The following is a 144,179-nucleotide window of genomic DNA, read 5'->3' as shown; positions in this document are numbered from 1 at the left end:
TATTGTTACAGACCGCCAGAAGTCCATGGATTTACCTCAAACAATCTGGGTGTGGTCATAAGAGACCATATTACATTACAGAAAGCCACCTGCAGATTGGCAGTGTCAGTACATTTTTCATTTTACAAATCGTTTTTGTGAGTGTTTAGCAAAGCAATTTGTATATTCGCGAAAACATCCATCATTGACCTTATTGAGTGAATTCCTCAATGAAAGGCAGATAATGGCAAAATTATTTATTTATTTAAAGTTTTTTTATAGACCGGCATTCATTGTGGAATATCACATCGGTTTCCATGTAACAAAAATTAGCATCAAGCTTAACATTAAAATAGAGGTCACGGGAACAATAATAGCTTTACATTAAAATTGAGATAAAAAGAACAAAAATTAGCAACAGGCTTTACATTAAAAATTGCGATCAAGATTAAGTAGCAAAACAGATGTGAGAGGGAAAGGGGGAATAAGAGAGGGTGGATTCCAGGATATTTGCAATAGAAGAGGTTAGGGTATTAACATTAGGTTACGTTATGAACTGAGTAACAGCAAAAATTATTTGGAGAGTGTTCAATGTAGTATAGATGGCACGGGTTCGGTAATATTTTGTTGGTTTAAAATAAAAGAAATGAGGAGGGGAGAGTTGAAAATATAATGGCTTCAATCCAAGTTTTGCCATGAAATTCTATGACGAGAAAATTGATGTCAGCCTGCGAATAAGGATGTGGAAAAAAAATTGCATTTTTAATTTTGGAAATAGTTTTTGTGAACTTGTCATTTCTACCTGTATGCTTTATGGCCATGGGAGGACATCTTTTATCCTGTTGAGGAGAATAAAGGTCCTTCTGAAACTAGAGATTGTCTGTCTGAGGGTCTGACAAAGTGAAGCATGCTACACAGGCTCTCTCTAGTTCCGCATCACTTGGTGAGATACTTCTCGTACATAGAAAGTAATTTAGTTTGGAAAAGCTCCGAAATCCCCCTCTAGTGTATAATTCATTCATTTTGAACCACTGAGTGAAAAAACACTGACATGCAATTGGAAAAAAAAATTGTCTGAGCTGCCACAGATGGAGGCTAGGGATAGATAGTCAGTCCTGTTGCGGTAATGAATAGGCATCAGACAGCAGCATTCATGGCAGGCAGGAGGAGGGAAGGCAAAGAGGGCAAAGAGAGTTTGTCCTCCCGAGCCTCTTCCTTTTATTGTACATTCATACAAAGGCAGATGATGTGTCATTACATGATTGGCTACTTTCCCATAGCAACAGAAGAGTCATTACACCATTGGCTTTGGCTCAGGGGGTGTGCACGGATCATATCATTGGCTGCTGAAATCTATACCTCCTGACTTTGTCCTGCCTCTGACTAGGGAAAACCCAGCCCTTCTTTCAGGCTAACAGGATTAATTATAGGCCAGAGAAATACATGAAGTCAGGTATCCTCTCCTAGGCAGAGGGGCTTAAGCACAAGTGATGCTTTTATTCAGGCAAATGTCAGGGAGAAGGGAAGTTAGTGTTTAACCCTGATGAAATGGCTTGCTGGCAAGCGCATATTTCCCACATCTCACCCTTTCTGTTTTTGTTTAGGGCAGCTCAGTAAAGCTTTAGACCCTTACTGAAATCTGTTATGTCTTGGTATGGGCTGGAAATAGGGGATGAGGGATTATGGAGAGAAGAAAGCTGATTCGGCGTGGTGTGCCAGCTGCCGATGAGCTTCTGAATCTCCATATCACCCAGAGCTGGTGCAGGTGGTGTGCCAACTCTGCAGGGCTCGTGATTCCCTATTAGGCATCTTACAAGACATCTTTGTATCCGGGCTGAGAGCAAGGTTTTGTTTAGGATATGAGGGTTGGGTATGCACTGAATACAGCATCACAGGCAGATAATTAAGATAATTACAGTAATTATAATAGAAATCACCCTTTTGAGACCAGAAATATCAGGGAGCCAGGACCATAGCCAGTCCCATGGAGAAGTTGGTATTCTGTCTGAAAGTGGTGCATCAGCAACCATGGTTTCTATCTGCTCTATGGTATGTGTGAGGTTTGCTTTATAAACTGATATGTACACACAGCAATGAGATCCAATTAATGCACAAACACCACCCTTTAAGGCTAAGATGGTTTCTAATGTTAAAGCTAAAATAGTGTCTAAGGTATAGCTGTTCTGTAATGCTACTTCTCTAATCTGAGAGACTTCTGTTGTGAGTAGTTTTAATGCATGGACTGTCTGATTAAATATGGCAGTCGTCCAGTTAGCTAGGATGTGTAAGTCTCTGTAATTCATATCTGTCCCCATTAGGGGAAACTGGCTTCTAGCTATCTGAGTTTCTGTATACTTTTCTATGGGATTTTTTATCGCCTCCCTTTTGTTACAGAGCCTTGCTTTGGGTAAATTTTTGACTGCATAGTATGAGGGGAGGATGTAGCCTAAAGTGCATCTGTCTCTCCATCTTGGGGAAATGTACATATATGCTCTACGCCCACATACCATCCATATGTTTCCTAACAGATTAGTGGACATGTCATTGGTTATCATTTGGGCTATATAACTACAAAAGGTAAATCCTTCATCCCCTCTATACTTTCTGTACCTGCTTGGGTCTCCCACTGCACATCCTGAAATCTGCCAATTGCATACATATATGTGGTATAATTATGCAAGTGTTCAGTGATTAATACAAAAGTTCAGTTACAATATGGATATTTCCCACCTGAATTCCCTTTCCATCCCCTGTATCATAGTCCCAACAAAGAGCGGCAGTCTCTTGAATACAGCTACCAATGTGTAGTATGGTATTATTAACTGGAGAGTTAATGAAAACCTCTCTGTAAAGGATAATTAGTCCATACTGTAAGGTTAAATGGTACAGCATGTATCAGTAGTTCTCCGCAGGCTTGGGTTGGCATGTGTGTGCAGATCTAACAGTCTGTTCGATTCAACAGGTGTGAAAAGTTCTGTGCAGAGGATGTACATGTTGTACTGTCAGAGTCCTTGTTCTGAATTCGCCATAGCTGGAGAAATAAGGCAAAAGATGAGGATGCAGAACACAATTGTTAATGAGTTGGCATTCAGGCAAGAAAAAGCGGCTAATAAGTTCTCTGGAGTTTTCTCAAGGCCTTGCTGTTCCAAGAGTTGTGCAGATTGGTTGGATAGGGCCTTGATCTGTCCCCAGGTCATGTGGTGCTGCTTTTTGCAAGGAGTCCGGTCTCTGTCCTTCTGAGGGCTGTGGAGGCTCAGGGAGAAGTTTGGGATCGGGTCCTGTAGACCTGGACACCTTTCCATCTTTCCACGGCTTGATACCTGTGGAAGCAAGCAGAGAAACATATCCTCGTTCCCCATTTTAAGGGAACGGGACCGTACCAGACATTAAATATTCTATACAAAACTGATGGCTGTGGGTGACTAACCCTAGTCCCATAATGATTACTCATGGCTGTGGTCTTAAATTTATTTTAAGTGATTTAAAACAATACTTTGTTCAGCCAATCCTGTTTAGGGGAAAATCCAGGGGCAATCCCCCTTTTTTCTTTTTGTTTGGTCCAGAGCTCTTAAGCGTATGATTTGCTCTCTCCACAATGGCTTGCCCTGTGGTGTTGTAGGGGATGCCAAATAAGTATTTAATATTCAATTAACAAAATTCATGCAAAGGAATGGCTGCAGTAAGCAGAGCCATTTTTAGTTTTCAGAACATAGGGTAGGCCCATTATCAAGAATTTTTTATGCAGTGATCAATTTTCATTCAGTAAAATAGCAATAAATGTAAATTAATCATTTAAAGGAAAAGTCATTTGCAGTAAGCAGAATCAAATGACAAGTATATTAGACATTACATTAAACATATGTTACACAAGACTGACATATTCATTCATCTTGCAAATATTAATTTACACAAAACTGACACATATTCATCCATCCTGCAAATATTTCTTGCATCAAGACAGACAACAGATAACACATAATATGAGCTAAAAATCTTATCAAAAAGTTATCAAAAACAAAATTAGATCAAGGATCAAAAATCAAAAGTCAAAAGGCGTTAGAAAAATGTTTGAAAATGTTAAAATAAACTGCAAAGTGTCCATCTTCACATCTCTTCATGGCAGGAAGGCTGTAAATCTGGAAAATATTAAAAACTGGCATACAGCAAAAAATTACTAAGGTAAGGATAAAAGTGAAATTCTTACTTTTTTAACCTTGAAGAAATCAATTCTATGATTCAATTTAATAAAATCAATTTGGATTTGCAAGAAAAGGCTTGGGAGGGATTGCTTTAGATGTAGCAACCTCTGTCAGTAAAAATTATAAGGTTCAGAATTCTGTATAAATTTTGTGAAAAAGAAAATAAAACTGAAGTGTCCTTAATACAGAAGGTCTGTAGGCCTGAAAAATAAAAACTATTATACAACAGAATTATTAAAACAATAATATAATATAACTTGTAGAATAACATAGCGCCTCCTAGTGGAGACCCCATCATTACTTTATAGATTGCAACTATTGTTCCAGGTTGCAATCAATAATACTCTGAGCTTACTTTCAATGTGGAATATCAGAATAGAATTTCTTCATATAATTATTAGAATAGGAAATTAAACATGCTGTTTGCTCAGCTCTGTCTGCTGCATGCTAAAGTTTGAAAGTATTAAAAGATTAATAACAGATGAAGGGCTAGTGTAGGGAAAAGATTTGGATCAGCAGGATATCTGAACTGTCTCGTGCCCCCCTTTGAAAGCTGCAAGCACAGTTAAAGAAAAGTATTAGTTATAACAAATATAGAAACTAGAGAGAGAAACTGCAGTACTAAGTCCAGTTTTTTTCTTTCTTTTCAAAAGTTCTCCCTCCCTCCCCCATGAGTGGCTAGCAAGAGTTACAGAAAAAGGGGGGGAGGAGCAGTGTTTCTCAAAAGAAAAGAACTGCACCCAAGGAATTAATCCTTCAGTCAATAGGAACTTAAAGATTTACTTTGTTTAACAACAGATACCATCAACCACAGACAATGGCTTGGCAAGGACTGATTCCTTGCAGACAGACACCATTCCAATCCACTTTTGTCCTGAAAGGTAGAATCACAGTAGCAATTCAAACTATAAACTTAAATCTCAGAGAAATGGAGTCATTTTAAATGTGAGCCAAATAAACTTTGCAAAAGGGAAATTTTCACATGTAATTTACACAGAATATTATTCAAATTTCAGTACAGTTTTTAACATAAGCTCTGCATACACTTTGTGGGGGAAAATATTCTCAAAGTATGCAGATGTTTTGTAACTGAATTTCAAATAGAAATCATTTTTTTTTTCCAAATCTGTACTGTTTGTAAAGGGAAACCATTTTTTCCAAATTTGTACTGTTTGTAAAGGGAAACCATTTTTTTTTTTTCTTTTCATAGTGATATTTTCTTTGCTTGTAACGCAGGAGTCTAATTAAATCTTTTTTTTCATAATGATATGCTGATTTCTTTGAAGACCTGTGGGCATAGCCACTGCTCATGGCACTCAACTCTATTGCTGCCACACCTAGTTCTTTGTTTCTTTCTGTAATGGGAAAGGCTTGAATCCCTTTCAATAATTCCTCTCTTGTGAGATTTCCATGTTCTAGGTGAAATCTCATGCTGACCGCTGCACATAAATTGTTACCGGAAGCAGTGGTTTGAGATAGTAATTTACCTGCACAAATTGGTGATGCAGAATTAATGACTGGCTCAGGCAATGGCAAATTAATGTTCAGGGAGTGGTTAGTGGGGGAAGGGGGTTGCAGGCAAGATGGAGGAAGGCTAGTTTTTCTGACCTCAGTGTTTTCTATTTCCTGGGGCATTTTCTCTGAGGTGGATGCAGAGGAAGCCACAGGAGCCATGTGAGTGTGTGTCCCCAGATGTTCTATTTCATTTTCTGTCCCCCTTTGTTCATGGTTCTTTTCTGAGATGGGGAAGGCTTGAAGTCCTTCTAATAATTCTGTTTCTGTAAGGTTTTCTTTCTGCAGTTTCTGCTGAAATTCAATGCTAATCGCCCCACCCAGGCCAGGTGGTGGCTCTATTGTTCTCAAGGACTGCTTTTCTGAAGAAATGGGGAAGGTGTGAACTAGTTTGGGTGTGGTTATGGAGAGCTGATACAAAGAATTTGCTGGCTCTGAGGAAGACTGAGAAGATGGGGGAAGGGTATGTCTGCCTGCTTCTAAAAGCACATGGTTTGAAACTGCTGTTTTTAAACCTTTTTTTTCTTTGCATTCGATGGCTTCTGTACATTTTTGCCAGATTAATCTTAGTTTTATGGGAGCTCTGGGAGCCGTATGAAGATAATTGCCGATTGAAATCCAATTCTGGGTATTTAGAGTTCCAGACTCCATGGAATACCAAGGGCAACGGCAAGCTATTTCACTTATTAATTTTTCTAAGTCCCCCAGGCTGACTTGCGCTATTTTTCTTCTGGTGATGAAATAATGATTATTAATGATCTGCTGCAGCTGTCTGGCATGTAGCCGCTGCTGTACAGTCAAACCATTACCCATGCTTACGGGTGTGGGGAACAAACTTGCTGAGAAATACTTTTAAAAATTACTAAGAAGTACCTTTTTTAAATATATTACAATAGCAAATCTGTTGAACGGTACGTACCTTGGCTATGTCCAGCCGAAATAAGCATGGAGTTTATCATCACGTCGGGGTCACCACATGTTGCGGTAATGAATAGGCATCAGACAGCAGCATTCATGGCAGGCAGGAGGAGGGAAGGCAAAGAGGGCAAAGAGAGTTTGTCCTCCCGAGCCTCTTCCTTTTATTGTACATTCATACAAAGGCAGATGATGTGTCATTACATGATTGGCTACTTTCCCATAGCAACAGAAGAGTCATTACACCATTGGCTTTGGCTCAGGGGGTGTGCACGGATCATATCATTGGCTGCTGAAATCTATACCTCCTGACTTTGTCCTGCCTCTGACTAGGGAAAACCCAGCCCTTCTTTCAGGCTAACAGGATTAATTATAGGCCAGAGAAATACATGAAGTCAGGTATCCTCTCCTAGGCAGAGGGGCTTAAGCACAAGTGATGCTTTTATTCAGGCAAATGTCAGGGAGAAGGGAAGTTAGTGTTTAACCCTGATGAAATGGCTTGCTGGCAAGCGCATATTTCCCACAAGTCCCATCTCCATTGAATGAGCATGAAGAATCTAATCGGCCTGCTGCAGTGTTACTTACTCTAGGCCTTAAAGCCTTCTCCAGGATCAGTCAAATAAGCTGGTAGTGAAGTCATCGCCATACAATATTAGGCAGGAAGTTTCTTAAAGGAAAGCACCAACCTCTTGTCTACACTACAGCAATGTTCTTGAGAATGTTTTATGACACTTATACAAATGTGTCGGCTCAACGTGTTCCCTGTTAGCCAAAACAGTGTATCCACACTTAATTGTTGGGATGGAGGAAGCGATTTGATTTAAATCTTATCTTCATCCCTCTGAAGGTTGGGGGGGAGAGGGAGGGGGCAATATATGGGTATGGAGATGGTTTAGATAAGTCAAACAGAAAGGTTACAAATTGCCTTAGATAAACCCAACTTAATATGACCAAAAATTAGTTCAGAACAAATCTCCATTTTCTCCAGCTCAGGATTTTTTTTGTCCGTCTTTGAATGCAAATATTTATAGACTCATATATATATATATATATATATATATATATATATATATATATATATATATATATATATATATATATCTGAAGTGTAGAGATCCTTTCAGATCCCAATTAAGAACCATACAGGGTATACCATTTGTGTGGGGAAGAAACATAGTAAATCTGTAGGTAGATAGCTCCCTCACAGGGAAGACTTACATGGTGTGTTACTGTGAGATGAATATTCATACCACCATTTTAGGGTAAGGATCTTCTGTTTCCTTTCTAGGGGCAGCCTGCCATGGCTGTTCCCTCATTGTTTAAGTTGTAATGCCTCCATTGGAGCCTTTTATTTAGATGGGAGTTTCTTTTCACCCTCCTATCCCTTCTGTATTTTTTACGCTGATTTATTTGAGATTTGAGTACCCATTAATTAGGGACTCAGTTAAGTTATTTTCTTTGCTGCTTTAACATCAAAGGGAGAGGTCCCTTCACTATGAAGGAACCCGCAGATCGTCAATATTCAGAGGAAGGATGACTTATAGCCATCCAAAGAAGAAGAGGGAGAGAGGGGAGAAAGGGAGTTGGAGTGGACCCCTAAAGGGCCCATGAATATCTACTAGGGATGTGCCTAGGACTGAAGCCGAGGCCTCACTTAGAGTATAGGTTGTGGCCCTAAGCAGGGGCCGTAGCCTAGGCCCAAGCGCAAAGCTGGAACCTCAGCCAAACCCCCCCCCCAAACAAAATTACTTGATCAGTTGGGTATCTGTGGACGTGGCCAGGCAAGGTCTTGATGGCCTGCGCCTTGGCCGGGTCTTGATGCCAGGGCCTTGGCTGGAGCCCGGATCCAGGCCCGATGCTATGACATGGCATGGAGGCTGGAACTCTATGCTGAAATCTTGCCCCGAGCCCAGGTCTGACGCTGTAGCCTATTCCAGAGGCCAGGTCTAGATGCCAAGGCCTCGGCCTGGACCCAGGATCGATGCCAAGTACCAACACCTGGGCCTCAGCCTAAGGTCACGTCCAGGCCTGGAACCTAGGCCTCAGAGTAGGTCCGACACATCCAAAATCCTCTTTTTTTCATCTTCAACTGATACCGTCCACTGGGGTCCTGCCGGAATTAATTAACTCCAGCGCATGGCGCCATTTTGATGTACGACAATGTACGGCAATATGTTAAAACTGCTCCGAGGCCTGGGCTCTGGGCTTGAGCCTCACCCTAGGCTGAGGCTCAGGCATCAGAACCCAGCCTCCAGGACGGGTCGCAGTGTCAGGCTTGGGCCCAGGCCGAGCCCAGGAATTGGGACCCTGCCTCTGGGCCAGCCCTGCTGTTGGCCCTGGATCTGGGTGTACACATCAACTCCTCTTATACCTTTCATTGATTCAAACAGCAGAAATTCTTCAATGATGTTAACTTTGCTGTTCGTACCTCCTATTATGTATGTAAAACTGCCCCCCAAAATCTACCCACCCCCTAAACCTCCACTCTGAGTTAAAAGTGCCCCCCTCTTACAGTGGTATAAATAGTAGAATGATATATTGTTCTCTACAGAGTCTCTTTCTCTCTCTCGTTGCTCTATTGCATTACTATTAATTCTGCCCAAACTTGCATGCTATGCAGATTAAACCCATTTTTGGAACCCTCTGACTTTAGAACGGTGCTACAGCAATTCACATTTTCCAGTTTTAACTACTGCAATTCCTTGATGCTAGGTTTACCAGACTGTACTATAAAACTTCTCTAATTGTTACAAAACTCATCAGCTCGCGTCTTATCCGGCTGCTCAAAATACGATCATATCGCCCCAGTTTTGTCTACATTACATTAGCTCCCAATCTGATTCAGAATTCAATACAAAATATTAACAATTATTCCAAAACTATTTCATGCAATAACATCACATGGCTAGGAGAAGCTCTATACAGATACACCCCTCAAAGAACACTGAGCTCTGCGAATAAGGGTTTACTTGGTGTTTCAAGTATACAACAAGCTCATCTAGGTGAGGTATACGAGCACACAATTTCAGTGGCTGGACCACTAATATGGAATACTATGCCAGAACATCTTTGATTAACATTTGATAACAAAATCTTCAAGAAAAACTTAAAAACATGGCTATGTGAGTAAGATTTTTCCATTTAATGCTGCACTATTAGACCTTAGGTACACAAATTTTTACTGAGTAATATGAAGCATCCATTCATGCTGATCACATCTGTCTAATGTGTTTATGTTTTTTGTACTACATATTTATTTTATGTATGTTTAAATTTAAACTCGCCATGATCTTTGGAGTGGTGGAAGAAAAATGTTTTTAAATATAAAATAAATAAATAAAAAACACAAGCAGCGACACAGAGCAGGCCACAATAACAGGGCCAACACTAAGAGCAGTTTCAGGAACAAGGAACAAAGCAAGGCAGTGCTAAGAAAACTGGTATACAAATTTTTAGAGGTCTGCTTCAGCGAAAAAATGTGACATTTATTTTTGATACTGATGTGCTGAATTCAAATATGACAACCAGCTGATTGGATACTGTTTCCATAATATTTAAGTTTTTACATACTGGGGTAAGAAATGCACGCAACCCCCGAAAACCTCCCCCTGCCTCCTCCTGCGTGCGCCGAGCCTATCTTGCATAGGCTCGGTGGCGCACGCAAGCCCCGGGATGCGCATAAATCCCGGGGCTTGAAAAAAATGGGCATTCTGGGGGCGGGGCCGTGGGTGGGGTGCCGGCCCGGGGGCGTTCCGGGGGCAGGACCGAGGCCTCCGGAACAGCCACCGGGCTGGGGGATGGAGAGCCGGCGTGAGCTAGTTACGCCAGCCTGGAGGCAGGCGTAACTTCTTCAACAAAGGTCAGGGGGGTTTTAGGGGCAGGTTAGATAGGGGAAGGGAGGGGAAGGTGTGGGGGGGGGCGGAAGGAAAGTTTCCTCCGAGGCCGTGGGAAGGTCCGGGGGGGGGGGGGGGGGGGAGGGCGGAAGGAAAGTTTCCTCTGAGGCCGTTCCGAAATCGGAGCGGCCTCGGAGGGAACAGAGGCAGGCTGCTCAGCACTACTCCAACTGAGTCACCCTATTGCCGAGGCATTGAAGGGATGTCCAAAAAGGCCTTATATACTCAGGAGGCTATGAGGTCATCAGAAGGAACCTCTGGTGGATTCCTGCCATTGGCACTTTAAATTGCTGGCAATCGGCAGTCAGGGCCAGGGAAAGCGGCATTCTGTCACATGTGCTGTGCAGCAATGCTGTCAGGTGTTGAAGGAGGAAGGCTGTTGCCGGGGTATCTCTTGTGGAGGTAATTGCGGTGGCTCACAGGAGGGGCCTGTGAGCCGCTGAATGCAACAGCAATGCACAATAAAATGCATCATCTTGAAGAAGTTCAAAATCTGAGGGCCAACAAAGATACCTTCCATTATCTTAGCTTCACTTAACCTTGGAAATTTACCACCAAGGTAGTTGAAGACTACTTTAGTTTTGTCCTTGGCTTTGACAAAGTTCTTCATCAAATCCAGCTTGATGCATAAGAGTGGTAACAAAATCTTCCTTGATTCAAAAAGTGCTGGAGGCTGAACATGTTTCCTCCCAGGCTCCAATTACGGTTGAAGTGGCCAGTGATGCAATACGAGCTTCAGAATGCATCATTCATTGTTGTGCCCCAAAAACAAGTACTGTCTAAACCCAGTCATAGATTTATTAATAGATTCAGTCAAAGATGTATATTATTCATTTCTGATTTAATATGAGATCTTTTCTCTTCTTAACTCACTTATCCTCTGCAATTCCCAAGTCAAAGATCATATATACTAACCAGGTTAGATGTCTTGAAAGCTAAAGCCAATCAACAATTTAAAGCATCATTTTCATTCTCAGTGACTCAGATGTAGTAAAATTTGACTACATTCATTTCGGAAGCTTTTTGGCTGTAGACCAGTGGAACCAGAGGCTAGGAACCCAGTGGCCACAATTAGGGTTAGAGGGAGCCAAGCTGAGGCAGGGAATGGCAGGTGAGGAAGGCTTAAGTAACATTGAAGTGTTGAGTAATGAGCCCAAGAGGCAGAACTGCACAGCACAGAGCATGGTCCATTGATGGCCTCTGCTGGCAGGAGGGCTGCACACCTGCCAGGTTCCTCACATTACCCCCTAAAAAGGGCAGATTCCAGACATCCCTATGACCTCCTCATCTCTTCCCCATGGATTCCAAATTTAAGTGGGGTTTAGGGTGTCTGGACCAAGACCTGGGACAAGATCAGGAGCAGAGCCATCAGAGTCCTGTTGGAGCAGAGTGCCCAAATTGGAGTCTCACTGAAGCGCAGCTCCTGGAGTGGAGTTAGAAGAACTGCAAGGCCTGGAGTAGAATCTGGAAGCGGAGTCTGCAGAGCTGCACGTACTGGTACTGGTACTGGTACTGGATATGGATTGATTGTAGTTGGCCGGGAGACAGCCATTGCTAGCTTTACCAGATTCTCCAGAGACGTATGAGAGACAGCTATTCTGCTGACTGGACTGGATCATCTAGAGCTGGCTGTGAGTCAGCTACTGATGTTGGCTGGACTGGATCCTCTGGAATTGGCTGTGAAACAGCTGCTGTTAGTGCAGGTATGGAATCTGGATCCTCTAAGGCTGGGCCTGGAATAGGCATATGGCCAGGAACATACTCTGTCTCCCTTTTGGGCGACAAAAGAAGGACCTCCATTGGAGCAGATTCTTCTATTGCAGAGGCTGGAGCAGGGCCCAGCCTGGAATCTGGAACTGTATTCTCTGGAACGGCTGGCTGAACTGAAGGCCACAGAACCAGACTAGAACGGCTGGCTGGAATGCAAGAGCAGGCCTGAAACTGGCAGGCTGGAATATGGTTACAGGAGCAAACTCCAGCAGGTTGGCAAGTGCTGGCTTCTCAAAGACTAAGGCAGATTTGAGTGAAACTGGAACTGAGGCAGTCTTCGGAGAAACTAAGTTTGAGACAGATTTAACCAGGGAAGTGTCAGACAAAAGGCTGTGGAACTAGCATGGGCTGCCTTTCCTGGTGCTACAGCAGGTTTCATTAATGCAAGACTTGACTCAGTTGGCTGCACTGGAGTCTGGCTGCACTGTAAGCAGAAATCAGATGGTTGAATTAGAGTCATCAGAGCTAACTGGGTAGGAGCCACAAGAACTGAAGGTAAGCCACCCACCTTGTTTAAAAGATTCTGCTCATGTTTCTTAGATTTCAATATTTGTTCTATGGTTCTTGTTAAATCAGAAGTATCTTGCCTTGGAATAGCTTCAGTACAGGCTTGATTATTTTGTGCTGGAAAATGTACTGCTGAGACTGACTTCAACGTAGCACAAGCAAAACTTAAGGCAGGACTTGGCACAGCTGACTGGGTTGGTTTTTAAAGAATCAAATGCTAGGTTGTTTGGAGCTCAGGTCTGAGTTTTGAGAACTGAGTTTGCACCATAGCACATAATACAGATTAGTGCAGTTTGTCTGTTCCTGTATATACAGCACTTGAATGCCCAGAAAGGGGCTTTAGGTGCTGGCGTCTGAATTTCAAGAGCTGGCTTTGAAGCATGGCAAATAATACAGATTGCTGCAAATGGTTTGTTTCTGTATAGGCAGTGGCACTACTTACACTCCCATACAAGAGCTGTAGGAACTACTGGTGCTGAGACTATGGCACTCACATTAGTAACCAGAGAACAGCAAAGAGTCCATTCTCCAGGAACGCAAGTGTAGCGGGTCTCTGTTTTTATTTATCTATTTATTTATTTATTTATTTATTTATTTATTTTAAAGCTTTTATACACTGGTATTCGTAGGAACATCATATCGGTTTACATGGAACTTAAACGCAGTACATGGAACAGGTTACAAGTAACTTGGAGATGGTTGAACGGAGAAATTTGATAGGAAAAGTGGATATACATACTTGATATGGGTAGAGGAAATATATATGCAATAGGGAAATAAGACTACATATACAACTTGATAATATTAGAAGAAATATATACAATATTACCATAATACAAATAGTCCATAAACATCAAATAGGAGCGAGTCAATGTCTAAATCACCACGGAGAAGCAGAGAAATTAATTCAGTCTCAAAGCATCCAAATTTTTGAATATACAAATGTTTTTATTCATTGAGTCGGCAACTCCATTGCTCAAAAGTACAGAATTTACTCAACACCGGGTCCCCCGACACGGACCCGTGTTTCGCCAAACGCGGCTGCGTCGGGGGGGAACAGTGAATTCTTTATGGTATTCAAACTAAAATTAAAAAGAAAAAACTATTAGAGTATTTAAATTAGAGACTGAAAACAACAAGGATCCTATATTATTAATATAACACTGGTAGTAACTTTTGTAATTTATACCCGCGGGAAAGAAACAAACAGTGCTTATATAAAATAGTAGGAAAATTCAGACGGAGTTTAGCTTAAATTAAGAGGCACCCACATGGACACACAGATCAAACCTTAAATTCTGCAAGGAGCTATCCTTGAAATGACAGCAAGTTATATTATATATACATCTAATAAACTTGTGGACAATCAACAGACTTCAAACAATACAGTGAAGGAAATCAATCTACTTAAAAAGTGAACCTTTTAGATTTCAACAGTCTGAGTATATAAAAAATTCTAGATGTGTATCAAGAACACGAGCAGGTTACCTTTAAAACTTCAGAAATTTAGACGGCGTTTTCGGCAAGGAGCGCCCAGAACGCCGGCATTACTCGATATTTAAAGTGTCAGAATTGGCGCCAAAAATCTAACCAATCCGACGTGCTTAACTTTGATTGGTTGGCTGTTACCTAGGTAACTCGTTTCGGATTGGTTAGATTTTTGGCGCCAATTCTGTTGATGAATTTTTTTAGGTTAAGTTGATTGTCGATGGTGACGCCCAGGTCTCATACATTTTGCTGGAATGAAGTCAAGGGGGGAAGGAGGTTACTGTCGGGGGAAGGGATAGGGATAGGATTATTGCATGCTGAGATGATGATGAGTTCAGTTTTTGATGTGTTGAGAACAAGGTGGAGGTTAGTGAGGAGGCGGTTTAAAGCATTAAGGCAGGTTTCCCAGGTCTTGAGAGACTTTGATAGGGATTCTTGGATTGTTAAGAGGATTTGGACGTCGTCCACATAGATGTAGTGAGTGAGGCCAAGAGGAGTTGGCAAAGGGGCAGAAGATATATGTTGAAAAGGGTGGATGAGAGCGAGGATCCTTGGGGGATGCCTTGGGTAAGTTGGATGGGTGTGGATTCTGTGTTTCCAATTTTGACTGTGTAGTGTCTGTTCTCAAGATAGGATATGAACCAGTGCAGGGCTGTTCCTGAGATGCCAATTTCTGTGAGACGGTTAATTAGGATGTTGTGGTTTATGGTATCGAAGGCTGAGGAGATGTCTAGTAGGGCGAGAATGTAAGAGTGGCCATGGTCTAGTCCTTTAAGGAGAGTGTCTTTGAGGGAGATTAAGAGGGTTTCCGTACTGAAAAACTTACGGAAGTCGAATTGGGAGAGGAATAAAATGTTATGGTTTTCTAAGTGGTCTGTGAGCTGGGTGTTGACAACTTTTTCCATGATTTTTGCAAGAAAGGGAAGGTTGGATATGGGCCAATAGTTAGTAGGGTCAGCAGGGTCCAGGATGGGTTTGACTATGGCTTGCTTTAGGGAATCGAGGACTTTTCCCATGGAGAGAGAGCAGTTGATTATCTGAGCTAGAGGTTTGGCAATTGTGTTTGGGATTGAAAGGAGGGATTTGGTGGGGATGGTGTCAGATGGGTGAGAGAAGGGGTTTAATTTCTTTAGAATGGATTCAATTTCTGGTGCAGATGTGGTGTCTAATGAGTGCTTTATCTGTAACTAGGGGTGTTATGGGCCCAGGTTCATGTCCGGATGGGGAGGAAGATTTCTCTTCTGGGGCCCCAAGTGCTGTCGATCGCTATCTTAGTGATCACTTCACACTCTAGGTCAAATATGTCCAGGAAGTGCCAGATAGTGAAAAATAAGTGCAGAGAAGCAAAAATCCAAAACTGTAGGCAAAAACCATGAGTCACAACAGGGTCCATCCATCTCCTTGTAAAGTCCAAACCAGAGTGAAAACTCAAAAAAAGACTCTGGAGTCAGTAATTGGTTGTTCAAATAAAAGATAGTCTTTAGTGTAACTTAAAGAAAGAAGAGGATCCAAGCCAAGGTCACAAAAATAAGAAACAGCATATATCCAATAATCACCAAAAAGCAGATGGTTTCTCTATCCATTTTTCTTCTAATCACTTTCCTTCCTGCTCTTACACCTTCATCCTGAGAAAAGATATCCTTACTAGTGAGGGTGGGATAGCTAGAGTGTAACTCTAAAATCCACCAAAATATAGTGGAAGAATTGGTCCCCACGTTCTGGAAAAACTAGTAATAACAGGGTTCCAAAATCTCCAAACATCTTAGTAATACAAATCTTCAACATTTGATTATCTTCTTTCTATTTCCTTCAAAGTTCTCCGAAAAGTCTCTTCACCCTTGCTTTTTGTAAGTGCTTAGGCAAACAGATCTTTGATCCCCAATCCTCAGAGAGATAGTAGGGTAACCTTTCCCTTCAGACAAGGTCCAATATCAAATCTCCAAAAAGTCAAAACACTTCTCCTCCGGGAGACACTCTGGATGAATCTCCAAACAGCTCTCCTCAGTTGAAACTCAGGTTGAATCTCTGCTCTGCTCTCCTTCTTTCTCTATTTGTTCTAAAACACTTTTGCTTGAGATCCAGGGGAGATCTCTAGCTGTTCTTCTGATCATCTAATACACTGGGCAGTGTATTAGATGCTTTATTGCTCCTATTTATTTATTTATTTATTTATTTATTGCTCCTATTGCTTTAACCCCACAATAATAAAGAGTCCATTGGCCACTTCTGGAGGGTTTGCTGGCTTCAGCTTGATGTCAGGATTCGGTGTGCCAGTAAAGGGGTAACCCCCCAGGACAGGAGCGGCTGGCAGTCTGGATTCAGGGATAGGACAGCAGCAGGACCTGAACAGGAAGGAGTCTTCACCTGCACTGGCCACCTCCCCCTCAGGTTGATCCTTTCGGTTTTGGTGACTGGCAGGTCTTGGATGATCCAAGGGCCGGGTCTTAAGAGCACCAACAAGAGCAGGGCTAACTGTAGAACAAAGGAGACAGAATAAAGTCTCCATAAAAGATAGACAAACATGAACCAAATAAAAGAAATACAAGTAAGGACACAGAGAGAACAGGTCTCAATAATGTGGCCATCACTAAGAACAATTATAGGAACAAGAAGCAAGGCAATACTAGGAACCCAGTGGCTACAACTAGGGCTAAAGGGACCCAAGCTGAGGCAGGGAGTGTCAGATGAGGCAGGCTTAGGTAGCATGGATGTGCTGAGTCATGAGCCCATGAGGCGGGACTTGAACAGCACAGGGCATGGCTCACTGAGGGCCTCTGCTGGCAGGAGGACTGCACAGTCATGAGAATCCTCACACTTTTCAAGAACTCTATGAACTGGGACTTAAGTGAAGGGCCTTGAAACTAATCTTCTCCTCCTCCCCCCCCTGCTCAGAGAACCCTGAAGTTTGAGACATTATAACACTATGGGAAGATTATCACCTAAACCTGTATTTGAGTTATGGCCTCTGGAACCACTATCTGGGTTCAACCATCTCTGGAGTTACAGAAGATTGACATATTCAAACAATTTGACTGCAAATCTTTATACAAAACAGAAACAAAAATCTAGGTTAATTGGTGGAATCTTTTTTTTTTTAAAGGAACTAGTATAATGGCATCAAATTTTAATGCAAGAAAAATAAATAAGAGGAAGAGGAAACCAATATGGTTCTCCACAGCGGTGGCTAAAAAGAAGAGCAACATTCAAAAAGTACAAAGGATCTCGAAAAGAACTCAAGGAAGAATATGTGGTGAATCTGAAAGAGACAAGGGAAGAAATCACAGCATCAGAAGCGAGAGTGTGTTAGGAGTTAGCAATCTGTTCTGTTAGGAGTTAGCAGTCTGCTAGGGAGTTAGCAATCTGTTGTTATTTAGGAGAGTTGTGGGTGGATCTTTGGACCAGTGGCAGATGACCAAACTGGTTTGGGTAGAGAACGAATGGATAGAGGAGGTGCTATGGACAAGGATTACTGCTTATGTTGTGATTTTTATTTTGCTGTTCATGACTTTTATGATCCTAGCTTGGATCCTTATTCTTACGTGAGAGTATATTTCAGTTGAAAACCATCCTGTGACTCCACGCTTTATTGAAGATGACTCTTCTATTGTGAGTATTTACCACCAGCGAAAGAGAGAGGGACAGTTGGAATGTGAGTGCATGACTAAGACTGCATTACCTACTACTGTACCAGGAGCCCAGGAACTTGAACTTCCCCTGTCATGCCGCCCCCCCCCCCCACCGCTTCCGAATTGAACCTGAATTCCCAGGGGCTGGCATGGACAGTGTATGAGAAGAGGTCCTGGATATTGAGGAGCTGCTATTGTGGGTGCAAGAGTATTAGGTACCCTAGGCGAGTCTTCTGCCTTGCGCCCGCCCCCCCCCCTCCCAGTTTCGGCCCTGACTTCTACCGCATTCTCGCTGCTGAGTGTGTGCTTCTATGGGCCACAAGCAGGATGGGCACTGCTCTCGGCCTGCTGAATTTCTACTCCTCTGCTGCGAGCAGGATAGGCTCTGCTTATGGCCCCACATGGCTGCTTTTCAGCGCCCCCTAAGGGTTGGCACCCGAGTGACCGCCTCGTTCGCCTAATAGGATGCGCCGGCCCTGGGAGCTGCCCTGGGAACTGTGTGATCCTTTCAATCAAGTGCACCCCATGATGGGTGGGGGGTTTGCACCAATGTGGTGGCCTGAATTAGAAGAAAAACTGTTCCTTTTTATGGATGACAAATTTCTGCAACAGAGTGGACACTCCAAAAGGAGTAGAGAGATGATCTAAGAAAGCTTGAGGAGTGATCACATTTTTTGCAGTTAAGATCTGATAGAAAAAAAATGTAAAATCATGCATTTGGGATGTAGAAACCCAAAGGAACTGTGTGTAATGGGAGATGAGATGCTGATGTGCAGTGACCAAAAGAGGCACTTCATGGTAGTGAAACAGTGTGATAAATCAGTGGCCAGAGCCAGAGGGATGTAGAAAAAAGGAGGTGATAATCCCTCTGTAGAGGTAATTGATTTGGTTAGGCATCAGCTAGAGTACTGGAAGCTGAATCACAGAAAGGACAGAGAAAGGTTAGAGGCGTTCCAGAGAAAAGCAACAAAATTGTGTGGGTATCAAAGTTGTATGAAATGAGACAGAAGGACCTAAATGCTGTAGAGCAAAATTTTAAGCCATTTAGCCAGATAACTCACAAGTTGACTAAATGGCAAGTATTTGAATATTGGGGGCCTTATCCAGCATCGCAAAATCAGCATAGAACATGTGCTAGCTGGATATGTTTTGGACAGTGTATGCCAGCACCAAGGAGGAGTAGGAGAATGGGCTCCTTTTTATTTGATCAGGTGCTGGTGGGATGGAATCCACCCGTGGCCTCATGGGACTCATCCTCTTCTCAGCCGCCAGTGGGATAGAGTCCATCGGTGGCCTCCTCTACCTCCGGGCCACCGGTGGGATGTAGCCTACTGGCAGCTTCATGGTTTCTTCCTCTTCTCAGCTGCTGGTGGGACAGGTTCTGCTGGTGGCCTTGCAGGCTGCTTCTTCTTCCATCGCCCCCCTCCCAGATGTGCCACCTTGTGCAATTGCACGGTGTGTACACCCGGTAGCATTGGACTTGGAACTCATGACTTGAAGCTGCAAAGAGGTAGATTCAGGAACAACATTCACTAATTCTATCTAAACTAATTTATCTTATCTAATAGATATAGGCATTGAGTGAACCTCCTGGATTTGCACATTTTTGCTAAAATGTAACATAGCAAATAATGGCAGATAAAGACAAAAATGGCCCATCCAGTCTACCCAGCATGATAATCACTCCCTGCAGGTTACCCTCAGATCGATGCAATTAGAGATGCATTAAAATGGGCACTCATATTGGGCACTTAACATAAGAACATGCCATACTGGGTCAGACCAAGGGTCAATCAAGCCCAGCATCCTGTTTCCAACAGTGGCCAATCCAGGCCATAAGAACCTGGCAAGTACCCAAAAACTAAGTCTATTCCATGTTACCATTGCTAATGGCAGTGGCTATTCTCTAAGTGAACTTAATAGCAGGTAATGGACTTCTCCTCCAAAAACGTATCCAATCCTTTTTTAAACACAGCTATACTAACTGCACATCATCTGGCAACAAATTCCAGAGTTTAATTGTGCGTTGAGTAAAAAAGAACTTTCTCCGATTAGTTTTAAATGTGCCCCATGCTAACTTCATTGGGTGCCCCCTAGTCTTTCTATTATCTGAAAGAGTAAATAACCGATTCACATCTACCTGTTCTAGACTTCTCATGATTTTAAACACCTCTATCATATCCCCCCTCAGCTGTCTCTTCTCCAAGCTGAAAAGTCCAAACCTCTTTATCTTTCCTCGTAGGGGAGCTGTTCCATTCCCCTTATCATTTTGGTAGCCCTTTTCTGTACCTTCTCCATCGCAATTATATCTTTTTTGAGATGCGGCGATCACAATTGTACACAGTATTCAAGGTGCGGTCTCACCATGGAGCGATACAGAGGCATTATGACATTTTCAGTTTTATTCACCATTCCCTTTCTAATAATTCCCAAAATTCTGTTTGCTTTTTTGACTGCCACAGCCACTTCTCCTGGGTGCTTGTTGCAATATTTTAATGAGCTGCTGCATTAAAAAGCATATACTAGGGAAGAATTATGCATCCCTAGTGCTCAAATGCATTGGGCGCCCAGGAGATGTGGCTGTGCATCCACAATTGTAGTGGACGCTCAATACAAGTGCCTGTTTTATCCCGCCTCAGATTGATTTCACCCACTAGACATGCACAATATAATATACACACACATTAGCAAGGGGCGAAATTGGCCTTGAGTATATATATTGTGCATCCAGAATTTTTTTTTATATCAAACCTTTATTCTTAAACATAAACACAGCAAGCAGTAGATTTAAGTATTGCAGTGATAACAAGTAGGAGGAACCAAAGAGGACAGTGTTTTTTAATTTGTAATGAGCCCTTAACTCACAGATTGACTTAACGCCAGCTCTGGGGTTAGAGTTAATTTTGCCATGATAAAAAATATACGTTGGGCACCCAGCGATTTTCTGCATTGGGGGTAATAGCTAATAACCTCATCTACATGGAATTTGCATCCATGAAAAGCTATTTCCTGATTGTTGGTGTAGTATTTCCCCTTTCTCCCTTTATATCCCTTCCTGCTTCATTCTTCCTTTCATTTACTTCCACCTTCTTTATTTCCTTCCTTTTCTCTCTTTTGTGTTTTCCTTTATCTTCCTCTTCTTTTTTCTGTATTGCTTTCAGTCTGTCCCCCTTTCCCCCACCTCTTTAGTTCTCTCTTTTTATGGAAATCAAAGGCCCGTCATTTGCTTTCTGTCAGGCTCTAGAAAAATGGGATTCCAGTCTCCTCTGCCCCATCTCTTCTGGAGGCCAGGTGGATTCCAGATTCAGTGTGTGCAAGTGAATCCTTGAACCACTGTTCTTATCTCCTTGAGGCTGGAGGGAAGACGAGCTCTAGCCCCACTGCTGCTGACACACTGCTAAAGTCGATTAAGATACTGTGTCCTTAGTTCAAAACAGGGCTCGCGACTAGTTGCCCAGAACCATTTTAGCCGCTCTATGATGTAGACACAAAAGAGTTTACTTGGTCTTAAATCAGTTTAAGTTTTTCACACCAGTTTAAGAAATTTACTGTGGACATGGCTTAAGGATGTCTTTCAGAATTTTGGGCTTATTTTTTTTTTTGCTAAGCTATTTTCTTCCATTTGTGTTGGATGCGAGTTATTTAGGAGCACAGTTTCATTTTAGTAGCTGCATTCTGACTGTGCTTTCCCCAGGTAATCTCAGTATAGAGGATCATAAGCTCCTTTGCTGCATTAAATGACTTTTTTTTTTGCTTTCATTAGGCTAAAGCCTCCCTTAATAATTACTCCATAATAATGTTAATTCTCTCTTCAGCCATTATTAACATCTGAATTATGGAATGGGTAACTGTGGATGAGAAAAAGGGGTTTACCTGTGATAATATAAGTGGGAGTGCCGCAAGGATCGGTGTTGGGACCCGTCCTGTTCAATATCTTTGTGAGCGACATTGCGGATGGGATAGAAGGTAAGGTTTGTCTTTTTGTCAAGAACTGCAGAGTCATGCATATGGGGTGGGGAAATCCGAAAGAACTGTATTTGATGGGGTGAGAAGGGCTGATGTGCACGGAGCAGGAGAGAGACCTTGGGGTGATAGTGTCTAACGATCTGAAGTCGGTGAAACAATGTGACAAGACGAAGAATGCTAGGCTGCATAGAGAGAGGAATATCTAGTACAAGAAAGGAAGTGATGATCCCCTCGTACAGAGCCTTGGTGAGGCCTCACCTGGAATACTATGCTCAGTTCTGGAGACCGTATCTCCAAAGGGACAGAGACAGGATGGAGGCAGTCCAGAGAAGGTTGACCAAAAAGGTGGATGGTCTTCATAAAATGACTTATGAGGAGAGATTGAAGAACCTAAATATGTATACCTTGGGGGAGAGGAGGAGCAGGGGTGATATGATACAGACTTTCAGATACTTATTTATTATTTTTATATACCAACATTTGATATCAATTGAGATATCACACTGGTTTACATTCAGGTACTGTAGGTATTTTTCTATCCCCAGAGGGCTTACAATCTAAGTTTTTTTTGTACCTGAGGCAATGGAGGGTAAAGTGACTTGCCCAAGGTCACAAAGAGGGATAGCTGGACTTGAACCCTGGTCTCCTGGTTCATAGGCCACTGCTCTAACCACTAGGCTATTCCTCCTCCCTAATCATTAAAACCTTACTTGAAAGGTTTTAATGATCCATGGTCAACAACAAACCTTTTCCATTGGAAAAAAATCAGTAGAACTAGGGGTCACAATTTCAAACTCCAGGGAAGAAGACTCAGAACCAATGTCAGGAAGTAATTCTTCATGGAGATGGTGGTGGATGCCTGGAATGCCCTTCCAGAGGAAGTGGTGAAGACTAAAACTGTGAAGGATTTCAAAGGGGCATGGGATTCATAAAGGCTAGAAGATGGAAATGAAGAGAAGAACCATGAGGGTGGCTTGCTGGAATGGAGGCTACTACCTGGTGATTACTACCCTTACTCAATAAGCCTTCACATGGTTAATGCAACTCCAACATTGCTCTCTGCTTCAACGGCAAGGGGAAATGTGGAAAAGAGGATTGCATTCAGACAACAACCATCAAGGACTGAACTACACAGTCTGGGTAAATAAATAAGCATGGGAGTAGCTTGCTTATTGTGGCAGTTACTACCCTAAACCAATTAAGCCTCATACTTCACTTTGAATGCATATACAATGTTGCTCTCTGCTTGAATGGCAGGGAGAAATGTGGAAAAGAGGATTTATATTCAGACAACATCCAACAAGGCATTGATCTGTGCAGTCTGGGCAAACAAGCATTGGGGTAACTTGCTTGATGCGGCTTAACCATTAAGCCTTATGCTTGATGCAACTCCAACATTACTCTCTGCATCAATGGCAGGGGGTGGCAGGAAATTTGAATCAAACAGTTACCAATAAGGGCCCTGAACTTGATGGTCGGTGAAACAGCTAAGTATGGGAAAATAAGTGTGGGAGCTTGCTGGGCAGACTGGATGGGGTGATTGGTCTTTTTCTGCAGTCATTTCTATGTTTCTATGCAATATATGGATGCGCAAAAAGGGGAGAGCAAGAAGAAAAACAGAGAAAAGGGAATGGATAATAAGTAAGTTGATCAAAGAACAGTTCCTTCAATATTAAAGTCCCTTATGAATAAACCTTCAAAGTGGTTCTGCACAGAATATTAGCATATGGACATGTAGATAGCATGTATTCGCGTTCATGTATGCATGTATTTTCACTTTTGCGTGCACATTTACGGGTGCAAAAAAGTGGAAGTCTAGGGGCACTCTGGGACGGGGTTTAGATGTAGGCATTGAACTTCCTATTTTATAAGACATCGTCACATATAAATTATCTAACTTATTCGTACAATGTTACACCTGCTAATTAACTAGCCCGATTGATATTGGACTTGTCTGTTGTCTGCAATTTTTGGATGGGAAGTCTGGGTGAGGTGGTGGGGGTTAAGTGTTGGAGGGTCTAGGTGAAATGGCAGAGGAATTGGCAAACTGGTGATTTCAAATACTTGTGCAAGAAGGTATTTATACGCAAGAATGTTATAAAATACACACCTAAAATATATGTGCATATGTTTCTAATGTAGATAGGAAGAGTGAACGTGTTCATTGAAGTGGAAATACACGTGCATTCTGAAAAATATGCGTGTACTTTCAGAGCATAAGTACTTCGTATTTTATAAACTGTGCATTTCCAACTAAGCAGCTTATAAAATACTAGGATACATTTCCATGTGCCCACTAACATGCACACATGCAGTAATGCAAACTGGCATGAAAGTGCAGGAGTTCTCAGACTTGACCCAGAATATGTTAATTTATCTCATGCATTTTGGATATTACAGGTTAGGGAAGCCCTGTGTTAGTGGAAGGGAGTTGTATGTATTGGGAAAACTCAGTATTTTTACCTTCTCTTCAGGCAGGCTTATTAATATTAATATTTTGCTTTTTTTTACACTTCTTTCAGTGCTTCAAAGTAGATCACATTCAGGCACTGTAGGTATTTCCTTATCCCCAGAGGGTTTACAATCTAAGTTTGTACCTAAGGCAATGGAGAGTAAAGTGACTTGCCCAAGGTCACAAGGAGCAGCAGTGGGATTTGAACGCTGGTCTCCTGCTTCATAGCCCACTGCTCTAACCGCTTGGCTGCTCCTCCACTCCTATGTTTGCAAATATTTATGGCCTGAGAGGGTATAGATATGTTTATAATCCCAGTGTTTAGAACTTTTCATTCCAGAAATGAACCTAACACCAGATGACTGTCCCATCACAGTTCTTTCAAATATGCAGTACAAGCAAACCATCTCTGGAAAGAAGGGACAGTGACCCATATTACAGATTTTGAAGGCAAAAGAGAAGAGAATCTGTATTGCACACAGTTAAGAAGAGCTGAAGTTTAACATTATTATACTTCAAAACACTAAAAAATAGAGACAGTGAACTTTTGAACAGGATCCTTTACAAGATGAAAATGGTGATTGTTGTGCTCACAAGCTTGCAGTAAGGTTATTTTTTTGTCCTGTGGTGAAAGTGCCCTCTTTCTATCAGCATGAGAGAGTAATGGAAGAATATTTTTTTTATACAGTGGGCAAGGGTGGGGACTATACATGGGTCTTGTTTGCCCCATTTGCCTGTCTTTGGATGACTTGGTCTGTACAAATAGGAGGCAGAGAGCAGCTAAACATGAATCTATTTTATTAATTCTTTTTACCCAGTATGTCCTCACAAATATGGTGCAATTTCATGGCTATTGGCCTAATGGCATGGTCTGTACCTCGCAGTGCAGCACTCAGTCAGCCTTGGGAAGGTTAACATGAAAGTGGAAATTACTGCAAGTTTATAAACAGAACATTTTGCAAAAAAAAAAAAAAAAATTAAATCCCGTTTATATATCAATGAGAAGAAATCATGCTAATGGCTGAGAAGAATGTGAAGATTAAATGAGGTATGAATAGCGGTAAGATGAGAGCATTGTCACCTCAGAAACAATATATTTGTAAAGTTAATTCCTGCAGAACATGAATAATCTCCTTACACTTGACCCCCTCTCTATTGCCTCTTCCATGCTTGAACTCTCCTTGAACTTTAAAGATCCATCTTGAGAGCACGATGCGGCCAGCTCCTTTGCATCTGGTTATTTTAGTTCCAATTTGCAGCCCTAAAACGGCAATTATGGTGAAATATAGCTCGGGTCAGCCGACACGGATTAGTATCGGGATCAGCACATTTATGCACAGGAGTAGTGAATGGAGGTTACAGCTATGATTTTAAATGATGTGATTAACTCTGAAACAACATTTCGGAGCCCCATTAGGCCCAGCAGATGTTGGGGAGATGGTGGTGGTAGTGGTGGTGGTGGTGGGTGGGGTGGAGGAGGGAGTGGGGCTTAGGGTGGGGAGGGTCAGCCAGCATATTTGGCCTACATAAAATGTTTCCTCAGATAGCACTCTTAAAGAGCAAGTGTGCAGCTTGTACATTGGGTGTCAGTCTTTTAGAGACAGAAAGGGCACTTCTACTGTTTTCTCACTTCTGTTTCATTATGAGGAGGACCTCTAGACCAGGTATTTTTTTTCCCCATTTTGCGGGAGGAGAAGGACACTGAGCAGGTTGGATCAGAATCACAAAGCGTAGGATTATAAAAATCCATGGCCTGCTCAGTTATCCCTCATGAGGCGGTGGAATACTGAGCGCACGATTCTGTCTTTTGGATAAAACTCACTCGGATATAAAGAGCCTTCTCGTTCGGTTCAGCAGACAAGCTGGTAGCAACACCAAAGCCTGAGCAGTTGGTTGACTTGTACTCTTATCTCAAAGCTCTTTTAAGAACGCAATTTCTATGTTCCAGCAGGCACATACACTGATAAGATTGTGTACACTGAGTTCAATTGTTAAAAACCCACTCAGCAGGTGAGATAAAGTTTGTTAGGTTAGATTTAGGACAGCCATTTATGCGACTGGAGTTGTGTGGCCAAATTTAGCACAGTTAGTGCTAGAAATCCACGCTGAGCCCCGTAACCTGCCTCAGGAAAACCTCTGAACCCCTCCCCTTTTATGACAGGCTAAATTTATGTGCCTTACAATTTAAGTCACAAAATGTAGCTGTTTGAAGGGAGTTAATTTTTAACCACTTTTATTTCTGAAGTTACCCTAATAAATCTTTTGAAAATCAAATCCTTAGTAAAAAAAAACAAATCAAAACAAAGAAACAAGCAATAGCTGAGATTAGTTCACTTCGGCATTTGCTTTGTTCATTTTAAAGGCAAGAGCCGACTGTGCTGAGGATAAACATTGGTTACGATCTTGCATCCCAAATCTTACAGTGGGAGAGCATTGATATAATGTTAGCCCTGGACCGGTGTGCCCTTGCAGGACTCCAAGGATCACCCTCAAACACTGCCTGAGACGTTACTTTTCCCATCTGGTTGGTAAATTTATTCTGAGTGTCCACAAGGGAGATTACCCTTCTAGGTCCTGTGTGTTGCTTAAGTCTCAAGTATAAGTTCAAGACGATGGTAAACGGCACTACTAATCACTTGGGAAGCAATTGATGGGTTTTCAACTTAAGCTTTTACTGATTAAGGATGGAATTTGATAAATGTGATCCCAGGCTTCCAGTAAATTGATTTGGATGATAAAGCTAATTTCAATTAATGCAGTTGTTCCTTGTCCCTTCCAAACACTGAGCTAGTTTTTAAGCTTCCTCACAGTCAATGGTAGATAGGTAAATTTGGCTGAAATCCTATGTTAGTTTTAAATCCCATTTTGCATACCCGTAATTACTTCCATATTCTCCTCCTTTCCTCCTGTTCCATGGTACCTTTATGATCCTTTCCTCTCTGTATGATCTCTTTGAGATGGTTGTGGATGCATCTTGGTGGTGCCACTGGTCTTCTCCTTCCTTCAGTCACTCCAGCTCCCTAGGACTGAATGGGAGTTCATTCTTCTATGAGGACTCTGTGGGTCACGGCCATAGATGGAAAGGAACTGAGTCCCTGGGCCCAAGGGCACTCAGTCAGATGACAGAAATAACAAAAATACTCTTAATGAAATGGGGAAACCATAACTAGAGGGTGAAAGGGGTGGGAAAACTTTCTCCTCCTAACCAAAAGGTTTCCAATACCACTATCAAAAAAGAGGTGAAGGTACCTGGTCTCCTTTCATTACCCAGGTCTCAATTCCAGAAACCCTAAGGCCCTTACCCTAGGAAAATAAACTATAAAGAAACAGCATGGTGTCAAGAATGTATATAAGCTGAGAATGCACCACCTCAGACTCCTACATGGGGGAGCTACAACCCATACTACTGCTAACTCTGTTCCCTCCCCCCCAATTAGTTGGACTATTCCTTTTAGTAGAAATCCTTTAGCCTTTATAAACTAATTTATCCACCTATACACTTCCCATAGCCATGACCAAGGCAGTGCACAACCATAAAAATACAATAATACTATTGCATACAATGAAAATGTGACAAATTATACTAAAAAGTTCAAAAAACATACAAATAAATAACTGCAAATAAAAAAACAAATCCACTCCCCAAACTATGAATGATTGTACTTCAGGGTGAACATCGTTATGTATACCGTTTATCTATAAGTGGGGAGGTGAACAGAGTTCTTCTCATCATTCTTGCTCACAGAGCACCTGGGGGTATGCGACAGGGAGGAAGGGGGGGGGGGGGGGAGGTTAATTGCCTGCCCAGCAGGGAAAGCAAAAAATAAATACTTTAGAAGCAGAGTAGGGACTCCAGAAGGAAAAGGAAGAGGAAGAAAATGTCCAACACAGGCAGGAGAAGGGGGAGTGGAAATGGGAGCAGTATTGATTTAGAGGGTCACAGGAGACTGGAGCTCTCAGAGGACAGGTAATGTAGACTTGCTGACTGGGTAAAAGCTGTAACCTGCAAAAGTAAAAATATCACGTTAGGTTATAAGTCCATTATCTGTCTGGGAAAAGGAGACTAGCTTTCTCCATTTAGTCAGTTTGTTCAGGTAAATTGGAAACTAATGTAGTTTAATTTTTGTATAAAATATGTTTATTTAAAGGGTCGCTACCCACTTAAAAGAAAGATTAATATTGAATAAATGAGTTTGCTTTGGTGGAACATCGTGGTTCGCTTCATATGTTTGGAAGCAGATAGCCCCAGAGAACCAACCTGACAGATTGACGAGGGGGTGATTTATCACTGTATATTCTTTTAAAACTCGGTTTCCTCCCTATTTTTATTTCTTTCCCCTCCCTCTGTAGCTCACATTTCAATGGCAGTCCTTTCTATAGGTTTCCTCGTAGCCCTTCGTATGCATGCATTCTGTACCTTACCTATAGATTTCACCTCTGTATGATGGCTGGGATTCCGCAGTATTCCCCAATGCTGAGAGACTGCATCGGGCCAGTGCACCTTTTTTAGCACTGGAAACTTAACTCTGGGTCAGAGCTGGAGTTAAATTTCCCGTGTTAATGCGCTGGCACTTACAATCCCTAAAAATGGGGAAAAAAATGTTTAAAAAAAAATTTTTTTTTAAATGTACACGGATAAGTCTGTGCTTATGTGGCTAAGTAGCTGCTGATGCCAGTTACCCAGATTAAGTACTGACTTATCCGGCTATATGGTAGAGAGTAACAGCTGGTAACAACCAGCGCACAGGTTCTTACCGCCCAGATTACTGCATTGGCCTGAACGATAGGTTCAAGCCCCCTGCTTAGAGCTGCTGTTGCACATTTGTGAGGTGTAACAAGCTGTGAGGATGGGCCTAGGACTCGTTGGAAAGTTGAGAGGGGTGAGTGACATGATCCAAGGCTCTGCAAAATGTTCAGAAGTCACTTTCTCAAATTATTCAGAAGACCTGTGATAAGTGGGCGAACATTGGTGAAGGAAAAGGTTGCCAGTTCTTTTTAAAATTTGTGAAGGGCAACACCAAATAATGATTTAAAAAAAAAAAAAAAAAAAAGAGAAGTTGTATTTTTGTTACACATATTTGAATTGCAGATTGTATCTTTAATGTGATAAATAGTCATCAGATAGGTGGTACAATTTGCTTTGCAGCCCTATCTGCTTTTCCACTCTAAAACCAAATTGAAATATATTGTATATGTTTTTACTCAGGGTTTTTTTTTTTTTAAGCTCAAAAGCCTTTTTCTTGCCATGTCTATCCAGGTGACCTGATGATGTCAACTGATCTCGCCACCTCTCCACTCAGTTTGTGTGGGTGGGGGCACAGTTTATACAAAAGGTTACATCAAGGGCATGGCCTTAATAGTTTTGCAGAATGTAGACATTTGCAGAATTTGCTCCGATTTCAAGGACCCTTCCTTTAAGCCTATGCAAGTAAGAGTAGGCGGATAGGTGTTCTAAGTGACGTCTTGCATATTGCATTTATCAGGAAAACGTTTTCTACAGATGACCCAGAGAGGATAAAAAGGTGAAAAGTTATTTTTTTCAACAGGATACCTGAAACAGAGAGAAGAATCATTCTCAAAATCAAAAGACATGCTGCAGGGAACTCCCCGGAGACTCTTGATAAATTATTTTATGAGAAAAAAAAAAGTGTCTCACAAGTGGAGCGGATCGCGTGAAATCTTTTCTATAAGAAATTGATAATGGTGAGATCACCTTCATAAAAGAAGTTGGTGGTGCGTCAGCAATCACAGTGCCCGCTTCCAGGATCGGGAACTAGCCACTAGCCACTTTGGGTTGGTTTACTCTGTGCCTGCCCTGTGAATATCAGCCACGTAGGTCTTGTCCTAGATCCATACTAATGTGGGGCTCTGGTCTTAAGAGTCATGCATTTGTTTATTACTAGTGAGGTAAATGCTGGTGAAAGGTGACAAATCGACTGTACAGGACACCAGTGTCTACCATTTATCCAGAGAATTGGACCAGCTTCATCTCTCTGCCCTGCCAGAAGGCCTCATCCCTGTTCCGGAAAGATCATTTCTAAGGGCGAGGGGATAATTATTCCCATACAGGTTTTTTGCTTCTTTGTTGAGACTGCCAACAAGGAATTCAGTTAGTACCAAATTATGATCGTACAGTTTTTTGTTTTTTTTTTTCATTTTTACTGTGGTGTGGATATCTGCTGATTGAGAACTGGACTTACTGGGAAGTTATTGCATACAGACCATCTTTCAGAAAGCAACAGCTTTTATCTTTTATTGAGCTAAGATGAATTTGAACCATTGACCCAGAGGGGAATGACACAGGGCTACAGAAGCCCATCTATCAAACAAGTCAGTCTTCTAAAGTGAGCAGGATTTGCAGGTATGTATGCAGTTACATAAAAACACATTCCCATGGAAGAATTCATTGTGCAGCACATGACACAATGGGAAAAGTAGCAATATATTGATGCCCTTTCAAGTGATCTATTTTTCGTGCCCTATGGTAGCATCTAGCAGAATTTAACTGGCATAGTGCTCCTCAATCAGAGCATTAGGTGCTCTGTTTTCAAAACAAAAGCTTGTGTAAATGGGAGTGTCACATGTTATTGTGGCAGCCGATTGTGCACACCTTTCCACAAAGCGTTGACATGTAACATTTCAAACCAAACAAAATCAGTGAATGACCACCCCAAAAGTTCACCTGGGAAAAAAAAGAGCATGCTGGGAGTATTTCTCTGTAATGTTTTCAAAATAGGCAGATCTGGTTGAGCCCACTGCTTGCATGGATTGTAGTCTTGCTTTTCATAGGCAAACCAGAACAAGTCCCTGCAGGCAGTGGGGAAAAAACAGGACTGAATCAACCTGTACTAAAAAAACCAAACAAAAACAACCTCCAATCATGTCAGGTGTCTCTCCCATACAGAAAAGTGTACTAGAAAATAAAATACTTATATATTTAATAATCCTGTTGGAATTAAACAATTTCCTTAAAATTCCTCTTTCTATTCAGTTTTTTTTATTTAATAACTGCAAAGTAATCAGTGCTCGAAGAATTAGAACGTTCCTCTCATTTGGGTCCATTCCCCTGTTACACATCTCAGGTAATGGGACTGGATCCCCGTGCAGGCATCACGCCGATTCTGCTGACTCCTGAATATAGCACAAGCAGCGTAAGAATGGGAAGGGATTTTTTGAAATAAGGAATGGACCCACACTAATAGATGCTTGCCTTTTATTCCAAACAAGTGTGACAGCGTGAGAAATAAAATATAGTGACCATTCGGGAAGGCAGGGGAGGCCTAGAAATGAAGCTGGGAGGAACGGGCAAGCTGATATTCTGAGGAATCCTTCCCTCATCTCTCAGCTTATTCTTCTTCCCAATTCACACTCACATTTGTTATAAAATTAAGCAATGCTTTTGTGAATGAAACGTGGTTATAGATCCGTTTACACTAACCTAAAAATACAAAGGATATTGTGATAAATTAAGCAAGCGGATTGATTGGTGATTGGCAACTCTGGTTTATGTTGCTGGAGCTCCCATATTAAGCGCGGGATTTGTCCTTTGAACTTGATGCCACTCTTTGAAGTGTGGGATTGGTGCACTGAGCTGGAGGCCCGCCCCCATTTTGAGGGAGAGGGTGGCAGCTCAGAGGCACAATTCTATGGCACAGGTTAGAAAATTCAGCTGCAGTTTTTGAGATTCGGACACATTTGAATGAATCCGTATCTGTTTGATATGATTTGACACGAGCACTGAAAAAGTTCTTATTTACTGGAACTCTTCATTTTTAAACATTTTCAGTCAAAAAGTAAAATAGTTTTCCAACTTCTTTGGCACATGCCTCGCTAATTTAGGGTTTTTTTTTTTCTCACTTTCTTTCCCTTCTTCAATTTAGTTCTGTCTCCCTTTTACATTTTGTAAAAATGTTCAGTCCATTTTCTTGCCACCTCCTTCCATCTCCTCAGGCCATTTCCCTTCCCCATCTTTCCCCATGCTCTCGTCCCCCCCCCCCCCCCCCCCCACAGGCCCGCAGCCTGCAAAAGCCTTCTAGACCTGCAGGACTCCTTCCATTAATGGTGGCGTCCCGCTGCTCTGAGAGTGCTTCCAGCATCCAACGGGCTCGCGGAAGGAGTGGCAGAGGGTGGGGGCTGGCGGGGAAGGAAAGAGTGGCAGTTCTGGACAGTGGGAGCGGGAGCTCGTAGCTGTGATTCTGTTTCGAGAAGAAGCACGTTCACTGGCAGTCATTAAGGCCGCAGTAGGATGGCACACCAGGGGCCTGGCCCCCTGCTCTGCTGACTAGGAGCAGTAGAAATACGCCGTTGGCATAAATTACTAAGCACAAGTCCAGAGCTGTCGTGTTTGATGGGGTAACTTTAAGCCACATTTGACTTTTTATACTGTGGGCCTGATTCAGACAGAAAAATTGGACTGTTGTGTGCTTTAACCCTGTCAGTCTGAAGAGTTTGTGCTGTTTCTTTGGACCTCTTGAAGGCTGCTATTCAGTCCAAAAATCTTCCTTGTGGCATTTCTGAAGCGCTCTTGCCAGTGACTGCCCATTTTCTTCATCAGCTGTATGTCAGTTTTTAGTAGGCCTAAGTGACTCATCTGGGCGTTTAGTTTGTGCTATGCACCGGCCCAGGCCTTTTGACAGGAGTATGTATGGAAACGAAATTCATTTCATTTTGTTTCCCATTTTATTTCCTTTCATTTTCCCATCTATAGTCATTTGTCTTGCTTGTTCCATTTGTTTTGTTTTTCAGCGCATACTTAAGCAAAAAGCATGCAAGGAAACGCTGTAGCGCATGCTGAAGTGACCGAAAGGACAACCATATTTCGTTAGTTGCTTTCATTGGTTTGGACGGGAAACCACACAAAACAATGCAGCAAGCATTGTCATTTGAGAACAACGCAGCCCTAATTTTTTCAACCTTTAAACATTTGCAAAAAGGGATTGATGTGATCGCTAAAGCTCATATTAACTCTTGTTAGGCGATCACAGTCTACCAGTAATCCTGTTCTCTCCATACTCAATACTTTAGCACCGTGCTGAGCCTTTTCCCAGGAGATTTAAGAGGCTGTGCTGGGTCCGGTATTCTGTGACTGCTTGGCAGTACACAAAAACAGCTGTGTTGTAATAGTTAACACATGGTTGTGTGCACAGTGCCTTCCAATCTGCATTGTCTACAAAATTGGAACTGGACCTTGGACATGTTTTTCTTCACCACTGATATCCCAGAGCCGTTCTGAAAATGACCAGAATTACACAAACCCTCATGCCGAGTATAGAAATAGGATTGCCAAATCACTTTTTTTTTTTTTTTCATTTGACTTTGTTTAAATCATAAACCTAATTTCTCAGCACTGCCTCTCTCTCTCTCTCTCTCTGGGGAAGCGAAAGACTGTCAGCGAGACTTCTTGTGACATCGCCTCCACTTAATGAAGCTCGGAGTTATGGGCAAGTGACTCAAAGTGCCGTTATTATCTGCATGAGTGGCTAAGGGCCGAGGGTCTAGCTACGTGCAGAGAGTCCCACCGTAAATGTGCACATTGATCATGCATAATCAGACCGAAAGGGTCAGGGGGTGCCAAGGAGATGGAGAGCTAGGAAGAACCTGACAAATGAAGCAGTGGTAGCAGAAGTGTAATGCAATATTCAGGCGGGATGAGATCTTCATTTTCCTTTGGCTTGTCACTTTTTCCTATCCCGTGCCACTTCACCCAGGGAGAGGAGAGGGCAAAGAAAATGTAACCAGTGATAGGGAAAATGCAATTGTGGAACTTGAAAAAAAAAAAAAGAAACAGAAAAGAAATAGGCAGATGCTACTATGGGTGCGTTCAGTGAAAGCCATGGGGAAAGCAGCTGCACATGGTTCTGCTTGTCTTTGGCATCATTTACAGCCTGCACATGATACTTTTCTCCAAGAAGACCCCTTTGACATTGTATTATCAGTGAAGTATAAAACACTGTACTAGTAACCACTGCTCTAGAATACTAAAACTATCTTTAATCTAGACTTTAGTGGCACAGACAATGCAAAATGCTTAGCAGTAGTTGTATACTCTCTTTTTTAATGTAGGTTTTTTTCCCCCCCTTTGCTCCCTTTATAGTCCCCGTTTCTGATCCCTACTCTCTGGATGGCATGCCTGCATAGGTGCATCTTGGAAACCCTTCCTGGCCTGGGGGCTGGAGGGGCACCTCCACTGAAGTGGATCCTCAGCGTCGCTCTTTGGATGGCAGAGACCACCGTGGTAGCAGCAGCCATATTCCATCCCTTCCCTGGGCCTAAGTATGCTGTCTGCATGGCATGCCCAGGCCTGAAGAGCCCCCAGTTGACAGGGGACTAGAACTTGGATCCTCTGCACTGCAGTGTGAAGCCACAGGGCTGGCCCAGTAGTATATGTTCTATTCTATTCTAATGTTTTAAAATCAATTAAAAAAAATGTGAATTTAGAATATAATGACCTTATAGAGGGCAATTTTCAGTGGCCCATGTAGGGTTAAACTTTGCATGTACAAAGTACCGGCAGCCTTCAGCCCGAATGTTCAAATCTAATTTATATGCATAAATTTGCTTGGAAAATTAGTGGGTGTGTGCGGAACCCAGCTCGGCATATGCACACACTTTTATTCCTGCTTGTTAGCAGATGTTTGTTTATTTATTTATTTATTTATTTATCTATTTATTTATTTATTTAGGCATTTTTATATACCGAAACATATTGTATACACTTCATGTCGGTTTAATGTAAATGTGTACGAGTAGATTTGTGTGTATACTTTAAAAGAAATCAAAAGTATGCATGTTAATAGTTTTCCCACCCCAACTCTGCCCCCTGCAATGCCTCTTTCTAGTGTGCAAAAAAGTAAACGTAAAATTGTTTCTGTGTTTACATGTACAACCCCCCGGGCAATTTTCAAAAGCCCATTTATATGCATTCAGCTGTGTTTTATGCACGTAAATCCTTTTGAAAGTCAGGCCCATACTGAATATGTATTAATAACATACAAGCATATAGGACAAGTGGCAATTTAAAATAATGACACTTTCATACGTTTAGTAAGAAAGAACAGAAATGTAGCTTTGTAGTCTGGGAAAAATCAGAACAAAGATTGAAAAGCGTTATCACTCTGTTCCAAATCCTCGTTTGCTGTAACACAGTGATTTTACTTACATAGTAGAAAAAAAGCGTTGTAACCGTTTCATTACAGAGGATGAAGTTCTCACTAGTCAGCAATCATCTGCAGTTTGGATTTGAAAAGTCTATCTAATCAGACAGAAAGCTTAGTGAATCGGCCTGACAATAATACACGCAAAGACCTAACTATATATTTTGTACTTTAGTGAAGTTGAACTCAATTTAAACCATAAATGAAGTGAAAGCCTCAGGTTATTGGAGGCCTCATGCTATGGTCGAATGCACCCCTTCTCTGCCCTCTTGAAGAATGGATTTTGCTTTTCATCCTTTGATAGCAAAGGTCTGAAAAAGAATCCAGCAGTAGGGATGTGCAGGGCAAAAACATTACTTTGTTTTTGGTTTTTGTTTGTCATTTTTAAAAAATGTTTTATGCTATTGTATGTTTAAATTTTTACATTTTTTTCATTCAAATTCATTTTTGGCAAATAGTGCACTTACGACTATAAATATAGCGGAATGATGAGCTGCGAGGAAAAAAGGGGTGGGGGACAATAGTGAGCAGTTGGCCACATTGCGGCAGTGCATTTTTGCCTGCCACAGTTGCAGACACACTGCACACTATTGCCCCTATAGTGCCATTGAAATAGCTGTAGCTAATTCCGGTGCTACCTTGGGTGATAATGTGCAATATATTATCGCCCGCAGCGCTACAGGCCCCTAATTTTCCTAAACCCTGCCCAAACTCCTTTCCTTTCCTTAACTTAGGGGGTCATTTACCAAGCGGATCGCACGCGATAAGGGATTTTTTGTGTGCGAAATATCCCTTATTGCGTGTGATACCAAGATGGGGGCGGAGTCGGGGCGGCATCAGCCCCAGAAGAGGAGGAGTTGGGGCGGCACCAGGGCTGATGCCGTGAAGACTGCACTGACAGCAAAAGGTAAGCACCTTTATCGCTGTCAGTTTCATGTCGAATAACTACATCTTTTATGGTGTATTTATTTGGCGCAACGCCAGCAGCGATCACACCGCGGAGGTGCGATCGCTGCCGGCTATCGCAGGACCGCCCTCCCCCATTACCACGGGATTCAGGGAGCCCTGCGACGTTGGTAAATCTAGGCCTTAGATTTTCAAATTGCGATACGGTAGTTATCACATGCATTAGGGTGTCGCCGCATGCGATAACGTCCTAATGCACTCGATAATGGCCCATCGCAATTTGAAAAACAACCCTCATAGTTTGCTGAAAATGAATCTGAATGAACATTTAAAAGAAGAGGGGCTCATTTGTCATGTTTTCCATTTTCATTTCAAACAAATGAACATTCCTATCCAGCACCATTTCTTTCAGGAACCAATAAAGTCCGCTCTCACTTCACATAGCTAGTTCAGTATCTCCTCAGCATGCTAGTTTTACCGACTGGTCAAATGGGTTCCGTGCATAAAAATAGCATTTAAGTGTATATGCTATTTTCTAAACATCAAGGGCCAGATTTTCAAAGGGGTACGAAAACTTGCCAGAAGTTCCCCCTGCGTGCGCCGAGCCTATGTTGAGTAGGCTCGGTGGCGCGCGCAAACCCCGGGACGCATGTTGGGGGCGTGTCGTGGCATTTGGGGGCGGGACCGCGGCCTCCGAAACAGCTCCCGGGCCGGGGAATCGCGCAGGTGGCGCCTGCTTTGAGCAGGTGTAACTTCTGGAATAAAAGTAGGGGGGGAGTTTAGATAGGGCTGGGGGGGTGGGTTAGGTAGGGGAAGGTGGGGGGAGGCGGAAGGAACAGAGGGAACGGAGGCAGGCTGCACGGCTAGGCGCGCGCAGGCTGCCGATTTTGGGCAGCCTTGCGCGCAGGCTGCCGATTTTGGGCAGCCTTGCGCGCGCCGACCCCGGATTTTAATGGATACGCGCGGCTACGTGTGCATCTATTAAAATCCCACGCACTCTTGTTTGCGTCTGGTGCGCGAACAAAAATACGCGTGTGCGTAACTTTGTAAAATCTACCCCCAAGAGTGTACAGTATTTTCAGTTTCACGCTCATTTTTACCAGGGGAAAAATGGGCAGTCTATAGGCATTCCAGGGAGGGGTTCAGAAACATGCATGATAGGGGTCATTTTGAAAGTGATATCTACATTGTCTTACTGAACTTATTCATACAATTTTACACCTGCTAATCGACTCATGCAAGTGAAATCAGATTTGTTTGTTGTCTTTAGTTTTGAGTGAGAGGTCTGGATGAATTGGTGTGAGCTCAAGATGAAGTACTAGAGGGTCCAGATGAACTGGAGAAGGACTTGGTGAATTTGTAGAGGTATCAGCGAACTGATAATTCCAAGTACATGTGCAAGTAAGTATTTTCAAAATGGTATACACAAATACTTTATAAAATACCTGTCTCTGCGTTTAATTCTGGGTATTTATAAGATGGGTAAAGAAAATATGCACTTTATTGTGTTGGAAATATATGCGCATACTGAGACACGCGTGTACTTTCAGAGCAGAAATACATAGTATAAGATAAACTGTATAGCTCAGTTGCACAATTTATCAAATACTTATGCCATAAGTATTTATCAAATACTTATACCATGGATAGGTTTGAAAGCTGGGCTCTTAGTTTACATAGTTCTTGCCTTGTGGTGATGATGCCACTGTGCTTACTGCCATATTGCTTACTCTTTGCCTTGGGGTCTTTATAGAAATCAAGAACATGACAGCAGATAAAGCCAATATGGCACATCCAGTATGCCCATCCACATCTCCTCCTCTGCTTTATAGTCCCATCCTCTCCATCTGAGATCTCCTGTGTTTGCTCCATGCTCTTTTTAGTTCTGATACTGTCCTCATCTTCACAGGGAGACTGTTTCATGCATCTCCCACTCTTGCTGTAAAGAAGTATTTCCTTAGATTGCTTCTCAGTCTATCCTTTTCACCCTCATCCTATGAACCCTTCTTACATTATAACATGTTACACAGAGTAATGTGGTTTTCTAGTTTGTCCACTTTCATGTGTGGAAATAAAGAAAGTTGAAGTGATACCTTTAATATATTTGGGACTAGGCTTTGAAAGCTAGTCTGAAATGTAAAGCTGAATAGGCCTCACTATAGGTTATAATGTGGAAACTTCCACCAATGGGAGGTTCCATGTGTAATCTTGACCCAGGCTCTCCTTAAGGTATAAGGAAACACACTCAACACCAGTGTGAGGGGTAGCAGGTATGTGAGCTCTTGGTGCTGCAGTGTAGTTGACACAACCTTGAGGGCGAAACCCCGAGGCCTACGCCGGCAGCTGGCAAACACGCCCTGTAGTGAGACAGTCTGAAGCTTTACCTTTACCAGCCACCTCCCCCGCAGATTGAGCCCTTGGATTCTGGCGGCAGGCAGGACTTAGGTGGATCCTTAGGACGGGGAAAATACAGGAATCCCAAGAGCACACCGCAGTCAGGGCAGGCAGCAGACTAATGGATCAGAGACAGGCCAAGGTTGGGGCAGGCAGCTAGTAAGAGTAGTCAGATCCAGGCAGCAAGCAATTATGGTCAGGTCAAGATCCGAAGAGCCAGACCAAGGGTGGATGAAGACACACTAAAGACACTGGACAGGATGAACAGGAAAAGGCGAGGCCGGACCAAGACAAGGCTGAAGAAGACAAGGATGGATGAGGAAAGACTGGATGAGGCAAGGCTGGAAGGCAAGGCAAGGCTGGATGAGGCAGTACTGCCTCATCCAGCCTTGCCTTAAATACGCTGGTCGGCCTAATGTCATCAGAGAGTGCCACTCAGCATTTCCTGCCGCAGGGCCTTTATTATGCATGCATATGTGTGCACCTAAGGGAAGGCTGTGGTCTGGCAGCATCGGACCCCGCCTGAAAGCAAGAAATGCTAACGGGGAATTGGACTCAGACAGCAACCAACAAGGACCCTGACTTTTACGGTCTGGGAAATTGCCAAGTATGGGGGTGACCTGCACAGTGCGGCAGATACTACCATAAGCTTGCTGGGCAGACTGGATGGCCCGTTTGGTCCTTTTCTGCCATCATTTCTATGTTTCTACGACTGTTGGTAATCTCACATTCTTAGAATACCATATGTGGATTTCAGATCTTTATAAGAATGATTCTTACTAATCTGATTCTGGTTTTTTTTTAATACTTTAAACTGGAGATACATACAGTTGCATTTATTATTATTATTATTATTATTATTATTATTTCTGATGCCGATCACAAGCCATTATCGTGTGATGTTCTGGGTTAGGCTTTTTCATTGCTGTTACAAGTCCCAAGTTTTGTGGTTTCTTGTTGGGTCCATTCCCATTACTTGGGGTTATGGTTGTTTCCCTATGTTTTTCAGGGATCATTTTGTTGTAATAATGCAAGACACTTTATATGTTACAAATAGCAACTATATGCAATTGATTTATGATGGCTAAATAACCATTCTTTCAATGACATTTGGGGGTGAAGATTGTTCACAGCATAGTTTCTTTTTTTTTCTCATGGCTGAAGTATCTGATTTACTTTTAGTCTCATTAAATGTTAATGGTCTAACACACACTATCAAATGGAAGAAAATTACTACTTATTTGAAATAATTGAAATCGGATATTGTCCTGTTGCAGGAAACACACCTCTCCTCAATGGAATCAGCAAAGCTTAAACGAGGCTGGAAAGGAGAGCTAGTATATGCTCCAGCGTGTAAAAAGAAGAGATGTATCGCAATCCTTTTTCATAAATGCTTAGCTGCCCAGATTTTATTTCAGGAAGTGTACCCTGAAAGCAGATAGGTCTCAGTAACAGTTAATATTGGAGGATGCACATCCTTATTTTTAATTTGTATGCTCTTACATCGGTTGACCTGTTTTTTTCCCCACCAAATTTCATCCCATCTTTCACAGCATAATTTTCTTTAGTACCCTGAAAGCAGGCAAACTTTATTTCCCTAGGCTGTGGCAACAGCTCTGTGGACTGAGACAAGTACTCCAAAGTAGTCATTAAGTTTTGCCTTCCATAGCTGTTCTTGGAAGCAAATTTCTCTAGAACAGGTAAGGGATTAGAATTCTCTTGGATTCTCACAGGAATTGTGCCTTTTGGATTACTTGGGCAATCTGAGGTTTTGCTCACTGCTGTGAAAGCTACATTAGTCTTTACAGAAGCTGGCTTTAAATGAGTTCTGTGCTACAGTGATCTTTACTGAAACAGACTTTAAGACAGTGTAGCCATCTCTAATGGCAGCTTTATGAGGAGTAACTGGTCTGGTAGCAGTGCAGATTGGACATGCACTATCTGGGGGCAGAAGGCTTGGAATACATGGGCATTTCCACCAGCTTGAGTTAGGACATTTACACTTCAAGCAGTCATGGAATAAAAAAACATTTCTCTCCCCACATGGCCAAGATTCGTGGTCTGGGAACTGACATGCTAAGCATTCTCGATAGTGTAGATGGTTTAAATTCTGGCAAATGTTGCAAATACAATACCACTCAGTAGCAGAAATGTTCTTGGCAGAATTAGAATTGGTAGACTCACAGGGATGATTTAGGGCCCTGCCTTCACTCCTGGAAGTATTGGTTGGCTTGTCATCCTGTTGTGGGTTCGGAGATGGGGGAAGGGTGGTGGACATCACCTCCAAAGTGGAACAGCACAGCATGATAGGCTACAGCTAGATTTTGGGACTCCAGTGAGGCTGGAGCAAAATATGTTATGCAGGCAGGCCTGAAGATCAGGAACAGAGAGTGTAGGCTGGACTGGAGCTGAGGAATGGGGTGTAGGCTGGGCTGAAGCTGAGGAATGGAGTCTAGGCTGGGCTGGAGCTCAGGAACATACAGGAGCTGTATGGAGGTAAGAATGAATTGGAACACAGGAACCAACTGGAGCTGCATGGAGAAAAAAGTGAACTGGAACACAGGAACCAACTGGAGCTGTGTGGAGTTAAGAATGAACTGGAACACAGGAAACTACTGGATCTGCGTGGAGGTAAGAGTGAACTGGAATACAGGAGCAGACTGGAGGTGTGTAGAAGTAGGAGTGAACTCAGGAACTCAGGGTCAGACTGGAACACAGGACTCAGACAGGACAGGACAGGACAAGGACAATGCAATTCTTCTCTACGCTGCCCGAAGGCAGCGTAGAGAAGAAGACCCTGAGGGCCAAGTCAGAGAGGAGCCTAAAGTCAGGAAGAGGCTTAGGAAAGCTTCAGGGTTAGGCCTGAACAGAACTGAAGGCTGGGAGGCCACAGGACAGGGACAATGCAGAAGGCTGGAAGGACATAAAGCAGACTGGGATCAGAGGACCTAGAGGCCTCAAGGCAAAATAAAGCAAGGCTGTAGACAGAAGGCCCAAAAGCCACAAAGCAAAAGAAAGAAAGGCCTGGAAAAGCTGCAAGACAGGTATGGCTAAAGCAAGGTGCTGAAAAGAACTTGATGCCAAAGCATTGATGTAGAGGCTACACAGGGTTAAATAATGCTGGAGTCTGGGCATGTTGTATGGAGGCAAGAGGGGCTTGGTGAGCCAGGGGAGTGAGCTCATTGAGGCTCCCTGTTGGTGCGAAGACTATAAGGCTGGTAGAGACAAGACACCAGGGATGAGCTGGAGAGTACAATTGAGACCCCCCTCTCACTAGATTCTTCTGGTGGAAGCGAGGCTGCAAGGTGGCTGGAAGCATAATAGTGATCTGAAGATGAGGTAGATTGGTCTTATTTATGGTCCTTTATTATTCGTATTTCATTCCAGTCTTACTCATTCCAGTATTACTCATTCCCTGTTTTTTGTTGCAGATAGAGCAGTTTGGTCTCTGTTGAAGTTATTCAGAGTTGGCTTATTCAAGAACCATAAGTGCTGGTCATGTGCAGCTTTGAATGCAACTTTTTCACATACACTATTTCATTGTCCATTCATTTTTGTCTTTTGGAAATCAATATAGGCCATAATATCACATATACTAATTATTGATTTGCCCTATTTCTTATCGCATAATCATATTTTGAGCCACAGCCTTTCCCTCTTTTTTTCCTTTCTAATAAAAAATTGTTAGATATTTTGTTGGCAGTGGCTATAAAAATTAGGGATGTGCAATCGTTTTTTGATGATTAGGAAATTCGTACGATATTTCCTAAATCGACATGGATCGGGAAACTGATAAAACGATCACATTTTCCCTGAATTTTTGTTCAAAAATTGTTTTTTAGCTTAGCGCGCACTAACTCCCGTTAGTGCGCACTAACAAAAATAACAAAAAATAACAAAAAGTAAGAAAAATTAACGTTTTTTTGTTAGTGCGCGCTAAGCTGAAAAAGAATTTTTGATGAAAAAAAAATGTTGATCCTCGGGAAAACGAGATTTTCCCATGGCCACACGAACCTGAAAGCAAAAACGATAGGGCACCCGATGCACATCTCTAATAAAAATGATAAGAACATAAGAACATAAGAAAATGCCATATTGGGTCAGACCAAGGGTCCATCAAGCCCAGCATCCTGTTACCAACAGTGGCCAATCCAGGCCATAAGAACCTGGCAAGTACCCAAAAACTAAGTCTATTCCATGTAACCATTGCTAATGGCAGTGGCTATTCTCTAAGTCTCTCTAACTGGAAGAGTCTCTCTAACTGGAAGAGTAGTGACCTGCTTAATGAGCGTTTCTGGTAGAATTATATTTGTATGTACTATAAGTAAGAAAAGGCTGTTGCTATAAAATTTCACAGATTGGCTAAGTGGTCTGTGTTGTGGAGACCCTTAGAAGATGTGGGGGCAACACAAACGATAGACGCCAAGGAATGTCCGTTAAGATTCTTTATTTGGAGACTTGTAAATCCAATAAAAAGACGCACTGTTCTGGTCCTCCTTGCTCCATCAGACCTCCAGTCTAGAACCCGATTGTACTCTCCCTGTGTCTGTGGGCACACCGGACTTCTACTCTCCAAGAAGACCCTGCGAGGCCCACCTAAGTCCAAGCGGCCCGGGTCCCTATGAGCTCCTCTTGGGGGGACCTCGGGCTTCCAGTGGTGAAGCTCTCCCCAAACCTTTGTCTCCTCAAGTGCTCCACCCCCTGGGGGCAGTGGCCTTCTGTTCCTATCAGCAGGTGTCCCTCCACTGCCCCAGGACAAGGATCCATCCCCCGAGTGCAACAGGTTGCAAAGGCCATGGACTCAGCTGAGTCTCCTGCCTTACAGGCCATCCTGGGCCCAACAATGCAATACATCAGACATAATAAAAAATAAAAACAGTACATAGCAACATACCTGAATTAAATAAGAAAAGAAAACAAATGATCATAGAATGTGGAGTCATTGGGATAAGACATCTATGTAGTCTTCTAAGGGTCGATAAAACAAGGAGGTAGGCGATCTAAAAAAGCCGTGGGGACAACACAAACGATAGATGCCAAGGAATGTCCATTAAGATTCTTTATTTGGAGACTTGTTAATCCAATAAAAAGACGCCCGACTCAGGCTGAATTTCGCCCCCACATGGGGGCTGCCTCAGGGGCTGTATGAGACATCTCTTATGTACGCATGATGATGATTATGATGATAAAGACAGAAATCTTTAATGCGCTGCGATGCGCACCAAGACTACTATCACTCAAGACCAGCGCGCTGTTTAAATGTAACTCTGATCCATACACCCACAGCCTTGAGTAATAGTTGTCTTGGCGCGCATTGTAGCGCATTCAAGATTTCTGTCTTTATCAAACTTTCAATCACATCTTGAAGGAGACCGGTTACGCTGCTGATACATCACTCTAATTCACAGACCTTTTGGAAAATTCATTGGCACAAGATAATCATCATACGCATATAAGAGATTTCTCATACAGCCCCTGAGGCAGCCCCCGTGTGGGTAGCAGTCCCGGTGTCCATTCGGTGTCCATGTGGGGTCTGTTGGAAAGAACCATCCAATACCTTACCTGCTGAAAGCATTGCTGATCTTCCGAAAGATATCCAAAGGTACCACTGTAACCACTCTGTCCTGGCCCGAACCAAATACAAAGGGACATTTTTACTTGGCGATGCAACTTATATACATGTCCAAGGTAGGATTATGATGCGGCGATTATGTCACAAAGGGGGAACAACAGGATAAGTTTCCAGATCGATGAAAAGTTTGGAGTGTAACATTTCGTTACATTTTCAAAATGGCATTTCCCGTTCCATATAAATAACATGTATGGAAGCAGCGCACCCTGGATACTATATAGGCGCTCTATAACGTCCTATACAGTAAAATTGATTGCAAACACCTACCGCTTGATAGGCGTGTTTTTGGCGCTCCTTTGGCGCCGCTTGGATTTGCATCTAATTTGAATACTGAATCGAGCGGATTGCAACCCAAAATGTGCATGCGTCAAATGAGCAGGCACCGGACACTGCCGCACCTTTCTTTATGCTTCGGTACTGTATTGGCCTGTGTGTGTTTGAGGGAAGAAGACAGGTGGAGAGAAAAGAAATAGAAAAAAAGACAATATAAAAGGAATTGGCAAAAAATAAGAAAAGGAAGGTGGAAAAAAAAAGCCTGTGACCAAACGATTAGAAAACTAAGATACAGCAAATGTAAAAAAAAAAACCAAAAAAAACTTTTTTACTGATTGGCACATGTAATCTTTGGGAATGTGCAAGAGTAGCACTTTCTCTGTGGATCTCACAATGAATGAGATCAGCATGGAGGAAGTGGAAACCCATGGGGCCTGCAGAGAGGAGGCAGCAGAATGGGCTTCAGTGTCAATAGCAGCAATAAGCAACTCCCCAATAGCCACGCGGCAGCAGTGACAGTGGCAGCAGAGGAATGAGAGAGGCTCCGACGTTGCTGGCAAAAGAGAGGGGGGTTTGCCTTTAGTGTGTGCATGTGTATGAATGGGTGCCTGCCTGAGGGTGTGTTAGTGTATGAGAATGAATGGATGTCTCCCTGGGGTTTGTATGTGTGAGAAGAATAGGTGCCTGCCTGTGTGTGGTGTATGTGTGTGTGAGAATGATTGGGAGCTTGCCTGGGTGTGTGTATTTGTGTGTATGTGAGGGAGCCAGTGAGAGCGTGAGTGTGTATGAGAAAATCCAGGGGAGTAAGAGTGTGTGTGTGTGTAGAGGGGGAGAGAGTGTCTTAGAGCCTGAGAGTGTGTCAGTGTCTGTGAGAGCGAGAGGTTATGGTGGGTATAAGAGCATGAATGTGTATGTATATGACAGTGAATGTGTGAGAGAGAATGGACATGTGAGTATGTGTGAGAGAGAGAGGATAACCTCCTAATCCCCGACAATATCAGGGTGACTGGAAATCAAGAGCTCCCACATATGGACAGCAGGGGCTTTTTAAAATCCTTATTAGTTTTAATTATTGGGCGTTATTTGATATATGTGTTGTTTTGAAATATTTTATTGGTGTTTGGGAAATTGTAAAAAATGTATATGATTTTAATTAATAGAAATTCTATTTATCAGTAGTTTTAAAATATTCTTTTATTAGTATGTTTTTACTATTTGTTGCATCCGTGCCTGCTCTTCGCACTCGCTCCACCCTTTCTACCTCTGAGGCGACTCCCTCCGGGTCTGATAGACGGCTTGCTGCCGCGGAGTCTCCATGCTGCTTCTCCCCGGCATCTCTGGACCGGCTCGACGCTGCGGATCCGCCATGTTCCTGATGACGTAGGGCCCGCGCGCACGAGCGCGCTCTGAAGTATGTACCAGCAAGGGTGCGAACCTCAGGGGCGTCCCCCTGTATTGATGTCATCCACTTCCAACATAAAAGGTCTTCACTTACGCTTACGATTGGAGTTAGCAAGGTGGATTGATTGCGGGGATTCATCTGGACTCACTTCTCTCTACGCTGCTCTGCCTCCGTGGACTTACCAGGGGTACCCGCTCCTCGAGGGCCTCGCTCTCTTTTCTTGATTTCAGATTGCATATAGGAGCCGGTACTCGCCTCGAGGGCCCATGTTCCTGAATACACTGAAGATTTTCTACTGCCTGGAAGCCATTACAGAAACAGACAATTGTGAGTTACCATCGCTCTCTCAGAGCTTTCCCTGGAACCAGGTACTTGCTCCTCGAGGGCCTAACTTCTTCCAGCTACTGCCCCCTCCCAGTTGTATCGGAACAGGTTATTTGAGGAAGTGCTGTAATAACATTGCTAGTGAATTGCCTGGTAAGTGGCACACTAGAGAATTCCTGAGTCCTTTACACACACACACACACACACACACACACACATACACACACACATATATTTTGCCTTTTACGCTTTTGGTTGAAATGTAAAATCAACTGTAAGCATATCTTCACAGTGTTAGTAAAAGAGCAGAACAGCTGCTAATAGACCATACCAGAACGGAGTAGTAGAATCTTGCTTAGTCTTACCATGTTATCTGCCTTTTCGTGAAATGTTTGTTTAGAATTCCCAAAAATAAAAAAAATAAAAAGTCCTGATCAAATCTTGCATATTCCCACCTTTACCACTAGAGGGCCAGTGTCTCGTCTTAAACGTGCCTGTCCTTGTCCAATGCTTCATTTGGAGCAGTCTGATTTTGTGTTTGTATAGGCAGTTGCATATCAGCTAATCAGGTGTTTAGGTGTAATCGCTGGGCAGGAAAACCCTTATATCAAACCCAGAGGCCCACATCATGAAGGATGGACCCTACTGGCCCAGTTCTTACCAAGCAAATACCACAACCATCTGAGAATCCAGAATCTGCTGTAGGAGGAAGCTCCGCTTCAAGGCCCTTCTGTGTTATTTTTTACCTCTGTAAGTCTCTCTTTCCTCACACAGCACTGACAATCAGCAGCAATAATCACGCTGGAGACTGTGTAGGTTGCAACTCGATTATGCTGATAGAGTTGTAAAAGTGAATTGATGGTTCTTTACAGCTTAGATTGAAAATAGAATTCCAATTAATTATCACAAGATGACTTTCAATAAATTTTTGACCATTCCGGGGTCCATATTGAGTTGTTAAGTGGCTCAGCAAGTTAGCCAGATACACTTAACTGGCAAACTTAACTTTAAAACAGCTTTGTGGCCCAATCAGAGTTAGCCGGATAAGTTATTCGGCTAACTCGAGTCCTCCCCTATCTGCCCATTCCTCGTCTCTGAGTTATCAGGTTAAAAACGTAGCCAGATAAGTCACCTATCCAGGTAAGTGACGCTTGCTGACCATAGCTGGATATTCAGTGGCATCACTTACGGGTCGATACAGTAAAAGTTGCAGGAGAGCTGGCGAGCGCCCGCTCTCACGACGCGCGCACAGGCCAGTGTCTTGGGCACATGATTCAGTATCGGCCCATATGCAAATTAGGGCCTGCGGTAAAAGGAGGCGCTAGGGACACTAACGCGTCCCTAGCACCTCCTTTTTGACAGAAGCGGTGGCTGTCAGCGGGTTTGACAGCTGATGCTCAATTTTATTGGCGTCGGTTCTCAAACCCGCTGACAGCCACGGGTTCAGAAAACGGATGCCGGTAAAATTGAGCATCCATCTTCCAACCCATGGGCCGCGGGCAGATTTAAATTTTTTTTTAAATTTAAATTTTATTTTTATTTTTGGGGCCTCCGACTTAATATCACTATGATATTAAGTCAGAGGGTGTATAGAAAAGCATTTTTTTCTGCTTTTCTGTACACTTTCCTGGTGCCGGCCAAAATTTCTGAAAGTAAAATGTGTGGCTTCGCTGCACATTTTACTTTCTGTATCGCGCGGGAATAACAAATGAGCCCATCAACATGCATTTGCATGTTGCGGGCGCAATTAGTTTCGGGGAGGGGGGGGGGGGGGTTGGCCACACGTTTTCCAAGCGCTATTATGCCTTACTGTATAAGGGGTAAAAATAGCGCGTCGAAAACGCATGGTCAAATGGGGCTAACAGTGCGCTCAGCCTGAGCGCACTTTACTGCATTGGACCGTTAGCTGGATGTCTGACTTATCTGGCTAAGTTGTTTTTGAATATTGGGCTCTCAGTTTCTAGCAACCAGTTCCCCAGTTACTTCAGCCAGTTCCTTGAGTGATTTGCTCCTCACTTCTCCTCTTCTCCCATGTAAATGGGGGGAAATCTATCCCAGTATGTTACCAACACCAAAAGTCCCAATTCTCATGACTTCCCAGTATTCTTCACTATTCTCCACTCTCAGCTTTATGGCACCAAATGAGCACATTAGGATACTTCTCTAGTCCATGCAAAACTCTTAGAGCATACCACAGCTTCTTCTTACTGGAAACGGATGAGTCCATTCTTCTTTGATGACACTTCTTCTCCTCCAGACCTTTTTAAGGAAAAGGCACCGGTCCTCAGACCAGCAACAGCTGAGACCCTGGGTCCTAGGGTTCTGAGTAACACAGAAAGGCAAAATCTTAATCAACAGGGCAACTCAAAAAGAGGCAAGAAGGGTGGAAAGAACTTTCTCCTCTGTCAACTAAAATAGTTACCAAAACATGGACAAAACACTACTGGGATACGTCTGTCTCCTTTATTGTCTCAAGTCTCTATGTAGAGAGACCCCCAGAGGCCTAACTCAGAAAATAATCAAAGTGGTACAGCATAGAATATGCTGCCCCTTTAAAAGGTTAACAAGCTTTAAACTCAAAAGTCCAGCTGAAAACCCACATTCTGAGGTAGTGGCAGGAGTTTATAAAGGTTATGAACACACCAGCTACTTCTCCCTCATGGTGAAACCCAATCCCAATTTCTACCTCACTGATCTCTCTACACCTCCCCAGAAATTTGGGTCAATCCTTACAGTAAGAAACTCAAAGATTCCCTACATAAGCAATAAAGCAGCTTTGTCATTGTACTTCCTTGGAACAAATTTTGATCCCCACAGACCTGAAGGAGTGATTTCAACGCTGAAAATCAGGGTGCTTCACAAATTACATAGCAGGGGTGAACAGTGACAAAGCATTGATTTCATTTTGTTTTTATTTTTTCATTTTGTTTCATTTGGTGCTAGCATGTACTAATTGTTTTAGTGCATACTGAATGAAATGAAACAAATTAAAACATATCCTCACTATGTAGCTGAAACCCATAAACTGAAGAATTCTGATTGCCCATCTTGAGTGTTTTAGAGTACATGAGAGACCCTCGTGATGCAACTTTGCTGCTTTGATGAAGCCTAACAGGTTTCAGTTTAGACAATGAAAATGTTCTGCAGTTGTGTTGATTTTTATTACTAAGCAAAGTATTAGGCCAACATATGTGCAAAAACTTTGCTTAGAAAGAAAAATCAACATATTAACACATATATCCTCCTCAAAAACTGCATATAAAGGTGATATTTGAAGCACAGAAAATTTGTATCAAGGTTCTTCCATTTTGCAAGAATTTGCTTAAATGCTGATTTGTAGCAGTTATAAATTAATTGTTAGTTTTGCATGATTTTTTTGGAACAAGGCTACCACCGTGATATAATTAAACAATGCAGAAGTCACTGCTATCCAGTTGCACACCAAGTTGTACTTAAATCCAATTTAACTTGACACTGTGTCACAGAAGATTTTATAGCATAATATAATCAGTTGCCATTTTCTGCATGAAATCTCACTGGGCACCTGGAGGTCTATTTTCAGCTGCCAGCCAAGCCAGCAAAGTTTGTTGGATAAACTTAACCAGCTAATCTTACTGGGATATTCAGCGGTGCAGACTATGACAAAAGTTAGCTTGATAAGTTTATCCATCTAACTTTCGGACTGCATATTATAAAATCGGCGGTGCACGCAAGGGGGGATAAATTTTGTCTACATTCGCACAGCGACACATCAGGGCCTTCCCCGGTTCTCTCCCAGTCCGCTCCAATTTCCTACCCCCTACCCTAATGTCCCTTTCCCTTTCCCTTCCCCTCTCTTCTCCACCCTCTAAAACCCTTTTTTAAAATATTGTTACCTTTTATTTTGCAAGTTACCGTATTTTCCGGCGTATAAGACGACTGGGCGTATAAGACGACCCCCCCTTTTTTATACATATTTTTAAGAAAAAAAATAATTTTACACTCAAACAGGAGCAATCCTATCTATGAAAAGGCAACACTACAAATACCGTATATCAGGCCCTAAAAACCAATACACCTCTTATTAGGAAAACAGAACTAGCAAGCAGCTATAGATCCCCACACAGAAATAATTGTAAAACTATACTAATAAGCAGAATAAATGTTTCAAAACAGCTATGAACAGAATAACATCCAACAATTAAAAACTCATAAAAACTATTAAACATTCTCCAAACACCAATAAAATATTTCAAAAAAGCAGACACATCACATAATATTAAATAATTAAAATGGCAGTCAATCAAGAAAAATAAACTTTAAAAGCCACCTTTACTTACCCCCTCCAGCAGCTCTCCTACTCCTCTTCCATGCAGGCAGTAGCACACACCAGAAGCAGCAGTAATGGCTAAGGTCTATACTCATGGTCCTCTTCCTTAGGGCCCATGTCTCTCACACACACACACACACACACACACACACACACACACACACACACACACACACACACACCATACCAGTCATGCCCCCATGACCAGTTTCTGTCTCTCACACACCAATCATTTCCCAAACAGTCTTTGACACACACCAGATACCTTCCTGAACAGTTTCTCTCATGCCATACACACACACTGGCTTCCCACTCCCGTGTTCTGCTTACCGTACATATACGGGCTTCTCACTCTCATAATCACTTTCTCTGTCTCACACACACACCAGTCTCTCTCTCATTTCCATGCTTGCTCTCCACGTGCACAGGCTTTTCATTCCCTGAATCACATTCTTTCTCTCACATTCACCAGTTTCTTTCTCTCACACACACCGTCACCTTATCAACCAGTCTCTCATGCACGCACACACACATACAGCCCTCCCACTCCCATGCTCTCTCTCACATAATCAGGCTTCTTACTCCCATGCTTTCTCACATACCCAGATTTCTCACTTCCATGCTTTTTCTCTCTCTCACACTCACATACACATCAGTCATCTCTCTGAGCAGTCACTTTCATTGTCTCTCACATATACACACACATGAGCTCGCTGACCAGTTTCTCTCAATCACACACATGCTCTCAATCAAATGCATTCTCTCACTTACACACAGGCTGGCTGCTTCTCTCTCTCTCTCACTCACTTCCACTCCCCCCCCCCCCCCGAGCACAAATAGTAGCTGCAGCAGCCTCCTCCTCCAGCCGCCGCAGGCCAAGAAAGAAGAAACCCATCGGCCGCGGGAGGCTCATGCTGCTGTCTCCTTTCCCGATTACCAGCTCCTTCGACTGCTCGGGGCCGATGCTGCTGTCGCCGCTGCTATTTTTTCACGCGGCACGGCTCTTTCTTCCCGCACATCACTTCCTGTTCCGGTTCAAAGGGGGGGGGGGGGGGCGGGAAGAAGAAAAGGCCAGCCGCGGATGCCACAGCTTTTTTTTTTTTTTTTTTGCACCACTGCCGTTCCCGCTGGGCTTGAACGTGCTGATAGCCCAGCGGCAACGGCAGTGCGGTGCGCGGGAAGGAGAAATCCGTGCCGCATGAAAAAATAGCAGCGGCGACAGCAGCATCGGCCCCCGAGCAATCGAAGCAGCTGATAATAGGGAAAGGAGACAGCACCATGAGCCTCCCGCGGCCGATGGGATTCTTCTTTCTTGGCCTGCGGGGGCTGCAGCTACTATTTGTGCTTGGGGGCGGGGGAGAGGAAGTGAGTGAGAGAGAGAAAAGCAGCCAGCCAGCCAGCCTGTGTGTAAGTGAGAGAATACATTTGATTGAGAGCATGTGTGTGATTGGGAGAAACTGGTCAGAGAGCAGGTGTGCCCTATATGACGATACCCGGTGTATAAGACGACCCCCGACTTTTGAGAAGATTTTCTTGGGTTAAAAAGTCGTCTTATACGCCGGAAAATACGGTATTTCAGGGCCCGACCTGAAGTAACTTGTGCGCGCCGGGACAGCGAACAATGAGCCTCTTGGAGGATTTGTCCAGTGCGTAATGGCCGGGATTTATGCGCGCAGGGCTTTAAAAATCTGCCCTGTTGTGTGCCCAGTCTAACGCACAGCTTAACAAGCGGTTGGACATGTGTTTTGGAAGTGAGAAAAACGGATGCTCATAAATTGAGCATTTGTTTTCCTAACCTGTGGACAGCCACGTCTTCTGGGCGCCCGATGCCATGGATGTGCTAGGAACTCACAATTTATCTCTAGCGCACCAGTTTTAGTGCGGCAGCTCATTTACATATTGCATTGGGTGACCAGGAGAGGTAGATGTGCGCCCGTTAAAATACATGCACCCAGTTTGGATGCACGTTTTTTACTCAAACTTTATTGCATCAGCCTGATAGGTTTTCCGTGGGATAATTTTCTGTGGGAAAGTGTGCTTGCATCTTCCCTTTGAAAACTGGTGCAAAGAGTACCCGTGGACTTTCTATCAATGTACCCCCCAACATATGGATGTTTACGCACGAATACCTGCAATGCATCAAAACCATGTATTTCAATGTATTTCATGTATTTCCCCACCTATTTTACAAACTTATGTGTGTATATTTATGCGTGAAAAAATACAATCTGCTTGCATAAAACTCTGATTTTCACATGTATGTTGGTATATTTGAAAACTTGTGTACAGAATTGAAATCACCAGTTTTCCCATTCCTCTACCAGTTCACCCAATCCTTCTCCAGGTCATCGAGACCTTCCTCGTTCTTCAGTCGAGCTCCCCCCAAATCCCGCCCAACCAATTCTTGACAACAGACAAGTCTGATATCAATTGCGTGACATAATTAGCAGGTGTTAAATTGCACAAAAGTAGCCATATTGTACTCATGTAAGTCTCTTATAAAATAGCAACTTACGTGTGTACCCTTTACTCCCACCCTGGAATGACTCTAAGCCGCCCCTTTTTTACAAGTGTCAATGTGTGCGCAAAAGCAAAAATATGCATATATGTTTGATATTTATAAAACAGCATATACACAAGTACAGGCCGCTTATGCTCGTATATGCTAATTTTATGCGCTTAACTCCTTTGAAAATTCACCCCATGCCTTGAGGTGTTATTGCTGTTATTCTTGCTGTTATTCTTGCTGCCTTACCCCTCACTCTATACTATATACCCAGGTCTGAGGACCAATTTGGTGCCTTGGGGTGTTTCTGCCACTATTGGTGTTGCTTTTTTCCTCTCACAGTGCTATGGGGTGTTCATGGGGTATTTAAGATGTTAGTATTAGTATTTAAGACCTTGCATGGGTTGGCAACTAAATATTTCTTGCCTGTACTGACATTTTATCAGCCAAGATGTTTTGTGAGATCAGCTTCTCAGTCATTTCTAGATATTCCCTCATTGAAACATTATAAGGTAAATTAATTAAGACAATGTTTGTTTTATGTCTTGAGTCCCTCATGGTGGAATGCCCTTCCTTGTGAATTATATGCTGAATCTTCATTGTTAAGATTCAGGAAGTTGCTGAAAGCTAATTAATTTTGCCTGGCATATGAAGTTGTCCCAATTAGTCAGGCCAGATAAGTATAAGGTTTTATTTATTTTTATTTGCATGTGTTATTTATTCTGATTTTGTATGTATATTTTATTTTATGGGTGTTGTTTTGTATAACCACCTAGAAGTGACGATAATGTAGTGCATAAATTTTATTAATAAATAAATGACACTGTTTATGCTACTTTGACCTGCTCACGTTGTCTTAAGTGAATTTTTCTCTGCTATTGATATCTGCCTACAAGTTTCACTAAAGTTGGATAGAAAACTCCAATTTTAGAGCCCAAATCGGATGCATTGCTTCCTCCATTGACTTTAATGGAAAAGAAATGATTCAAAAATTCAAATAATCTTTTTTGGCCCCAAACCAAATGAAATAAATCACTGATCCAAACAACCTGAATGAATGAAGTGAATCAAAAAATATTTCTACAAGCATCCCTAACATACATTGGGCTGGATTTTAATACCTATGCGCGGGCGTACATTTGTGCGTGCAACCCAGTGCGCACAAATGTACGCCGATTTTATAACATGCATGCGCAGCTGAATGCATTTTATAAAATACGGGGTTGGCGCGTGCAAAGGGGTGCACAATAGTGTACCTTGCATGCGCCGAGCCCTACTGGCTTTCCCCGTTCCCTCCCAGGCTGCTCCAAACTTGTAATTTGAAAAAGCACTCCTTAGTCATATTATTGACAAATCTTTTGAGGTTCAGCTGGTTGTCCAGGAGCACGCCTAGATCTCTTACATCAGACATGTTTTTGAGGTTGTCCGGAATTGTTGAAGGGGAGTTAGGGAGAGAGTGGCTTTCATCCTGTGGCTGATCCTCTGGGTGAGTGGCTGTCTCCCTAGTCAAGAGATTTTCATCCTGGGAGATGATGAGGAATTCAGTCTTGTCTTTGTTGATGACTAGGTTAAGCTTAGAGAGGAGTGAACTGATTTCCTGGAAGCAACTGTCCCAGAAGTTAAGGGATTTTTGTAAAGACTCCTTAATGGGGATGAGAATTTGAACATTAGGGATGTGAATCGTTTTAGGACGATTAAAATTATCGTCCGATAATTTTAATATCGTCTTAAACCGTTATGGAACACAATACAATACAGATTCTAACGATTTATCGTTATAAATCGTTAGAATCGTGAGCCGGCACACTAAAACCCCCTAAAACCCACCCCCGACCCTTTAAATTAAATCCCCCACCCTCCCGAACCCCCCCCAAATAACTTAAATAACCTGCGGGTCCAGCGGCGGTCCGGAACGGCAGCGGTCCGGAACGGGCTCCTGCTCTGAATCTTGTCGTCTTCAGCCGGCGCCATTTTCCAAAATGGCGCCGAAAAATGGCGGCGGCCATAGACGAAAAAGATTGGACGGCAGGAGGTCCTTCCGGACCCCCGCTGGACTTTTGGCAAGTCTCGTGGGGGTCAGGAGGCCCCCCACAAGCTGGCCAAAAGTTCCTGGAGGTCCAGCGGGGGTCAGGGAGCGATTTCCCGCCGCGAATCGTTTTCGTACGGAAAATGGCGCCGGCCATACGCGTATGGCCGGCGCCATTTTCCGTACGGAAAATGGCACCGGCAGGAGATCGACTGCAGGAGGTCGTTCAGCGAGGGTTCCGGCGCCTCGCTGAACGACCTCCTGCAGTCGATCTCCTGCCGGCGCCATTTTCCGTACGAAAACGATTCGCGGCGGGAAATCGCTCCCTGACCCCCGCTGGACCTCCAGGAACTTTTGGCCAGCTTGTGGGGGGCCTCCTGACCCCCACGAGACTTGCCAAAAGTCCAGCGGGGGTCCGGAAGGACCTCCTGCCGTCCAATCTTTTTCGTCTATGGCCGCCGCCATTTTTCGGCGCCATTTTGGAAAATGGCGCCGGCTGAAGACGACAAGATTCAGAGCAGGAGCCCGTTCCGGACCGCTGCCGTTCCGGACCGCCGCTGGACCCGCAGGTTATTTAAGTTATTTGGGGGGGGTTCGGGAGGGTGGGGGATTTAATTTAAAGGGTCGGGGGTGGGTTTTAGGGGGTTTTTAATGTGCCGGTTTTTCGATTTTTCGATTTTTCACGATTTTTAACGATTTTTCACGATATTTTACCCCCCCAAACGGCAACAATACGATTCCCTCCCCCTCCCAGCCGAAATCGATCGTTAAGACGATCGAGGACACGATTCACATCCCTATTGAACATCATCCACGTATTTGTAATGCTTGATTTTCAGCTTGGTAAGGAGGAGGCAGAGAGGAAGAAGATATATGTTGAAGAGGGTTGGTGAGAGGGAAGAACCTTGCGGGACTCCCAGGTTAGATCTGATTGGATGTGATTGTTTGTTATTGATTTTTATCTTGAATGATCTATTGCTGAGAAATGAACGGAACCAGGCGAGAGCAGTACCAGAGATATCAATGTCAACGAGCCGGTCTAGAAGGATTGAATGGTTGACCATATCAAAGGCTGCAGAAAGATCAAGGAGAATGAGTAGGTGAGATTGTCTTTTGTCCATGTTCAAGATGATGGAGTCGGTGAGAGAGATCAGAAGGGATTCCGTGTTTAGAGATTTACGAAAGCCATATTGTGACGGTGCCAGGAATTTGTGTTCCTCCAGGAATTCTGTGAGTTGGTTAACTATTTTCTCCATGATCTTGGCAATGATGGGTAGGTTGGCTATGGGGCGGAAGTTAGCTGGGTCTGATGTTGACAAATTGGGTTTTCTAAAGAGAGGTTTCAAGATGGCCTGCTTTAGATAATCGGGAACTAGTCCTTGGGTTAATGAGCAATTGATGATTTCTGTGATGGGTTTTGCAATAGAATTTGGTATTGAGATGAGGAGGTTCGATGGGATGGAGTCTAGAGGATGGGATGAGGGTTTGAGTTTCTTAAGGATATTTTCCACTTCGAGTGATGAGGTGGTCTCGAATGAATCTAACCTTGCGGCCTGTTGAGGTAATGATGCCAACGAAAGGGGGATAGGGGGGTTGGGGGTGGCAAATGGTTTGGTGAGATTGATAATTTTGTTCTCAAAGAAGGTGGCCAGTTCAGTGGCTTTAATGAGAGCTTGGTCGTCTGGAATGGATGGTGGAGAAGGTTTGGTGAGAGCAGAGATGTAGGTGAAAAGAGCTTTGGAATCGAAGATGAAATGGTGAATTTTTTTGTGAAGAAGTCTTTCTTTGTTTTGAAGATGGTGTTCCTGTAGTTGTTGAGGGTGGATTTGTAGCTTGCTAGAGTTATGGGAGAAGGATTTCTGCGCCAAGTATGTTCTTTATTTCTGAGGTGTAGTTTGATAGCCTTCAGTTCAGGTGTGAACCAAGGTTTTCTGTTATCTTGGGCCTTGTGAAGCACCTTGGTGGTTAGGGGCAGGTTCGGTCTGCGACTTTGTTGATGATAGAATGCCAAGAGTTGATTGCTGTGTTCGCATCTGAGAGGTTGATCTGTGGCAGTTCCTTGGCAAGGTGTTTAGATAGGACGTCTGAAGAGCAGGGTTTCCTGAAGTGAACCATGGTTTTAGGGAAGGAAGGGGGAAGGGAGTCTGCTGTCTTGAGGACCGTGGTGATGATTTGGTGGTCCGACCAGGGAACTGGTGTACATGTGGGAGAGGATGAGAGAGAGATACCTTCGTTAACGAATATCAGGTCCAGAGTGTGGCCTGCTTTGTGAGTTGGGTTGTTAATGATCTGTTTGAAGCCCATATGCCGAAGCGATGATAGGGGAGTTTCACAGTTGGTGGAGCGTATGACCGAGTCTACATATAGGTTGAAGTCTCCCATTATTAATGCAGGGGAGTTGTAGTTGATGTGTTTGGCAATGTATTCTATGAGAAAAGATGGGTCGGTTTCGAGATTTCCGGGAGGAGCGTAGATAAGGCATATTTGGAGCTGTTTGGATTTGAAATACGCACATTCTAGATTAGAAATTAGGTTTGATTGTTGAAGGATTATCTTTAGGCCTTTCTTAGCTGCAAGTAGAAGTCCGCCTCCTCTTTTTTTCGGTCTGGGAATCGAGAATATGTCGTATATTTGTGTGGGAAGTTGATTTATAAGTACTAGGGATGTGAATCGTTTTAGGACGATTAAAATTATCGTCCGATAATTTTAATATCGTCTTAAACCGTTATGGAACACAATACAATAGAGATTCTAACGATTTATCGTTATAAATCGTTAGAATCGTGAGCCGGCACACTAAAACCCCCTAAAACCCACCCCCGACCCTTTAAATTAAATCCCCCACCCTTCCGAACCCCCCCCAAATGACTTAAATAACCTGCGGGTCCAGCGGCGGTCCGGAACGGCAGCGGTCCGGAACGGGCTCCTGCTCCTGAATCTTGTTGTCTTCAGCTGGCGCCATTTTCCAAAATGGCGCCGAAAAATGGCGGCAGCCATAGACTAACACGATTGGACGGCAGGAGGTCCTTCCGGACCCCCGCTGGACTTTTGGCAAGTCTCGTGGGGGTCAGGAGGCCCCCCACAAGCTGGCCAAAAGTTCCTGGAGGTCCAGCGGGGGTCAGGGAGCGATTTCCCGCCGCGAATCGTTTTCGTATGGAAAATGGCGCCGGCAGGAGATCGACTGCAGGAGGTTGTTCAGCGAGGCGCCGGAACCCTCGCTGAACGACCTCCTGCAGTCGATCTCCTGCCGGCGCCATTTTCCGTACGAAAACGATTCGCGGCGGGAAATCGCTCCCTGACCCCCGCTGGACCTCCAGGAACTTTTGGCCAGCTTGTGGGGGGCCTCCTGACCCCCACGAGACTTGCCAAAAGTCCAGCGGGGGTCCGGAAGGACCTCCTGCCGTCCAATCGTGTTCGTCTATGGCCGCCGCCATTTTTCGGCGCCATTTTGGAAAATGGCGCCGGCTGAAGACAACAAGATTCAGGAGCAGGAGCCCGTTCCGGACCGCCGCTGGACCCGCAGGTTATTTAAGTCATTTGGGGGGGGTTCGGGAGGGTGGGGGATTTAATTTAAAGGGTCGGGGGTGGGTTTTAGGGGGTTTTAATGTGCCGGTTTTGCGATTTTTCGATTTTTTGATTTTTCACGATTTTTCACGATTTTTCACGATATTTTACCCCCCCAAACGGCAACAATACGATTCCCTCCCCCTCCCAGCCGAAATCGATCGTTAAGACGATCGAGGACACGATTCACATCCCTAATAAGTACTGAGTCCGTAGGTTTTAGCTATGTCTCTGTGATAGCACAGACGTCAGGAATAGTTGAAGGTCAGCATAGTTGAAGGTCAGCAAGTTATTAGTAGGTAATGCCTAATACATTTCTGATTAGCTTTTGAGAGTTACACTCACTTCCTCAGGTCTGTGCATTGGAATATGCATTTCAATGTTTCAGCCTTTAATCTTTTGCAGGTATGTCAGAGTCAGGTCCTGAAAATCAACAAGCCTGATTTTCAGGATTACCAAAATATGGAAACTGATCATAAACTAGAACCACTGCATGTAAATAATTGTCAAGAATGTTCATTTGAGAATCTGAAAATCAGACTGGTTGGTAGGTCTTCAGCTATGAGTTTTGACTCCTCTCCTCATGTCTACTGATATAGCACAGAAACAGAGAAACATTTGATAGAACTAAGTGTTGGGATAACTTTTATTAGAGAAGCATCTGTCCTGGTTTTGAGCCGCTATGAGGGTTTCTCTCTCCTTAAGACTGGCTATGCCTCAGCCAATGCTATAGCTATGGGATGCTATAATATCCATATTGTATGTACCCCTTCTGATCCCAGCCTAAATTTACATTCTAATTCACTTTTCTTGATTGATTTGCTTAGGGATGAATCCCCTGATGTCATTTCTTTCACTGAATCATGGTTTCATGTATCAGATACCGTTCTACTAAACCAGCTAAATATTCTCAATTATGTAACCTTTTCTAAACCTTGTATTGGCAAAACAGGGGGCGGATTGCTCACTATTGCAAAATCTCATCTTCAGCTATCTCTGTTACCCTTTGATGACATTGCCCCAGTGGAGCTTCTTATACTAAACTATTTTTTCCATTGATGCATTGGTTTGATCTGTGCTCCCCCAGGCTCCTTTCCTGAGAAGCTATCTCTCTTCATCGATACCCTACTCACCGTTGGAGTGGATACCAGGGATGCAATCATATTGGGTGACTTCAACCTGCATATTGATGGTTCCCCTCTATCTAGCACTTGCTGGGATTTTTTAGAATCAATGAGTGCCCTTGGACTATCCCATATGATCAACCAACCCATAAAATGGATCATACACTGGACCTGATTTTTACCAGCGCTTGGGCTCTAAGTCCACTGAACACCTCCTGCACTGTAGTCCCTTCATCTGATCACTTTCTAATACATGGCATTTTTGAGTTTTCACTCAGTCCCTGTCATGGAAAACCATTCCATGATTAGAAGACCTCCCATAGAAGTAGAGCAGCTACGTTCTGACTGCGGCCAGAGCTCCTGCAGTCTAGTGTGCATGATGTCACTAGCTTAGTGAACCATTGGCAAACTTCTCTTCACACTTCTCTAAGTGCTCTGGCTTTTTTAAAGCCTTTTAACTTTGTTCATCACAATAATGTTCCTTGGTTTTCTGTTTCTTTGCACACACTAAAAAGGGAGCTGAGCGCCTTTGACATAAAAAGTAAAGTGACTCTAATCTCTCCATATATCGTGCTAAGCTGAACTTTTATAAGATAGCTATGGACCAAACCAAACACAAATGATATTCAAGTCGCATCTTCACCACCACCTCTCAACCACGTGAAGTATTCCATATTGTTCGTTCTCTGGTCACTTCTTCCATTTCATCCACCCTACCCTCCACTTCTTCTGCCTGTGAAATGTTTGCTTCTTACTTTCACTCCAAAATTAACCAAATTAGTGCAATTTACACACTATAAAGACAGTCTTGTCACAACCTGATTCGTGTGTTCCTGCAACCTGGACAGAGTTTACATTCACCTGCTCCTCTGAGGTAGTGGAGGTGTTAGGTAAAATGAAGGACAGTTTTTGCCCATTTAATTCATGTTCCTCTGCCTTAATTAAAGTGCTTCATACTGGTATAGGGGATGTTATAGCTTAAATCATTAACTCCTCTTTCTCTGAGGGTCTGGTTCCCTCTTCTCTGAAATCAACAGTTGTTTGTCCTTTCCTTAAGAAATCCAATGCTGATATTACTGATCCTGCTAACTATCACCTCATCTCTAATCTAGTCCTTTCCAAAATCAAGGAAAAATTCTCAGTTTGGCTTCCATCCATTCCAAAGCACTAAGTCTAATCTAGCTTTGGCATCATCCTTTTTAGGTTTGATGCCAGGAAAACATTCCTTCTGGTTTTGTTGGACATTTCTTCAGCTTTTGACACTATGTCAGTCACACTATTTTACTCAACTGATTGAAATCTCTTGACATTTCATCTACTGTTCTATCTTGGTTTTCTTCCTTCTTAAACAATCACACATATATTGTTAACATTGATGGCATTTCCTTTTCTTCTTACCCCCTGACAATAAGTGTCCCCCAAGGCTCTTCACTTTCGGCTCTGTTGTTCAATATGTATTTATTTATTTATTTAAGAGTTTTTATATACCGTCATTAAGTTATTTACCATCATAACGGTTTACAATAGGGCACCTATATCAAAGAAAAAGTGGATCATAATTTACATAGGTGGTGCCATTAATATTCGGTAACAAATAGTATTATGAATAATATGGTATATGCTAATGCATTTACGTTTAAAGACATTCACATGGGGAAATGAGTTTGGTAGCAATTCATCCTGATGGTTGGTTACAGTTAAAACTAGGAAATTAAGCGCTGTGTGCTCTATGCCACTTATCCTTGTTTAATTGCCTGTATCATTTTCTTTCTTGAAAGTTTGATTGAAAAGCCAGGTTTTCAGTTGTGTTTTGAAAAGTTTATGATTACTCTGAAGTCTTATGTCAAGGGACATGGAGTTCCATAATGCGGGGCCGGCTAGAGATAGTGCACATTCTCTAACTTTGGTAAGTCTTGCTGTTTTCACAGATGGAATGGTTAAAAGTGCTCTGTTTGCTGATCTTAAATTTCTGTGTGGGACATGTACTCTCAGTGCTGTGTTCAGCCACTCTGATTTTTCGTCATGGATAAGTTTGTGTATTAAGCACAGTGCTTTGAACTGTATTCTTTGTTCTATGGGTAGCCAATGTAAAGGATGTAAGTGAATCTGTTATGTGATCTCTTTTGCTTTTTCCAGTGAGAATTCTAGCTGCAGTATTTTGTAAAATTTGCAGTGGTCTTATTGTAGTGTAGGGTAGGCCAAGTAGTAAGGCATTACAATAGTCTGTGCTTGCGAATATCAGTGATTGAAGTACAGTACGGAAGTTTGGCAGAGTTAGTAATGGTTTAAGTTTTCTGAGTATCATGAGTTTAGCATACCCTTCTTTTACCTTTATTGATATGTGTTGTTTTAGGTTTAGTTCAGTGTCAATTATTACTCCTAGATTATGAACTTTCTCGGTTAAATCAATTGTTGGTTGTTTTTGAGCATTATTGGAGTTTGTGTGATCTTTGTGCTTTTCCTTTCTAAGTGTATGAATTCGGTTTTGTCTATGTTGATTATCAGCTCCATTTGGTTTAGTAGTTGCTTTATTATGTCCAGATACATCACGGCAAGACCTATTGTTTTTTCAATAGTTTCATCTATAGGTAGGATTCATTGGATGTCATCAGCATAGATGTAGTGTATGATTCCAAGTCCGGCGAGGAGATGTACTTAGATGTACTTAGCACCATTATATTCTGTACTACATTATCTTGATGTGTCATTTAAGATCTTTCAAGACAACATACAATTATTTTTTCCTATTTTATCTACATTTGACCTGGCTTTCAGTCATTTATCCTCCTACCTGCTTAGATAAAGAACTGGCTGTTTGATAACAATCTCACCCTGAATCTCCAAAAAACAGAGATTGTCCAACTTTCCCGCTCAGAACCACTTGAATTCCCCACCTACCTCTGATTTGAAGGACTTTCAATTCCGATTAAACTTCAAGCCTGCAATCTAGGGATTTTGGTAGACACCTCCTTATCTTTTCATCCTCATATTTCTTCCTTGATTCAATCCTCATACTATAAGCTTCAACTTTTGAGGCCAATAAAGCAGACCCTCTCTCTTGACTTTCATATAGTAACTCAATTAATTGTATTTTCTTCCCTTGATTACTGTAATGCAGTCTTTCTTGATCAGCTTAAGTCCCAAACCAGACCACTTCAACTGATTCAGAACTCAGCAGCCCACTTAAGAACTGACTCTCCCTTTAGTGCATACATTTCTCTAGTATTAACCAACCTCTACTGGCTTCCTATTGGTTGGAGTATATGTTTAAAGATAAGTATCAGAATCTTAAAAATACTTCATGGTCTCTCCACCTTGTGCTTGTCTGAAGCATTATGGAGATATTTGCCATCTCACAATGTTCTTCTCAGTTGCATTTCCTAGAAATTCCTTGCTTGAAGGTTGCCCATCTATCTAAGTCTAGAGAATCCATTTTTTAAATTGCTGGTTCTGAACTATTGAACTCTCTTCCAACAGAGATTAGGGCAGAAGAAGACTTTCTTCGCTTCAGAAAGCCCCTCAAAACTCATTGTTTTAAGCTTGTTTTTGTTGACTAATGTTGTTATCATTCCTGCAAACCTTTGTGTGTTGAGGTTTTGTTGATTTTAATTATGTGTAATTTTATTTTGATTCTGTATGTCATGTTATTTGATGTTACTTGTAAGACTATGTATTTGAATTGAAATCTGCCGAGATTTTCAGATCGGCGGAATATAAATTGGTTTAAATAAATAAATACTGAATCTCTTTTCCCTGTGATTTATCAACATTTTGCTTTGACTCTATACTTTATATGAAAACTGGAAGTGTGTCTCATGTCTACCAGGGAGAAAAAATGGCCAGGCAGCCCCACAGCTAGTCAAACAGCCTGGCTTCCCCTCCTCTGGAGATGGAAGGCCTGGGTGGCTGAGTCACATACCGACTTCCTTCATCTGCTCACATGGTAATTTTTGGATGCATGTAGACTTCTGCTCCAGTGCACGGAAACCTCCATGCCCTCCAGGATTTCCAGGCTGAGGAAACTGAAGAGAGAAAATACTTTCACTCTGCTAACAAGCAATATGAGTCTTTCACATTCTGCTACTGTTTTAGTTCTTTTAATTGAAAATTATATTATGCTGTTTTGGCAGTCAAAGTTACTGTAGTCTGGCACAAATTTCTATATGAGATATTTTCAGTAAAAATATTGCTGGCTATTGAGCTAAGGAACAAGTACCAAATTGTTCAAATACACATTTAAAATATACTGTATGCAACTTAACTGCTGGAGATACTGGCCTAGATTTATCATTTTACTATAAATTTTGCATGAATAGCGCCCATGTGCACTATTTTAGTGCTTTGCATAGGTATTTTACCACAACGAATGTTAAATTTATCATGCCCATGATATGTTCACTTCCAGATAGGCATTTCCTTGTTTTGGGCTGCTCCGAGTGAGTGAGAGAGAGAGATTCTTTATAAGGCTCTCATATTAGGCAATTATTTATACCATTGTAGGAGGGTCAACTAGTAACTTGAGGTGAGGTTTTGGTGGTGGTGTAGGGCTTGGGAGACAGTTTTACATGCACAGTCAGAGGTATGAGCAGCAGTGAACATTTGATGTGATTTGGAATGAGGAAAGGAACACACAGATGAAATGTCTACAATGTATTCTTGCCCTACAGCTCTCATTCTCTCTCTCTCTCTCTCCCCCCCCCCCCCCGCCTGAATTCCAGTATGCTATCACATGCAACATTAAACACTCCTCATTTTCATAACCCCTGCCCAAACTCCTCCCCTTTGAATACATTTTCAAAATTTGCATTCGCATTGCGAGAGGTGAAAAATAACGCATGCATTATGGTGTTATCGCGGACATTAGGGCCCTAACACCTGCAATAATGTCCTAACGTGATTTGAACAATGACCCTATAAGTTTCTTATAAGCTGTTTGGTCATTTTACTGAACCACCAAAACCGCACACCTCCTGCCATCTGCTGTATGTCACCCTGAGGCAGTTGCAGAGAGATGATGATGGGTGCAGGCTGTGGCAATGCATGCTCCAGGAGGCAGCAGGAACACACAACCCAGACCTGCAAGGGAGATGTAAGAGAGGGCAATGAAATATGGAGAGAAGGAGATAAAAGAGATCCAAGGGAACAATAGAGGAGTAAGAGTCAGTTTCAGCTTGGGGGGATGGGGGGGGGGGATGGGTGGTGGTGGTTAAGAGAGGGACCGCAGAAGGAAAGCAGGGAGGGAAAAGGAGACTAGTGGGAAGGAAAAAGAGAACAAGAGAAAAATGAATAGGCAAAATAAAATAATAAAGACATTGAGTGCTGTAAATGCTGAATATATCAGATTCCAGCAAAATGCAAGAATCCTGGAAAATGTGTGATAGAGAGAGAGAGACGTAAAGAAAACTGTGGAAAGAAAGTAAAAGGAATGAAAATAAATGGTTAATGTATTTGAATTAAAGCAAAACTCTAAATAATGCTATTGTGAGAATTTAAGATTTATACTGGGTCAACCCAAAGGTCCATCAAGCCCATAATCCTGTTTCCAACCATGGCCAATCCAGGTCACAAGTACCTGGCAGGAACCCAAAAGGTCAATAGATTCCAAGCTCTTTATCCCAGGGATATGGACATTTCTTTCAGGAACTTGTTAAAACCGTATTTATTTATTTATTTATTTATTTATTTGTTAAGTTTTATATACCATCATTCGGTGAAGCCATCATAATGGTTTACAAGAATCAAATTGAAATTCTCTTAACAATTGAGAAAAAAGGTATAACAGGATGCATATTAAACAAAAGATTAATCATTTATAGTCCAGAAGGTCTTTTCTGAAGGTTTTGAGGTTAGGTTGGGTTCTCAGATCTTTTGGGAGGGAGTTCCAAATTTTAGGGCAGGCAATGGAAAAAGCTCTTTCTCTTGTAGTTGTCAGGTGAGCATCTCTGATGGGGGGAACATTTAAGTGTCCTGAGTTGTTTGAACATTATTTATTTACGGGTTTTTTATATACCGGGGCACGTAAGTAACATCACCTCGGTTTACATTCAAACATTAATTCAGCATAGTGCTTTACAATTCTTGGAGGGTTCTGGGGGGTTATGTTTAAGCCAGTTAGTCCTTGATGTTCATTATTTAGTATTTTATGTATGATGGTCATGGATTTGTGTTCAATTCGTGCTTTAATTGGAAGCCAGTGTAGTGAAATCAATATGGGCGTTATGTGGTCATTTCCCTTTGTTCCTATTAGAATTCTGGCTGCTGAATTCTGCAAATTCTGGAGAGGTTTGAGGTTGGAAGATGGTATTCCAATCAGTAGGGAGTTGCAGAAGTCGATGGTAGAGAATATGAGTAGCTATAATACAATTCTGAAGTCATAAGGGTTAAGAAATGGTTTTAAACGTCTTAGGGTTAGTAGTTTATGATATCCCTCTTTGATTTTGTTTGATATATGGTTCTTAAATGAAAGTTCTTTGTCAATAATAATTCCAAGGTTTCTGGTGTGGGTGACAGGGAGAATAGAGTTCATTTGATTGTCACGTAAATGTAGGGGTGGTGGAGTTGGATTGGATTTTTTGTCCATGAGGATTATTTCAGTTTTGTTGATGTTGATTATGAGTTTCAGTGAAGTTAGGAGATGTTTAATTGAGACAAGTAGAGTGGATGTTTCTTTGTACGTGTCTTCAATTGAATTTTGGATGGGAATTAGAAGTTGAATGTCATCAGCATAGAGAAAGTGGGTGATTTGATTAACTTTCAGTAGTTGGCAAATGGGAAGAAGATATATGTTAATAGAGTGGCCAATAATGCTGATCCTTGGGGAACTCCAGTGTTGAGTTTAATCTTTTTGGATGAGTTGTTATTAATTGATACTTGGTAGGTTCTGTCAGATAGATAGGATGAGAACCATTGTAAGGTGGTGTCAGTTAAACCAATTTCAGTCAGTCGTTCTAATAGTATATTATGGTTTACTGTGTCGAAAGCAGCTGAGAGGTCAAGGAGAATGAGTAGGTATTTTTTGCCTTTGTTGAATCCTCTTAGTATTGAGTCATTTAAAGAGAGTAGGATAGTTTCTGTGCTTAGGTTTTTTCTGAATCCATATTGTGATGGTGATAGGATGTTGTTTGTTTCAAGATAATCGTCAAGTTGGGAGTGTACAACTTTTTCGATGATCTTGGCTATGAAATATAGGTTTGAAATAGGGCGGTAGTTTGCTAGGATTTCAGGATCCAAGTTGTTCTTTTTTAGTATTGGTTTGATTACTGCAGGCTTGAGGCATTTGGGATAATGCCTCAGTCAGGGATAAGTTGACAATCTTGGTGATGGTTTTAGATATGGTGGGTTCGATTGTTTTGAGGGTTGTTATAGGGATGTTGTCTAGCGGGTGTTTGGCGGGGTTCATTTTTTTTTTTTTTTTATAATAGATTGAATTTCAAGAGTGGAGGCAGTATCAAAGTTTGATCATGTTGAGGTTATTTTAGTGTTCAGTCTGATGTTTTGGTTGTTGTTGGTTAAGTTGGTTTTTATTAGTTTTGATATTTTCTTGTTGAAGAATTCAGCAAAGTCATCACTTCCATGTTTGGTGCATGTAGATTCCTGGGTGGTTTTGGTAAGGTTTTGAACTATTAAGAATAACATTCTGGAGTTGTGATGAAATTTGGAGATTTTGTTGGAGAAGAATTCTTTTTTTGTATTGTTGATGATGTTTTTATATTGTGCTAGGTGGCTCCGATATATATTTAGTGTAGTTGCATTTTTGTTCCTTTTCCATTCTCTATTTTTTTTCCGGAATATACGTTTGGCTGCTCTGATGTTATCATCCACTGGTGGATGTGTTTGATTGTTTTTTTGTCTTTGCAATGTAGGGGTTGATGCTGTCTGCTACTTTTTCTGTGATGTTTAACCATGAAGTTGTTGCTTCTTCAGAGTTTGATGGATTTATGTTGATTAGTTCAGTTTGCAGAGTTTTCTGTAGAAGTTCAGCATTGAATGGAGGAAGGTAAGATATTTTGTTTAGAGTGTTTTGAGGTGATTTAAGGGAGAAATTGATAGATACGTTGGCTTGTATTAGGTGGTGATCAGACCAAGGTATGTCTGTGGTGTGGATTGCATTTGTTAGCCAAACTTCAGTGTTGATGAATATGAGGTTGATGGTGTGACCTGCTTTATGAGTTGGAGTTTCAATTACTTGCTTTAGATGTAGTGTTGATAGGGCATCAATAATAGTTTGGCAGGTTTTTGAGGGGGTGGGTGAGTCGAAATGTATGTTGACATCACCTAGGATGATGATGGGTTTGTTGAGTGATATGTTATTCATGATATATTCAATTAGTGGGGAGCAGTTTTTGTCGAATGATCCTGGAGGGCAGTAAATGAGGCAGATTTGTAGTTTTGGTGAATCAAATAAACAATTTCAAACGGTGTAGATATGTTTGATGGATGAATTGTCAGTTGAAGGTTTTTTTTGGAGATTAGCATTAAACCGCCTCCTTTTTTTTTTTTTCTGGGAATTGAGAAAGTATTGTATTCTTGGTTGAACAGCTGGTTAATTAGTACGGAATCCGTGTTTTTGAGCCAGGTTTCCGTTATTGTGATGAAATCTGGTTTGGTGTCAATAAGTAGGTCGTTGAATAGAGGAATTTTCTTTATTATTGATCGAGCATTAACAAGTATGAATGAGAGTAGCATATAGTTTGAGTATTGGATATATATATTGTTTTTGCTGTTTGTAGGTTGTTTTTGTTTGTTATGAGGATTGGAGGATGTGTGCTTCATTTGTGGTGATTGGTTTTTTGAGGGCGTGGGTTTTTTGTTTCGAGTTGGGATTTCGTTAGTCATAGTCCAATCTTCTGTTTGAAATTCCTTTTGTTTATAAGGTAATTGCTAGTGTTCTTTGAAAGAAGAGTTGGTGGAGGTCAATAAGTGGTTGCATATAATGTGAGGGTGGTTTGACAACGTTGAGGAAGGTAAGAGAATAAGGAGTCAGTAAGGGGAAATGGAGGGAGCACTGAATGGGCTGCGAGAAGGGGTGCGCAAAGGGGCTGCTCCTTTGGACATGCGCCTTTGGCGAGTGTGTTTTTGAAACACTCACCCGGCTCTTCCTCTGACGTCAGGGGTTGTCCTGTCTCCAGTTCTGGCTGGGCCTCAGTTGGTCGGGCCTTTTCCTGATGCGCCTGATGTTGCTGCATTCGGGAGGGGGGGTGCGTTCCGCCGGGCTCCTCCGATTCTGGGGTTGGGCCTCAGCGAGCCGGTCCCCAGTGCCTACACTATCAGCTTTCACCACAATCTCCAGTAACAAATTCCAGAGCTTAATTATTTTATAAATTTTAGATCTTAATATGTTAAAATCTGGAGTTGTACCTCTCAGTTTGTTAATGGGCGATGGGATCTCTGCTCATTATTGATATATGTATAATGAAATACATCAGCCAATAATGCTTAGAGATTATTATTGGAAGTTTAGCATAATTGCCTAATTTTAGTATTCTCTTTCCCTCCCCTATTGTTTTTGGATGCAATTAATGGTCTATTTGGCCACTGATTTGTCATTTTTTGTTCATTAAACTTGGATTGACCAATCAATAACTCCTAATGTATATTACACCGAACCTTTAACATAAGTGCATAAGAAATGCCATGCTAGGTAAGACCAAAGGGCCATCGATCCTAGCATCCATTCTCCAAGACCAGTCCCTAAAAGTAGATTCAATTTCATGCTGCTCACTCCCTATGAGAAATGGAGGGTATACCTGAGCTACCTAGTTAGTGAATAGTAGTAGTGAGAAGTAAAAATTGTGTTTCATTTCAGTTTTGTTTTTTTTTGGGGGGGGGGATGTTTCCCAACAAATTTAATTTTGTTTAACGTTTATTTCATTTATTAAGTTTAACAAAAACAAAATTAATTCCCTCCCCCCAAAAATGAAAACAAAAAAAACTGGGCCTCCCATAACCACCACCCATCCTTCCCACCTGAAGAAATGCCGAGGCCAGGATCCTCCCTGGCCCCCATTTACCTGGTTTGGGGGGGGGGGGGGGGGGGGGGGGGGGAATCCAATGATGAGGCCTAGGATTTTGCAGGCCTTGATCATATCTCCCCTAAATTATCTCTTCTCCAAGAATAAGAGCCCTAACCTGTTTAGCCTTTTTTTCATAAGGGAGCTGTTCCAACTCCTTAACCATTTTGTTGCCAGGTTCTTATGGCCTGGATTGGCCACTGTTGGAAACAGGATACTGGGCTTGATGGACCCTTGGTCTGACCCAGTATGGCATGTTCTTAAGTTCTTATGCCCTTCTTTGTACCTTTTCTAAGTCCACTAAATCTTTTATGAAATGGGGTGACCAGAATTGCACAAAATACTCAAGATGCAGCCATACCATTGATCTGTACAAAAGCATTATGATGATCTCTGTTTTATTCTCCATTCCTTTCCAATTAATTCTTAGCATTCTGTATTCCTTTTTGGCTGCTACCGCACATACAACATACTGTCCACAATGACTCCTAGATCCTTTTCAGGTAGTTACGACTAATGTGGAAACCATCACTGTATATCTGAAATTAGGGTTATTTTTTCCTATGTGCATCACTTTGCAGTTGTCCACATTAAATTTCATTTGCCATTTAGGTGTCCAATTCCAGTCTCACAAGGTTGTTCTGTAGTACTTCACAATCTGCTTATGTTTTAACTACCCTGAATATTTTTGTGTTAACTGCAAATTCACTTGTCACTTCCCTTTCTAGATCATTAATGAATGTTTGAACAGCACTGGTCCCAGGACAAATCCTTGGGGCACTCCAGTATTCAACTTTTTCCACTGGAAAAACTGACCATTAAGTCCTCCTCTTTGTCTCCTGTCTTGTAGCCAGTTAACAATCCACATGGAGACAATGCCTCTTATCCTATGGCTTTTTAATTTACTGAGGAATCTCTTATGAAAGGCTTTGTTAAACACATTCTTAAAATCCAAATACATTCTATCAATCAACTCTCCATTATCCTGATGCTTCTTTACACCTTCAAAGAATTCTAATAGTTTGTAAGGCACGATTTATCTTTCCTAAATCCATGCTGGCTCATTCCCATAAAAAAACATGTTTCTCCATTAAATCAGAAATTTTGTTCTTAATTATAGCTTCTACAATTTTAACAGGCACTGACATCAGGATCACTGGTCTGTAGTTGCTTGGGTTACTCCAGAACCCTTTTTGAAAATTGGCATTTCATTTGCTATCTTGCAGTCCTCAGGGATAAAGGCAGACTGGAATGATAGGTTACAGATTACCAGTAGCAGGTCTGAAATTTCATATTTATGTTCTTCAGGTCTCCGTGATTTGCTATTTAATTTGTCAATTTGCTCTAGCACGTCTTCAAGATTCACACCGATTTGATTTAGTTCTTCTGACTTATTACTTAGAAAAAATGGTTCAGGTGTGAGTATCTCTTTATCATCTTCCTTTATAAGGACTAAAATAAAGAATTCAATTAATTTTCCTGCTATGATGTTGTCCTTCCTTAGTGCCCCTTTTACCCCCAATCATCTAATGGCTCAACTGACTCCCTCACAAGTTTTTTGTTTCTAATATACTTGAAAAATATTTTTATTTGTAATTATTGCCTCAAATTCCCTCTTGGCCTGCTTTATTAGTGTTTTACATCTAATTTGGCAATGCTTATGTGCCTTTCTATTTTCCTCATTAGGCTCTGCTTTTCCTTTATTAAAGGATGCTTTTGTGTCTTTGATGGACTCTTTTACAGCCCTATTTAGCATGCTGGTGGATGATTGCTATTCTTCTTTTGACCTTCCTTAATTTGTGGTATGCCTTTTATCTGTGCTTCCAAAATAGTGTTTTTAAATAACTTCATGCAAACCTTTAACCCTTGTAACTACTCCTTTTAGTATTCTAACTATTTTCCTCATCTAATCACTTTTTCCCCTTTTAAAGTTATATGTTATTTGGGTACTTTTATATTTTGTGCTCCAGTTACGTTTTCCGGATTGTGGGGCCTACCCACGAGCCACAGCACTCACCAACTGCCACTGAAGAGCCGGCCCATCTCCCTTTCTGCTATCAGAACACTTTGAGGCAGGACACCGCCACTCCTGCTTCCTCCCAAGGCACCCCTAGGCACATGCATGCTGTAATTGGCCAGTCTTAGCCTATGGTGCCCACTGAAGTGATTGGCCTCCCAGTCCTATAAATGGCTTTCCAGGACAATCACTCTGCCTCAGCAATGGGTTGCCTGCATTCTATGTAGAGTGAATTGCTGCTTCTCCTGCATTCTTTGTACAATATCACAAAAGCCAAGTGCATCATATCGAAATTTATATCTTAAATTACATAAAATTACATACCAAACATAAATGTCAAAAACAAAACTAACAATCTATATCATGAAAGGATGCAACGTAATCGCTGGCTATCTCTACCAATCCATTTCAATTTGTACTGCAGATGGCATCAAATACCAACATCATACCTTTAACCCAATCAAACCAGAGAAACCTATCCCATATTTAAAAAAAATGTGCATTTCAACTCTAACATTTAAACCATACGGACTCACAGTTTTTGAATGAAAAATCAAGGTTGTTCCTGACAAACAAAAAGCTGATTAATATTACCCCCTTGAGGACTGTCAGCACACCGTACAATGCAAAAAAACCAAAACAAACAAAACCAAAAACAGTTAGAGATCATCAATACTGTGCCCCCTTCTCCAACCAATGACTCATTTTTTTGTCAAAATAATTTACATTGAAAGAAGGAAGCACAATAACAACATGAGAACACCCCAAGGCCCCAAACAATGCATATTGTGTATAGAGAAACCATCGAACAAAGGACATCAAGCATACAGGTAAAAACCCAGTATTACAATAACGAAAACAAACAATCAAAACTTCTAGGCTCCCTGGGGCAGTTTCTCTGAAAGCACAAGGGGCAACCTCCTCCTCATTTCCAATTTTCTCCCATCCTCAAAAAGTTCCACCTTTCAGTACCAAACACATCATCTGCACTACACTCACACACTCAGAAACAATCACGTACACTCAGAAACCCCATACTCATTCTCTCCATCCCAGAGACTACAGTTCAGCACCCTTCAAGCCACTCATTCCTAATACTGCTCTTATGTTGGATAATGCAATTTTTATCATTCACACTGTCTTCCCTACATACCTGAGGGGACATGGAAATTGTGTTACATAGATCGTCTAGCGAGACTCACAATCAGTAGCAGATTGTAACATTTAATTCTGACCTTGAAATCCAAAGAAAAAGGACACACTGAGCATAGACCACAACTTCATTGTCCTGTAACAATATCCAAGGACTTTTCTTGTTGAGATGACAAAAAAGATGGTACTAGACGGTCACAAAGTCTGCATGACTCTTTAAAAGAAAATAAAAGTAGCTGCTGAAACAGTGTGGCACTGTAAAAGTTGTCAATATTGTTAAATAATTTCTACAAATGTATTAGTTTGACACACATAAGGGAAATACAAACCAGCCGGTCTGTTTTAGGAGGGCACCACTTCTGAAACAAAAGATCTGGTTTACTATAAAGCCCACATTTATCGGTCTGGCACACTACAGATCCAGGATAGCCACATTCTAAAAATGATGATTAATCATAAACTTAGCCTGTTGCTTATAGTCAGATAAAGCTGCACACCCAAATTAGCTGAAACAATTCTCCAATTAGAATAGTTTTCTTCATGTGATAAGAGTGAAACCTGCTGAAATGTAAAACGATTTTTGTCTATGAGTTTTCTAAAAAAAATGAGATTTTGAACATATGTTCAAAACTCAGCCACATATCTAATCTAAAAAAAAAAATCCTATGCCAGTCTAAAGTGTATGTAAAATTTAAATGAGTTAAGAGTTTGAAAATATAAAAAAAATTCCACCTGAGTCCCACACCAAATCAAAAAACAATTGTCATCAATATACCATGATCAAAGTAATATCTTGGCCCAATAGGATGAAGCGTAGACTCTCATCTCTTCAAATGCTATATAATCTGAAGACATAATATCAGAGGCCTTAATTTGTTGAAAAAAATGTCCATTAAACAGAAACAAATTCCTTTGTCAAAGCCACCGAGGCCAAGTTTACCAAGAAATCAATAGGAACCCTCTCCTTCTCAGTGTGCATGTCTAAAACAGATTGAACCAACTCAATTGCTTAATTTTGGGCAATATTCAGATAGAAAGATTCTGTCTCCAAACTAACTAAAATAACTGTGGCTGCAAGATCATAGAGATGGAGTCTTAACAGTTAAATAAAATGTGTAGAATATTTTGCACCCGCTGCAAGATTCAAAATGAAGGGACATGCGCATTTGCTTTGAATCTTAAGCCTGCCTGCCTTCAGCCTCATTAACTAATTTTAACGATGGTCTTTATTATATAAAACTCTCCAAGCATCTTGAGCTATGTGTTTGTCTTGTTTGGACTGCAACAGGGACTATCTCTTACGTGTCGTCGGTACGGCGCTGCATACGTTGAGTAGTGCTATGGAAATGTTAAGTAGTGGTAACAGTGGTAAAACTGACACAAACTATGCTGGTAAAAAGAGGCTGTAGGCTTTTCATCCGATGCGGGCAGTCTGAAAACGAACTCCCATGGTGGTTACAGAAAAGATTCTGGGGGACATAACTGCTGCTCATTAAATCTAATCCTTGTTACAAAGAGAAGGGACTGCACCAAAGAATAAACTAATTTTACACAAGAAAGGAGAACCATAGGTATTAATAACAGGAACAAGAATGAAGGCAAGAAACAAAAGACATTGATATTTTAAAGATGGGAGGAGGAAAAAGGGCCATGGTGTGGCTTAAAACACATCTTAATTATTTTAATGTTCTATAGCACTTTTATTTTCTTTTATGTAGCCAGAGAAATGCCATTAAAAAAGAAAAAAAAATTGGCCTGCTATTGTGTGCTGGCCATGGCCAGCGTTTTCACGCAAATATGTTTACAATGCCAACTTCATATTACGGATCCAATTTGGCATATAATAGTTCATAAATCTGAAATGAACTCTGCAGGATTTATAAATCACTATAAAAGCCCTTAAAAAAAATAAAAAAGGATGGATGATTGCCCTTTTGTCCTTACAGTAAGTGCTATGGACACTGCCAGCTCTCATGCTTTTTTAACTAATTTCAGCTGCTTGGAAATTTAATTATTGGATACAGCAGATTGGATAGCAGAGCCTGTGTTGCACTGGCCAGTGGATGGATAGAGATGAAACCCAAGCAGTGATTTCATCGAGCCTTTCCCATGTTAGTCGAAAAGTTCAGTTAAATTCTGTTCCCCAGAAGTCTTAACTTTATTACAGAGTGAAAGGGTAAGGATTACATTCTGAGGTTATTTTCAACCTGTGGTAATGGGCGTCTGGAAGATTGCTCCCCGTCTGCACGGGTAAGCTGATGCACAGATGTGATACGATCTCAGTTAACTTTATCTGCAGCAAGTGGGGGTGTAGCCAGGGGGCAGAACTTGTATATAATGCACATGCTTTTGAATTTTCAAAAGTATGTGCGTAATTATTCTCGCGGGAAAACTACCCCTTACAAATTAGAAGGTGTAAATATGTGCAGGTATTTTTCCAAGTGAAAGTGCCTGCATGATTTCACTTTGAACATTAGTGCAACATCCTTTGTTTTTTTTTTTTAATTTTCTTGAGTGTAATTATTGAGTGATGTCCTGTAGGCTGTTTTGAAATATTTATTCTATTAGCATGGTTTTGTTCTTATGATTGATGTTTATATTTCTTTATTGTATTATTGTTTTATGTGGAATTATGATGTTTTTGGTTTTCCATTGTTGCACTGCATACAGAATTTGGCTTCTTGCAGTTTCGAGTTCAGTTTTTGTCCGTACGTTTCTGTTTATACTTTATGGTCTCTTTACTCTGTATTTGGTGAGGGTTTGATTGTGTTCTGCATGTGTGAACGAGGAGAGGTTTTCTGCTGACATTTATAGTAGTTTCTGTGTAGGTTTCTATAGCAACTTGGCTTGTTCTGTTTTCCTAACAGGAAGTGTATTGGTGTTAAAGGACTAGGTATAATATTGGCAGTGTTACCTTTCATAGGTAGAGTTGTTACTGTTTGAGTGTTAGCAGTTAGTGCTGCTTTGCTATGGGAGGTTTACTATATTGTAATCATAATTCATAATTCTGTTTATTCATGGCTTTTCAGTATGCCTAATATCTTGTGGGTTTCAAGTGTCTTTTTTGCAGGGCTTTCTAGTTGGTACCACAGCAGTGTGTGTAAAAATAATATACATGTTATTGTGATATTTTTACCTTAGAAGACTATGAATATCCTTTTTTAAAAATAATTTATTTATGAATCTTACAATGTTAACGCAATGATTCTTGCACCAGAAAAAAATTGAAAAATGTTCCATATAATAAACGTTAAATGGCATCATAATGGCATCAGTGTAGTATAAAAAAAATGAAGGTAATCATCTCCGCACATTTCTCAAGTACGGTAATTTATAGGAAAAAAAGGTGGGAGCAGTAAACACTGAAATAGAAAAAAGGAAATGAATATCCTTTTTTATGTAAAATTTGATGTTATAAATGCCCAATTTTTAATTGTGGGTGGTGAGGGTTGGGAAGAAGGGAGCGCAAGGCTATAAAGTTCACTTGGGTGCCTGATACCCTTGCACCGACCTGAAGATAGTCTGCCACACACAGATCCCCCCCCTCACCATTCACCTATCACTTCCCCAAAGGGAAAATGCTGAGTAAACATGGAAGGCAGGTTAATGTTCCTGGGAGTGCAGCAGGGTTGCCAGCTTCCTAGAAATGTAATCACTGACACTCTATCTGCCACTCCTTTTGCAGCATTTCAAATCATTGAAAGGGTCAGAATCCAAAAGGAACCCCCCTCCCCCACACACTTTGGCCCTCTCAGTGATTTGACCTGTGTGTGCCTTGCGAGGTTGCGAGGGTGAGTTCCATCTCATCCTTCGCCTCAGTCAGCAGATTGCCTTGAGCACCCCATGGTGGGAGGTCGGGGTGACCTGGGGGAAATTGAGGCCAAAAAGCCAGGAGGGTCTGGGAGGACTGGGCGAACTGGTGGAAGATGGTGGGAAAATTAATGGAGAAACTATTGAAGGAAAGGATAGTAAACTATCTAGAATCCAGGAGGTTGCTTGATCCAAGACAACATGGATTCACCAGGGGGAGGGACGGTCTGACAAATTTGATAGATTTATTTGACTGTGAGACTAAAGAATTGAACCAGGAAAGAGCGCTAGATGTGATCTACTTGTACTTTAGCAAAGCCTTTGATATGGTCCCACACATAAGACTTGTAAACAAAATGAGAAGTTTAGGGCTGAGAGACAAAATGGTGGCGTGGATTGCAAACAATGGTGCAGGGAAGAGGAATTCAGTTTTGTAAGGAACTGGGAAAACGTTTGGGGAAGAATGGGCTCCACTTGGGAAACGTTTTCCGAAAGAATGGGCTCAGCTTTAACCAGAGTGGAACCAAGCTGCTGGCTATTAACTTTCAAAAAGGAGATAGAGCAGCTTTTAAACTAGAACAAAGGGGAAAGGTGACAGTTACTCAGCAGTGCTTGGTTCGGAGAAATGTATTCTTGAAGGATACTAATGAAACAGGTGAGTTAGGGCATCTCAACATAGAGGTTCCAATAAAAGCAAAAGTATTCCATGTGCCTATATGTAAAAAATCACCAAAGCTAATGATTTCCAAATTATCCCTAACAACTGAAAAGCAGGTTTTTAATACAAACAAAAAACACACTTTGAAATGTCTGTATGCCAATGCTAGAAGTCTAAGAAATAAGATGGGAGTGTGTTAGAGTGTATAGCAATAAATGATGAGATTGACATAATTGGCATCACAGGGACTTGGTGGAAGGAGGATAACCAATGGGATAGTGCTATAAAAGGGTACAAATTATATTGCAATGATAGGAAGGATCAACTTGGTGGGGATGTGGCACTTTATGTCCGGGAGGGTATAGATTCCAACAGGATAAAGATCATACAAGAGAGTAAATTCTCAGTAGAATCTATATGGATAGAAATCCCATGTGTGTTGGGTAAGAGTATAGTGATAGGAGTATACTACCGTCCACCTGGACAAAATGGTCAGACAGACGATGAAATGCTAAGAGAAATCAGGGAAGCTAATCAATTTGGCAGTGCAATAATAATGGGAGATTTCAATTACCCCAATATTGACTGGGTAAATGTAACATCATGACTTGCTAGAGACATAAAGTTCCTGGATGTAATAAACCTATTGCTTCATGGAGCAATAGGTTCAGGAATTAACAAGAGAGGGAGCTATTTTAGATTTAATTATTAGTGGAATGCAGGATTTGGTGAGAGAGGTAATGGTGGTGGGGCCACTTGGCAATAGTAATCATAACATGATCAAATTTAAACTAATAACTGGAAAGGGGACAATAAGTAAATCTACAGCTCTAACACTAAACTTTCAAAAGGGAAACTTTGATAAAATGAGGAAAATAATTAGAAAAAAACTGAAAAGTGCAGCTGCAAAGGTTAAAGTGTTCATCAAGCATGGACATTGTCTAAAAATACAATCCTAAAGGCGCAGTCCAGATGTATTCACGCATTAAGAAAGGTGGAAGGAAGGCAAAATGATTACCATCATGGTTAAAAGGTGAGGTGAAAGAGACTATTTTAGCCAAAAAAATCCTTCAAAAATTAGAAGTAGGATCCATCTGAAGAAAATAGGATAAAACATAAGCGTTGTCAAGTTAAGTGTAAAACATTGATAAGACAGGCGAAGAGAGAACTTGAAATTAAGTTGGCCATAGAAGCAAAAACTCATAATAAAAACTTTAAAAAATATATCCGAAGCAAGAAACCTGTGAGGAAGTCGGTTGGACCATTAGATGACTGAGGGGTTAAAGGGGCTCTTAGGGAAGATAAGACATTGCAGAAAGACTACATGAATTCTTTGTTTCCCTGTTTACTAATGAGAATGTTGGGGAGATACCAGTTCCGGATATGGTTTTCAAGGGTGATGAGTCAGACGAACTGAACCAAATCACCGAGAACTGGGAAGATGTAGTAGGCCAGATTGACAAACTAAAGAGTAGCAAATCACCTGGACAGGATGGTATGCATCCTAGGGTACTGAAGGAACTAAAAAATGAAATTTATGATCTATTAGTTAAAATTTGTAATCTATCATTAAAGTCATGCATTGTACCTGAAGACTGGAAGTGGCCAATATAACCCCAATATTTAAAAAGGGCTCCAGGGGCGATCCGGTTAACTATAGACCAGTGAGCCTGACTTCCGTGCTGGGAAAAATAGTGGAAACTATTCTAAAGATCAAAATCATAGAGCATATAGAAAGACATAGTTTAATGGAACACAGTCAACATGGATTTACCCAAGGGAAGTCTTGCCTAACAAATCCGCTTCATTTTTTTGAAGGGGTTAAGAAATATGTGGATAAAGGTGAACCGGTAGATGTAGTGTATTTGGATTTTCAGAAGGCATTTGACAAAGTCCCTAATGAGAGGCTTCTAAGAAAACTAAAAAGTCAGGGGATAGGAGGCAATGTGTCCTTTCGTGGATTACAAACTGGTTAAAAGACAGGAAACAGAGAGTAGGATTAAATGGTCAATTTTCTCAGTAGAAAAGGGTAAACAGTGGAGTGCCTCAGGGATCTGTACTTGGACCGGTGCTTTTCAATATATATATATAAATGATCTCGAAAGGAATACGATGAGTGAGGTTATCAAATTTGTCGATGATAGAAAATTATTCAGAGTAGTTAAATCACAAGCGGATTGTGATACATTACAGGAGGACCTTGCAAGATTGGAAGACTGAGCATCCAAATGGCTGATGAAATTTAATGTGGACAAGTGCACGCTGTTGCAAATAGGGAAAAATAACCCTTGCTGTAGTTACACGATATTAGGTTCCAAATTAGGAACTACCACCCAAGAAAATGATCTAGGTATCATAGTGAATAATACTTTAAAATCTTTGGCTCAGTGTGTTGCAGCAGTCAAAAAAGCAAACAGAATGTTAGTAATTATTAGGAAGGTAATGGTTAATAAAACAGAAAATGTCATAATGCTTCTATATCGCTCCATGGTGAGACCGCACCTTGAATACTGTGTACAATTCTGGTCACCGCATCTCAAAAAGGATATATTTGTGATAGAGAAGGGCAACCAAAATGATAAAGGGGGTGGAATAGTTCCCATATGAGGAAAGGCTGAAGAGATTAGGGCTGTTCAGCTTGGAGAAGTGACGGCTGAGGGGGGGATATGATAGAGGTCTTTAAGATCATGAGAGGTCTTGAATGAGTAGATGTGAATCGGTTATTTACACTTTCGGATAATAGAAGGACTAGGGGGCATTCTATGAAGTTAGCAAGTAGCACATTTAAGACTAATCGTAGAAAATTCTTTTTCACTCTACACACGAACATGCTCTGGAATTTTTTGTCAGAGATGTGGTTAGTGCAGTTAGTGTAGCTGGCTTCAAAAATGGTTGGATAAGTTCTTGGAGAAGAAGTTCATTAACTGCTTTTAATAAAGTTTACTTAGGGAATAGCTACTGCTATTAATTGCATCAGTAGCATGGGATCTTCTTGGTGTTTGGGTAATTGCCAGGTTCTTGTGACCTGGTTTGGCCACTGTTGGAAACAGGATGCTGGGCTTGATGGACCCTTGGTCTGACCCATCATGGCAATTTCTTATGTTCTTGTGATACTTTTTAAGTTAAACTATCAGCAGGCCGTATCCTCTAAAATGGAGGTTGAGGACTTTAGGTCTTAGGGGATGGCTAATTTAGCTAATGATGACTGGGGGAATTGTTCAGTTGATGAGGTGAGTCACAGATGGAATAAAAAGTCTGTCATTAACATATGATAGGACTGCTCCTCAACGGGAATTAGAGACAAGACATAATAGAAGAGCCCCATGGTTCACACAAGGTTTGTTGATATTAAGAAAATCGTTAAGATAAATTGAGAAATGGAGAAGGGGGAGAGAGAGTATAGCCAAAGAACACTTTAAGGTTATTATGCCCTTGAATTAGTAACAGCTGTAAATTGTCCATTACAGCTGTTCTCAATTGTTAAATCTCTTGACAGCTAAACCACATGTGAATCTAAATTGCTATCCAACATGTGAAAAGTTGGCAGATTTTTTTGAGAGGAAAGCATACATCAGCTGATTTTTTGAGCTTCAGCTCCTGTAATTGATGGTTCTGTGAGTTGCGTGGCTCCAAAATGGACAGAGGTTAGATCTGTAATGGTTTGGGAACTGGAGCTGGTTAAAGGTAAATTGCAACCCCCGAGAGTAGTATTGGATCCATGCCCTTTTGTTTATATTAAGGTATGAAATAAATTTCATTCAGTACCATTAGGATTATTGTCAATAAATTAATGGTTGAGGATACCGTAACTGGATGCTTTAAAATGGCAATTGTCAAGCCAGTGCAAAAAAATTGTAATCTCTCAATGGATGATTTTGTTAACTTTTGCTTAATTTTTAACCTAACCAACAATAGCAAAAATTGGATGAATTTCTAGAGGATGTTGATGGAAATCATTTTGGCTTCTGGAAGGGATATAATACTGAGTTGTTACTTTTATCCCTTCTAGATCAGCTGTACTGTACGTTGAAAAAAGCGCAGGGGGTGGATATATGATTGTTAGACTAGCTTGATGCGTCTGCTGTATTGGATACCATTAGTCATGATATGATATTTTATCAGTTGCATCAAACGGGAATTGGAGAGACAGTTTTGAAATGGTTTGAGTCATTTCTGTGAGTAAGGCAATAGAGGGTAAAAGTGGATAATTTTTACTTTGTATGGAAGAATAAAAATTCTGTGTTTGGGAGTTCTCCAGGGATCAGCCCTCTATTCCTCTATTCTTTTCAACATATATTTGTCTCCTTTGGGTGATTTCTTAGAGGATTAGAGTTGTCTTATTTTATGCTGATGATAAACAGCTGTACATTCCTTGAAGGAATGATGGCACATTTAATGTTCCTCCAGAGGTGTCATTTTGATATTAGAGAATGTTTAAGGAGTATTAGTCTCTCTCTATACATAGCTAAAAACAAATGATTGTGGGTGGATAAAGTCATTCCTCACAATGGCCTGAATGACGTGTATGAGGGACGACCCTGACAGATTTATCGGAGGTTAGAAATCTGGGAGTGCAATTGGACTCACATTTATATATGAAATTCCATGTGAAACAGGGAGCAAAAACGGCTTTTTATAAGCTTAAATTATTGAAAGCATTGCTCCCCACAGACCATTTTAGAACAATTTTGCAAACTTTAATTTAACCCTACCCGGTGTGCCTGTCCTGCACAGGTGGATACACAATCTTATTTGTTACTCTTTTCAACTGGAACCTCTCTCTGGCTAGCTGCTCTGTCTCCCTCACTTCCCCAGGTGTGGATTCATTGGACTGAGGGAAGAAATGAATCCTTTCAGCACCCGATGTGACAGGGGTGGTTTCTTTACTCTTTCCATGGTGTATGTAGTTCCCCCTGGGGAGGATGTCTGTCCTTTATGTGGGTGCAGTGAGTGCAAAATAAATACTCTGGAGTCACTTCGGCAGTGTCCAAAATAAAAGTCTTTACTGTTAACACTGATGATGAATGGCACAAAACTCAAACTGCAACACCACAGAATTATCTTCTCAATTTCTTTACAATCTCTTCCCTCTATCTGTGCAGGACTCATTTGTTTCGGGTACCAGGAAAATACTCTCGTAGATTAATTAAGTGCAATTCCCAGATGGACAGGGTCTTTTAAGCTGGGCAAAACCCTTTCCAAAACTGACATAACTTGCGAAAACAGTCTACAGCAGAGAGCTAAATCCTCTCTTTCTCTCCCCAGGGTGGTAAACACCAGATGGGTGCTTCCAGTGATATTGTTTCCTTTACTTACGGTTAGGTTATTTTACATAGTCTCTTTATTAATCTCTTGCAGGATCCTTGATGGTAAGGATCCTCTTGGAAACAAGATGTTCTCTTGCTTCAAACATGAAGGAAAGGGCAGCCTACCTGGGGCCTCGGAGACCCCTCCAAGATAGGCCAAAGGGGCCCCACTGCTGTATTCTCCCCACGGGGTGGCTACTCTGGATTATTTTGGGATTTTTGAGCCTTATTTTGAGAGGAGCCCTGCTGAAGGCCTGGACCTTTCCGAAGCCAGGGATTGGGGAAAAACTGAGCTGAAGTCACCCAGTGTTAAGGAAAGACCTGCCCAACAAAGGTGGCCACCGTTGAAGAGAATTTCCTAATTATCTGAGTTGGGGAAAGAGGATGTTGTTTCCAACATGTGGGCGGAATTGTTTTCAGCCCCTCTTCCTGCCCGTCAAGGGGACTGGCAAATCCTGCAGCCCGCCAAGGAATCTTACCACTGGGGTCACTGCAGAAGATTAATCAACTAACTGTGAGTAAAGATCCACACCCAAGGGAAGAACCCCCATCTGGTGTCTACCAAAGCCCTAAGGGACAGAGACATTAAAATTCTGTGCCAAGATAGATTTTTGTGCCATTGGGAAGGGTTTTCCCCTCTATCCAAGGGAGCCCAGCTCAGAGGGAACCACTGTACAATCTAATCCAGAAGTGTGGATGGATTCCTGGCCTAATAAAGACTAATGCACAGATAGGGGAGAAAAGATCTGTACTTAAAGAGAGAAACTGCAGACACTGTGGTTTGTGATTTACCATATTTAATTGAGCCATTCAATAAACTGTATCAGTGCAGCATTATTTTGGACACTGCCTGTGGTTTGTTAGCCACATAACACACAGCTCACAGCAGAATGAAGGGAGCTCCATCACAGCTCACTAGTCTCCCCATACTGGGACCGGAGAGGACGCCTTTCCACCCCTAGTCTGAAGGACCTACACCTGGGGATGGGAGGACAAATAAACGCTAGCCAGGGCCCCTGCTCCAAAGAACTTACAAATAATTTTATGTCCCCCCTCTCTGTACTCGACTTGTACCTTAAGGGAGGGGTTGCATTTCATTTATGAATGTTTTAAAAATATCCGCATCAAATTAGAGCAGGCTGACCATAAGTCCTGTTAAAGAAATAAGTGGCTGCAATATTCTTTCCAACTGGTAAACTTTTTATAACCCACTGGATTTTTTTTTAGGTCAGGATAGCATATACACTGTGGAGGATTGACAAGCTTAATTGGGAAGTGATAACAGATTCTGCTAGAAGCTTTTGATACAGTGTACTACAGCTCTGCTTCAGGGCAGCATAATCAAGACTCGGCTATGAACTCATAAAGAGATGGGTGACCTTATTTTTTAGTGACTCAGATCATTTCTGAATGTGTTGATAGAATTATTCATGGTGGTAGGGTGATTCCAATGGAGTAGAAGAAATTGTTGTTGAGATTGCCACTGGGTCTATTCACGGGCGGATTGGCCTATCGGGGGATCGGGCATCCCTCGGTGGGCCTGTGGCGTTAGTCACGTGGTCTGTCGAGCGCGGCCGTGACAGAGCCACACTTGGCAGACCACATGGTATCTCCTGGGCTGGCCTGGGCAGCGAATCCCCGGGCCGGTCTTCATTGGGAATCCGCCACTGGGTCTATTATATTTCTGTAGAGACACCCTAGGTCTCTACTAGATGGCCCTAGCCTAAGCCCTGGTTTGTAATATAGGTGAGGGACATAAAATTCCTAACAGAACCTCTTCTGAAGCTTACTAAACAGGATGAGCTCCTGTTTGGATGGGGGGGGGGGGGGGGGCAAGTATAAAGTATGATGTGCATTTTTGGTTAGCATTTGAAGGAGAAGGCACTGTTTCTTTTTAGTCTCCAGTTCTAGGCCTTAGTTTTTAGAGTTCTTCAAGAGGATGGACGTATCTTCGTATCCTAGTTAACTAGATTTGTTAATGGGCGGCACCCCAGCACGGATGTGTAGGTGCCACGAATAACTGGGTGCCTGATGCATCCGCATGGGCGGCTGCCCCCACCGCACCTGGCCTTACCTCAGGTGGTGCGCCATGGTGGCAGGGAGGGCTACGTTCCCCTCACCGTCATGTTGGTAATGGCGCCAGCACTGAGCTGCCGGTGCCTCAGGAATCTATACGGCAGTGCCACTGCTGATGCTGCTCCTCCCGGTTAGACTGACATCTGTAGAGGTGACATCATCAAAACGCATACTGATGCCAGGCCCCACCCAATTGGCCGGGAGGAAAGCACAACACCATCATCAGGAGAGGGGCAGCCGGAGTCCTGAAGCAGAGCTGATTTGCTCTGCAATCGCGTATCGACTGAGCTGGCTCCATCCCTGCAGGCTGAGGGTTCGAGACCCACCAGCTTGCTGGTGAGTAGTGCTGAATCAGCACTCCCATTCTTTAAATTAAAAAAAACAAACTATCTTTTCCTTTGGAGATCTTTAAAGCAGCAGAACCTCTGGCTGTTCAGCATGTCCAACAGGCTCAAAAAATAATAGAGCCACCATCGCTTTCGTATCATAGCAGCACATCTTGACAGCTAAGCACTACAACAATGATAGGAAAAAGCTCTAGAAACGTGACGTTCATGGTTAGGTCGCATGCCACCCAGTGGTCCGGCCAGCGTGCAGTGCATCAAGCTCCCCTAAAATAGATGCCAAATCCAATGCTTTCTGATGCATCAGAGTATAGCCGTAGGTCATCGCTACTGACTGGACTAGGAGGCCACACTGAAACACCATTAAACTCCCTGAGGAACCTGGACCATAAAGCCAGGTTTTCCCTAATAGGCCTGCTAACCTGCAAGTGACGCAGACCTACCGTGAACCGAATTAGGTGGCGCAGAAAAATCCTGCCCATAGGAATATCTTGTACAGCAAAGGCTAAGCGTGGCCATTGTTTAAAAATGCCATCTTAGAAGCGCAGTCCAGATGTATTCCATGCATTAACAAAGGTGGAAAGAAGGCCAAACGATTGGCCAGCAAGGCTAAAAAGTGAGGTGAAAGAGGCTACTTTAGCTATAAATCTTCATTCAAAAATTTGAAGAAGGATCCATCAGAAGAAAATAGGATTAGGCATAAGCATTAGCAAGTTAAATATAAGACATTGATAAGACAGGCTAAGAGAGAATTTGAAAAGAAGCTGGCCGTTTAGGCAAAAACTCACAATAAAAACTTTAAAAAATATATCCAAAGCAGAAAGCCTATGAGGGAGTTGGTTGGATCGTTAGATGATCGAGGGGTTAAAGAGGCACTTAGGGCCAGATTTTATAACATGCGAGCGGGCGTACATTTGTTCGCGCAACCCGGCGCGAACAAATCTACGTCCGATTTTATAACAAGCACGCGCAACCGCACGCATGTTATAAAATCCAGGGTCGGCGCGCGCGAGGGGGTGCACAATTGTGCAACTTGCGCGTGCCGAGCCAAGCAGCCTTCCTCCGTTCCCTCCGAGGCCGCTCCGAAATCAGAGCTTTTCCATAGAGGCAATGCAGTGGTATTAAGTACCCTAGGAGAACCTTCTAGCCTTGCACCCCCCACCTGGGTCTCACTTTTCTCACTCACAATGCTCCTAGAGATGATATACTCCTGGAATCATCATTAGATTTAACTATTAATTTCCTTCAAGATTCTTTAACGATGGAGATTAAACAGCGGGGAACCTTATTAGTGACTTTTGCTTTTCCTGAGGATCGTGATATTACCCTGCATTTTTCCTGTGTAATTGATCATTGCTGTTTTACAGTCAGAAGCTGTGGATGTACCCCTGATCTAACCAGGGCCACACAACTTCACCGTAAGTTGCTTTCCGTCCAGAGGTTATAACTAAAGGGGGGTCAATTCACGCTTCATTATCCGTGTAAATGTTCTGTAAAAATTAACAATGTCAACCCCCTTTTTTTGAGCCATCTCAACTAAGGGTTTTTCTTGACTCTCTATCCTGAATGTGCCAGCTAAGTTAGTATCTGGCTTCTTCTCAGTGTTTCCTTTTTCTTGATTTCCTGTTTCTGTTCCTTTTGTGTCCTCTTTCTTTCCTTTATATTATATGAGGAAGAAGCATTTGCGCTTTCATCTTTTGCCATCTTGTATGATGAGTAAATGATTTTTCCTAATTTTTCTATTTCTGTATACCTCATTATTCTATGCAAGAGATTCTTGTATGTACATTTGACATTGCATAAAAATAATAAAAACAAATTATGCATTTATATTAACAGATTTTACATGTAAAAGGATATTCAAAGTACAGTCTTCTGAGATAAAAATATCCCTTATAGCAACTACTATATTATATTTACCTGCAGAAACCTGAAATCCCTGCAGACACCCCCCCCCCCCCTTCAGAATACGTATGGTATTTATTATAACATGTGCTGTGTGGGCTTGGCCCAGAGAAAGCCATGAATTACAATATAGTAAACCTCTCATACTAAAACAGTACTAATGGCCAGAATGCAATTGGCAACAACACAACCTATAAAAAAGCAAAAGTGCAAATATTACACCAGGCCTTACAACATCAGTACAAGTCAGGCTGTTAAAGATCTCTACACAGAAACTACATGCTGGCAGAATACCTCACCTCAGTCACACTGAACGCAAACAGACCCTCACCAAATATAGAATAAGAGATCATAAAGTATAAATAGAAATGTGTAGATAAAAACTGAACTGGAAACCACAAGACACCAGACTCTGTATGCAGTACAACAATGGAAAAACAGAAATGCCATTATTGCTCATGATCAAACAATAAAATCAAGAAAGATAAAACAATCATTATAGTAAAATCATACTAACAAAAAGATTAAATATTTCAAAAGAGCTGATGAATAGAATATCCAATAATTAAAAACATATACAAATTTTTGAAAGCTCCCAAGCACCAATAAAATATTTCAAAAAACAGCAGACACATCAAATAGCAACCAGCAATTAAAACTAATAAGGATTAAACAATCCCTCGCTCTCCATACCCAGAAACTTTGATGCCAGGAACCCTGAGAATGTAGTGGATGTCAGGGATTTTATTTATTTATTTATTTGAGTTTTTTCTATACCGGCATTCGCGATGGGATCGCATCATGCCGGTTTACAATAAACAAGGTGTGCAGAAAGGGAAAATAATAATAACATTAACAGGTGCAACAGAAAAAGTAGCAGTTACAATATAACAGGGATGTAATACAACTTGGAACAGTGAAGAGATGATAGTACTTTAACAGAAGAACAAAAAACTGCCCAAACCTGACAAAGTTTTTGATTAACCTGTTGGGTTACAATGGATCAAATAGACATACACATTTTCTCCTTTCTCTGTCATATATACACGCATATGCATGCTTGCTGACACATGCACACTAACACATGCATGTTGACACACCACAATCACATTCTCACTCACACATTTATGCTCGCTAACAGACCACAATCACATACTCACACATGTATTGCATACTTGCTGACATCACAACACAATCTCCACTCACACTTGTACACTCGCTGACACACAATCACACTTATACATGTATGCTCACTGACGCACAGTTACACTCACTCACACAAGCATGCTCACTCGCTGACTGACATAAAATGCTAATTGGCTCACTCACATAGGTGAGGCAGTCAGAAAGGTATACAGATGAGACCTTCAGGGACATAGTAGTCAAGTCCCAACTCCAGTCTGGCAACCCTGGTGCTGCCTTGGAGGAGGAAGGTCTCCTGGTCAATGAGAATCCATCTGGTGTGGCAGGAAATGATCCTGTAGCAAGGATCTGCTCTCCAGGTGGTGCGTTGTCCTCTCACACCAAGAATGTCTCTCCCAGGACTATTGCCCAGAATGGAAGGATTAGATCAGCATAGTTGGTGATTCAGTTATTAGGAATGTAGATGGCTGGGTGGCTGATGGGCATCACCTGGTAACATGCCTATTTGTTGCTGTTGCGGAGTGGACCCTGGAACCAAGGTAGGGTTGACGCTACCAGCAGAGGGGGGTCCCTGCTCTCGGCAGGGGGAGTAGAACAGTGCAGAGACCCAACTTGACCTTCACGACTACCAGCCCTTGGGTACCGGGGCCAGCTGGACTTAAGCGTGGGTCTCTAGGCGATGAATCCAGGAGGACGACAGGCAAAAGCAGAGTCAGACAGGCCGAGGTCAGGGGCAGGCATCAAACAGACGAATCCAGAAGATGGGCCAAAGTCGGGGCACACAGCAGACAGACAAGTTCCAGAAGACGGGCCAAAGATGAGGCAGGCAGCAAACAGGTGGAATCCAGAAAACAGACCAAAGTTGGGGCAGGCAGCAGACAGACAGAATCCAGAAGAATGTACCAGGATCAAAACCATAAGAACCATCCAAGGAGCAGAGCAGGCGGGTCGGGGGGCCAGGCAGAGGAAGGCGGGGGCAAAGGCTGGAACAGGAGAGGCTGAAATGCAGAGAAGCAGGAACACGGAGAAGCAACTAGCAGGCTCAAGAAGCACAACTTGTTGCTGAGGCAAGTTCTGGGCAGCAGGGGTTGCCTTAAGTAGGGCCCGCTGCTGACATGAGCACCAGGGGCTGCAGGATGCTTTCCCACCGCAGCCTCTTTATGTCCTGCAGCAAGCCGCGGGCGCCTAGAGGGAGGCGGAGTAGACAGCACAGCGGCTGTTGTCCTGCCACCCTGCTGCATGGGGAAGGAACAATGGAGGTGGCTCCGGGACACTATGAGGAGAGTGGGGCTAGCTTGGCAGGTAAGTGTGGCTGGCCACGTGGTCCCGCAGCCGGCCATCACAACAATTGCAAAGGTGGAGGACCTCTCGCGTCACCTAGATAGGATTTTAGACAGTAGAATGTATAGCAATGAATGATGACATAGACTTAATTGCCATCTCAGAGAAATGGTGGAAGGAGGATAACCAATGGGATAATGCTATACCGAGGTACAAATTTTATATCGAAATGACAGAGAGGAGAATCCGGGAGGCGGAGTGGTGCTTTATGTCCAGGAAGGCATAGAGTCCAACAGGATGAACATCCTGCATAAGACTAAATGTACAATTGAATCTTTATGGGTAGAAATCCCTTGTGTGTTGAGGAAGAGTATAGTGAAACTCCCGTCCACCTGGCCAAGATGGTGAGATGGACAGTGAAATGCTAAGAGAAATTAGGGAAGCTAACCAAATTGGTAGTGCAGTAATAATGGGAGATTTCAATTACCTCATTATTGACAGGGTAAATGTATCATCGGGACATGCTAGAGAGATAAAGTTCCTGGATGGAATAAATGAAGGTTTTATGTAGCAATTGGTTCAGGAACCGATGAGAGGTGGAGCAATTTTAGATCAAATTCTCAGTGGAGCACAGGATTTGGTGAGAGAGGTAATGGTGGTGGGGCCGCTTGGCAATAGTAATCATAATATGATCAAATTTGAATTAATGACTGGAAGAGGAAGAGTATGTAAATCCACGGCTCTCGTGCTAAACTTTCAAAAGGGAAACTTTGATAAAATGAGAAAAATAGAAAAAAACTGAAAGGAGCAGCTGCAAAGGTAAAAAGTGTGCAAGAGGTGTGGTCATTGTTAAAAAACAAAAATACCAGTCCAGATGTATTCCACACATTAAGAAAGGTGGAAAGAAGGCAAAACGATTATCGACATGGTTAAAAGGGGAGGTGAAAGAAGCTATTTTAGGCAAAAGATCTTCATTCAAAAATTGGAAGAAGGATCCAACAGAAGAAAATACAATAATGGATAAGTGTAGGCAAGTTAAATGTAAGATATTGATAAGACATGCTAAGAGAGAATTTGAAAAGAAGTTGGCCGTAGAGGCAAAAACTCACAGTAAAAATGTTTTAAAAATTATCCAAAGCAGAAAGCCTGTGAGGGAGTCAGTTGGCCCGTTAGATGATCGAGGATTTAAAGGGGCACTCAGAGAAGATAAGGCCATCATGGAAAGATTAAATTATTTCTTTGCTTCAGTGTTTACTGAAGAGGATGTTGGGGAGGTACCTGTTCCAGAGAAAATTTTCGTGGGTAATGATTCAGATGGACGGAACCAAATTATGGTGAATCTAGACGATGTGGTAGGCCTGATCGACAAACTGAAGAGTAATAAATCACCTGGACCAGATGCTATACACTCCAGGGTTCTGAAGGAACTAAAAAATGAAATTTCAGACCTATTAGTAAAAATGTCATCCATTGTACCTGAAGACTAGAGGGTGGCTAATATAACCCCAATATTTAAAAAGGGCTCCAGGGGCGATCCAGGAAACTACAGACCAGTTAGCCTGACTTCAGTGCCAGGAAAAATAGTGGAAAGCGTTCTAAATTTCAAAATCACAGAACATATAGAAAGACATATAGAAAGGTTTAATGGAACAAAGTCAGCATGGTTTTACCCAAGGCAAGTATTGCCTCACAAATCTGCTTCACTTTTTTGAAGGGGTTAATAAACATGCAGATAAAGGGGAACCGGTAGGGGTGTGCATTCGGATTGACCGCATTAGTAAAACGCAACTCATATTTTTTTTTAACTTAAAAAATTGATTCGACATAAACGATCGGATTTCCCACATATCGAACATAGATATGTTCGATATGTGGGAAATCGCGATTGTTGAGCCAAAATAAAAATATAAACCCCCTCACCCTCCTTAATCCCCCCCCCCCCCCGACTTACCACAACTCCCTGGTGATGGAGCGAGGAGTGAGGACGCCATTTCTGCAATCCTTGGCGAGAAGCATGTGACGTCGGCGGCACGTCGAGTGACGCCGGCGTCACGTGATTCCCGGCGAGTTCGCGCCGGACGGCTCGTTCGGCCCAAAAAGAACTTTTGGCCAGCTTGGGGGGTCAGGAGGCTCCCCAAGCACAAGCAGATTGTGCTAAATTGCTGGAAGACCTTGTGAGACTGGAAAATTGGGTATCCAAATGGCAGATGAAATTTAATATGGATAAGTGCAAGGTGATGCATATAGGGAAAAATAACCGATGCTATGGTTACACAATGTTAGAGTCCATATTAGGAGCTACCACCCAAGAAAAAGATCTAGGCATCATAGTGGATAACACATTGAAATCATCGGCTCAGTGTGCTGCGGCAGTCAAAAAAGCAAACAGAATGTTGGGAATTATTAGAAAGGGAATGGTGAATAAAACGGAAAATGTCATAATGCCTCTGCACCGTTCCATGGTGAGACCACACCTTGAAGTCTGTGTACAATTCTGGTCGCTGCATCTCAAAAAAGATATAGTTGCAATGGAGAAGGTACAGAGCAGGGCGACCAAAATGATAAAGGGAATGGAACAGCTCTCCTATGAGGAAAGACTAAAGAGGTTAGGACTTTTCAGCTTGGAGAAGAGACGGCTGAGGGGGGATATATAGAGGTGTTTCAAATCATGAGAGATCTAGAATGGGTAAATATGAATCGGTTATTTACTCTTTCGGATAATAGAAAGACTAGGAGGCACTCCATGATGTTAGCATGTGGCACATTTAAAACTAATAGGAGAAAGTTTTTTTCACTCAACGCACAATTAAACTCTGGAATTTGTTGCCAGGGCATGTGGTTAGTGAAGTTAGTGCAGCTGTGTTTAAAAAAGGATTGGATAAGTTCTTGGAGGAGAGGTCCATTGCCTGCTATTAATTAAGTTCACTTAGAAAATAGCCACTGCTATTACTAGCAACAGTAACATGGGTACTTGCCAGGTTCTTATGGCCTGGATTGGACACTGTTGGAGACAGGATACTGCGCTTGATGGACCCTTGGTCTGACCCAGTATGGCATGTTCTTATGTTCTTCTTAAGTGCTGGAGAGGAGCCGGCTTTCATGGTACATGTGGGCACCAATTACATAGGAAAATGTGGGAAGAAGGTTCTGGAAGCCAAATTTAGGCTTTTAGGTAGAAAGCTGAAAACCAGAATCTCCAGGGAAGCATTCTCTGAAATGCTCCCTGTTCCACGTGCAGGTCCCCAGAGGCAGGCAGAACTCTGAAGTCTCAATGCATGGATGAGACGATGGTGAAAGGAAGAGGGATTCAGTTTTGTAAGGAACTGGGGAACCTTTTGGGGAAGGGGGAGTCTTTTCCGAAGAGATGGGCTCCACCTTAACCAGGGTAGAACCAGGCTGCTGGCGCTAACCTTTAAAAAGGAGATAGAGCAGCTTTTAAACTAGAATAAAGGGGCAGCCAACAGTTGCTCAGCAGCGTATAGTTCAGAGGGAGGTATCTTTGAAGGACAGAAATGAAGCATTCGAGTTAAGGCATCCCAACAGAGAGGTTTCACTAATAAGAGCAGTAGTCCACATGCCTATAAGTAAAGAATCAACTGAGCTAAAAGATTCCAAATTATATCTGACAATTGAAAAGCAGAATGTTAACACAAACAAAAAGCACACTTTGAAATGTTTGTATGCTAATGCCAGAAGTCTAAGAAGTAAGTTGGCAGAGTTAAGAGTGTATAGCACTGAATGATGACATAGACTTAATTTGCATTTCATAGACATGGTAGGAGGAGGATAATCAATGGGACAGTGCTATACCAGGGTACAAATTATATCGCAATGACAGGGAGGAGCAACTTGGAGGCAGGGTGGTGCTTTATGCCCGGGATGGCATGGAATCAAACAGGATAAAAATTCTGCAAGAAACTAAATTCACAATTGAATCTTTATGAGTAGAAATCCCTTGTGTGTTGGAGAAGAGTATAGCGATAGGAGTATTCTACCATCCACCTGGCCACAATGATGAGATGGACAGTGAAATCCTAAGAGAAATTAGGGAAGCTAACCAAATTGGTAGTGCAGTAATAATGGGAGATTTCAATTACCTCATTATTGACAGGGTAAATGTAACATCAGGACATGCTAGAGTTAAAGTTCCTGGATGGGATAAATGAAAGTTTTATGGAGCAATTGTTCAAGAACTGACAAGAGAGGGACAAATTTTAGATCTAATTTTCCCTGGAGACAAGGATCTGATGAGAGAGGTAACGGCAGTGGGGCTGCTTGGCAATAGTGATCATAACTTGGTCTTCCCGCTTCTTATACTAAACCGCTTCAGATGGTACAAAATACAGCTGCACGAATACTGACAAACTCCAGGAGAAGGGATCACATAACCCCCATCCTAAAGAGCCTCCATTGGTTACCTATACACTTTAGAATTATTTACAAGGCCATCCTTACCACATACAAAAATATCCACCTACTGGCTCCCATCGACATACAGATCCCTCTCCAACTACATAATTCAGCAAGACCAACAAGAGATGCATACAAAGGATCGCTACAGGTACCACCGTCCAAATCTACCAGACACATCACACTAAGAGATCGGGCATTCTCTACAGCCATTCCACCGTTATGGAACTCCATCCCTTCAAACCTCAGACTTGAAACATGCATCTCAACCTTCAAAAAAAGACTAAAGACATGGATATTCACACAAGCATTCCCGGACTCAAACTGATCTACCTCACCCACGCCAATCCTTACCTTCACATACACCATGACTAACCTTCATGTTTGAATTTTATATTATTTTACACTATCGTTACATGTTTGAATTAATAACCTGTTCTTTCTCTTCTCTCCCTGCCAAGTTCTAATCTCCCTGTTATTTGTAACTGCCTTTTTCCGCACCATTGTTTTAGTTTTGTTTACGATGCACACTTGTTTTAATGTGAACCAGCATGATGGGACTGCGTTCTCGAATGCCGGTATATAAAAACCCTAAATAAATAAATAAATAAATAACATGATCAAATTTGAAGTAATGACAGGAAGGGGAACAGAAAGTAAATCCATGGCTCTAGCACTAAATTTTTAAAAGGAAAACTTTGACAAAATGAGGAAAATAGTTAAACAAAACAAAACAAAACAAATAAAACCTGAAAGGTGCAGCTACAGATGTAAATAGTGTGCAACAGGTATGGATATTGTTTAAAAATACCATCTTAGAAGTGCTGTCCAGATGTATTCCATGTATTAAGAAAGGTGGAAGGAAGGCCAAATGATTGCCAGTATGATTAAAATTGAGTTGAAAGAGGCTATTTTAGCCAAAAGATCTTCATTCAAACATTGGAAGATGGATCCATCGGGGGAAAGTAGGATAAAGCATAAGCATTGGCAAGTTAAATGTAAAACATTGATAAGACAGGCTAAGAGAGAATTTGAAAAGAAGTTGGCCATAGAGGCAAAAACTTATAATAAAAACTTTTAAAAATATATCTGAAGCAGAAAGCCAGCAAGGCAGTCACTTGGACCGTTAGATGATCAAGGGATTAAAGGGGCACATAGGGAAGTTAAGGGTATTATGGAAAGACTAAACAAATTCTGTGCTTCGGTGTTTACTGAAGAGAATGTTGGGGAGATACCTGTTTTGGAGACGGTTTTCAAGGCTGATGATTCAGATGAACTGAAACAAATTAATGTGAACCTGGAAGATGTAGTAGGCCAGACTGACAAAATGAAGAGTAGTAAATCACTTGGATCAGATGATTTACACCCCAGGGTTCTGAAAGAACTAAAAAAATGAAATTTCAGACCTATTAGCAAAAATGTGTATCCTGTCATTAAATTCATCCATTGAACCTGAAGACTTGAAGGTGGCCAGTGGAACCCCGACATTTAAAAAGGGATCCATTGGAGATCCAGGAAACTATAGACCAATGAGCCTGACTTCTGTGCCGGGAAAAATCATGGAAACTGTTTTAAAGAACATAAGAAATACTGGGATATATTAACTGCTATGCTTTCCAGCATGGTGATAAAATGGGAAGTGTCTTGTATATATGAAGTGCCCTGTTGTACATATTCTCTGAGATGACAGCTGAAAAAAAAAAGTGCGAAAAGCAGAATATAAATATAAACGAGAGGTTTTTATGACCCATTACTGCAACTACTGCTCATAACAAAAACCCGACGGTAAAAAACCGATTGGTACCAGTGCTGAGGTCTTTTCATCTCTGTTACAAAGCGTTCATTTTAAGAAATATTTTCAGAACATTTTGTTGCATCAGCTAGTTTTCTTGTTTAATCAAATAGGATACTGGGGTATCCCTTATTTGCTATAAAGAATAACATCATAGAACATTTAGATAGAAATGGTTTAATGAGACACAGCCATCATGGATTTACCCAAGGGAAGTCTTGCCTAACAAATCTGCTTCATTTTTATGAAGGGGTGAATAAACATGTGGACAAAGGTGAACTGGTAGAGGTGGTGTATTTGGAATTTCAGAAGGCATTCGACAAAGATCGTCATGAGAAGCTTCTAAGAAAATGATATCATTTTGTGGATTGCAAACTGTTTAAAAGACAGGAAATAGAGTAGGATTCAATGTTCTGTTTTTACAATGGAAAAAGGTAAACAGTGGAGTGCCTCAGGGATCTGTACTAGGACTGGTGCTTTTTAATTTATTTATAAATGATCTGGAAAGGGACACAACGAGTGAAGTGCTTAAATTTACAGATGACACAAAATTATGTAGAATAGTTAAATCTCAAGCAGATTGTAATACATTGCAGGAGGAACTTGTGAGACTGGAAGATTGGTTTCCAAATGGCAGATGGAATTTAATGTGGACAAGTGCAAAGAGATGCATATAGGGAAAAATATCCCTTGCTGTGGTTAAATGATGTTAGGTTCCACATTAGGAGTTACTACCCAGGAAAGAGATCTAGGTGTCATAGTGGATAATACAATGAAATCGTTGGCTTACTATGCTGTAGCAGTCAAAAAAGCAAACAGAATGTTTGGAATTATTGGGAAGGGAATGGCGAATAAAATGGTAGATGCCATAATGCCTCTGTATCGCTCCATTGTGAGACCACACCTTGAATACTGTGTGCATTTTTGGTTGCCACATTTCAAAAAAGATATAGTTGCACTGGAGAAAGTACAAAGGGTGACCAGAATGATAAAGGGGATGAAATGGTTTCGCTATCAGGAAAGGCTAAAGAGGTTAGTGCTATTCAGCTTGGAGAAGAGACGGCTGAGGGGGGATATGTTAGATGTCTACAATATCATGAATGGACTTGAACAGGTAAATGTGAATCCGTTATTTACTCCTTTGAATAATACAAGGACTAGGGGGCACTCCATGACGCTAGCAAGTAGCTCATTTAAAACAAATTGGAGAAAATTCTTTTTCACTCAATGCATAATTAAGCTCTGGAATTCATTGCCAGAGGATGTGGTTACAGCAGTTAGTATAGCTGAGTTTAAAAAAGGTTTGGATAAGTTCCTAGAGAAGAAGTCCATAAACTTATATTAATCAATAAGGATTAGAAGCTTGGGATCTATTCATTTAAGGGCAAATTTAAAAGCTCTACGCGTGGCAAATCCACGCATTGCCTTGTAGTTGCACATTCCGGTTTTGTATTGCCAGTCTAGTCAGCGTTATTTTCTGGATTGCTATCAAATTTATTATAACACCAAGTTGCTTAGCCTGGATTGTATGATTTCTGACTGATCAATGTGAAGACAATTAACAACGATAGCCCCTGAGGCAGCTCCTGTGGGAGCGAAACTCGGCCAGAGTCGGGCTCATTCTAATAAAGGCTGCTTTACACCGATTACCTTGTGTTTCTTTACTTCTTTGGTCTTCCATATAATCAGAAACTAGTTCTGCTTGATTAAGAAACCCAAAGAAGGAAGGAGAAACTGCAAGGCGTAAAAAAATGGAGCTCCTTGATTTGTAAATATCTTCTTGGAATTTCATGGCAATTAGATATGATTACAGCCCATGATTGAGTATATTGCTAGTTTTAAATTATGAACTTTTGGAGTTCTATTCAACTTTTGAAAGCACACAAAAGGTGTTAATATCTAATAGATTTATGACCACATAGCTACATACACCTACCTCATATTGAAGTGATTTACTTGTTGAAAATTACCCAGCAATTTACCGGTGGGTAGGGATAAAGACCAATGATTCAGGCATCGCTTCCACTCATTGAACATGATTCTTTTCATGGGTTGATAGGTGTTGCTATCTGGTGTTAACCAACTTTTAGATGTTTGGGGTTTTTTTTAAGTCATACAGTTGTTATGTTCTGAATAGGCTACCCATTTCAGTCCTTATATTAACAGTGCAGTTTTAGCAAAGAGGTACCTTGTGTTCAATATCTTTGTAAATGGAAGTTTCATTTTAGGTAAAACCTAGCACAATAGCTGTGACATGCCCTTTCCCTAACACTGACCACTCTGTTGCATTTACAGATATAACTCACATGAGAAAAAAGAAGTGACCCATCATTTATTTAATCATTTGTATATGCTGCCTTCCTGTTCTAACAGACCACTCAAACCAGTGCACAACAGAATACAATTACAAAAATCATCAATACATGCAATAAAAACAGTCACATAAATTACAAACAATACAAAAAGTAAAAAAAAAATCATCTAAATCATAACATCATCTTCCTCCAAATTATTTCATCATATGTCTTTATTTCTAAATGATTAAATTTGGGAATCTGACCCTATGTATAAAACGACTACAAAATGAACGTATACAGTATGCACAGTTTTATATGTAATAGGAAAAATTAGTCTTGTTCAATTAAATTTATACAGAGACAGACATTTTAGGCATATCTCTTTATTTATATTGCTTTGCTTTCTTACTGTAACACATTTGCAAGTCCATTTGCACCAGTCAATTTGTGTAACTTGCTTTTCCACAGGAAAAATAGCCACTAAAGAGTTTTTAAATTTAAATCCAACAGTTTCCTCCTGCTCCTTTGTACTTTCAGCTCACTTAGAACCAAGGCTGGGATCCGTTTCCAAGAGCCTTCATTCACAAGCATTCAGGAATTCCCCCTTGCCCCATCTTATATCCTCCTCCTTCCAACATACCTAACCTTGTCATTGCAACGATGGTCCTCAGCCAGAGGTCAGACAGCTGAGTAATGACCATGATTCACTCTCATCTGGGTGCTATGAACACTGGCGTTGTAGCATCCCTGGCTGAGGATCAGGGATATAGCCGGAGACCTTCTGCATGGCACTGCAGAGCACATACCACTTAAGCTAACTCACTGAAGGAATCTTTTGAGAAATGTTTGGAATAAATTTCATATTTATATTGAGAACTTGTGAGGACTTCTGTAACTGATACTGCTGGTAGCTGATAAAACGAATGATAGAGCAAAATATCAGGGTCATTCATCAAAGCGCATTAGGTCTTTATTTGTGGCCGTTAGGGCTCTATAACCCTCGATAACACCATAATGCATGCCTAATTTATCGCCTCACAAGATGCAAAAGCAATTTTTTAAAATTTATTCAAGGGGGAGGAGTTTGGACGAGGTTTATGAACATGAGGGGCATTAATGCAGCATGAGATAGTGTAATGCACATTTTTAATGCTGGAAATAGCTACACCTTTTTTCCTGATGTTAAGCTGTGCAATATGCCTGAAATGGAATTTGTGATATTTATTGCAAATTCCATTTTGGGCATTTTTGGGTGGGAAGAGGGAGAGGAATAGAGTAGAGAGAGAGAGCCTCTGGAGTGGCACACTGTTGAATCTGTGGACCCTTGAGCCAGCTAGAGGATGACGTGGACTTGCTGAGGGAAGGCCCACAGCGACTTGTAGCCGGGAGGCGGATCAGAGCCAGGAGACCACACAGGACTTAGGCGGGGTCTCCTGGTGAAGAGAAGAACTGTTCGAGTTGAGGCAGGCAGCAATGAAAAGGATCCAGCAGAAGTTGTGGCTGGTAGCAGTGATGCAAAACGAGGAGACAGACCAGCGGTCAGGGCAGGCGGCAGACAGCAGAAAGCGGAGACGGACCAGGAGTCGAGGCGGGCAGCGAAGCAAGAATACCAGAGGACGTACCAAAGTCAGGAGCCAGGAAGACGAGCCAAGGGGGAGCAGGCGAGGATGGAATTGGAATCAGGAACAAGCTGGAATGGAGCAGGAATCAAGAACAAGCAACTCACTGCTCAGCAGAGACGACTCGTTGCAAGGCAAAGAATGGAACTCTCAGCTGGCTTTAAATAGCTGAAGGCGTCTGACGTCATTCCCCAGGGTGGAGCTAAGTTTCTCGCACTGGTCCCTTTAAATTTCAGGCCCCTGCGTGCACGTGCACCTAAGGTGCGGGGCCAGCAGCAAACAGTCGGCGGCATCTCCCTCATGGAGGAAGCACTGCGGGAAGGCCCCGAGAAGAACGCCACAGTCAGTCGGAGCAGCCCCGAAGTAGGGAGAGGGACCAGCTGTGGACCGGAACCGCAACATACACATACCGTAATTGTCATCTTTTTATATCACTATAGGAGGGTCATCTAGTAACTCGAGGTAAGGTTTTGGTGGTGGACTAGTATTTTGGGGCCAGTTTTTCATGCACAGTCTGATGTACGAACAGCATAGTCCCCATCAAGTTAGGGTGAGAGAACATTGTAGAAATCTCATCTTTGTGTATCTTTCCTCATTCCAAATGACATCCAGTCTTCACTGATGTGTACTGTGCTGTTTGTACGTCAGACTGTGCATGAAAAACTGGCCCCAAAACCCTAGTCCACCACCAAAACCTCACCTTGAGTTAATAGATGACCCTCCTATAGTGGTATAAATAGATGACTTCTATGAAAGCCTTGTTGAGTATCTCTCTCTCTCTCATATTGTCATGCAAAATTGATAGCATTTTCATGAATCTAGGCCTATGTAGGTACGAAGAAAGTAGCTTGCTGAAAATAGTTACAGCAGGAAAATGTAGTAACAATACTAGAGATATGCAGTTGTTTAAAACGACATGGAAAATGCCAGCAGCATTTATTGCTTTGTTTGTATCATTTCTAATCTGTAATGATGGGAAAGAACCAAGAAATTGTATTTTGGTTTTGCGTTTTAGTGCATGCTAAACTATTATAATATGTGTGCCAAGTGTTTTGGCCCATGCTGAAATTATTTAGCATGCAGAACAATGCAGAAATGAAACAGAAAACAATGAACCCTTCCCTGGAAAAAAAAAAAAAAAGCAACAAAATGAAGATGTTCTTATGCGCACCTCTAAATAATACAAAGCAGAACTGGAGTAGTGCACAGGCTGCACTGCTAGTCTGCATGGACATGTGGGTGCCGACAACCTCCGCAGTTTGCAAATGAGTGTAAAATTACAGGTGACCCAGCAGTGGCATAGAAACAGCGATTCTGCTATTTTTTCAGCTGCAGCTGCTGCTAGCTGGGGTAATGCCGTAATTAATAGATGCTGCCAGTTGTTTAGGCGGGTGAAATTAATACTAAAATTACCATTGTTAGAGGTCGTCATCACGTTATCCCGTTTTCATTTCTCTCCGAAAGCTGACCAAGCGTACGGTATATTTTGGTAGAAATTCACAGGATTCCTGCCCTAAGTGCCCACCCTTGCAAGACACTGCACTAGGTTTTCAAATTGGCTAGGATTGTGAATGGAGATGCAAATAAGAGACAGGCAATTAGAATTTAAGCTAAATGGTTCACTGTGTGAAAAAGAGAGGTTGCATTTTTAATCCAACTGTATCTGCTGCGATTCTGATGTCTGAGTGCTTTTCAACTGTTTGTATTTCATGCATGCACACATATTAACTAAACCTCCAAAACGAAATAATGTACCAGCTAACGCTTTCATTTTAAAGTAAGTTGCTTGGGCTCAATTCAGAGTATTTATGATATCAATATCTGGCTGATTCAGTTTTTTCTCTAAATATGTAAGGACATATAAATGATTAGAATTGAGCCTTCTTTATTTTCATTTTGAGCATACTTTACCTACTTACCTTACCTTACTATTTACCTACACAAATCCATTTGTGTAGGTAAATAGAGTAAGTTGGCTGCCTGACAATTACCCTTCCTCAATATGTTTATACTTTTAGCCACATTGAAGCGATGTGTTCCTGGGGATTGGACATGTAACACTAAGGGGCCAATGTAATAAGATCCACGGCAAAACAAGCGTTAGTTATGAGCGTGGCTTTTGATCACCGCGCGTGGCTAAACTTGTTGCTTCTGCGGGATGTAAAAAAAAAAAATTTCGCAAATGATTTGAGCTCTGATTTGAAATCTGCACATGAAGAAATACGCATACCTAAGCGTGGTAAGGCCCTATGTTACAAGCAGTCGCATCTGCGCTGAAAACCCGTGCCAATAATCTGCGCATAAAAGCGAACGGTGATAATTGCACGGCAGCGAGATAGGTGCTCAGCTGGGCAGCAGTCTGGATGCTTGGGTACCGACATAGGCGATCAGCTGGGAGCGAATCTGGGTTCCTAGCTAATCTTGCTGCTCAGGCCTTGAACTAGACGCTTAGTTGGTCGCGAATCTATAAGATTGGGCGCTCAGAAAGGCGCCTAGCTAATCTTGCCACTCGGGCGCTGAGCTAGGCGCTTTTCTGGCCGTGTATTTTGGCTGCTCGGATGCCGACATAGGTGCTCAGCTGGTCGGTTGTAAGCTAATTACCGATATGTACGCTAGGGCGCTCAGAAGATTGCCTAGCTAATCACGAATCTGGCCGCGAACACGTATCCCTCTTCAGTAAAAGTATGAATCTGGAATTTATTTTTATTATTTTGAATAACTGTGTGTTACAGAGAAAAAAGGCATATATTGTCATGGGTGATAATTCACGCCGCATGGCAGCGACGATGGTGGGTCTTTTAATAGCGGGAAAAGCAGTGCTGCTCTATTGGCTGCATCAGTAAGTGTGGGAAGTGAAACATTGGCTGTATAGGGGAGAGTGGGAAGCTGTAGCACATTTTATTGGCTGTGTACAGTGGCATGATCTTCAAAGAATTGTGACTGGTGTACATACATGTCAATAATGAGAGGACATGCCCCGCTCCTGCTAAAAAGTAAATCCTTAAATTAATCTGGTGTGGGTGTAGTTTGATGCTGGTGGGAGTAGGATGTGTGAAGAGGCTAGCAGAAGGTTAGGAGTTATTTTTGTGATTGTTGATTGCTGTGTTTTATTTTTGAGCTAATTGTTTAATCATTGTTCTTTCCCTTTCCCATTGTCTGTTATCTGTGTTTGCAGTTTGGCAGAGCTGGAAGCCTATTGTGGAGAAGGATTAGGCTAATAATTTTTCTGTCTTTAAGGAACTATTTATTTTTGTACCATTCGCTCCCTTTTTCAGTTCTTTTTATCCTGATTTCCACCTTTGTCTTTGCCTCTGTCTCTAGCTCTGCCAGAGGATTTACTTTGGGTGGCTGAACTTTTCGCTTGCTGAGTTTTGCTGAGCTTGCAAAGTAGCATTCAGCTTCCTGATTGCAGCCATAGGTTCTGGGTTGAGTGTCTAGCTTGCCCTCGCATCTTTCTAACTATTTTGCGCAGCTGCTAAATTTCATTCTAGAGAGCCCTCCATCCTGTTGTCATATTGCCCTGAATCAGCTCCTGCCTAGCAATGAGTTCAGCTTCTAGGTTCTCTGCAAAGGCATCCATGATTGTGCGTGGAGTTTCAAATGTCATCCCCTCCTCATTGCCAGCAGAGGCCACTTCAATAGCAGGGGGACCTGCCACCCCAGAGTTGGGTGATGTCTCATCGCAAATTAAATTTAGCTGAATAGTATCTTTTTTTTTTTTTTTGCAAGTAACCTATGGGCTTACTAAACATTATGGGGTAGATTTTAATAGAAGGGCTGGGGGGAAAAAGGTTAGGGGAAGGGGTGGGAAGGTTAGGTTAGGGGGAAGGGAACAGAAACCTGCGCAAGTTATAAAATCAGGCGTACATGTGTGCGCTACCCGGTGCGCACACATGTACGCCTGATTTTATGACTTGCGCAGGTTCCCGTTCCCTTCCCCCTAACCTAACCTTCCCACCCCTTCCCCTAACCTTTCTCCCCCTAGCCCTACACTAAACCCCCCCCAATTTTTATCTACCCTTTTGCGCCTGCCTGGAGGCAGGTGCAGGTTGCACGCACCGGCAGCCTGCCGGCTCGCGATCCTCTGACACAGCATCAAATGGCCGCTGTGTTGGAGGCCTCTGACCCCGCCCCAGCTCTGCCCCGCCCCCCCGCCCCTTTTTGCAAGCCCCGGGACTTACACACATCCCGGGGCTTTACATGTGTTGCTGGGCCTTTTTAAAATAGGCCAGGCACGCATAACCCCCCTCCACGCACGTAGGGATTTAAAAATCAGGCCCCATTGATTCTTCCTGCAACCCATGTGCTGCAATGATGGAATTTTTCTCGTCTGCTTCTGTTTCCTCTACAGCAGTCTCCTCCACCTCTATGCTTCGTCCACAGCCCCCGTGTGCAGCGTCTGTGTCAGACCCTCCTGTATGGAGCCCTATGATAAAGTCCCTTTTGTAGTTTGGCCCTCATCAGGTGTTCTACTTCTGTAAGCTGAGCCTTGCCGGGTGGCCCTCCTCCACCTATCTGGGCCACCTTGGCCTTTACAGCTAATCTGCTGTTACACCAGCGATGCTTTAATTGTTCCAGCGACCTGTTTGCCCCCACAGGCTGCTTACATTTTTTGGCTTTACTCTCCCTATTCTTCCCTTTAACCTTGTGGATGTCTTTTGTCCAAAAAGTGCATGGTAGTTGTCACACCCCTTCCAGGCAAGCAGATCCCATTCTTCATCTGAAAAGCGTGCCTCCCTCTGCCGCCTTTTCTCCTCCGCATTACTGGGACCAGCTTGCTGTGGCTCCCTACCACCCTGACCAGTACTCCCTCTTCCCCTCCCCTCCCCACCCTGTACTCTATCTCCTCCACCCGCCTTCTTTTCCCTGCACTCCCAACCCTAGCTGCACCCTCAAACACTCCTACCCCGTCTGCCCTCTCTACCTCCCTGGCCACTACTCTCTCTTCCATATCCCTCTCCTCCACCCTGCACTCTGTCTCTTCCACCTGCCTTCGTTTCCCTGCACTCCCACCCCCAGCTGCACCTTCAAACACGTGGGGAGGGGCAAACAGCTTCTGCACTTCCTTCTGGTGCTGATAAATCTGTCTCCATTCTCCTGAATCCTCGTATACTTGTACGCATCTCCTACGTGGCTCGTCTCTTCTAAACACATGAGTATCGTCACTTTAAAAATTACAATGGTATCATTACTTCTTGGGTTCCTAGAGATGGATGTGTATTGCGCAGAAGGTTTTGGCTAATATTTTTTCTCTCTCTTGTTTTTTTTTTCTATGTTGCAGGTTATAATAAACCTCATCGCTCGTCCATGCTGTACACAGAAGGGGGCACACAGCTTCTGCACTTCCTTCTGTGATGATGGACCTAACGTTTGCAAGCATCATCTCTTTGCTGACAGCTCTCCCTCCATGCCTCTGCTTTTCTCTGGCCTGTCTTCACTCATCAGTGCTGTACACTGTTTTGGACACTGAGCTACTGTACATTCAGCCGGTACGAATGCTTCTCTCACACTCAAGTGCTTGGTCAGTCTTCGTTCATCACTGCTGCATGTGATTAGTAGAAACATAACCTCACCTCCTACACCTCCCTTTTCTGTTGTCACACCCCACTCTCCCATCTACCCCTTCATTTGACTCCCCCCTCCCTTCCAGTCCCCCCTTCCTCTTCTCTTGCACAAGACTTGCTCAGGACAATTTCTCCAACCCTTCCTCCCTCCCTCCCTCCCTTTTCTGTTAATGCTTACTCCCCCATCCACCCCTTCCTTTGACTCCCTCCCGTTCCCTCTTCTTCTATTCCCCTCCTTCCTCTTCCCTTGCACAAGACTTGCTCAGGACAATCCTTAAATGTTTCCATTTGTTTATTAATCTTTTATTCAGGTGGATGCCATTGTCGCTGCTCATCGCTGTTTAATGCGAAGATGACATTTTTGGCTCCTTCACTTTCTTCTGGTGCCGGTGCTTCTGATGATTGCAAGCCTCGTCTGTTTGTAGAGACTTCGCCATCCACATAAGAACATAAGAAATTGCCATACTGGGTCAGACTGAGGGTCCATCAAGCCCAGCATCCTGATTCCAACAGTGGCCAATCCAGGTCACAAGAACCTGTCAACTACTCATTTCATTTTAATGTCAAATAAACCATTTGCACAGAAAGCACCTTGTTTTATTTATTTAAAGGATACGTCCATCAATTTCCATTCACCTAAGGTACTCCCTTTCCCAAACCATCTTCCCTCCAGTCCCCCCCCCCCCCCCGTCTCTTCTCCCATGCAAGAGTTATCCTCACATCTTCTCTCTCCCAAACCCCTTCCCTCCTTCCCCCTTACACTCTCCCCTATTTCCTCATTACCCATCTCTCTCTTTTTTTATCACACTCGGCCCATTTGTCATAAGAGAGTTATGTTCATCACAGCACTCCCCCTTCCCTTCTCTTCCCAAACTGTTTAATATTTTAAAGCTTTTAAAACGAACTCACCTCTCGTTCCACTTCCCAGTATTCTTTTTAATAGCTGAAGTCTAGGAAAATAACGGATACACTCACCATTTCTATTAACGATGCCGAGGTAGGCGCTCAGCTAGTTGGTTTTCAGGCTGCTCGGGCGCCGAGATAGGCACCCCGAGTCGACCCTGACCCTTAACTCGTGCCCTGACCGAGGCAGTAAAAAACCCGCATTAAAAAACCAGCACTAGCATTATTGTGGCTCCCTGCATTGCCTATGATTAGCTAATTGCATCCTTTGCATACCGTTAGCAAAAACTCGCGCAGTAAACCTCTTGGGTCTTTAAGCGCATCTGTACGCGTATTTTTCCCATGCTCAAAACACTTATTACATCCCTGTATAGACTTTGCACGGGAAAACGAGTGCAGAAACCCGCGGCAGCTTCAGTGCACCTTATTATATAGGCCCCATAGAGAGCCTAACATTCAAACCTGTCTGCATTACTGAATGTGCGCATAAGTGGACACTCAAAGATTTATCCTAGTGTTTTATAAGCTGTGGGAATTGCGCAGTTTATAAAATGCCACATACTTATGCTTATGTTTCAGAATGCATGTACATTTGAATACAATGAAAGTGCTTTCTTTTCCTACCTATTTTATACACAAAAAGCAGGACCTCTGAAACAAAAAGAACTCAACAAACTAATGCAAAAAAAAAAATAGAAAAAAGGTTTACCTGATATTCTTTAGGAAAATATTAAAATGAAAACATTATAGTAAAGATCTAGACTAACAAAGCAAACTGAGAATTAGAGTGAAAAATGACCAGTTCATACAAGCAGTCCTCCTTTAAGGAATAGTGGTTCAAAAAGTATTCGTGATTGGACCATTAAAAAAAAAAACAAACCCAGAAGTCAATACAAAAATAATAGCAAAAACTTTATTTAAATCATGGCTGCTCCAGATGGTGATTGCCAGCAGGAGGAAGTGAAAGAGGTGATGGGGGGATAGTTAAAAGGAATGGAAAGGAAAGGTAGGGGGTGTGAGTGAGAAGGGAAGGGAAGAAGGTGAGTGACAAAGTAAAGGAGAGGAGAATGAGAGGTGAATGGGAAGGTGAGGGGTGAGTGAGGGGAATGATTCAAAAAGGAGAGAACGGAAAGGGAGTGAGTGACAGAAGGAACAGAAGGGATGTGAGCGTGGATGGAAAGGAAGGGAGGGGTCAAGAGTGATTAAAAAAGGAAGTGAGGGGAGGCGGGAGAGAGTCAAAAGGGAAGGAAAATTAGGGGGTGCATAATTGAGAGGGAAGGAAATGTGAGGAAAGGATGTTAGTGGGCAGAGTGAGAGGAAGGGGTGAGTCAAATGGGAGGGTACAGAAGGGGTGTGAATGAGAGTGGAGGGAAGGAAAGGGATGAGTCAAAAAGGGGAAGAAAGGGGAGAGGGGGTGTGAATGAGGGGGAAGGGGACGAGTGAGATAGATTGTGTGTGTGAGAAAGTTATCTGTGACAAAATTTGTGCATCCCTTCCTCCTGCTACTAATCCCTGACAATCTCAGGGTGACTGAAAATCAAAAAGTTCCTAGGTATGGAGAGTGAGATTTTTGTTTTAATCCTTATTAGTTTGATCTTTGGTTGTTACTTGATGTGTCTGCAGTTTTGAAATATTTTATTGGATTCTGATAAACTTTAAAAAAATGTTGAGTTTAATGATCGGGTGGTATTCTGTCTGTCAGCTGTTTTGAAATATTCTTTTTATTAGTATAGTTTATTATGATTGTTTTATATTTCTTGATTTTATTTTATAAGGAATGTTCGTTTCTATTTTTTCATTGTTGCACTGCATACAGAGTCTGGTTTGAAGTTTTCAGTTCAGTTTTTGTTTCCACATTTATGTTTATTGTAATGTTCTCGTTATCCTGTATTTGGTGGTGGGGGTGAGGCGGCTATCTATGTTCTGCATTTATAACTGAGGTGAAGTGTTCTGCTAGTGTGCAATTTCTGCACAGAGCTCTAAAGCAGATTGGCTTATCCTGTTTTTCTAACAGGATGTGTATTGGTATTTTAGGACCTAGTGTAATATTTGTAGTACATTGTTCACATATAGATATAATTATTTTTATACTTTTTTTTATTGTAAACCATCCCGAACCTTGGAGGGCGTGTTCAACAGATCTTTTAAAATAAAATAAATTAATAAATACATTTTTGCAGCATTGCCTTTTCATAAGTAAGGTCGTTACTGATTGAGTGCTGGCATTTAGTGCTGTTTTGTCAAGGGAGGTTTTCACCCAATATGCTTTACCATGGGCCTAATACCATATGGGTCCAGGTGTATGTTTGCAGGCTTTTCTGGTGGGCACCAATGTTCCTTCTAAGCTGCGCACTTGCAAAGCCATGCACAGCTTTTTCTTCCCAGCACAAGATGACCAGCAGAGCCATGGTGGAGCTTATCCCACTGCGACCTGAAGAAAAGAAGAGGCCGGTGGGGACCATGCTAGAGCTCATCCCACTGCAGCCCAAAGTGAAGAGGGGGCCGTGCATGTGTGGATGAATGTGTGCATGAGGGTGTGTATGGTAGTAAGATCCTGTGTGCAATGCATGTATATATGTGTGAGAGTTTGTGTTAAAGCTTGTGTGCCTGTCTGCATGAGAGTCTGTGTGCATGTATGTGTGAGAGTCTGTGTGCATGTATGCATGTCGATGTGAGAGCCTGTGTGCATGTCTGTATAATCCCATCACTGGGTGTGGACTGCTACCCGATGAAGCCATAAAAGAGTTTGTTGTTCTCTTTGGGGCAGGAACCCTCCAAGGTTAGCTTTGAAGGTCTTTTGATTTCAAGGCCTGGCTCTTTTGTCAAGGGGGAAGAGCGAGATTATTCTCAAGGCCTCAAGTGCTAAGGGTAGTTACTTGCATCTGTCCCGTTGTCCCTGGGGAGACCAATCTGTCCCAATGTGTGCTGGTTGTGTCAAATAAGAAGACTGGAGTCACTATGCTAGTGTTCAAAACAGTCCTTTACTGATCAACAATGTATGAAAGTGGCACAAATCTTTTTTTTTGTCAAAATCATTTTTATTAAAGAGCAACACAGGTACAATCAAGAACCAAGCTCCGGGAAAAAGAGCACAATACGAATCAGAGAGTAACAGCAGAGCACATTACAAGAGCAATTCCCCAACATAACAAGGTCAACTGGAACAACACCCCGTGTACTCTCCTTTTGAGGTCCTCCGGACCAAGAGAAGCAAAAAAAAAAGCCAATCATATCCCACCGCCCAGTCACAACACAGACAACCACAAATACTCCACACATTACATACAACCCTCTCCCCCCCCCTACCCTGTGAGACTAACCCCTCCATGACTAGTATCGCCCAACATGTGCAATGAAGAGACATCAACCGTCCTTTCAAAGTGCAGCCCCCCCCGTAATAGACAATGATTACAGATCAAGGTTCAAGTCACATGACAAACCAGGTGGCGTAAAAGTTCCAATCACTTCCAAGAGGACTGATATCCAGCTGCAGTTAAAGTGGATTGAAGATCCGACGGTAATAGGTCATAACAGGTTGACCAACAAGACTGGTATAGCAGATCCCTTTCTCTCTCACTGTTCAGGGCAACCAGCCGTTACATTTGCATGGAAAATGCCAGCCGCCCAAACCAGGCCCGCAGGTTGGGTGCCGTATCTGATCCACAGCAGTATGAAGTATTGGTTTATTACCATGCCTTCCTCAATCTGTGCAGGAATGTCAATGGCCAGCCAGGGAAATTCCTACCCTCCAGGGCTTGGAAAAATAAGGTCCCCAGATGGGTAGAGTATTCTTTTGATGGGCAGAACCAGAACCACCTCTCCAACTGGCAAAGATACAAAATTACTGTCTCTGAACAGAGAGATACAACTTTTCTCTCTCCGCAGGGTCTGAAGAATCACCAGATGGGTGTTCTTTGAACGTTAGGCTTTGCCTTTTCTCTAATGCAATCCTTTGTTTTATTTTTTATTCAAATTCCTGATGGGAGGGATCCCCTGGAGTAGGACTTTCTGTACTCCAGTCAGGCAGGAAGGGCAGTCAAAACTTCTCAGAAATGGAAAATAACACCCGGTCACCAGCACTTCTAGGGTAGGTCTTCCCTAACCTGCACAGCCCTAGACCCAGAGTTCCCCAATCCCTGAGCCCAGGCAGTGAACAGGCTCCAGTAAGGCCCCTCCTACTTAAAAGGTTAAAAGTCCAAAAATGTGCCCTGGCTAGGACCACCAAACAGGGCTTGCTTGGCTCCTCTGGCCAGGCCTGCAAAAATAACAAAAACCTAAGTCCTCTCTGTCTTCACTGAATGCTAACCAAATGGACTGCCTCTCTAGCAGTAGCCAGTACCTTGTTTTTAAACCTCACTAGAGGGATGGTCATTCCAGTCCCCACAGAAGGAGAGGCTGCGTTTGAATGAATACGCCCCCACTATCATCCTGCTCTAGATTTATATAATACTTCACACCCAGGGCTTCATGGTAACAGAACTGAGTATCTGTTATACCTGTGTGCATGTCTCTGTGAAAGTTTGTGTGTCTGTGTGATGTGTGTGTGTGTGTATATGTCTCTGTGGAAGCCTGTGTGGATGTGTTTGTGAGAACCTATGTGCCATACACACACACACACACACACACACACATAATGTGTATATGTGTGTTTATGTGAGAGAGAGGGAGTATGTGTGAAAGCATGGGCAATTATATGAGAGAAGGAGTGTGAGAGAGAATAAATGTGTAGGTGTGTGAGAGAATGAATGTGTTTGTGTGTGTGTATGTGAGACAGAGAGGGAAGATAATGTTTGTGCAGACCTACTTCCCCCAATCCATGACAATCTTAGGGTGACAGGAAATCAAAAGATCCCAGGGATACAGAGGAGGAGATTTTTAAATCCTTATTAGTTATAATTATTTGGTGTAATTTGATGTTTCTGTTGTTTTGAAATATTTAATTGTTTTTGGGAGGAAAGTAGAACATTTTTTAATTATAGGATTTTTTATTCATCAGATGTTTTGAAATATTTAATTAGAGTTTGAGAAATATTAGAACATTTATGCGAGTTTAAGTTTGCTGGCTCGCGGGCTGTCCTGTAACCCAGTTCACTCATCTGGCGCTGTCAGCCTCGCTGAGATCAGCAGCTCCATGTGGCCAGGATATGGTTGCCAACTTTTCCATAGGCCAGAACTGGACACTTGAGGATCAGGGTGGTGGTGGGGAGGAAATAGTACTCCCCTCTCATTTGCATAAATTTTAGATCCTGCCAGTGAACTGCCTAAACAGTGTATCTATGTATCTGCAGAACCACTGGGAGGTGAGAGCTGTGCTGTGCACCACCTCCTCTCCCTATGCTGTCCAATCACAGCATGGTAAAGGAGGCAGGGATACAGCTCAGGTCTCCTCCAATAGGCTCTGACCTGCCTTTCTCTTCCTCTAACTAAGAGGCTGTGGGGAAAAAGGAGGATCCACCTGCAAAACCAGGACATTTAGTGTCCGGTCTGTCTTCAGCCTGACTTCAGCCTGGACTCTTGTCATCCTCGTCTGCCGCCTGCCACAGACCCTGGTCAGACTCTCGTTACTTGGGCTTGCCACCTGCCTCTGACCTCAGTATGATCCCAGATCTGTTCTTCTGCCTAAGCCCCAGAGACTGCCACCTAAGACCTGCCAGCCCCCGGAACCCAAAGGCTCAACCCAAGGGGAAAAAGGCTGGTATAGGCAAAGCTCCAGTTCATTCTCTGCACCTGTCTGCTCTGCCAGTTGGTGGTGAAGACCTCACCCCAAAACAAGGGTCCACAATCCTAACAGGTTGCTGAGGCCATGGACCTGGTGGCTCTGTCCTCTCTTCAAGCGCTATCCGGTCTGGCTCAGAGGCTTCAGGAACATCAAGTATTGAACCAGATTAATGCTGCTAAGGAAAGATTGACCATCAGGATGGATGCCATGAATCCAGTTCCAGCACCACTTCCAGTGGTTCCCCTTCCACCAATGCTGCCAGCACCCACTAGACCAGTGCTGCAGTTACTGGTGCCCTTGTATTACATTGGCGACCCCAAGCAGTTTCGGGGTTTCAACAATTTATTGTTGAATGCATTTCCAACTGCAGGCCAGCCTATTTCGCTCTAAGATCACATACATCCTCTCTCTCTTGGGTGGTAGCACTTTGGCCTGAGCCTTGCCCCTTTGGGAGCACAATGATCCCATACTCCTGAACCTCTCCAGCTTTTTAAAGGAATTCCACCTTGTATTTTCAAACCTGAATGAGACAGTTCACTAGCAGCTGAGATGCTACAAATCTGCCAGAGCTCCCAAACTCTCACCAAATACACGATAGCGTTCCAAACCCTTGCCTCTGAGTTGAACTGGGGGGAGGATAGCCTCACAGTCAACTTCCTCCAGGGCCTTGCAGGACGAATCAAGGATGAGCTCGCAACATGGGAGGTTCCTATATCCTTGGATAATCTTATCGCCTTAGCAGGGCATATTGACCGAAAGTTCCAGGAGAGGTCTTGACAGAAAAAAGCTCAATGGCTTATCAACCTAGCACCCCGGTTCAAGTATCCATCTTCTCTACCTACATCTCAGGCTCCTGAGGTTAAACCCCCAGAAGAACCAATGCAACTGGCCGCAGCTGTCTGCTTCATGAAGACAAATTGAACAGAAGGCAGATGGGCCTGTGCATATATTGCACAGGTCATGGGCACCTTGTAGGTAACTACCCTGGGAAGCAGGGAAACTCTCATGTCTAGGCTTGACTGGGGAGGCAACTCTAGGCCATACATCCTCTGCTCCACAAATCATTGTTCCTGTGTCCATCATCATGGGTCAAACCAACTTATTTTTGGAAGCATTCCTAGACTCTGGTGCAGGGGGATACATCATCGACCAAGCTCTGGTTCTATAAGAACTTCAAAACATAAAATATGCTATACTGGGTCAGACCAAAGGTCCATCAAGCCCAGCATCCTTTGTCCAACAGTGGCCAATTCAAGTCACAAGTATCTGGCAGGTACCTATACATTAAACAGATTCCAAGCTACTATTTCTTATTAATTAATAGCAGTTTATAGACTTCTCCTCTAGGAACTTATCCAAACCTTTTTTAAATGCAGTTACACAAACTGCCATAACTACATTCTCTGGGAAAGAATTCCAGAGCTTAACAATGAGTTGAGTGAAAAAGAATTTTCTCCGATTTGTTTTAAATGAGCTACTTGGTAACTTCATGGAAAGTGCCCTAGTCCTTCTATTATCTGAGAGATTAAATATCCAATTTTCATGATTTTGTAGACCTCTATCATATCCCACCTCATTCATCTCTTCTCCAAGTTGAAAAGCCCTAACCTTGTTAGCCTTTCCTCAAAGGGAGCTATTCCATGTCCCTTATCATTTTGGTTGCCCTTCCTTGCACTTTCTCCAGTGCAACTATATCTTTTTTGAGATACGGCGACTAGAATTGCACACAGTATTCAAGGTGCAGTCTTATCATGGAGCGATACAGAGGCATTATATTATCGACTGTTTTATTTGCCATTCTCTTCCTAATAATTCCTAACATTCTGTTTGCTTTTTTGATCACCACAGTACACTGAACCGATGATAAAATGTATTATCCACTATGACACCTAGATCTCTTTTCTGGGTAGTAACTCCTAAGATGGATCTTAACATCATGTAGCTACAGCAAGGTTTATGTTTCCTTATATGCATCAACTTGCACTTGTCTACATTATATTTCATCTGCCATTTGGAAGCAAAATCTTCCAGTCTCAGAAGGTCCTTCTGCAATTTATCAAAACCCACTTGAGATTTAACTATGGTACTCTGCATAATTTTATGTCATCCACAAATTTGATCACTTCATTCATCATACCCCTTTCCAGATCATTTATAAATATATTAAAAGCGCCGGTCCAAGTACAGATCATGAGGCACTCCACTGTTTACCTTTTTCCACTGTGAAAACAAACCATTTAATCCTACTCTCTGGTTCCTGTCTTTTATTTATTTATTTATTTATTTATTTATTTATTTATTTATTTATTTAAAGTCTTCTCTATACCATCACTAAGATATATACCATCGCAACAGTTTACATGTAGTCACATAAGTAATGATGGAGTAAGCGTACTATAGTACATTCTAACAGGTGCCATTAAGTTTTGGTTTCATTAAATCAACAAAAATACGCATAAATGTTTAGTGATGTAGGTTCTGGCCAGGTGTACCTCGAAGGTACTTTTACAGGTAAAAAATCTCATTTCCTGTGTTTTATTATTACGTTCGTTGTGTACAAAATTTGTTAAAATATTGTAATGCACATTTTTGAGAATAGTGCTGTGTGCCAGTGCTCTTCTGTTTATTCCAGTATATTTTCTATTCTCCGGTCTTAGCCAGTTTGCAATTCACAAAGGGACATTGCCTCCTATCTGATGACTTTTGAGTTTTCTTAGAAGCCTCTCATGCGGGACTTTGTTGAATGCCTTCTGAAAATCCCAAAACATCACATCTACTGGTTCACCTTTGTCCACATGTTTATTTACCCCTTCAAGAAAATGTAGGAGATTTGTGAAGCAAGACTTACCTTGGATAAATCCATGCTGGCTGTGTCCTATTAAACCATGTCTATCTAAATGTTTTGTGATTTTATTCTTTATAACAGTTTCCATGATTTTTCTCGGCACTGAAGTCAGGTTCACTGGTCTATAGTTTTCCAGATCACCCCTGGAGCCCTTTTTAAATATCAGGGTTACATATGGCCACCTTTCAATCTTCAGGTACAGCGGATGATTTTAATGATAGGTTTCAAATTAATTGTAATAGGTCTGGAATTTCATTTTTTAGTTCTTTCAGAACCTTGGGGTATATGCCATTTGGTCCAGGTGATTTACCATTCTTCAGTCTGTCAATCTGGCCTTTTACATCTTCCAGGTGCCCCATGATTTGATTTAGTTCATCTGAATCATCACCCCTGAAAACTGTCTCCGGAATGGGTATCTCCCCAACATCCTCTTCAGTAAACATTGAAGCAAAGAATTTGTTTAGTCTTTCCACGATGGCTTTATTTTCCCTATGTGCTTCTTTAACTCCTTGATCATCTAATGGTCCAACTGACTCCCTTGCAGGCTTTCTGCTTTGGATATATTTTAAAACTTTTTAATTTGGAGTTTTTGCCTTTATGGCCAACTTCTTTTCAAATTCTCTCTTTGCCTGTCTTATCAATATCTTACATTTAACTTGCCAATGCTTATGCTTTATCCTATTTTCTTCTGATGGATCCTTCTTCCAATTTTTGAATGAAGATCTTTTGGCTAAAACAATCTCTTTCACCTCACTTTTTAACGATGCTGGCAATCATATGGCCTTCCTTCCACCTTTCTAAATGCATGGAATATATCTGGACTGCACTTCTAAGATGGTATTTTTTTTTTAACAATGTCCATGCCTGTTGCATACTCTTAATCTTTGTAGGTGCACCTTTCAGCTTTAACTATTTTTTTTCATTTTATCAAAGTTCACCTTTTGAAAGTTTAATGCTAAAGCCATGGATTTACTTACTGTCCCCTTTACAGTCATTAATTCAAATTTGATCATATTATGATCACTATTATCAAGTAGCCCCCACTGCCATTACCTCTCTCATCAAATCCTGTGCTCCACTGAGAATTAGATTTAAAATTGTTCCCTCTCTCATTGGTTCCTGAACCAAGTGCTCCATAAAACTGTCATTTATTCCATCCAGAAACTTTATGGGGCAGATTTTAAATGCCCTGCGCACGCCGGCGTGCCTATTTTGCATAGGCCGCCGGCGCGCGCAGAGCCCCGGGACGCGCGTAAGTCCCGGGGCTTTGTAAAAGGAGCGTGTCGGGGGCGTGCCCGGAGTGACGTGGCATTTTGGGGGCGGCGACGCAGGCGTGGTTTCGGCCCGGGGTGTTCCGGGGGCGTGGCCACGGCCTCCGGACCAGCCCCAGGGACCAGAACACGGAGCGGGGCTGCCGGCCGGCACGCGCAAAGTTACGCCTGCTGACAAAGGTAGGGGGGGGGGGTTAGGTAGGGGAAGGGAAGGTGCCGGGGGGTGGAAGGAAAGTTCCTTCCGAGGCTGCTCTGATTTTGGAGCGGCCTCGGAGGGAACGGAGGCAGGCTGCGCGGCTCGGCGCGCGCAGGCTGCCGATTTTGGGCAGCCTTGCACGCGTCGACCCCAGATTTTATAAGATACGTGCAGCTACGCGCGTATCTTATAAAATCCAGCGTACTTTTGGTGTGCGAACAAAAGTACGCGATCACACAAATTCTTAAAATCTACCCCTATCTCTCTAGCATGTCCTGATGTTAAACTTACTCAATCAATATTGGGGTAATGAAAATCTCCCATTATTACTGCACTAACAATTTGATTAGCTTCCCTAATTTCTCTTAGCATTTCACTGTCCAACTCATCATTTTTGCCAGGTGGACAGTAGTATATTCCTATTGCTGTACTCATCCCCAGCACACAAGGGATTTGTATCCATAAAGATTCGATTGTGCATTTAGTCTTTTGCAGGATCTTTATCCTGTTTGACTCTATGCCATCCCAGACATAATGCACCACCCCTCTATCAAGTTGCTCTTCTCTATCATTGTGATATAATTTGTACCCTGGTATAGCCAAACTCTCAGTCTCCTCAGTCTATGGAGCCAATCTTCTAGTGCAGCTCATGGAGGGAACAATTCCCCTGACTCTCTCCATCACCTTCTATGTCAATCCTTGAGCAGTCAATCCTATAAAAAAGAAAAAAAAAATTTGCGCCTCCCAGCGGCGTCCCTTTCTACTCCCTACCGCTCCTGGTAGCAACCTCCCCACATTTCCTCCTCTGCCGGGGCTCCCAAGGCCCAATCGGGGCAGGAGCCCGCCCGCATTTTAGCAGCGAGCCGTGCAGAGGAGGCCAACCAAATCAGAAAAAAGAAGAAAAGAAGACGCACAACTCTCGCGGTGAGTCTGCCGCACCCCCGAGAGGCACCAGGCCTATCAGAGGGCACCATTGAGGGCTTTAAATTTTCGCACCTCCCAGCGGCGTCACATGCCCGAAGGAGCGTGACCTAAGGGGCCTGCCCCTTAGCGCGCCCCTTGGAGAGCCCCAGGACCAGGAACTCTCCCATCACTTACGGAGTTACCATCAACACCTCAAACATCCAAACGCCAGCATTCGTGAAACCTCCCGCTGCACTCATTCAACCAATTCAAACACTCATCCAGCTTCCGCTAGCAATCATCCATCAGACTCAAGCTCCATCCTACACTCCTAATGACCTCACCAAACACCCTCCAGCAATAAACCGGTTCTAAGCTAGCATACTTCACCGTAATTCTGGATCTCCTCAATCCCGCATCAAACATCATCCTACAGCACTCCTCATAATATTGTCAAGCTTCCTCCAACACTCATCCACCTCCGCATCAAGCACTCGTCCTGAAGCCAGCCCACATCTTCCTACTCGTCCGGATCTCTTCCAGAATTCATCCTGATCTCATCCATGCTACTATTTTTGTTGCCTATTATTATGATTATCCTAACTCCTCAGATAATATTGTTTCCTGTTTAATCTGAATCCATTACAACTTTTGTGTTTAAGTTATTGCCCTTCTTGGGCCTTTTATTCTTCTTACTTCTAAGCTGTAAAGCCTCCAAGTTTATAGTCCTTGTTTAATGTAACTTACTGCTCTCTTCTGATTATTTTGTACTGTTCCATTTCTGTTACAAGTTTTCTCTATCCCCCGTTCGATGTAAACCGATCTGATATGGTATTTAACCATGAAGTTTGGTATAGAAAAATGCTAAATAAATCCAGCCATATCCAGACCTCATCTAGCACTCATCTTGAAGCATCCAGCACTCATCCTGGCCACAGACAGCACCATCTCTGACTTCATCCAACACTCATCCTGACCTCATCCAGCACTCATCCAAGCTTCATCCAGCTACCTTCCGGGCTTCACCCAGCACTCATCCTAACTTCATCCATTAATCATCCCGACTTCATCCATCACTCATCTTTGCTTCATCCAGCACCCATCTAAATCTCACCCAGCTATCTCCCATCTCAACTAAGCCACTCTCTCAGAACTCTGCCAGCAATCGTCCCATACAACTCCAGCTGCATCCAGCAACTACACTCATAAGGATCTCCTTCGAAATCAGCTTAACCTCCCCTGACACTGTACAACTACCTGTAATACCCTCCCAACATCCCATAACACCCTTTCAGCCTCCATCCTCCTACATACATACTCCTGAACTCTATCACACCCAGTCCACGACACCAAGATGAGAGAAACACTCGAGCACCCCAAGAATCACTAAACAACACAATCATGGCTTCACCCCCACCATTTCTCATCAGAACAAAAACAGATACCTGATCAACATCCCACTCATGAAGCACATCAAAAACCTATTTTATCTCACCTTCTTTCTGATTAACGCTCAATCATTAACAAAAAAATTCATGCTAATATCGGCCATAATCCAAGAAAAGAACCCGGACTTCATCGCCGTAACAGAAACCTGGTTTAAAAATACCGACCAAGTGCTGATGAATCATCTAACCAACAATGACTACGACTTATTTTCAATCCTTCACAAGTCTCACAGAGGAAGAGGGCTACTCCTTATCATAAAAAAGCATCTCTCAATGAAATTGATCCATCACAACCTTCCTAAGAAATATGAAATTGCTCTATTTGACTCGGAATTCCTACAATTATGCTTGTTTATTGCCACCCCCCCAAACTTCTAGACAACGAGATCTCCCCACTCTTAGAATTCTTAATAACAAACAATAGCTTGAAAAAACCTACTATAATTCTCGGAGACTTCAACCTCCACACCGATGATAACCCCAGATCACAAAATTGCCAAACCTTGCTCGACATGCTTGCCAGCCTAAACCTAAACCAACTAGTGAACAACCCCACTCATAAAGCAGGCCACACCTTGGACCTGATTTTCACTAACCACTACTTCTCAGACACATCAATATCATCCAAACCTGTCCCTTGGTCTGATCACCACCTATTACAATGCAAGACAAAAGTAACAACCAATTACATCACAAGAACTAATGAACCACTATCATTCAAATACAGACCTCCCTTCCAATCCGACTTACTCCAAAAAGAACTAGGTAAACAGCTAGCAAATCTAGACCTCTCCAATATTAACAACGCCACCCAATCCTGGTTCCACCTTACTGAACAAACTGCAAATAACATAAACCCCATGAAATCAAAACTGATAAAAAATAACCGAGGAAAAAACAACCCATGGTTCAACTTCCACCTTAGATCAATGAAATCCAACCTTAGGAAATTGGAAAAAAATGGCGAAAATCCAAATGCCCAGTATCCCTTCAAAGATACCGCATACAACTCGCCACCTATAAAAAAATGATTCTGAACACCAAACGCGACTACTACAGTCAAAAGATTAAAAAAACTCCACAAACAACTCCAACTCCCTCTTCAACATTGTAAGAAACCTCATAGATGAGTATAACAACAACACCCCCACATCAGAAACAAATAATTTAAGCCAAGACCTTGCCATGTTCTTTAAAAATAAAATAAACAAAATTACTGGCACCTTCAACAAATCCTCGATCACAGAAGAACAACTGGACACAACAAAGATAACACCATGGTCAAATTTCAATCCTATTTCAAATATTGAAACTGAAAAAATGCTAAGGAAAATAAACCCAGCTCGTCATGATCTTGATAGCATCCCAACCCGTGAATTAAAGGAAATGGCACACATAATTGCACCTACCATAGCAGCAATTATAAACAAATCAATTGAAGAAGGCAAACTACCAACCAAATTAAAAATCGCAACAATCACTCCAATTTAAAAAAAAAAGAACCTAGACCCAGATGATCTGAATAATTACCGTCCTATCTCTAACCTTCCCTTACTCGCAAAGATGACAGAGAAAGCAGCACTGATGCAGCTTAATGAAAACCTAGAAAACAACAAAATACTATATCTATCACAACACAGTTTCAGAAAAAATCGCAGTACAGAAACCCTGCTACTAAATTTATCAAACAAAATAATAAGAGGCTTTGACAATAAACTAAGCCACTTACTAATTCTACTAGATCTCTACTAGACAGGATATCCTTGCCATTGGCCGGCCCCTGTCACATGGAGGGAGCACTGGATGGCCGGCGCCATCTTTAAAAATGGCACGGGCCATCCAGTGCTCCTACCATGTGACAAGGGCCGGCCAATGGCACGGATATCCTGTCACATGGTAAGGGCAAAGGGTCATCGGCGCCATTTTGATTAGTGGCAGCCGATGGCCTGGGAGCGGGAGATCGCTCCTGGGACCCCCACTGAGCCACCAGGTACCTGTAAAATGTTTTTGGAGGGGTCGGGAGGGTGGGGGAAGCAAAGGGATTAGTTTTAAAGGGTCAGGGTGGGCTTAGGGGTTATTTTTGTGTGCCATTTTTCCCACCCTCCCCCAAAACGATAAGAGAACCCCCACGATCAATATCGTGGGGTTTTCCTATCGTTTCGGGGGAGCCCCCGATTTCTGATTATTTTGAAAATATCGACGATATTTTCAATCATCCGAAGCCCGATTCACATCCCTAATTTTCACCAGCATCGATTACTGCAACTCGCTCCTAACTGGCCTTCCCAAATCTGCCTTAAAACCTCTCCAACTATTACAGAATGCTGGAGCCAGAGTCCTAACCGGCAAGAAAAAATCAGACCACATCTCCCCTGCTCTGAGAAGTCTGCACTGGCTGCCAGTCGAACAAAGAATCCAGTTCAAGACTTTAACAATCTTACACAACGCAATCTACAGAACAGAGAACAATGCCCTCGATAACATGATCCAGATACACAAACCACAACGCACAACAAGAACAACCAGCAAACTGCACCTAGCCATACCTCCTCTTCCTTCAGCTAAGCTTTCCAACACTAGGAACAGAGCCTTCTCCATTGCGGGACCGAAAGCATGGAACTCCTTACCAGACTACTTAAGCACACTCAGCGACATCAAATCATTCAAAAAGGAACTCAAAACCTGGATATTCAGACAAACATTCACAGATGGTGTTGGCTAAACTGACCGCCTACACACCAGAGACTCGATGACATACGTGAGTTTATACACAACTTGTGCACCCATACTTGTTTGGTCTCTGTTTAGACAATGTCTGTAGACCGTAAGACCTGATTAGACTCTGTTTGTACAATGTTTGTTCTCTGTAATACCTGTCCGTAGATGTTTTGTATACTGTAATCCCTGTTCAATTTGCCTGTATATAGAATGATTTATTGCATTCATTTAATAAGTTCAATTAGTTCCCGGTTAAATTGTTCATCATCTGTAATAAGTTGTTAAACTGTAAACCGGAGTGAAGGCAGCTTGCTATACCTCAGTATATAAAAGATTCTAAATAAAATAAATAAAATAAAAAATAATTCTGGGGTTTCCCTGGCTTAAAAAACACCAGCCAACCATCAATTGGTCCTCTCTGGAATTGGCCCAGTGGGTCCCGTCCTGTTCCTCTACTTGCCTTGCCTCTGTCATTCTTCTAGCCCATCTGACCCTTGTAGCTGCCTAGATGGGACTTCCTTCTCAATATGCCGAATATCAGGACATTTTCTCCAAGCAATGGGCAGAGACGCTACCTTAACATTATTACTATGATTGTGGTATTTAGCTCCTTTCTGGTAAAGAGCCTCCTTGAGGAAGGGGGTATACCCCCTCTTGGAGCAAGAGGCCAAGGCCATGAGCGACTATATTCAGGAAAATCCAGCAAGAGGCTTCATCTGCCCTTCCTCTTCCCCTGCCGGAGTGGGCTGCTTCTTTGTGGCAAAAAAGGATGGAACACTCTGAATCTGTATTCACTACAGGATCCTTAATGCCATTACAAAAAAGGATCACTACCCTCTAATTCTTATATCCGAGCTGTTCAACCACCTCCAAGTTGCCCAGGTCTTCATAAATCTCGATCTCAGAGGGCTTACAATCTCATCCATATTAAACATTGAGATGAGTGGAAAACTGCCTATAATACCAGAGATAGGCACTACGAATACTTAGTAATGCCCTTCAGACTTTGTAATGCCCCAGTAGTTTTCCAAAAAATGGTAAACAACATCTTTCAGGATCTTTTGGTGGTGTATTTGGACAACATCCTTATCTTCTCTGACCTCACATAGACAACATGTGAAACAAGCACTCCAGCGCCTGCGTGAACACTACCTAGCCACCTTGCTAAACTAGAAAAATGCCTCTTTGAGCAAGAACTACCACCCTTCCTGGGATATATTGTCTCCAGTAACAGTCTACTTATGGATCCAGTGAAACAGAAGACCATCCAGGACTGGCCCCAGCCTGTTAGTCTTCAAGCCCTGCAATGATTTCTGGACTTTGACAATTGCTATTGCCAATTTATCAACACATACGCCAGCCTCGCTGCACCACTCACAACCTTAATATGCAAGGGTGTGAACACTAGAAATTGGACCCTGGAGGCCGTCAGTGCATTTTAGGCATTGAAACAAGCCTTTTCTCAAGAACCATGTTTACGACATCTGGCCCCCACTCGTCCCTTTGTGCTCAAGTAGTGGCACCTTCTAGAGGGGGCCCAACACAATATTGCCATTTACACGGACTATAAGGATCTTGAGTACTTTCAGCAATGCCAACAACTCAATCTCAGACAGGCTCACTGGTCCCTTTCCTTTTTCCAATTTGATTTCAAACTTTGCGATCAACCGGATGCAAAAAATCTATAGGTAGATGTACTATTCTGTTCCTTCTTAAATGAAGATGTAATGGAGGCCTTCCGACATATCATTGATCCTGCGAAGATCATCCTTGCTTCCACCACTTCTGTTCTTACTGGGAAGATGGTTGTCCTCAAGAGGCTCTGGGAGAAAGTGTTGATGTGGGCACATGACTCTCACATGGCAGGACATCCGATAGTTTCCTGAATGCTTGACCTCCTTCAAAGCCACTAATGGTAGCCTCAAGTCAAGAAAGATGTGAAGGGCTACATGGATTCCTGTTCTACTTTTATGCAGAACAAAGTTCCAGCCCCCAGAGAACCCTGGATCCATATCCACAGACTTCATTGCGAACCTCCCTCTTTCATATTGTTTCATTGTGATATGGGTCATAGTGGATAGATTCTCTAAAGTGGCTCATTTTGTACTCTTTGCTGGGTTACCCATGGCTCCTGAACTGACCCGTCTTTACGTCCAACATGTCTTCTGATTATACCGTCTACCATCCCACATCCTGTCTAACAGAGGCATCCTATTTACGGCCCACTGCTGGAGAGCCCTTTCTGGGTTTCACGACAGCCTATCTTCCTTAGGGCAGTGGGCAAACTGAGAGGATCAATCGGGTACTCAAGACCTTCCTCTGGCTGCATATTAACAGAAGGCAAGATGATTGGCCCATCCTGCTACTTTGGGCAGAAATTTTGCATTAAACCACAAGAGCAATGCCACGGTTTTTCTCCATCTCAGATAATATATGGGAAACGTCTATGGGCACCACTTCCTCTGCCTCTCACCATGGACTGCCCCACAGCCCGCCTCATGTTCAAAGAGCTCTGTGACCTTTGGACTTACTCCAATCAATTAATCTCACAAGCAGCCACTCGAGCTTAGAAGTATGTGGATATTGATGGCAACCAGCACCACAGTTCAAAGTGGGCGATCTTGTATGGCTAAACACTCAGCACTTAAACCTTTGGATTCCCTTGCTGCACCAGGCACCTCAATTCATTGGAGCTTACCTCATCCTATGGCAGGTGGGGCCTGTGACATACCAGCTGAAGCTCCTCATCACATTGAGAATCCATAATGTATTCCACATCTCATTACTGAAACCGCTGATCCTTTCTTGGCCCTCCAGGAAGCCTCCCACACCTACAGATGTAACCTCTGAAGAAGACACACAGTTTGAGGTACAAGAAATCTTAGATTCACATAGGAGGTGGAACAAACTAGAAAACCTCATCGCATGGAAGCACTTTAGACCAGAGGAGAACTCCTGGGAGCCTGCCACCAACATCAAAGCACCACTTCTAATAGAAGAGCTCCACAGACCTTTCCCCTCTAAGCCAAAGCCTCGGATCTGAGGAGGGGGCTTAAGAGGGGAGGTACTGTTACGTTTGGTGGCTTTTGGGCTGCCCCCATGAGCCGGTTTCCTCACCTGGCTCTGCCAGCCCCACTGAGATCAGCAGCTCTACGTGGCCAGGACTTGTCTCTCCACCTGCCCTGCCTTTTCTTCCTTGCCCAATCTACTGCTTTCTTCTTCTTGGATGGACCCTGGTATTGACCTTAGCCTGGACTCTCATCATCCTTGCCTGCCATCTGCCACTGACCTTGGCCTGGACTCTCGCTATTCATGCTTGCTACCCACTTCTGACCTCAATTTGACCATGGATCTACTTTTCTGCCTGTCCCCCAGAGACTGCCACCTAAGACCTGGTAGATCCTGGAATCCAAAGGCTCAACCTGAGGGGAAAGGTACTGGTATAGGCAAAGTTCCAGTTCAGTCTCTGCACCTGTCTCCTCTGCCAGTTTGCACTGAGGACCTACAGGGCCCCCCCTGTAGGTGGTGTCAACCTCACTCTAACACAAGGATCCACAACCCTAACAAAGTTCTTTAAATTACTGATGTTGGTTGGTTTTTTTGACATATATATTCATTTTTGTAGTATGATTTAATATTATGAATGATGTTTTATATCTCTTTATTTTATTGCTTGATGTTTTGCAAGGGCCATCCATTGCTCCTATCATGTGATAGGGCCAAACAATGGCACTGATAGCCCCTGTCACATGGTAAGGACAAAGGGCTATCGGCACCATTTTGATTAGTGGCAGGCGACGGCCGAGAGCAGGAGATCGCTCCCTGGACCCCTGCTGGACCACCAGGTACTTTAGGAAAGTTTTGGGGGGAGTCAGGAGGGTGGGGGATTGTAAAAAATTAGATATAAAGGGTCGGGGTGGGTTTGGGGTTTTCTGTGTGCCCTTTCTCCCCCCCCCCCCCAAACGATAAGAAAACCACACGAAAATTTCGTGGGGTTTTCCTATCATTTTCGGGGACCCCCGATACATGACAGATTTGAAAATATGGTACGATATTTTCATCCATCAAAAAAACAATTCACATCCCTAGTAGCCACCCTCTGGACTGTTTATATCCTTTTGAAAGAGCGGTTTCCAGAACTATACACAGTATTCCAAGTGAGGTCTCACCAGAGACCCATACAGGGACAATATCACCTCCCTTTTTCTGCTGATCATTCTTCTACCTATGCAGCCAAGCCTCTTTTTGGCTTTTACCATTGCTTTATCCACCTATTTGGCCACCTATTTAGCTCATCAGATGCAATTACCCCTACTCTTCCTTTATACTTAGAAGAATTTTATCTCCAATACTGTACATTTCCCTTAGGTTTTGCAACCTAAATGCATTATTCTGCACTTTCTAGCATTAAATCTTAGCTGCCATGCCTTAGACCATTCCTCGAGCGTTGTTGATCCCTCCTCATGTTTTCCACACTTTCCTGACTGTCCATACTGGACAGAGTTTGGTATCATCGGCAAAAAGAAAAATCTTTCCCGACAATCATTCTGTTATGTTGCTCACAAAATTGTTGAAAAGAACCAAAGGACCAATCCCTCAGGCACGCCACTAGTAATAACCCCCTCCTCAGAGAAAACTCCATTTACCACTCATTACCCTTTATCTTTTCCCACTTAGCCAGTTTTTAACCCAGTCAGACACTCTAGGATTCATACCAAGGGTGCACAATTTGTTTATAAGTCTTCTGTGTGGAACCGTGTCAAAGGCCTTGCTGAAATCCAAGTACACTATGTCGAATGCTCTCCCTTGACTCAACTCTCTGGCCACCCAGTCAAAGAAATTGATCAGATTCATCTGACAAGATTTACCTCTGGTAAAACCATGCTGCCTTGGATTCCAAAAAAGGCACTATTTTTGTTTTAGCAGTGACTGATTCCATTAGTTTGCTTACCACAGAGGTCAGACTAACCGGTCTGTAATTCCCAGCCTCCTCCTTACTTCCACTTTTATGAATAGAAACCACATCCATCATTTTCCAGTCCTCCAGAACTATGCCAGACTCTAAAGAAGCAACATGCCAAGTACGTGGGATTGCGAGGGATAAAAATATTTTGTAAATTAATTTTTTAATTAAACGTGTGGAATAAGGCAAATGAGGACTGCAAGAGCCATGTAGTCTGTTCAGTTTATTTTCTGTTGTAATACTATAGACTGCAACTGATCTCTGGCTTTCTTTAAGGATGAGAATGTGACATATAGTCCATAAAGTGGAAAGCTTGCCATGCCACATGTGTTCTATAACTTTGAAGCTTTTTTTTCTTTTATATCAGTTAAGTTTCCATATAATATATTTAACTTCTTATCCTACACTTTCTTCTTTTCCTAAACAATTACAGAACAAACTGAGGATTTTATTCTTTACTAACACAAGTAAAGCTAATACATCTACAGTAACCCTTTCTTTTGGATAGTCATTCCCTTTTAAGTTTCTGTTCTCTCTCTGGCCTCAGATTTTGGGGTCGTAAGCAGCACCAGTGCAATAGTATTTGGCACCCTAGGCTTTTGCATTTGCTGGTCCATGGGCTTGCCCTATGTACCGCTGCACTTAACTCCAATTCTGAGGAAACAAACTCCGATGCTGGGGATGGCTCCCAAATGGACGCCCGGCAGGCCGCCGTACTCAATCTGTTTCTGACACCACTGCTCTCCCTGGGTCCTCCTAAGGCATGCGCACACCCAACACGATACATTTAAAGGGCCCACTGCAGGAAAAAGCCAGTGGCACCCAATGATGATCTCACTAACAAAGGCCTATAAAAGGCCACTGCAGCAGCTCCTCCTTGCCTCGGCAATAGGTCCACTACTGTCTAGTAGAACAAGTTACCTCAGCTTTCCTGCCTGTGTTCCTGATCTTTGTCTCCTGTATTCCTGACCCAATGGTCCTTGACTTTGTTTGTGGTCAATCTCCAATTCTTCATGTGGTCTTCATCTTGTAGTCAGTCTTTAGATCTTCTGTGTCATCTGTCTCCTCACCTGCCCGCCTGTGCTGTTCCTTGCCTCCCTGTCTGCCGATCTATGCCACTTTTCTTTGGATGGATCCTCCCGGTTCTGACTTCAGCCTGTCTTGGATTCTACTTGGCATCTGCCTGTCACTGACCACTTCCTGATTCTTAACTATCTCTACAGGTCTACAGTTCATCAGCGGAGGCTCCCACCTGCTGGCCTCAGCACCTCAAGGCTCTACCTAAGGGGAACGAGGGCTAGGTATAGGTGAAGCTCCAGCTGGGCTTCTGCCTCATCCAGTTCCGCCAGTTGACAGTGGAGACCTTCAGGGCTCCACCCTGCAGGTTGCATTAACTCTACCAGCGTTCTTGGGCAGTATTGGCTCTCTCCCTCTGGGCTTTATGCTTGTGGGAATTTTGCTGCCCCCAAAATTTTGGTGCGCTAGGCATCCACCTAGTTTGCTTAATGTGGAAGCACCTTCCCTGGTCACAGGAAATCTGTTTTCTTGAGTATTCTTCCTCTTGAGCCATCACACTCAGAGGGGTAGCTCTGAAGCATTCAGTGGAAACTTCAGAGAAGCTGTTTCATGTTCCTCCCCTGGAGACCACAAGAACTGTTCAATTGTATCCCAGCCCCAGCTAGCCTGTGGAGACCATCAGTCATAATTTTAATGAACTTACTTTCATTTTTAGTCCCTAGGAATCTGTAAGGGCTGAGAAAGATTTTTGTGACGTAAGTGTTATGAGTATTTCTTGTTTGAGGGACACATCTGCCTCATGCCAGTCATATTGCTTATTTTGTTAATCATTGCATTTATCTCATTCTTTACTCTCACAGTGACGCCGTATTGCCCTGGCAACACTGGGCTCTTGTTTTCAAAGGGAATTCTTATATCCCAAGACTGTAGATCCTCGCTTCCCTTATCTTGAGTTTTGCACTCTTTTTGCTCATTTTGGCTTCATAGAAGCAGCTGTTACAGCAACATGGGCAGGTTATCTACTGTGTACATTTTACTGAATTTACCAATCCAAGTGTTGACATAAGAGCTGAAGAAAAGGTGCTAGCGTAAGGAAAAACTAGTAGCCAACTGACTGCCAATAAGTTCTGCTGTCTCTTTATTTTGACACTGAAACGGCTATGTCTTGCCAGGAGTTTCTATCATGCTACCATTCTTAACATCTGTAAAGCCCTTATTTAACTTCTCTGAAATAAGTTTGAAATGCATTCCATTGGAGTCTTACATGTATTATTCAAGTGTTGCGTCCGTCGGTCGCAGACGGCTGCGACCACTCTGACTTACCTCTTTTCTACCCTTTTCCTCCTCCTTGGGCAAGATGGCTGCCTCCGGTGCCGAGTGCCGAAACCCTCGGCATCTCCAACTCAGCATGGGTGTCCCAGTCCACCATGCTCCTTCCCGTGGCCTCCTAGGGCGCGCGTGCGCACGTTGCCTTCGCTTTGGTACACGTCATGGCGGGAACCTCTGGGGCGTCTGTACCGCATGACGTCAATACCTCTGGGTATTTAAAGCCTCCACTACGCTACCTATATTGAGTTAGCAAGGACTTCAGTTTAGCTTCTCTGACTACTCTAAGCTGCTCGCTTAGATGCCTTACTACCCTCCGGGAAATCTCGCTCCTGATGAAGCTCTAGGCACCCGCCCCTCGGGGGTCTCTCGCTTCCAACAACCCTTTGGGGTTTCTTCTAACCAGACAACCACTCCTCAGGGGTCTCCATTTATTTCAGGACTTCTGAACTATCTGGTACTCGCTCCTTGAGGGTCTATCAGTCCAGTCTATCCTGCACCATGGACCTACGGTCCCACCATCTCCATTGCCAGGAAGATGCCCGCACTATGCTCCTGTGAGTACCTCTGCGATCCAGTTCTCCAACTCCACCCACCAGGTTCGGCTTTCCCGCACTGCAGGTTCCTTTCTACCTTGAACATCTGGGTGAGACTTCTACATCTGAGACTGTCTGAACATATTGACACCTTGCTGGACTTCAGTGCCTTTCCTTCCTGCCTCATACCATCTATCTACAGCAGTACAATAAAGCTTTCCACCTATAAGTGTCTACTCTCTGAGTTTAGCTTATCGCTGTGGTTCCCCACAGGGCCCCTCTCCATGGGAGGAGTCATCTCCACTGCGACTAAGGGTCCACACAATGCCACAAACACAACATCAAGAGACTGAGAGATTGTTAAATAAATAGGTAGGATACTGAAAGTTCTTCTCAGTCTGAAAAACCATAACTGCCCCCTCAGCACATTGTTACATATTCATAATTAACCTTTACTATTGACAAATGAGAGCACGTTGCACACGAGTTTATCATGTGTTCATGTTATTGACTCTTTCTTCTGGGAATGCATTACGTGACATCCAATGAAGTCTAGATTGTTACTTGTTTTCCACTGCAGTCTGCACAAACATGTAACGTTTTACTGGAGGCTTAGGAGCCAATTTTTCAGAATGATTGAAGGTGCTAAACTCAGCACGAATTACTATTCTCTGGACACAGAGAAGGAATTTGCTCAATATGGGCAGAAGCCTAAGGTGAGAAATTGTAGTTTTATGCATTTGTTTTATTGTTTGTTTTGTTTTATTGTATTGTTTGGGTGCTTTATTGATTATGCATACTTGAAACTGTAATCCGCTCTGAACACTGAGAAAGTAATGGACAATAAGAATTTTTAATAAATAAATAAAATAAATAGGAGCGCTCAAGCATCTACTGTACCCGCAGAGCTGGCACCTCTGACCGGAGGCTATAGGAAGAAACCTCAGATCAGATGCTATTGGAACTCTTCTACCTACTAATACCCATTGCTTTAAGACTGGTGTGCAACCTCTAGGTTACTAGCAAAGCGCACAGCAAAGAATTCCAAGGTTATATAAATTAGCTGGGAAGGAGGTATGTTTAGATCTCTTGGAAGCTGAGGTTATCTATTGGCAGAGAAAGCAACTGGACAGGTGAAGAGACTTTGCTGGGTTTAGAAGCAGATGTAGTACTTGATTTGGTACTGAACCGATACTGTGTATACACAGTTGCAAATAAATCAGATGGCCATCTACTGCATAGCCACAATTAAAATCACAGTTGGATTAGAAAATTAAAGCATCCTATGATATTTAGTTATGAAACCTGCAAGAAATATAAAATAATAGTTGTTGCACTATATGATAGACAGATACCTTCAGACCCCTGAGTTGAATCTTTGTATTCATAAATAATATGTTTATTACTAAGTATCATGTGTGAAGTTCAGACCATAGAGATCTGGTATTGTGCAGAGTGGTTGACAGCTGACTGCACTTTAGTAAAACAATGCCACTAATGTGTGTCATCTTATACTGTAGTGTGGTTCCTTATCTGCTTATTGCTAATACATTTCTTTCCAGTAGATTTGCATGATTTCAAAGGGTTTCTAAGTGGGCATTATGTTCTGATGTTCAGTGATTGCTTGTTTTTACTCCCATGCTGTACCACATGTTTGCCTGGTCTGATTCAAAATCTTTGCCCTTCATGTTATGTGAGGGCATGAACAAGTATGACATGAATCTAAAAGGATATCATCAGGGTAGCCTGTTGGTTTCAGCTGCCATGTTTGATGCTCTAAAGCATGTGTTTTTTAGGAGAAGGATCAAAAGCAAATACAATATTAGCACATACATGCAATGCTAAACAATAATTATAATTTTAGTCATGTTCAGGAACCAGTTTTTCTAATTTACATTTATAATTGTAGGATGGTATATTTATAGCAGAAGTACGGAAAACTAAACAGTTTTCAAGATGCAAAATGAGGCTGAGCAACATTAAATTTGCAGACTCTGATCTCTCTACTGGAACTTACACTGGTATAAAAAAATGTGAAATGTTTTACCAAATGTCAGTAAAGTTGCCAAGGCAGCTGTCTTGATGACGTTTTGTACTCCATACATCTGCAGTGTGCCCAGTTACCTTTACTTGCCTGTCACAGTAGCATCTTCAATACCTATTTCCTTCTAATCTGTCAACACAAGTCTGAATCAAATTGAAAATAAAGGTCACACATTCTTGCATGCATGCATCACTTCTTGCAATACACACACACACACATACACACGGGGTATGAAGAGGTATGCCCATTGCAGGGCCAATTACTGGATATTAATGGCAGGATGGCATGCATATGCCTGAGCTGGGAAGCAGAAGGTTAATAGACGAACAGCACCAGAAGATCCCATTTATCAGTTTCTATTTATCTCTCCTTGGGAGGTGGCAGGTTTACAGTAAATACCTTCTGTCCTCCTAATTTTCTAATGATGGGGATAATGATGGAGAATAGTGAAGTCATTAACTGGGACAGCCTCTGTGCATCACTCTGTCAACCACATCTCTCCCAGATCGGCAATGAGAAGTGATGGGCCCCAGCTGTTCACCAGATTCTAGCCCCTCTCCCTAACTGGTGGCAAGCTTTAAAAATACCCCAAAATGAACGAAAATGAAAAAAGACTAAAAATCAGAATAGAAAAATCTTTTCTCTCTATTGCAGTTGGGTGTCCTTGTTTCTCTCTCTGGTTTGCTCTGAGGGTTGGCATTTCTATAACATAGAAATTAACATACTTTACCAAAATACCGTATGTGAGAATGTTATCCTTCAGGGACCGAGGAATGAGTTAAGTATATGTAAAGTTGGATTCATGATCACTAATTGAATTCTGTGGGACATATGGGAGATGCTATTAATAAACCTTGGACAATGGATTGGACTTCTGCTGCATTTTTTTTTTTGCATTTTAAAAAATCCTAGCAAAGCTTTCAGCTTTTGTTAAATTAATATGCAGGATTTGCTATCTCATCTACTTCTTTTTAAAGCCACTGCACTCTCACTAAGGGAAAGAATCCAACAGAAAGCAAATGGGGGCCATGTCTGTTGGAAGTGGTCAGCACAGTTTCAGGCTTATGCTAATTCATGCATATCTTCTTGCCTTTTCATTCTGCTCTGGCATTTTAGAACACTAGATCCTGGCAGCTGTTGTGGGGATAAATAAGAAATAGGATATGGGCAGAGCCCCCAGTTTCTTCAGGCAGATTTTTCAAGATTCTGTGACAAGAGTTAGAAAATTCTGTGGCAGATTTTCAAGAATTCTGTCGCAATTATGTGGCAAATTTGCATAATTTTGCATAAAGGTTCACAACTGTGACTATGCAAAAAAGTCAATTTTTTAATTGAAAACCATTCATAAATTATAAAAAATTGCCCTGGTACAGCTCCTAAGAGCATAAGATATATCATACTGGGTCAGACCAAGGGTCCATCAAGGCCAGTATCCTGTGTCCAACAGTGACCAGTCCAGGTCACATGTACCTGGCAAGTATCCAAACATTAAATAAATCCCATGCTACTAATGCCAGAAACAAGCAGTGGCTATTCCATATTGATTAATAGCAGTTTATGGACTTCTCCAAGAACTTATCCAAACCTTTTTTAAACCCAGCTACACTAACTGCACTAACCACATCCTCTGGCAATAAATTCCAGAGCTTAATTGTGTATTGAGTGAAAAAGAATTTTCTTCAATTTGTTTTAAATGTGCTACTTACTAATTTCATGGAATGCCCCCTAGTCCTTATTATCCAAAAATGTAAATAACCATTTCCCATTTACCTGTTCAAGTCAGTTCATGATTTTGTGGACCTCTTTCATACCCCCTCGGCTGTCTCTTCTCCAAGCTGAACAGCCCTAACCTCTTTAGCCTTTCCTCATAGGGCAGCCGTTCCATGCCCCTTATCATTTTGGTCGACTTTCTCTATACCTTCTCCAGTGTAACTATATCTTTTTTGAGATGCGGCGACCAGAATTGCGCACAGTAGTCAAGGTTGGGTCTAAACATTTCCTTCCTAATAATTCCTAATATTCTGTTTGCTTTTTTGACCGCCACTGCCCACTGAGCCAATGATTTCAATGTAAAATCAACTATGATGCCCAGATCTTTTTCCTGGGTGGTAGCTCCTAAAATGGAACCTAACATCGTGTAACTACAGCAAGGGTTATTTTTCCCTATTTGCATCACCTTGCACTTGTCCACATTATATTTCATCTACCATATGGATGCTCAATCTTCCAGTCTCGCAAGTTCCTCCGGCAATTTATCACAATCTGCTTATGATTTAACACCTCTGAATAATTTTGTGTCATTTGTAAATCTGATCACCTAACTTATCATATCTCTTTCCAGATCATTTATACATTTATTAAAAAGCATTGGTCCAAGTACAGGTCCCTGAGGCACTCCACTGTTTATCTTTTTCCACTGTAAAAACAGACCATTTAATCCTACTCTCTATTTCCTGACTTTTAACCAGTTTGCAATCCACAAAAGGACATCTCCTCCTATCCCATGACTTTTCAGTTTAAAAGCATCGCATGAGGGACTTTGTTGAATGCCTTCTGAAAATCCAAATACATCACATCCAAATACATCACTTCTGTTCGCTAACGATCATCCATAGCAAATAGTATTATACAGATCCACATACCACGCCAGTACAGAGGGGGTAGCCAGTCTGTCCCAAGCAACAGCAAGCCTCCTAGCTATCTGCTCTTGGGCTGTGGGGATTCTCTAACCTACACAATTCCCTCATTCTTCCTCAGTTGTCACACAGCTGCTGACATGGTGCTAGAGCAGCCTGCAATTAGACAGAGGTGCCTAATGATAAGGTTGTCTAGTGGATAAGTGATGCAGTGAAAGTTTGCAGCTAAACCTGTCCCCTAAAATCTATAGCAGAAATGTGCCACCACTTCTATGTATGCACATAAAGGGGTCGATTTTAAGACCCTGGCGCGCACACATGGATGTGGCTATTTTATAAGCTCCTTCCCAGTCCAATTAAGGAGCGGACTGGGAGGGAACTTCCCTTTACCAGAAAAACCTCCCTACTCTTTCCCCTATCCTCCCCTATCCCTTTCCTAGCTACTCACTTATTTTTGTTTCATTACATTCTGCTCCTCGGGAGCAGCAGTAATCTCTGTATGCCGGCCAGCTGCTGGCATACGCTTCTCCAGGACCGCGGCTAATGGTGCTGTCCTGGCCCGCCCCTTTTGCAGGGCCCAGCATTTCTATGTGTAACAGGGGTTACGCGCTTGGCTGGGCTCATTCTAAAATGTGCTCATGCATAGATGCACTCTGCTACATCTACCTAGGCAGAATCTTTGGAGGCCTAACCTGCCAGCTTAGACATATGGCAGAGTAAGTTTCAAATGATGTGGCCTGATGTGGCAGCCTCTATGTTGAGCCTCTATGTTCTATAGAGAGGAAGTTAAGTAGGCTACTGTCTCGAAAAAGGAAACCTCTAATAGGAGTGCTGGCAAACCTCTGCCCCTCCCCCCCCCCAAAAAAAAGAAAACATCCCTCCTTGATAGCTTCAGCTCTTGGAACCATGCACCCCCCCCCCCCCCAATAACAGGACAATTAGGCTCACTTCAGGTACTAGGTGGAAGAGTCTCAGAGGTGAGGGGTGGAAGGTGTACACTACAAGCAGATATCTACTCATCCAGAAATGTGACAGTGACTCCATTACTTTTCCCAGAACATCTCTGAGCTCCCTCAGTATCCTGGGATGAACCTCATCAGGCCCCATGGCTTTGCCCACTTTCAGTTTTCCTAGCTCTTCTCATACATTCTCATCTGTAAATGGAGTTTCATCCATTCCACTCCACTCCAGTTTATTGTTAACTAGTGACGATCCTTCTCCGGGGTCTTCTTAGTGAAAACCGAACTGAAGTATTCGTTTAATATTTCTGCCATTTCTTCGTCTCTCTCAACACATTGATCCTTTTCACCTTTCAATTTCACTATACCACTTTGGACTTTTCTCCTTTCTCTGATGTATCTGAAAAATGTTTGGTCACCTCGCTTTGCCTCTTTGGCAATCCTTTCTTCTGCTTGACTTTTTGATTTCTTGATTACTTTCTTCATCTCCCTCAGTTCCACCAGGTATTCTTCCTTGTGATCCTCCCTTTGGGATCCTTTATATTTCTTAAACGCTGTTCTTTTAGCTTTTATTTTATCAGCCACCTCCTTTGAGAACCAGATGGGTTTCATTTTTCTCTTGCTTTTCTTTACTTTTCTAACATATAGATTAGTTGCCTTGGTAATTGCTCCTTTTAGTTTGGCCCACTGTTGTTCTACCTCTCTCATTTTCTCCCAGCCTTCTAGTTCTTCCTCCAGGTAATTCCCCATTTCAACAAAGTCCGTGTTTTGAACTGCAAAACTCAGGTCTTCGTGTGACTTCTCATATCCTATTTGTGATATGAAACCATACCGTTTGATGATCACTGGTGCTGAGGTGGGCACCCACCCGGACATTAGAGACATTATCTCCATTAGTGAGCACTAAATCAAGTATAGTTCCCTCCCTTGTGGGTTCCATTATTGTTTGTTTGAACAGAGCCTCTTGCAGGGCATCCACTATCTTTCTACTACTGTTAGATTCTGCAGAAGGGATTCTCCAGTCTACATCCGGCAGATTAAAATCTCCAACAATCACCACTTCTCCCTTCTTTCCCATCTTTTGGATGTCTTAAACCAGATCTCTGTCAAGTTCTTCCATTTGATTTGGAGGCCTGTATACCACTCCAATAAAAATAGATGCCCCATCATCTTTTCTTAGGATGGCCCATAATGCTTCTTTGCCCCATCTTCCTTGCAGCTCAGATGCTTGGATATTGTTTTTGACATAAAGAGCCACTCCTCCCCCTTTTCTGTCCTTTCTGTCCTTCTTTAACAAGTTATAGCCTGGTACGGCTGAATCCCAAACATGAGATTCCGTGAATCACGTCTCCATGACAGCAACAATGTCCACGTCCACCTCCACCATTAGGGCTTGCAAATCTGGGATTTTATTTCCCGAACTATGAGCATTTGTGCTAATAGCTTTCCAGCTTTTCTCGTTCAGGTTACTGCTTTTCTTGGACTCCTTCTATGACTTATTTAGCTGACTTTTGTTGTCCACTTCACCCTTTTCCTTTGCATTTCTATTTGGGGGGTGACATTCTAATTTCCTTCTGCCACCCCCAGCATCTAGTTTAAATGCCTTATGACATAGGATTTGAATTTATCTCTTAGGATCCTTTTTCATGCCACAGACAAAACCATCTTTGCCAAAGAGCTTTTTACTGTTCCATACACTGCCCCAGCCCCCAATATATCCAAACCTTTGTTCCTTACATCAAGATTTGAGCCATATATTTAATTTATATATATATGGCTTAGCCTCTCCTTCCCCTTTCCATGAACAGGTAACACTTCTGAAAAGGCAATGGTTGTTGCCATGTGTCTAATCTGCTTCACTAGAGACTGGAAATCTTTCTGTATTGCTTGGATGCTGTTTCTAGCAAGGTCATTGGTTCCCAGATGGATGATAATATCAGCTGTAGAGTCTTTGCTTTCTTCTTTGATCGCTTTGACTATCTGAATAGCATTTCTGCTGGCCGATGATCCTGGGAGGCTTTTAACTGTAGTGTTTCCCTCTAAAAGAGTTCCCAAATTAGTGCCTCTGATGACAGTCACCCAGCACAATAAGCTTTTTCCTTTAGTTACTGATTGTAATATGGAATTTCTGTATGCATTGGATTTCTTCTTTCTTTTCAGGTACCACATCAATCTCTTTCACAAGGGCTTCTTCATTACCTAATACAGAGAAGGCGTTTTGTACTTGTGTTACTTGAAAGAACATGTGTCTCCACATCACAGGTCTTACTCTACCAGAGCCCGCTGTAATCTCGTTGTTTTTTGAGTTCCTTAATGCCCCGGTGAGTGTGTGTGTGTGTTTGTGTGTGTGTGTGTGTGTGGGGGGGGGGGGGTGTAGACATGGTGGCTGCACAGTTGTGAGGAATGGGTATCTGTGGGTCACAGGTCTTATCCTTCCTGAGCCCACTGTAAACCCCTTTTTCCTTTACTTTTGGTTTTTCTGTGGTAATAGGGAATTCATTCCTGAATAAAAATACTTTATCTACCGTTTGCAAGACCTCATAGGATTTCGGGTAATAAAAATCACTTGATTGTGGAGGAGGCCCCAGAGAGAAGCAGGAAGGCAGCCTACACCCAAACTAATATTTGATTATTTGTTAACATGAAAGACTGCTGACATAAGCGGCCTTTATGCTGTGTTTTGTTTTGCCTGTAAATAAAGTCTTTGTCTGGACCCAGCCAGAGTTTGGCCTCACTTTTATGCTTCTGGCTGTTTCCCATCCCAAAGCTGCTACCGAGTGACCACAATATACCCTTATAGTAGATGGCAAACCTAGCCATATCCACAGGTGACACAATGGCACCCCTTTGGAAATTAACAGATCTCAGATCTAAATGTCTGGCATCTGATCTCATTCTCCAAGGTTTCCAGCTTACTATGGATAATCAGATAGTAAAAGCCAGAACTGTAGTTTACAAAGTTGTATAGATTGAGCTCCCAAGTTATTAATATAGTCAGCGTTCTCAGAAATAGTCAGAGCATGGGTCTGAGTTTGAGTAGAAAAATTCTTGATAAGTAGTTCCAGTTCATTGAGTTTTCTAGAAACTGATCAATCTAGGGTAGATAGCAACCCAAATGGCCTCCAAACTAACAATGTGGGCCTTTCTGGGATGCTTCATCCTGCAGACACTCCTGAAGAACTGACTGTTCGTTCACTGATTGGGGACAACTAAGAACCTAAACTTTCTACAGAATTCCCAGTTCCTCTAGCAGTCCCTAAAGAAGAAACAGTCACCAGAGTTCTAGTCTGCTCTGCCGTCACAGCCAAACCACACTGCTGGACTAGATTCTCGATCACAGGTCTAAGAATCCCAAATGATCATTTGTAACAACCACCTCCAACACCAGGGGCTCTATAGAATGTGCTCTAAATTTGTCCTTTTGTTGAACCATTTTATGGAAAAGTTTGCAAGGTAAAAGAAAAGGAAAAACTCCAAGGCACTTAGAGCTTGCAGGGGAAGCAGATGCAACATCAGCACCATCTTGGATCAACATGTCCATTATAACACAGTCACAATCTGCATCTCATTAACTTGGTACATCCTGCATTAACATCTGTTATCTGCCACTTCTAATGCATTGATCCATTGAAATGATTTGCTGTTTATTTGGAAGCAAACTTGAGTTTAGACATTTTGAAGATTAGGTAAATTGGTCTGGCTGAAAATTACTGACATCTGCCAAAAATCGACAAAAAATCTCTAAAGAGCTGCCAAAACAGCAAAATTACCCCCTCTCCAGGCTTTACCCATAAGCTCTCCCATTGTCTCCCTCAGGTGTCTTACCCCCTTCCTGGGGTCTGCAAAGTCAAAAGAAGCAGAAACAAACCCTAGTTGTTTTTGTCCCACTGGGTCCTAGTGCAAAACTGGTGCTGGGCTGCCCCTGAGGCCAGTGCCATTTTCATACCTGGGAACTCTCCGGATTTGGCCCAGAGCCTCCAGAATTCTAAAAGAATTACCGGGACTCCGGGCCAATACTGGAAATCTCCAGGTGCTGCAGCAAAACCAATCTGCTTGGACCTGGAAAGAAGACAGGAACGTCATTGGTCTTGCGTGGCTGAAAAAGGAGGAACTCAACAGTGATTTTTACCATCTCCGGACCTTTTTAACTCTTAATTTCTCTTCCTCATGACACCACCTGCTCCTGCACAGCCTGTTTCCTGTATCCAGCCACTTGCCTGCCCCATCCTGTTTGCCTTGGCCAATCGACACTGCAATTTTCTGCCCGTGCATCAGACGAGGAGTAAGAAACAGGCAGCGTCCACTTCCGCAGCACAGGAGGAGAAGAAGAGACTGCTGCTGCTCCAGGAGCCCAAGTTAGAGTCTGCTGTTGCTAGTGTGTTTTGATAGGGGAGGGGGAGAGAATGAATGAGCATGTCTGTGAGAGTGAGTGAGTGTGTATTTGTGTAGGAAGAAGAGAACTTAGAGTGTATGTAGGTGAGTAGGAGAGAGCTGAGTGCAAGTGAGCATGGGTGTGAAAGTGAGTGGGCATGTGTGCATGGAAGAGGGAGAGACGTGAGTGAGTGAGTATGTGTGTTGGTGGGAGAATGGCAGAAGGAAAGGTGTAAATGGACATGTGAGAATGTGAGAGAATGAGTAGTGAAAGTAAGTGTGAACATGTAAGAGTGTTTATGAGAGCAAATTTGTGAGCATCCGGTCCAACAGTGCAGTTGCCCTCCCCCTGTTCACCCCCCCCCCCCCCCCGCTAATCCATGGTAATCATAGGGTGACTGGAAGTCAAAAGTTCCTAGGTATGGCTATACAATAAAATGGTGCCAGCTTCAGGACTGGCTAGGACCCCAAGGGCAGGAACGATTGGTATTCACTCCTGCACTTTTCTTTTTCAGACTATAGGAAACGGGTAATAGACCTTTGGGAAGGATGGTAGGGGACTTGTGGGAAAGACGGGGCGAGGTGGAGGTGGAGCAATTTATTTTTGTTTTTTGTATATAAACATAGAAATGACGGCAGAAAAAGACCAATCGGCCCATCCAGTCTGCCCAGCAAGCTCCCACACTTATTTTCCCATACTTATCTGTTTCATTATTTTCCCATACTTATCTGTTTCATCAACCACCAAGTTCAGGGCCCTTGTTGGTAACTGTTGATTCAAATTTTCTGCCATCCCCTGTCATTGATGCAGGGAGTAATGTTGGAGTTGCATCAAAGGTGAGCATAAGGCTTAATGGTTAAGGGTAGTAACCGCCACATCAAGCAAGTTACCCCGATACTTGTTTACCCAGACTGCTCAGATCAATGCCTTGTTGGATGTTGTCTGAATGTAAATCCTGCTTTCCACATTTCCCCCTACTGTTGAAGCAAAGAGCAGTGCTGTATATGCATTCAAAGTGATGTATCAGGCTTAATTGGTTTAGGGTAGTAACCGCAGTTATAACCCCATGCTTATTTGTTTACCCAGATTGTGAAGTTCAGTCCTTGTTGGTTGTTGTCTGAATGCAAATCCTCTTTTCCATATTTCCTCTTGCTGTTGAAGCAGAGAGCAATGTTGGAATCGCATTAACCGTGCGAAGGCTTATTGAGTAAGGGTATTAATCATCAGGTAGTAGACTCCACTCCAGTACTCCATCCCCATGGCTCTTCTCTTCATTCCCATCCTCTAGCCTTTATGGATCCACAGTGTTATCCCATGCCCCTTTGAAATCCTTCACAGTTTTAGTCTTCACCACTTCCTCCGGAAAGACATTCCAGGCATTCACCACCCTCTCCGTGAAGAAATACTTCCTGACATTGGTTCTGAGTCTTCCTCCCTGGAGCTTCAAATTGTGACCCCTTGTTCTACTGATTATGCTCCAACGGAAAAGGTTTGTTGTTGACCATGTATCATTAAAACTTTTCAAGTATCTGAAAGTCTGTATCATATCACCCCTGCTCCTTCTCTCCTCCAGGGTATACTTATTTAGGTTCTTCAATCTCTTCTTTTGGATTTTTCTTTTCTTTAATTTTTATTTTAGTTCAGTAAACAAAATGAATTGTAATAAACATTAAATGAAGAAACCCACCCAAAATGAAAAACAGTACAAAACTAAAACATTTTTCCTGTGCACCTCTATCTTAAATGTTAAGGGGCAAATCTTTAAACCTACACGAGGGCTCAGATTTTTTCGCACAACCCGGTGAGAACAAATCTACGCCCGATTTTATAACATGCGTGCGCTGCCACACGCATGTTATAAAATCCAGGGTTGGCGCGCGCGATTTTGGAGCGGCCTTGGAGGGAATTTTTTTTTTGGACCCCCCCCCCTTTCCCCCCCTTTACCTCCCTTCCCCTATCTAACCCACTCCCCAGCCCTAACTAAATCCCCTCCTACCTTATTTCATGGAGTTATGCCTGCCTCTGGCAGGTGTAACTTGTGCGCACCGCCGGCTCCTTGCCCCAGCACAGGCCTCTGTGCCGGAGCACTCGGCCCCGCCCACGGACCGCCGCTATGCCCCTGGCCAGCCCCTTATTCGAAGCCCTGGGACATAAGCACATCCCGGGGCTTGTGCGCGCCGCCGAGCCTATGCAAGATAGGCTCGGCGCGCGGAGGGGGAGCTTGGGGCAGGTTTTCGGGGGTTACACGCGTATCTTACGTGCTTACCCCTTTGAAAATTTGCCCCTAAGCCTTTCACCCTGAAACAGATGGAAACTATGCACAGCTAACATATCCCAAGTCTCAGTTACTCTCCTTTTAAATGGTTCACTTAATGAAAGAAAACCTGCTTATCAATAAGTCCTTTAAAAAAAACCCAAGTCATTAATCTGAAATCTTGGTAGCTACAGTAATGGCAGCTGCTTTGGAGGTCTTGCCTTACGTAAGGAAAGTAGTTTAATAACACTGTGAGAAAGGCAAGACCTTCAGAAGAAGACTTTCAAACATGAAAGAATATGCATTTTCTTGTTATATCTAAAACTGTAGGTCTAATGACTTGGGGCTTATGTTTTATGTCTAACAGGAATTCGTAACCTCTGGGGTCCTATATTACTAGGGCTCATTAACTTTTAAATGTTTAAATTCTGACACTCCAGAAGCCTCGGCTAAATAGTGCAAGGCTGCTATTTTAGCTAACAGATGCCCTCAAGGTTCGAGGATTACTGTCAATTATAAAGCGATCATTCCCAAACTTGCACCATATTTAGGTTTGGCTAAGCTGAACCATTCAAAAAAATACCAAAATATCTATAAATGCACAATTTTCTTTAAAAAGCTTGTAAAATTGAATACGAATTAGTAAAGATTTCAAAATGAGGACTTGAAAATTATATGTAGCTTGGTATTACTTTTACTGAATCTATGTTAATTGAAAATAGTAAAGGATATGTATACATTTCATCAACTGAGGAGAGTTCTTCTAGCCATATTGGGTCTGAAGAAAAGTGGAATCATCATAGATTGTTATGTCTTATAAAGGAGCAATAAAATAGATTTATTTATTTATTTAACATATTTCTATACCGGTCTTCATGAAGGGATTCATATCAGACTGGTTTACATGGAACTTAGGGGTTAACTAGTTAACCAAACAAGAAGGCCGAAGCCCAGTTACATATAACAAGGGGATAGAACTTGGGGGCTATAGTAGCCAGGAAGTAGACAGAAAGGAATTAACTAGAAGTAAATAACATATGAAGGGTTCTGGGAATAGTAAACGTCCCATCCCTTGGGCTGAGTCTGAAGTGACATTTTTTATGTAGATTGATGTACATTAGATGTAGTACATGAGCTTTCAATACATCAAAGAACCCATCTTCAAATATCTCTGGGCCATGGCAGCTAGATTTTTTTCTGTTTATTTCATAAATCTGTTTTTTTTAATCTGGGATGGGGGTTTTTTTGGCCACTGCTGGGGACCTGTCGTCCTTGCTGAGGGGCTACGAGGAGGAGGAGGAGAAGGAGATGGCAGCAGCGTCTGAAGAGGGGGAAGAAGAAGAAATGGTGGGAAAAATGAAGAGGAGGAGGAGGTCCAACATCAAGGTAAGACCCTGCTGTTTTTGTGTTCATGTTGAAGCAAGGCTTTTTGTGCTTCTTTATGTAACTGCTGTTCAAAAGGTGATTGTTAAAGTTTTATAGAAACCACTGGATTGCTGACTGGTTTACAGCAATGATGATCAGGATGATGTTTTTATGTTTATAATTATGTTGCATTTGTTTTATATGATTTTATTATGGATGTTTCTTTGTAAACCGCTTTGATAACTTTTGCTGATTGGGCAGTATAGAAATTTTATAAATGCATCAATCTTTCAAAGTTCATAAGCAGTCTTCCCAAATATGTTTAGAGATGATCTTTGGTTGAGTGAACTGTCTGCTATGAAGGTAGAAGAGAAGGATCCAGAGGGGATGTACTTTAGTTGAGAGATATCTTGTGGATATGATGATGTATGGCTTGTAACCGGAGTTATTGCATAGCTGTTGGGCTTGGTAGATTTATATGTGCTTTGATGCCTTTATGAGTTTGTGATAGGATTGTGCTTTTTATTTTAATAACATTTATTTCAACATACAGAAAAAATTATACAGCTCACAAATAATGAGCAACTGCACAGCACAATATTTACAAGTTCATAAGAACAGATAGCATCATCTTTGGCAAACAGAAAACAATATCAACATTACAATATGTAAAAATTAAAGAAAGCTTTTTCAAGACAGTATTTATGACCCTAGCAATTATTTATTCACTACATTGCATTAAACCATATTCAGAATTTATTCCAAATTGCATATCTATCCATCTACCCCCTCTAAGAACAAGTTAATTTTCTCAGTTAAGGCAATCTCATACAATAGTTTCTTCCAATGTGTTGTTTTAGGGGTATGCTTGCAGTATTTTGCTGTACTGAACTTTTCTGCAGACAATGTAAGGGAAAGTAATTTCTAGGAGTTATTTGAAATGGCAGTGTTCACCCATCAAATCAGCAATTCAAGCTCAGGTGAAAGAACAAATAATACAACAGTAGTGGCAATTTAAGACGCAACTTTATCCCAAACTCTGAAAATTTTAAAATATTCACCACATTTGCAAATACAGACCCATGTGACCGCAGCCACGCCAGCACAGTGGATTATTTGTTTGAAGAAATGTTGGTAACATACGCAGGGTATCTATAAGTATGATGCAGTCATTTTATTGTTCATTCAAATTTTATACAGCAGACATATCTTTTGGGCCAAATTCCAAACTAAAGTCCAGTCATCTGGATCCAAACACAGCTTTAGCTCCTTATTCCATTTCTGCAATAAGAGAAGTGATGTTTCAGAGTCAAATTTCAAGTCAAGTGACATTCTGCATCGCAAAGAAAAAACCCCAACTTGCACACAACCTAGATTTAGTAAAAATCTGTTCAATCATA

General features: G+C 42.4%; 1 long non-coding RNA gene across 1 annotated transcript; it reads left to right on the top strand.

Moving 5' to 3' along the window:
• The first annotated feature begins 37,670 nt into the window (after window positions 1–37,670).
• Window positions 37,671–105,945, top strand: LOC115080807. Its single transcript, XR_003853674.1, has 3 exons — window positions 37,671–37,767; window positions 105,022–105,229; window positions 105,616–105,945. It is a non-coding gene; the product is annotated as an uncharacterized LOC115080807 (long non-coding RNA).
• Window positions 105,946–144,179: the final 38,234 nt, after the last annotated feature.

The sequence above is a fragment of the Rhinatrema bivittatum genome, chromosome 1 (genome assembly GCF_901001135.1).
Source record: "Rhinatrema bivittatum chromosome 1, aRhiBiv1.1, whole genome shotgun sequence".
Lineage (NCBI taxonomy): Eukaryota > Metazoa > Chordata > Amphibia > Gymnophiona > Rhinatrematidae > Rhinatrema > Rhinatrema bivittatum.
This window is presented reverse-complemented; position numbering and strand designations above follow the sequence as displayed.